The sequence below is a fragment of the Podarcis melisellensis genome, assembly GCF_964234715.1.
Source record: "Podarcis melisellensis genome assembly, chromosome: 2".
Classification (NCBI taxonomy): domain Eukaryota; kingdom Metazoa; phylum Chordata; class Lepidosauria; order Squamata; family Lacertidae; genus Podarcis; species Podarcis melisellensis.
In genome coordinates this window covers 87,847,689-87,991,867 of record NC_138529.1, presented here as the reverse complement: position 1 = coordinate 87,991,867, position 144,179 = coordinate 87,847,689, and the positions used below count along the sequence as shown (strand labels likewise).

Genomic DNA, 144,179 nt, shown 5'->3' with positions numbered 1-144,179 from the left:
ACTACTGCAGCCTGCTTTACATAGGGCTGCCCTTGGAAACCACCCAGAAACTTCAAATGGTGCTGGATTTTGTTGCCTGCTTGGGTACCTCCATTGGAGGGGAAAGAGAGGCCATCCTTTTAGTATACAGTGGTACCTCAGGTTAAGTACTTAATTCGTTCCGGAGGTCCGTTCTTAACCTGAAACTGTTCTTAACCTGAAGCACCACTTTAGCTAATGGGGCTTCCTGCTGCCGCCGCACCGCCGGAACCCGATTTCTGTTCTCATCCTGAAGCAAAGTTCTTAACCTGAAGCACTATTTCTGGGTTGGCGGAGTCTGTAACCTGAAGCGTATGTAACCTGAAGCGTATGTAACCCAAGGTACCACAGTATATAAGATGAAATTCAGTTTCCGTTCTATCACCACTGTGCTCATAACTCAACAGAGCTGTTTCTCTACTGCATTTTTCGGGAACTATGCAGCCAGCTTGGCTGCCAAGGTTATCAAGTCCCAGCAATGAAGTAGATGGATGAAGAGTCCACAGCAGTGAAGCAGTTTCCTGGGTGTGGACACCTTCTAATTTGCCGCTGGTCTGCCACACTCTGACACAGAGGGTCTCTTTTCAGAGATAATCAGATGTGCCTTGACTCAGTGAAGATGTCCTCTAAGCTATGATTAATGGACTTGGTCAAGCTCATAAGCACAATATGACAGAAAACAACTCTCGGCCAAAGATACATAAAGGGGCATGTACGCAACCCAACAACCTTCTGCCAGGGATCACCTTGATGAACAAAAATCCTAATCTATCATTCCTGTGGCAGATTTGCAGTGAACAAGTCTCTATCATCCTCGTCCTGTTTTTGCTCATAGTCACTCTGTGAAGTAATTTAGTCTAAGACAGCAGTGTGCCTGAGTCCACCTGTGAAATCCATGGTGAAGTGCAAAATATACAAAAAATTGATCTCAAAAGTACTTTAAAATTATTAGATGATCCAACTGATTTTTTTGGTTTAATGTGGGTCTTCTCAGAGTATGACTAACATTGGATATTGATCATTTAGGTTTTGTCAGATGACAAAGATAAGATGCCACAAATTGTCAGCCATGATTATTGAAAAAGTAAGTATGTAATTTTATGTTGCGAACTGCACTGATATCTACGGATAAAAGGCAGTATACGAATTTAATAAATAATAATAAAATTCAAAGCAACTCTGTATGTCAACTGCATTAACATGTTTATTTTTAAAAAAATTACTTACTGATATTCAGTACAAAACACTGTAGCGTGTCTATTATCAAGTGCTAAAAACTTTGATAGCTGATATGTAAACACCATTTGGGGCCAAGTACCAAATACTTTCAAACAAAATACCACAGGTTTTTTTATCATAGAATTGTGGAGTTGGAGGGGACCCTGAGGATCATCTGGTCCAACCCCTGCAATGCAGGAATATTGTTGGACTACAGGTTGTTGGACTACAAGTCCCATCATCCTGAACACCGGTCAGGCTGACCAGGGCTGATGGGATTTGGACTCCAACAGTGCCTGAAGGGCCACAGGTTCCCCATCCTTCTTATTAAGGCAAGGAGGACCTAGGATTCTACCTTCTACAAGGTCAGTCTCCTTATCCATGTGGCTAGCATTGTCCTCTTTGACTGGCATTAGCTACCCCTGGCTTCAGGCTGACATCTTTCCCAGCACTTGTTAATGGAACTGTTTTGACTGGAGATAAGAAGCATGTGCTGAGTCACTGGCTCCTCCCCAAGAGCAGCTGTCATGCTGCAACTTTATAGAGCTGACCTTGTGAATTAAGGAACCACCCTTCCCACTCCTTATTGTCTGAGTGGCTTTGATTGGGGTCACCACCCAAATCAGATGGCTAGATAACATTTTTAACAACACAAAAAAAGAACGGCAGGGCTATTCAATTGCTCAGCCTGTTCGTAATGGAAATCTGAGTGGTGCTCACAACAAACAAAAGCTGGGCTGGCATGTACTGGTGAGACTGGTGTGCCTTTCTGACCTGCCCTGGTCCCTGGGCCAGAACTGAGGAAGCTGCTGTTAAACAGGACTTGAGCTGAGCCTTCAGGTTCAATTTCATTGTAATGTTCTGGCCCCGAGCCATTTGCTCAGTGGGGCATCAGAGCTGCTATTCAAGCTCTTGTGGGAAGCTTCTAGTTCTAAGCAAGCTGTAGGCCTGTAAGTCTGCAGAATGGCATGGAGCTCCTTGCATCTCTGGATTAGGAACCAGCCATCGCCTACTCGACTCATTCAGGCTGAGCAGGCAGAAGAAGAGGGTGCTGTTGATACAGAGGCAGTTCTAGGGAACGATGAACAGAATCATAGGTCTCCAGCTATTGTTGGACTACAACTCCCATTATCCCTAGCTAGTAGGACCAGTGTTCAGGACTCATAGGAATTGTAGTCCAACAACAGCTGGAGAGCCAAGTTTGGGAAACCCTGATCTAACCCAACCCCCTGCTCACCAATGAAGGAAAGCAGGAGAATCTTGCAAAAACCACAATAACAAAAACAGCATTAATTTGCTGGTACATTTTCGTTCAGAATACGGTCCTACTGGAGAAGTACCACATTGTGGTACAGGTATGAATGTGTGGTGCTTCTGCACTCACCTGCTTTGTATGTAGTATGAAATTCTTGCTGCACTGGGATTGGCATGCCCTGTAAAGATACTGTTGTACAGGGGGACGTGGGTGGTGCTGTGGTCTAAACCACTGAGCCTCTTGGGCTTGCCAATCGGAAGGTCGGCAGTTCGAATCCCTGTGACATAGAGCGCTCCCATTGCTTTGTCCCAGCTCTTGCCAACCTAGCAGTTCGAAAGCACACCAGTGCAAGTAGATAAATAGGTACAACTGTGGCGGGATGGTAAACAGCGTTTCCATGCACTCTGGCACGCATCACGGTGTCCTGTTGTGCCAGAAGCAGTTTAGTCATGCTGGCCACATGACCCGGAAAGCTGTTTGTTGACAAACACTGGCTCCCTTGGCCTGAAAGCGAGATGAGCACCGCAACCCCATGGTCACCTTTAACTGGACTTAACCATCTAGGGGTCCTTTGCCTTTACCTTTTTTTTACTGTTGTGAAATGGACACACATGCTTCCCTTACAATACAGTCTGTATGACATGAAATTGGTAAGTGTAGATAACTTTTCGTAAGGCAAAAAGTGCACTTAGGTGCTTGACATTTACAATTTGAACTCCTAAGAGCTCTTATCCAAACCATATATAATGCTTTCAGCAGCTAGGGGGTACATACGGCAAAGTAACTGATGGATAGAGAGCTCATTCCAGGATGCAGTTGAAAAGTATAGCCTTTGTATTTCACAGAGAATGAAGGAGCTGCAATTCTCAAGCTACTGAATCCAATATAGTCATTATCGTAAGTAAAACTCCAGTGAAAGTGGTTTAAGGACACATGTTTATAAATGATATTCTTCATCTATTGTGGTGAATAAGGTAAAGGTAAAAAGGGTAAAATAACACACACACATTACCACCTGGGAACAGTAGCATTGTGATGCGGTCAGGGAACTCCAACTGAGGATTCTTAACCTTAACAAAAATAACAGATCCCAGGATGTCAAGATGTGTGTCTAGCCCTTTGAGTGCCCAGCCGGCTATCAAAGTCCACACCCTTTTTTATACTAGCTCTCATGGGCAAGAGCAATCTTCAGCCAAGAAAACAATTTATGAAAGCAATTTTTGACACTGACAAATAAGAACAGTTTCCACTTCAAAAAACTAAACAAAAAACCCCAACAACAATAGAAGTGAGCCAAAGAAGAAACAGTCTGCAAGTACGGTAAGAAGCAAGGTGTCCATGTATACAGAGGTGTCCAACAACAGTGAATCTCAAGGGGATCTCACAGATCCTCTCAGATTCAGCCTCCCCTCCACCGAGGTTGCAATGTGCATTAAATCCATACCGCTTTCTTGTTGGTCTAATGATTTTCCAGAGTAACCAAGCTATCAACACCGTCTTTCATAAATCTTGAAAATACAGAATCAGTGTTTGCAATTGAGTTTTCCCAAAAGTGTTACTTTTAGGACAACTCTGTGCATTGCTACTCACAAGTAAGTTCCACTGAACTAAATGGAATTTGCAGCCAGGTATGTATATTGTCAGAGTGGTGTTGTGGCTAGCTAGATCAAGGCCTGGGAAATCTGAGTTCAATCCCCCTTCAGTTGTGAAGTTTACTGGGTGACCTTGGGCCAGTCACTTTCTGTCAGCCTATCCTACCTCACAGGATTGTTTTGAGGGTAAAATGGGGGAGAAGCATGTACACCACCTTGCAATTTATTTATAATTGTCAACTTATCCCACCTGTGGTGTTTACACTACTTACAACAAGTGCTTACTTTGTCAACATTTAGTCTGTATTTCCACAATTATCCCAGAAAGGAGACGCTGCCAGTTTTTAAGCACCTGTGTCTTAGATTTACTCTTTGGATTTTAAATTGTGCACCACCCAAAATAGGGTAGAGCTTAACAGTGTGGGATATTTAGTCATTTTACCCAGCCAAATGCAGGAAATGAATGTTCATCTGCCTGAAAGGAATATTTAAAGCAAACAGAAGCTGATCAAGGAGGAACTGAAAGGATCTTTTCTATCTTATACACAAACAAAAAATTAAAAGATGTCTATTTACCGACCAATAAAGGAAATACTTGGATTTCTAAAATCATTATGTGTTCTTACCTGGTGATCCTACTGTATTTTCAACACTGAATTTCAAAGAAGTAAAACTGTACAAAACAGAACAGAACACTCTCCCTCACACACACTCACAAAGGGCAGAGAAAGTCTGAAATTTAAGCTAAACCTTACCATAACTCAACAGATCAAATACTGGAAAGAATGTGGGCTCTTATCCCCAGGGCTTTTTGGCAGGGGGAGCAGAAGGGGGAGAGGGAGAGCTGTTGGGAAATGTACATGAGGAGAAAACGCCTCTAAATTCCCTTGCTCCTAAATCAGCACAGGAAAAGGTGGTGGTGGCAGTAGCAATCAATTTGGCAAATTTTGAAATGAGTCAAACATCTCCATCTGGAATAGGCCACAGACAGAAGGAAGCTCACACAACATGACAGTCTGTGAACACAATATTTGGTGGTCAAGGCAGAAACGTTCTAAAAATTGCCCCGTGCCTGTGCACAACATATACAGTGGTACCTTGGGTTAAGTACTTAATTCGTTCCGGAGGTCCGTTCTTAACCTGAAACTGTTCTTAACCTGAAGCAGCACTTTACCTAATGGGGCCTCCCGCTGCCACCGCGCCACCAGAGCACGATTTCTGTTCTCATCCTGAAGCGAAGTTCTTAACCCAAGGTACTATTTCTGGGTTAGCAGAGTCTGTAACCTGAAGTGCCTGTACCCTGAAGCGTATGTAACCCGAGGTACCACTGTACTGCCATGCCCTAGAAATCAAATCATTTGCCATCCACGTCTGTGCTGTTGTTTCTAAGCACATGCACGTTAGTCAGCCTTGAAACACTCTCTCTGCACCACTTTCATTCCTTCTTCTCTATATGTTGAATACTCTGATATAGGAATCTTGTCATACCTGCTGCATCGCATTAGTCTAATTTGGGCATTCTTGTCCAATTGGAATAGCAGGAGGAGGAGGGTGGGGCCCCACTGGCTAGTTCTGTCATGTCAGCTTAGCTCTGCTGCCCTCCATGCATGTGGGTCTGGGGGCCTCCCTGCTTTACCATGTAGACTCCCTGAGCAGATTTGGGAAGGGGACATAGAGGGCTTCTCCGACTCCACTAGAGAGATTCTTCCACAGGATGATAAGCCTTTCACAGGCAGAAGGTGCCTTTCCTTTCAAGGGAAACAAGGTCTGAATCCAACCCACAGCATGTAACAAAGTCTGACAAATAAGTTTTACCACAATTCCCCTGGAACACGTGTCAATTCTACTGTAGCCACCGACTGCATGAAGGATTTCTTTCATTATCTCCAATTGTTCTTCATTTGTCTGTGCTTTCATGATCAGTCCAATGTATAGTTCAGCCTCTTGTGCTATTTTCTCATCTGAAAGTTGAAGACTGAAGCTAGGCGATCCTATGTACAGTGGTACCTTGGGTTAAGTACTTAATTCGTTCCGGAGGTCTGTTCTTAACCTGAAACTGTTCTTAACCTGAAGCACCACTTTAGCTAATGGGGCCTCCTGCTGCTGCCGCACCGCCAGAGCACGATTTCTGTTCTCATCCTGAAGCAAAGTTCTTAACCCGAGGTAATATTTCTGGGATAGCGGAGTCTGTAACCTGAAGCATCTGTAACCTGAAGCGTATGTAACCCGAGGTACCACTATATTGGTTTGCTGAGAACATTTCCAGCTCATCCTTGCTGTTGCCTTCGGTGGCAGGGGAGGAGTAACCCTATGTCATTTTCCCCCCAGTTTGGCAGCATTGAACTGTTTGTTCAATTGCCCGGCTATGTGCCAATATATCTACTTTAATTGGAAAACCATTCTGTGTGCTTTGCACACAGGCTTCAATCCCCAGCCACAGTAGGACTTGCCTGAAACCCTTGATCGCTGCTGCCAATCAGTGTAAACAATGGACCAATGGAGATGGACCAATGACATGGCTCGGGCATCTTCCTAGATTTGTTGCTCCTTTAGTTCTTGTGCCAAGAGACATCGCATAGAAGCAGAGCTTTAAGTTCTCCAATCTTCAAAGAATTTTGCATTTGAAACATGAAGTAGCAGAAGTCTCACGCCAAATCACCTAATGTCTGTTGAAGAATAGCATACGCTGTTCCAATTATTTTGTCTGCTTTTGTCCTTCCCCCAGTTTTTTTGGCTGCATCGTTCCACTTGTAAGATTTAGGCATTTCTGGGTACAGATAATCTCTTGGCACGCCAAAGCTGTCATCCTGCACTTCATCTTGTGTTGTTGCCCTACTTACATAATTTTGTTATTATCCGTTGGAGTCATAAATGGTCCCTGATGTTTATGCTGTTTATAAAGCCCAGTATTCAGGACCACCTCTGAAAACAAGTTGCTGGTGACCTGGAAGATGTACAGAGAATATAGCCACTGGATTTCATTTACCATGCAACTGATACTCAGATATTCCCTGCAGTTCCAGCAGGAACAATATATCTAGCACTGGCGTGTGTTATTTCATAATAATGCTGGACACTGTCCTCTACTGATATTGCCAGACGTGTGCAATCATATTTGTGCAAGAGTTTCAGGCAGGTGGAAACAATTCTTGCGGACATTTCAACACTGGTGTTTTAATGGATATGGGTTGTAAGGAACTACGTATCTATCATGGGCACCCACCAATTTCCTATGTCCCATTTCCAATACTATTCTGTCCATTCTCTCAAATTTGATACAGGAGATACTTACTCATGTTTGGTCTGGTAACATTTCTTCAAGACTCTTTGGAACCTCCACCCTTCATTCACATTGCTTCTGAGTTAAGGACACCACATGGATTATGAGAAACGTATTTAAATGTATTTGTGACGCCTGGGGCCTAGATCTGGGACTTCTCCTAAAACTGCTAAATTTAGTTAATGTACCTTAAATCTGCTACCTAGAGGTACGAACTCTGATCTGCTCCTAAATTGTATGCTTTTCAGTGCTGACTGAAAACTTTTTTTTCTTAAAACAGGCCTTTGCATGATGGAACGTTCAGACCAAGGGATTATAATACTTTCCTAATACTTTTATGGATTTGGGGGGAGGTGTTGTGTGGTATTTGTCTGTTTTTATCTGCTGTGACTTGCCTGAGATCCTGTGTGATGAGGGCCAGGATATAAATCTTATAAATAAAGAAATAAAATACAAGACAGTAATCATGTGTATATGAGACAACCCCTTCTGTGAAACTCTGTGCCAGGGAAGTAATTTGCAACCTCTCCAAATCTTGTTACATTTCTTATGTGATGCAATATTACCTTTACTGGAAAACTCACACGACAGTTTAGGACAGCTGGTGTTGGGCATGAACAATATGTACACGTTCTCCTCCCTCTTTGAATTCCATATGATATAATGTTTTCTCCTTCTTTCTCATTTTCCCCTCCTAAACGTGTCTCTTCAGCACCTTTTCCTTTGGAAATACCCTCATTTTATTTGCCTTTGTCGTTTCCCCAATTTTTAATGGTTCTTTCTGTAGCTAAAAGCTGCCTTATTTCCCTCAGCTGCGCTCAGCATATTGTACAGGGAAGGGTCATAGCTCAGTGGAAGAGCATGCAAAAGATTCCAGGTTCCATCTCTGGAATCTCCAGGTAAGGATAGGCTCTGGACTTTGTCTGAAGTCCTGGAGAGCTGCGGCCAATCAGTGTAGACAATACTGAGCAAGATGGACCAATGGGCTGGTTCAGTATAAGGTTCCTACGAAGGTTCCTATGTTCCTACAAAGGCTCTTTATCATTATCTATCACTGCCTTCTATTTGACAACATCGTTTCAAATCATTCAGTATTCTCGCTGAGAAACATTCACGGTCCCCCGTCCTGAGATGTTGTGATGAGTCACGGACCGCTGTAGTCTTTAAAAAGCTGCATATCACCTTTCTGTCACAGTTGGCATTTAAGGCAACTTGCTAAAATTTAGTTTTTTAAAAAAATGCAATCAAAACACAAAACACGAGACACATGAGAAAGTGGAACATTTTAATAAGCAGCGATAGATTGTAGTGCAGAGCCTACCCCCTCTTTTTGGCTATTTTAAGCATCAGATTTCATAGACCTGAGATGGTGCACAACTTCCCCCTTAAAGCTGCTCTTCTGAAAGTCTGCAGACAGTATTGGTAAGCTCTGTTTTGTGAGGAGAGGCAAAAAAAAAATGGGGGGGGGAGGGTTATTAAAGAAACAAGGGTGGCTGATCTGTTATCTGGCTGCGATAGGATACAATTTCTCAAACAATGTAGTTCAAATTAACTTTGACTCCAGAGATATTGGAACCACCACAGGGAACACATATTAGAAAATGCACTGCAAACTAATTACGTAACTATACATGAGTGGTTGCAGCAATTCACAGAGGGGTCACTGGCAGATGTCCAACAGGTTTCCAGATTTAAACACTAGAAAGTAAACAAATGGCATCAGGCAAACTGAGGATGGGCTTTCATGAAAATAACGCACGCACCACCAATTTTCTAAAAACTACAGTGAGTGCTAATCACATTCTACACAGCAGGAAACATGCATCTTCCACTGTGCACTGGTGAGGCAAGAACCTCCAGTGTCATGTCCATGCAGACGGAACTCATTTCATACCCTCCTTGGTATAAAACAGTACATATTTCAAAACCCACAGTAATCTGCATTGTAGTGTGTAAATCTCCTTTGTGTACAGTTTTCTGTTGAAAGAAGGACTTAAATAATTAGAGGAACAGGAACACACTGCATACTGTGTGTAAGTGCTTACATAAAGGGAATGACGCAATGGGTGCACCCATTTGCAGCGCATTAGTAGAAACGTCGTGGTTCTGGGACTTCTGCAGATGCATTGAATATCCTGCCAAGACAGTCAGTTGACTTGAATCTGACTGCCAGTTGGCTGTTGACCAGGTTAAATAGTTCTCTTTCCTGCCTAGATCTTTAAGCAATTCATGCCAGTAGGCCATTCTCGCCCTAGCTACTTTAACAGCATAATCCTGCCAACATTATCTCGCATAATTCCTATTACCTGTGTGCCCCACTGAGACTCCCCTTTAGTCTGTTTCCTTCTGATTTACCTGTTGACGTTTGGCTCTTCCTGTAACCTTAGCCCTAAGTTTTTTGGTCTGAATATTATTTCTTGTCCAACCTAGACAAACATATTTTGCCGCCTGAGGCAAAGAAGCATATGGTTCAAAACCCACAATTCCCTGTCCCTTCAACACACACATACACACAAACCAATTAGCTGAAATGATAAAATATGATATTTCTCAAAAACTGTTCTTCTGTTATGCTAGGGGTTACACCCTTATCAGCTGTGGAAGATACCCAGTTTCGGCTTGTGGGTTCAGATTTCACAGCCCAAAAGACAGCATACCCTCTGATGATCAAGCATTGGGGATTAACAATAGAAAACAATGTGATCAGTATGTAGTTCTAATCCCTTTTCTCTAACACCCAAGATACAGAATCACTGTAGACAATACTTACTCAATGTGTAAAAATTTGTCATCCAGTAAGATTGTTTCCACTGGGAAGTATAAACTTTTTTTGAAGGCTCTGGTGTGGACTGCTGATATTAATGATACCAATGTGAGAGCCAGACTGGTACAGACTGGGCCTTTTCTGCGGTGGCTCCCCATTGTGGAATGCTCTCCCCAGGAACACTTGCCTGGTGCCTTCATTGCATATCTTTGGGCACCAGAGGGAAATGTTTCCCTATAACCAGGCCTTATAATAATAATAATATAATAATTTATTATTTATACCCCGCCCATCTGGCTGAGTTTCCCCAGCCACTCTGGGCGGCTCCCAATCCGTGTTAAAAACAGTACAGCATTACATATTAAAAACTTCCCTGAACAGGGCTGCCTTAAGATGTCTTCTGAATGTCAGGTAATTATTTATCTCTTTGACATCTGATGGGAGGGCGTTCCACAGGGCGGGCGCCACTACCGAGAAGGCCCTCTGTCTGGTTCCCTGTAGCCTCACTTCTCGCAATGAGGGAACCGCCAGAAGGCCCTCGGCGCTGGATCTCAGTGTCCGGGCTGAACGATGGGGGTGGAGACGCTCCTTCAGGTATACAGGACCGAGGCCGTTTAGGGCTTTAAAGGTCAGCACCAACACTTTGAATCGTGCTCAGAAACGTACTGGGAGCCAGTGCAGATCTCTCAGAACCGGTGTTATGTGGTCCCGGCGGCCACTCCCAGTCACCAGTCTAGCTGCCGCATTCTGGATTAATTGCAGTTTCCGGGTCACCTTCAAAGGTAGCCCCACGTAGAGCGTGTTGCAGTAGTCCAAGCGTGAGATAACTAGAGCATGCACCACTCTGGCGAGACAGTCCGCGGGGAGGTAGGGTCTTAGCCTGCGTACCAGGTGGAGCTGGTAGACAGCTGCCCTGGACACAGAGTTAACCTGCGCCTCCATGGAGAGCTGTGAGTCCAAAATGACTCCCAGGCTGCGCACCTGGTCCTTCAGGGGCACAGTTACCCCATTCAGGACCAGGGAATCCTCCACACCAGCCCGCCTCCTGTCCCCCAAAAACAGTACTTCTGTCTTGTCAGGATTCAACCTCAATCTGTTAGCCGCCATCCAACCTCCAACCTTGGCCTTTGGCTGTTTAACATTCTATGGCCTTTTAGGTGTTTATGGGAGGGGGGTTCTTGGTTTGCTTGTTTTTATTATGTATTTTGTGTTCTCATTTTGTAGTTTTTTGTTGTGAACCACCCTATGATCTTTGGATAAAGGGTGGCATAACACCACCACCACCACCACCATCATCATCATTATCATCATAGCAGGTAAGATTGTTAGACAAGGATTGGGGAGACCCAGGTTCAATTTTTTAAAGAAAAAAGGAGTGTATATATGTAATAAGGTAACAAAATAAAACAGTCACTGCATATCAATAACCACGCCATCATGAGTTGGTGGATACCTGCAGGTAACAACAGTGACTGCATGGACTGGCTCACTGGGCTTATTCTGAATTAGACCATTAGTCCATTTATCTCAGTCCATCTGTCTGCTCTGACTGGCAGCTGCACTCCAGGGTTTCAGGCGTGGGTCTCTCCCAGCCCTACCTGCAGATGCCAGGGATTTATTAGTTATCTATATAAATATTTATATTCCACCCATCATAATAGGTCAAGGTGGTGTACAACAATATGTACAAATTCCATAAAATGTCAGATACATAAAAACAATACAAAATAGTCATAAAAATGAGCCCAGGGCTTCTGCCTGAAAACTGGAGTTAGGGAGTCAGTGTCTAATTGATCCCCAGGACTGTCTTCTGCAAAGCAGGAACTATGCAGTCATTTTCCAGATTCTTCCTTTCATCTGTCTGGAATCAAGTTTAATCAATGCCTTTTGGGGGCTAATAATCTCTGTGCCTTTGCCATTGCTGAGTCCTAAGCGTTTTGCCTTCATAAACAATCCTTTCCTTTATTATCAAATTTGTTGGCCAGGCTAATGACATATAAAGATATAATAGGCAAGATGAATTTCTGTTAGAAGGGAACGTATTCCCTTTATGTATTCCTTATTAGCTTTTGATATTCTGGTGAGCTAGCTTCCCTACTAAAAGGCTGATATTTGCAGCTGACCTTTCTACTATTGACATTATTGTTGTACGTTCTTGTTTTGTCGCCTTCATAGCGTGAAATCCAACTGGTGTTTCAAAAAGAAGTCTCCAAGGATACACGCAGCAGTGTCAGATATTTTAATAGCAATATAGAATTTAAGGAATTATCAGGAAAATTAACAGCATGGTTACCATATCATCATTTGAATGAAGTATTTAAGAGAGATAGGATACGAGGGTTTGGGGAACAAATATCACAACTGGAGAGGGACCTGTTGGAATGTAATGTAAAAATGTTGTTTAAAATGTATAAAATATTATTGGAATGAGAGACAAAGGATGAGCGAGTAAAATCTGCAATGATATACTGGGCAATAGATATTAGTCATAATATAGACATGGAAGCATGGGAACAATTGTGGAATATGGGTATAAAATTTACAGCATGTTATGGTCTAAGAGAAAATGATATATTCATGGTATCTAACAACAAGTAAATTGGCAAAAATGTATAAATCTAAATCAAACAAGTGTTGGAAATGCAAAGAGAAAGAAGGTTCCTTTTATCATGAGGTGGTCTTGTAGTAATCTTAAAGCCTACTGGAAAATAATATATAATGAATTGAAAAGGATGCTTAAAATAACATTTGTAAAAAAAACAAAACCCAGAAGCTTTTCTTTTGAGAATTATAGGGACAGAACTACCTAAAGTGTATAGAAATTTATTTATGTATGCTACTACAGCAGCAAGACTTACTCACCCCAAAATGGAAAGAAGCAGAAGTCCCAGCAAAGGAAGAACAGATATAAAAACTTATGGAATATGCAGAAATGGCAAAACTTACTGGAAGAATAAGAAATCAAGAAAACAGACTTTTTATAAAAGAATGGAAATGGTTTATTGAATATTTCCAAACAGATTGCAAACAAATAAAAAAATTGGCAGGATTATTGTAACAACCTGCAGTTTCATAAGAGTACTGTATATATTTAAAGTAGATAATTAAATGAGCAAATTAAATGAATTTGGATATGCAGAAGATATTAAAAAATAAATTCAAGGAACTGCAGAAAGAGGGGGAAGGAAGTCAAGCCTTGAAATGTTAAAATGATTGTAAAATTAATGAAATGCATAAATTCAAAAAGTATAAATAATTGTTTTTAAAAAATTAAATAGCAATATAGTTGAAATTCTTATATCTATTAATGGAACCTGGACATTTAATACTGTTTATATTTTATGTCCTCATATTGGCAGCACCCAAAATAGTCATTCTGTTTTAGTTCCCAGTTCTACCCTGCCCTTTATTTGCTACAAGGCACAAATATACATACCTCCTGGAACTTTTAACATTAATTATGGGGCCAAAGAAGAAAATCACAAATTGCTGCAGAAATGTGGAGAACTGAATGTAAGATTGGGAAAAATACAAAACCAAGAGACGTGAAGAAGAAGTTTTCAATTGCAGTTTTCATTTCAAGATTAAGATTATAGCCCAGAGCTCTTCTGATATATATGTGAAACTGTGCGTATAGAATCTTGGCTGAATAAAATAGAATTTATTACATTTATATCTCACCTTTCATTTGCTATAGAACTCAAAAGTTGTATGCATACATGGGGTTCCTCTTCAGGTAATGGCCAGAACTAGACCTGTTTAGCTTCAGCAAATTTGCTGTATCCTATGCCTTCATCTCATAACCTGGGATAAAAGAAACTCTAATCATACACACCTCTATGTCCCCATCAGAAACCTCCAAGTCAGAAACAAGCACGTCTCTCTGAATCAAGTTCCTTATACCGATACAAAAGGCAATTTATTACATAAAGTAAACTCCATGATACATTTCACTGGAATAACCTTATGGCGGAAATACAGAAAGCCAAACCTAGATTTTGGAACCGTTTCTGTTTTTGTTTTGCACATTCACTTACAGATTGTTCCAGCAAAATATATCTTCTTAAATTGCTCTGTGGGGTTCAGTCTGTGAGGCCACTGTAGTAACAAACACTTCCCCCCCACCTACCCCCAAGTGAAACCACAGTGAAGAAAAACAAAGCTGTTTGCAATTCTGAAAATTAGATGCGATCTTTTCCTAGGGATTTTCAGTGTCAAGCCATCGTAAGTAATGTATGAAAATGTTGATTTCAAAAATGTTTCACAATGTCAAAGGCTGATTTAATAAAGTAGTTTGTCTTGCAGGGTATCCCTACCTTTGCCAAGAGAACACGTTATAGTACTGGGGGCTACACATGTCCCCCCCCCACTCATGCTACTTGCCAACCATTGGTCATGGGGGCAAATAGCGACATCTTCATGGAAGAAATGGTCAGTAGGGCTAAATCTGAGATCCAGTGCATCCTATTTGGAGAGACTGTCGTTTGAATCAAGGGCATGTATCAGAGATAACAGTGAAGGTAGGCAATGTTTCAAATTAGAGGAAACTTATCTATCTGTATCTATATATCTATATCTATACACACACACATTTTCTCAAAATGTAAAATACAGTGGTACCTCGGGTTACATACGCTTCAGGTTACATACGCTTCAGGATACAGACTCCGCTAACCCAGAAATAGTGCTTCAGGTTAAGAACGTTGCTTCAGGATGAGAACAGAAATCGTGCTCCGGTGGCGCAGCAGCAGCAGGAGGCCCCATTAGCTAAAGTAGTGCTTCAGGTTAAGAACAGTTTCAGGTTAAGAACTGACCTCTGGAATGAATTAAGTACTTAACCTGAGGTACTACTGTAATATTTCCACTTGTACTTTCTTCCTTTTCCTACACCTCAAAGCAGATGAAAAACCACAACAGAAAACCACAAATAAACAAAAGCAGCCAATCTTTCTGTAAGCCAAACAAGTACAGCCAGCAAAACCAAAAGGTGTGCCATACAGTCCCCACCCCACCCCACCCCAAAAGGCCAATTCCACAATCTCAAGCCAATAACTGTAAAGTGGCACAACAGTTCTCAACTCAAGCAAAATAAAAGCCTCAAACAGGCTGCTCATAGTTCATTAGCCCCTTGAGTTGCCCTGAACTCTCTTCTATGTAGTGTTACCTAAGAACCAGGATTTTAAAAGCATCCTGCACTCCATTGGGAGCCAGTGTGGTGTAGTGGTTAAGAGCGATAGACTCATAATCTGGTGAACCGGGTTCGCTTCTCCACTCCTCCACATGCAACTGTTGGGTGACCTTGGGCCAGTCACACTTCTCTGAAGTCTCTCAGCCCCACTCACCTCACAGAGTGTTTGTTGTGGGGGAGGAAGGGAAAGGAGATTGTGAGCCACTTTGAGACTCCTTCGGATAGTGATAAAGCGGGATATCAAATCCAAACTCTTTTTCTTCTTCTTTTCTCTTCATTGTAGCCTGAAACTGAGAATGCTTTCAGGCAAAAGCAGCAACCCACCCCCCAGCCTTCCAAACTCATTCAGAATAATCAGATGGTACAACCCTGTTTCAACTATGCTACCTGGGTGTGAGTGAGGAAACTGCATGATCTCCCACACAAAACTCCCTTAACTTGGCAAACTAGAATACCATATTGAAGCCCAGCGCCCTCCCTGACATGGTATTTTCCAAATGCCGAGAATTTTGTATTCACATTGGAGAGGAATTGTAGATGCTATTCGTTACCCGTAATCTGAAAAGTGCATAGGCAGAGCCAGAGAAGGGTGAGCCTTAGACTGCTGTGTCAACCCCCTGGCATCAAACATGCTCCCACTCTTACCCAAGGGGGTCCATGAGTTGGTGTGAACATCTGAAGAAGTCTTCTACTCAATGAGAACTTGCCATTGCAAGGAAGTCTCCACATGGAACACAGATCAGTTCCCAGTGGGGAAAAAACCATCCAGACAGAATAACCTGAACTGGTCCCAACAGCCATATTTATAGAGACAAGGCCAATCTATGCTGAAACACTTCCTAATCTGCACATATGCCATGAAAAGTCAAAGTGCTGAAACAGCACAACTGATCCCCAATGACAGACGTATATTATTTGTCCTGGCAAATGGTTAGCCCACCCTGAAGGATGATGAGTTGAAGTTTCTCCAGCTCCAAATTTGTGTTGTGAAACATGTTTTACAAGAAGAAACTATGTAACACAAAAAGGCAAACTTAATATTGGCAGCCAAGAGTGTTAATGATGACACCCCTTAATCAAAATAAGACCATATGATTGTTGCTATTTGGAGTATCGAAAATATAAAGCAACTCATCTTTTTAAGAGCAGCACTGTGCTGCATTTAAGCATCTTGTGTTTAATTTCAGGGCCTTTTAAAATAAACCATGATGGTATGAAATGAGTTTTATTGGAGGTAACATTGTGTCAGATGCCTGAGTCTTGAATTCTGTTGCTAAAGGAAATGACAACTTCTCAGCCGCCTTCTTCTAAGGCAACCAGGCCTACATGGTTCCCAGTTTCATAGTAATGGGTTCTTAGATATATGGCAATCTCTCCTTCCCAGCCCCAGTACGTGCCTGATAAAACATCCCTCTACCAGATGCAATACATAAAGCTACATTTTTATACTGTATCCAATATCTAGCCTATTTTATGAAATTGTGACTGCTTTTTATTTAGAATCTGAGACGCTTTCACATTTCCCCCCCTCAGGGCAATAGCTATGAACAGACACAAGTGAGATCCTGCTCTTCGATGTTTATCGTGCCAGTGGTTGGAAGGCAGGATTACCCGGACAAGCTGCCAACATCTGGATAAAAAACTCCACATGGCGTGAGGAGAAAGACTTGGAGGCAGCTTCAAGAAGACAAGAAGAAAGTCCTCGTCATATCACCCACAATACACCCAAACAGCCTAAAACACAGGGTACGTGAACTCTGTGTTTCCTTCATCCGGCGAATGTGGGCATGAAGAGACAATTGCAGGGGACATCTGGAGGGCAAGAAATGATGCTTAACCCTTCCTTGGTTCAATCTCTTATGCAAATGCCTTCTAGCGTGTTTTAAATGAGTTTTCCCAAGCTGGCTTTAAAAGGAAGTGAGTCTAAGCAGAGTGGCAGGGTGACCTTAGGGGAAGATTTGCAGGGGAGAAGAACCGGCAGCAACAAAACAAACCGTCTCTTGCTCCCCTCCCCACCCCAATCAATTGTTCCCTGCAAGTGGCAACACATAGTACGTGAGATGGAATGTAGCTCTGTCTGCCCAGGTAGGTCAAACCTGTATCTCTTATACTGGATCCCTACATCATGCTAATTTAAAAACGCTATAGAACAAGACTATTAAGCAGTGATTTCCCACTCAGAAGAGTAATAAGGTAGCCGAAATGTTTTGCAAAAGCAAATGCAGCAAGATTGCTGTTTCAGCTTCTGCAAGGCAAATACCAAGTTATTTTCTGGATCATAACATGGCCTTATATATATGCATATTATTTTTCGAGGGGCTACAGCAAAGAAACAAACACACAATATAAAACAGCTAGCAGTTCAAACACTGTGGTGAACAGTATGATTTAGCCATGGGGAGTGTGCACGATTCTAAATCTCACAACTCCTTTTCAAGAAGATAAAAGGAGCTTTCATTCTGAAGAGTTCCTTCATTCCACCACTGCTCCCCCCCCCACACACACACCATACAACAGAAGCTATTTCTTCTTTGGATCACCAGCAGGAGATCTCTCAGGATATGGTGCAATGAAAGCCCAAAATAGGGGGGGGGGGAGAGAAACATCCAACAGCTTTGTTGCCTTCAGACTGTGATAGGGAACCACCAGGAGTTCTCTGTGAAGTCAGTCACTGAAAGCTTTATTTGAAAGAAGTGTTTTTCTTCAGCTCACAGCATTTTTGCCCAGCATACTTTTCAAAATGGACTTCTAGAGATCGAGATTACAGGGTTTCCTTTGGCTAAGCAAATTCTCCTGGCACATTTGAAGAATGCTGCAATCTCAAATGGCCACTGGAATCCCAAGGATTTCTCCAATAGCTTATTATATACCGTATTTTTCACTCTATAAGACGCACCAGGCCACAAGACGCACCTAGTTTTTGGAGGAGGAAAACAAGGGGGGGAAATCTGAATCTCAGAAGCCAGAAAAGCAAGAGGGATCGCTGCGCAGTGAAAGCAGCAATCCCTCTTGCTTTTCTGGCTTCTGGGATAGCTGTGCAGCCTGCATTCGCTCCATAAGATGCACACACATTTCCCCTTACTTTTTAGGAGCAAAAAATACAGTATCTATATCTATAAACACATATTTTTTAAGTTGTCAGCCCTAAATCAGGCTACCAAGGAAATTCTTTTTATTTATTTAATGTACACTACAATTCAATGTATTCAGAACTACACAGACAAGTACATGCCCCTCTCAAAATGCTAACAACAAAAACCAAAAACCAGACACATTAAATACAGCACCTTGAACTCTAAATTGCCTTCTGTGAATGCAGCAGAGTTCCAGTCATGAAATAGTGAATTCCTACATTCCTCTGTTGCCCCCTGCATCCTCGGCTGCTCCTGAAGAATCGGAGACCCTTGTGAATGGTGTGTCACACGGTGGCAAGGCTGCAGATAAAAATGGGGAACAGCCCCTTCTTGTGAGTGGAAGAACTTGGGCTCCAGGCCATTAATTCTGGTTAATTAATCAAGGCAGGGGTGCCAACTTGAATAAAATATTGGTGAGGCCCAGGTAAGCGCCGCCCCACATAATCAATCACATGATGCAGTACACCCACACTATTTGAATAGAAATGCCCATCACCTTGGGGTGGGCTCCATTTTTTTTCTTGGGAGGGTTGAAGACCCCTCGACCCCAGGAGGTGGCTCCTATGAATCAAGACACCCGTCAGTCGGAATACCTTTTGAAATAAGATTCGCCCGTTGACTTAAAAGTCTACAGGACACTCTTATGGGAGGGAATTCCGCAGAACATGTTACTCTCCACTGTTACCAGTTAAGGCCCTGGTCTACCCAAGTAGCAGAAGGAGGAAGGAGCAATGTTTAGGTGAGAGAACAGATTTTACCACTTCACTGTTCAGGCTAGAAGATTTTGAATGCTCCCAGCGAGTAGAAAAGCAGTATAGCAGGCAGCAGGCTAGGTTGGAAATATCCAACTTTTCTGTCTGCAAGGTTTCGACATGGGGAACATGGCACAGTCCTTTCTAGCACCTCAGCATTCTGCATCCAGGCCTTACTTTTGTACAGAAAAGGACGGTTCAGTCATGCAACAGCCAGAGGTTTCTCCAGCCACATACACAAGACACATTATTACATTTCAAGGGCACCTTCCAGCCAGGCAAAGGCACTTGAGGAGAGGAGAGAGCAGGCTTGTCAGGGAGTGGAGGGTCCCCTGGGCCAGGCGGAGAGGCCTGGGGACTTGTATCAACCTCGGCACCTCGGCTTCCCCACCCCTGGTGAAGACCTTTTTATTCCAACAGGCTTCCATGTCCTTTTTAAACTACTGACCCCGTCTCTGTTTATATCGTAAAACACATAAACTTGTTTTATGGCGTTGTAACGTTGTATATGCTGCAAGCCACCCTGAGTGATGCTTCTACACTAGAAGGGTGGGGTGGTTTTCACTGCAGAGCTTATCTAATTGCTTCATCCGGGAACATCTCCAAAGCAACGCACAACAGTTTTTACAGAATCAAAACACGTAAGGTAATAAAAGAGCATGTACAAACAATGTAAAATGTTATCCTGCTGTTATATTATACTGACAATAGGCATGGCTGGAATCACTCCTCTGAGAAGGCCTGCCTGATTATTATTAAGTTTTCAATAGGCATAGAAACTCTATAATAGAGTTGTCGCCTGTCTAACGCTGTGAGGTGCAACATTAAAGTGCAGGCGCTGCCACATTAAAGGCCTTGCTCGGGGCTGCCATTGAACAGATATCCAGGGCATGTTGCAGCATCAAAAGATCTTTCCCTGATGACTACAAGTTGTTAAGGACTTTATAGGCTAACACCAAAACCTTAAATCTTGGCCTGGGGTGTTGTTTAGGGGGGGTTGTTGGGCCAGGCTTGTTGTTGTTTGTATCTTTATTTCAGTTCTTCCTATTTGTTCAATTTCACTGTGTATCCCCCCCCCCCAGTTTATGACTACTTTTGTTATGTTTGTCGTTATGTACAGAGCATGAATGACGGAAAGTCAGCATACAAATAAAATGATTGACTGATTAATTCAACTTGGCCCATCAGGATATTGGCAGCCATCAATAAATGCCTACTCAGTGACAGTCGGCCATTTCAGTTAGCATTTTAGCTGCTGTCTTCTCACCAAATGCAGCTTCTGGGTCAACCTTAAGGGCACCCCCACCTAAAACACATTGCGGTAAACTAGTTCCTAGGTTATCAATGCATCAAAAGTGTGGTAAAGCTCCCCATGTCCAGAAACAGCTGTAACTATCTTGCCAGTCAAGGCATTCCAAGCCACTAAGCATATGGGGTGATAAAGATGGATACACAGGTACTGCCAGACTAGGTACCTGCTTCTTCAGAAAGAGTGCAATCCCATCCAGAACTGGCAACTGCCCAGTCTCTTAGACATGAGAACCCCTCATCCATACTGCCTCAGTCCTGCTAGGATGCAGACTCTGCTTTTTCCTAGTTGCACAGCAAAAGTCCAAGTGTACACATGTAGGAACTATATATACTGAATTTGGAAGCAGAGATGGCGCATATGATCCCACTTCCTTCTTCATGGCGAATCTAAGAAGTGAAAAGTGGCTACTGGTATATCTACTTTCAATGTTCATCACCAATTTCTTTAGCTCACTTTTCTCCCTCCTTCAGCCTTGCGCAAAGACTGAGAAACTAATGCAGATTATTTCAAGCACGGTCACTTGCTTAAACGGGGTCACTGAGTGAAACTGGTTATCTACAAGTTTCCATAAAACAAGGCTTGCTTATTTAGATTTGGCCTAGAACTGCTACTATAAACTCTAGATCAACTGACTTTCTTCATAAATACAACTTGTGTCTCAATAATAGGAAACAGTTTACAATGTGACAAAAATGTGTGGGGTACACACACTACTTTCCTGGAACTGAATCCCGCTACAAAAACAAAATATTGGGTTCCCTTTTTCTAGATAGTGCTGTGGTCAGTATGAAAAATGTCAGATCTGCAAGACAACATTAAATGTAGCATGAGACTCTTAATCTCAGGGTCACGTTTCAGTGTATGAAACACTGCGGGTTGCGTGTCTTCAGATGCACATGCATGCACAACTGAATTGAGTTTAACTGAATCAACAGTGCCCACACTAAAACAGCCTGGGTGTTTCTTGCTCTGTGGATGTTAAGTTTCAGAGCCTTCCATGAGTAATTAACTTTGACAGGCAATGTTTAGTAAAAAGGATAGAAATTCAATGATTGCAATGTAGATGGAAACATTTAGCTAGCACAGATTCTCTGCATGGCTGTCTAGGAAACTTTGAGCACACAATCTTTCTTTTCCTATTTTTTAAGGGATCATCAATCCAGAAACATTGCACATACATCAGGATTTAAAGGGTTTTTAAAGGGACTCAGCATTGTTGGTCAACAGAGATTGACTTTATAATCTGCTATTGTCTTCAAAGAGGAGCAAGAGGATCATTAATGTAAAATAGGGCAGAAACTCATTGTGTTGAATATATCACATGCACAGACAGTAAACTCAGAAAGCTCACCCAAACATACTCATATATCATTCACATCAAGCCTGGCAAATTTCAATTCACATTTTGGTCACATAGTAGGCCAAAAAGAACTAACCATAATATTACTAGTAGTATTGTTGAATACTCAAGTAGGTATGAGTCCATTCTCCAACAAAAGCTTCTTCCCTGAAAGATTTGAGGTGAAATAGTAGCCTTTGCAAAGGTTAGCAATCATCTGTTAATCTTAGATCAGAGGTTCCCAAACTGCTTCACTCCAGTGGTCTGCAGCATGTTGGTGGAGACAAGAGATGGCAGCACATGGCTCATATTTAAGATTCAAGTAGATTTCAATTTTTTTATTGTATTTTTATTGCTTCTTCTATTTGTTCTATCGTATTTTATTGCAATACAATTTGAATTCTATAGAATTCAAATCACAACAGAATAAAATGCAATATAAAAGAAATAAAAAGCAATAAAAATGTAATTAAAAACCATACAGCACCTAGCACAGCACATTACAATTGCTACAATAGGCAGAAAAAAACATTAAGTGTTCCACCAAGACCCTTCAAGTGGACTGTGGAGAAAAAAAATGTTTAGGAACTACTGCCTTAATATGATTAAGAAACAGCCTTTACTGCTTCATATATTCATATATTTCACTCAAGTATGATGGGTAGCTCTCAACCTGCAGCAAGAAAACTAACCATGAATAGGAAAAAAATGCCAAACAGATTCAAAGAGATTGGGATACTAATTCATAATTCTTCACTGCTCTGGCTCACACAAGATTCTCTCTTAGTATTTCAATGTGAGGCTCTAGTTTAAGGTCCTGAGTGTCTGCTGCACATACTGGTATTTAAATCTGGAAGGCATAATGTTAGTCTGAGTGTTAGTCTGAGAAAAAGTTTCATAATATCTATTACCAAATGTATGTCTGTTCTCATTTGAATTTATCATCCTATTAGGTAGGTAACTTACCTTTTTGCTATTTTATGCAGTGACAAAAAAGCTTGTTGTTGATCGTTCACATCATGCCAAATATAGATTGCACCATGGTTGCCAGCAGTTGAAGGTGTGTTGCCAGTCTCTAGGGCAGGCATAGGCAAACTCGCCCTTCCAGATGTTTTGGGACTACAACTTCCATCATCCCTGACCACAGGTCCTGTTAGCTAGCAATGATGGGAGTTGTAGTCCCAAAACATCTAGAGGGCCGAGTTTGCCTATGCCTGCTCTAGGGCATCTCATCCATCTTATTCATTTGATCAGTTAAAATGGGTTCACATTGAAATTGTGGCTTGCATACAGGACTTGTATTTGAGCTTTTCAGTGCTGATGTATAAACATCTCAGAATCTGGCCGAATCATAGTTCTCAAACTCATGTACACTGACTTGGTGAAAGACACTCTACGCTATGGGTGCCACATGGGCACCTGAGACCAAAACATGACCTTTAAAGAGAAGTACAAACCTATAAGGAACAGCTTGGATTCTCTTCTCTGAGCTGGTAGCCCACCAGCCAAAAGCACCTCTGCCTACTCCAACTGAGCTGGTGGTTGTTGTTGGTGTGTCATTCTTCAGAATAGGAAGGGCTTCAAATACTAATAGTTGCTTTATTTTTATTTAGTCTGCAGAAATATAGTGAACTATGCCCAAAGTATTATTTGTACTAAAGTGCAATTTTTTGGGGGCAAACCCCAACAGCCGTGTTGTAGCAGTCACATTTATGAGATAGATGGCTTAGGAAAAGTGTCAAGGAGATTGTCTGTTAGAAGAAAAAAGCATACATGGCCTCATTTCGCATTTATGTTGTTCTCATGCCAAATCCAGGAAGGATTTTTTAAAAAGCCTGGGCTTAAAGAGCAGTTTTCAAATGAAAAGGAGAGTCAGCAAAAATGCAAGTTGTAGGTGGTGGACATCACCAAAATCAAGTATGCTGCAGACAACATGTATGAGAAAAGGGGGGGGGTGTCTCCAATGACTCAAGGGAACCATACCACAAGCAGTAAAGAAAGATTTTACACACACTGAAGAGAAAAATAAAAAAGGTTGTGGTTTTTCGTTTTACATTTTATTAGTTTGTAGTACATCCCAGAAGCAAGCTAGCATTAAGTGCTCTAGTGCTACAGAATGCCAAATAAACGGCCTCTTGTAAAAAATAATAATAATATTATACTGTATGAGGTTTTCTAATGTTATTTTTTCCACAACAATCATGTTTTATGCATATTAAAACCGCCACAAAAGTTGGCAAAACGTCTGTATTCTTTTTTCAAAAAATGAGGTTTGGTTAAGCCAAATCTCTAAGAGATCTCATCAGTAAAGAAATTTGACTGGAATCATATGGCTGATAAATCAGGCAGTGGCAGATCCATCATTTTGTTGTAACTTTGCAAACTATCCCCAAGATTTTCTTTAGTGCAATTGCTCATACCAGGCCTAAGCAGGTTGAAGATGTGGGTGGGAAAGTGAGTCCCATGTATTATGGAGCAAAGGGGTGATGGGTGGCAAATGATGCAGGTATATGAAAAGCAGGACAGATAGGTTACCTATACAAGTATGTTATATTTTGGAAGTATTCTTAATGCAAGGTAGTATCCAGGAACTTTGCTATTCTTTTCTTCGCTTATGCTTAGGAAGTAACAAGCTGCTTCTAGACTGTTCTGATTTTTGCTTGGTCATTTTCTTATCTGGGAAACTGTTGCTAAAAGAAAAGGAAAAAAAGAGAAAAAATTAATCTTAAAACTGAATGTAACAGAAATGGATAGTAGTTATCTTAAGACTTATGAGTCATAAATACAGTGTAGTCTCTGTAAAGATCAAAAAGAATTTCTCCCCATCTTCAGCTTATCGCATCTACATTATGGGCAAAGGCTGATTAAAATAAGGCAATATTAACATAGCCAAAGGTCAGAAGAAACCACTCAGGATTCTCTAATCCGGCCTCCTGCATGCAGCTCAGATATTTATTACAAAAATCAAATTCACATACTTGAGTTTAGCTAAAGCATTCATTATTGAAGGACATCCAGTTCTGATTTTTAAGACTAAATCAGGGAGAACTGAGCAACCCCTCTGTCTCAAAAGTTAATACCCAAAGAGATCATTTTGTACAAATTTTTTAACATTCAATTTCTTTATTATATGACACTGCAGGCCTTATTAAGCCATCTATACTGATGTAGGAGAGAAACCACATGTGGTTGTTTTATAATGGAGATGATGAGTTTGTCCTAATGAACAATACAACAATTTTGAGGGTGCCTGACGGGAGTCATGCAGCCAGTATTGTATCTTTTGGCTTTCCCAACAATGGATCCGGACAGGCGGTTGGAAATACATCATCAAAGTGGGGATTTGAACAAAATAGCCTTAAGCAATAAAAGCTTATGCTCTAACCTCATGCTGTGTCTTTTCAAACATTAACAGTAATCTGAATATATAATTTATGGGGGGGGGAGAGAAAACTCAAAATCTACAGATGCTTTCAGTCTCCTGCCGTCCAGCCAAGTAAAGTTGTATCCAACGTTAATCACAGCAGATGCATTAAAATTAAAAGTCTTGACTAACTGAGGTCCGTTGACTGCTATGGGTCTACTTTGAGAGTAGAACTGAGTTGGATACAACGTATGGTCCCAGTGCTAATCAGTAATGTGTCGAAAAGACAGGAACAAAGTTATAAGAAGATCAGATAAATGCATTAAAAAAAAATCTGAAAGGTTAAGAAAATGGTAAAATGTTGCAGAAGTGGAAATGTTAACCGTGATAATGAGGATCAGAAATGGGCAAGCACAGATACAGGGCCGTATGGGAAAACGGCTCCCCCTTTTAATATTACATAAATATAGTAGTGACATCTCGTAACATTTAATTTGAAAAGGAATTTCTGCTCAGTCAGAAAAGGTAATTACATTTTCTCCCATGGTAGGATAAAAACCTCAGATTTCAAAATGTAAAGTGCTACTATAAATAAAGGCTACTATTGGAAAGCCAGAAGACAACAGGAGTGAATGCTGAGGAAGAATTTAAAAAGATAAAAGGGTATATTGATCAAAGCCCAAAAATCTATACACAGTCTGCTATAGTGCTGTCATTTTGAAATGTATTATATTCATTTATTTAAGGCGCAGGGAACATGAGGCCCACTATTCTACCTGGCCCGTAGTACTATTGCCAGGCCCGGCCCACTCTTCTCAGGCCACAGCGCTCACCAACCGTGCACCGTGCCCTCCTTGACTGCTTTCACCTGACTGGAATGTGCCCCTGAACTATGATAATGTCTCTTTTTTAACTGGCTAAAGAGGTAGGTAGGCAGGAGTCTGTACATTTTCATGGCTGGAGCGTGGCCCACTGTAGAAAATTAAGAGTCACATCCAACAAGGTGCTTGATTTTCACTGGCATGAGATGCCTGGAAGGCTGACCGTGAGGGAAATGAGGCCTTTGGCTGAAAAGGGTTCCTCACCGCTTAAATATTTTATATACTCAAAATATATAAGGATTTAACTTACGGGGGTTTTAAATTTCCAGTGCACCTTCACAGCAAGTGAAAGCCTCGTGCTTTCACTAAGACCTACAGAACTACCTTATACTGAGTCGTACTGGTGGTCCATCTTGCCTAGGTGCCACAGCCACAGAGTTCAGCAGCTAATTGTTTATTTAATAAATATCTTTCCTTTCTCTCAGCACAGGACCCAAGGCAGCTCACAGCATAAATGAAAACAGATACAACTAAAACACACAAATATTTTTTGAAAAGCAATTAAATAAGTAACCCTATTAAAAACACCACTGAAAACCCTCAAAGTGCACACACATCCACACACATCCACACACACAAGTGCCACACCCACCCTCAAGAAGACCTTGTCACAACAGCCCATTAGTGGCCTGCCAGTGAAAAGAAAGCAAAGCCTGGGCCAGCCTAGCCCCCCCCCCCCAGAATGGAGTTCCACAACCTGAGAGCAGTCCCCAAGGAGGCCCTCTCTCATGTCCTCACCAAATGTGCCTGTGAAGGTGGTGGGGCTGTGAAAAAGATCTTGAAGTCCAGACAGGCTTCTAGAGGGAGTTAAGGCCCTTCCAATATGGTTCAATGTTCAACCAGACTCAAGAGTCTGCAGCTAAGGAAATGGAACAGGTCCAAGGCTCCGAGTTTGCTCTTGGAAACTGGGAAACCCCTGAGCCTAAGGCCAACTGACAGGAACCCACAACATACATGTATGTAGGCATACATAATTTTATTTGCATGCCACCTTTCTATAGTTCAAACCGTGATCAAGAAGCTTACATGAAAACTTAAAAAACTTACAAGAAACTTAACAAATGCCAGAAAGATCAATAAACATCAAAAGTACAGAAGCAAAATAAACTATTTCCACATATTATATATAATAATATCTAACCAAAAAACAAAAATGAATAACAGCCAAAAAACCCCCGCCCTAAACAATATCCCAGTCCAAGAGTTCAGTAGTCTCAGGTTTTTGTAGCTGGAGTCAGAGTCCTGCCTTCCCAGGCCAGGTGGAAAAGGCCTGCAAGGCAGGGTACAGGTCTTCCAGGACTCACATCCAAGATGGTCTCTGGCCTCTTCAGCAACCTGCCATATCACCAGGGCCCTCATGGGTGCCTTTCCCTGAGCCTGAGGAAGTAAATGCATCCCATGGTGCCTCACCGGGTCAGGTGTGAGGTTACAGAAGGTGGGTGAAGTGCTCATCTTCAAGTCAAAGGGTTGGCGCTTTAAGAATCTAAGTTACCACAAGGAGTGGAGGAAATGCTTTAAAAAGCTCAGTCTGCTCTCAACCTTCATCGGAGCACATTGCTTCCTTGGAGCTATCCATGGTCCTGCAACTCTTGATCTGCCTTAGCCCATGGGACCCTGGACCAGGTCGGTGGCAATGTATTCTGAAAAGCAACAGTTTCAGTGGTAGCCAATGTGATGCCCTCTCCAGTTGTGCTTGGACTACAACTCCTATCATCCCAAATCTTTGCTGATGGTGGCTAAGGCTGATGATCTAGAAGGCACCATGGTGACTACCTTCTTTTAAGTCTTAGAGAGCAGTCTTTCCAGATCCTGCTTTTCAAGGGCACTTTAATTAGAGAGGTTGGACCTTGTACATGTTTGATACATTTAGCTCTGGCTCCTCCCTGTGAGCTACTTGATTATATGCCAGGTTAAAAGACCATGTAGCTCAGCTGCCACTTTCAATGGCCCCAGGCAATGTTCTTTCAAAAATCTGTTCTTCCTTGTATGTCTCATTTGTCCATGGCTGGGAAAGAAACATTTGGGGACACTCCCAAATTAGTCCTCCATTTGTACTTTACCTTTCCCTGAATGCAGTCAAGGTTGTTGAGAATAAGCTGCTAGGGAACATACAAATAACCGGAGGTACTCTATATGCAAATGGCTCTGAAGATCAGGTCAATAGCCATTCTAATGACTGGGACATGATGGTGTGAATGAGGCTCTTTTGCCTATCCATCCCACTACTTGCTCCCTCAACCCCTGCCCCTCCTGGCTTGTTCGGCGGAAAGGCTGATAGAGTGGACTCATCAGGTGGCCAAGTATCACTGAGTGAGGGGGTGGTCTGCACCACTTTGAAAGAAGCAATGGTGCACGTGCTCCTGGAAAAGGAACCTTCCTGAACCTGAGATATTTGGCAACTACCACCCAGGTGCTAATACCCTCCCCCTTTTAGGAAAGGTGCTTGAAGCAGTGGGCGTGGTTCAGCTGCAGGCACTTTTGGAAAAAAAACCTGGACCTGTTCCACTCTTCTTTTCCACTGCCAGGTAAGGGTGTTGAGATCACCACGTAGAACCCAGTTAGTTCTGCCACAGCCTGGTGATCCAGAGCAGGCTTCCATATTGATGCTCCATCAGCTTTTGGAGACACAACTGCTTAGGCAAGCATTCCCCTGATCTCCTGGCATGCTTTGTTTTCATTGCTGCTTTAACTCTAAAACTCGATGTTTCAGCTGGCTTGTTTTCTTGAAGGTTTTCTATGTGCATGTTTATTTTGATGTTTTGATGAAATTATTTCATTGCGCATTGCAATTATGTGTCTTTTGTAACTGGTTTTTATACCTGTATACCATTTAGAAGCCATCTTGACAAGTGGTATATAATTGAATAAATAATAAGATGGCAGCGCTAGCAACAATTATCTGGTCTCACATTCTGTACAGTAATAGTGTCTTTCTGGGAGTTCCCTCCCGAAAGAGGTCTGCCCCATCCCCTTTTTAACAGCCTTTTTTAAGTTGATGAAAACCTTCCTTTTAGATCTTAAATGACTGATATATTGAATTGGTTTTAGCTGTCTCGGGTTTCTATATAATTTTAATACTGCTGTGTGCTTTTCTCCCTTTTTTGAGTATTAGTTTATTAAGTGAGGTTTCAAAATGTTAATTGATGGTTTCACCTCTGATGGTGGGTGTCCTTGTGCTCATCTGAGGAAAGGCGACTGTCTGAAGTGAATAAACAAAGTTTCCAAAAATAACTTCCTTATCAAATAATTGAAACCGATTGCAGAGCTATAACAGCCAAGAGAGCCATGAAGTGTACTTACACTAGAGAAAGAGAATCTTATTCAAAGAAACTTAACAGTCCCTGAGATTACTATCATTTCCCTGTTACCAAGTGGACAGGCAACTATGGACTCACAAGCTCCACCATATGATTCCTCTCATTGCTAACTATTATTTTATAAGAACAGTTTTCACACACAAAATGCTTTCATTTTGCTCACTATTAAAATGCATGTTTCCATACTAGGGCTGAAGTTCAACATTTTACTCAATGAACCAGGAGAAAATTATATTTGCACAGAAATATAAAGTGTTGTTGTTGTTGTTGTTATACACTAGAAAAATGATTGTGAAATGTATGGCACTTATTCCTAAGTGAGACAACTTCTTAAATCTGCAAGCCAGTTTCCAGGAATCCAACATCACAGTTTATACACCATCTCAGTTCTACTGCCAAAGGTTGTGCAGGCATCCAGCGTAGCTGTGCCAGACTGGATCACATCAAATTAACACGTAAAGCACTAACTATGCATAATCCCAGAAGGAATGTCTTCCTTTATGGTCACTAATTCCTAGCACATGGTTGCTTCTTCAACTGCACAACAGTAATTGAACAAGACAATAAAAATTGGACAGAAAACAGAAATCACTGATCTGAAAGTCTAAACATGGCATTTCTCCAAATCAGAACTGAAAAATAAATTTGCTATTTCGTGCTAGAGAGCTGTTGTACACCTTGGTGCATAGCTTGGATAAACACGTGAAACAGTGGTAGATGAGTTCTAACAAGAACTCAAAATATGCATCAAACTTTGCTACAAAAGTTGCTCAGCTAAAATAAGCGATGCAAATGCTCTACTAATGAAACATATAATTGCTGATGTGCTAATAAGTGTGATTTTTAAAAAAATAAATAAAAAGTTAGGGTGTGAGTCAATGTGAGTTCTATGGAAATCAATAGACACAATAACTTTGAGCAAATTAAATTAGCCACAGGTTAGAGGGAAAGGATGGCTTTCTGCGTATACCTGTAGATGATCTCCTAACCATTCATGCAATTCTCCTTTTCAAGAGATCTGGAAGTGCTTTTCTATGGTAACAGAACTATCATGTTATTTATTTGAACAGGACTACAGCATCGGCAAAAGCCCATTTTACACAATGGAAATAACATGTCTCTCTCTGCTTCCTGGAAGAAGCTGGTAGCCCAGAATCGCTCCCAGCTCAAGAAGAAAAACATGCAAGCGAATGAAAAATAGATTTCTACAGCCTGCATCACAATTATTTTATAAGGAAACCAATCTCTCTTAATTTTAAGTTATTTCAAACTTTCTTCCTTATTTTTTTCCTGACTTGTTTGCTGTAACTTCTGAAACCTTGTGACAACCACTGGAAAAAAGTCATGACCCCCTGATGAAGACCAATTATTTAGAGCATGAGACCCTCACAGTCATGCTTGTTGGAGAAACAGGAGAGGGCCTTCTTGGTGTCTGCTCCCAGACACCAGAATTCCCTCACTTGAGATGTAGACAGTGTTTTGAACCCAGTTTGAATTGCATTTCAAGTTCTGATTAGTCACAGAGATGGAAAATGTTATATGTGCACCAAGCCTGCACCCACCAGGATTCGTCATGTCACATTTGAATGGATCCTGAAATCTTTCATGAGACAACAAACCAGGGTATAGTGGATAATCTTCCCCCTGACATATCAAAATATATCTATCGCAAAGGTCCTTTAGGTCTGTCTCTCAGTTCTGCCTAACAAAGGAACCTATAATAACAAGAAAAAACATGACACTGCTACTACATCCACTAGAGTCTACAGAATAGCTGGAATGTTTTTTTATACACAAAAAAGGGACTTCTGTTATTGCTGCTAGCTTAGCTGTCAAAGTAAAATGTGTCATCAAAGTAAAATTATAAATTGCCTTTAGTAGAAACACAAGTTGTTTGATGAACTACTTACAAAATAAGCTGTTCTCTAAAAATGACTGCTGAAAGCTAAAATATTCGCACTAAAACATGTTGCATTAGCAAATAGGTGGGTTGCTTCTTTTGGTGGGGGAGAAAGAGGAAGAGGAAAGAGAAAGAGAGAGAACCATAGGAAAACCTTACAAGGCAAACAATCCAAGAAGCACACGCATGCATACTTCATGTGGCTACAACTGCCCTCCAAAACGAAGGGTTATCTTTCATATAAGCAAAAGTCTGGTAGAATTTCAGCTACGACTGAACTGGAAAGTAGTATTTAAGCATTGTAGCAAAACTACCAGAAGCTTTATAATGAAATGCTTGCTTTAGCTGAGTTTTCTGAATATCTCTGAATAATTCTGTTCCAAAAACCATTACATTTCAGTTTCAATGTCTGAACATTTCCCATTGTTTGTGAGTCACGATTTTTATTTTTGTTTCTTATTTTTACTACCAGCAAAGAAAATACAATTCCAAGAATCAATTTTGTTGGGATTTTAATTTTACCAAGGAATGCGTCCTTGAAATAAAAACCTGGCTGATGGTTAAATAAATGAAAAACACACAGCTGTCTGATGAGCATTTTGCATTTGATTCACATTTTCATTTTATTCAATTGATGATAAATTGTATGGCCTGGAAAATCTCAAAATGTTGTATGCATTCAAATTCCTTGATGTGCCCAGCCCTGAAATTTACAACACAGCAAAATCAAATGATGTAAAAATAAGTCCAACAAAAGGATTTTTCAAATGTCACTAAAACAAACATAAACCCTACACCAACTAAATTAAACCTTCCATAAATCCACTGCACTTCTATCCACTAGAGAGCAGGAATAACTAACATGGTGCCCTCCAGAATTTGTTGACTACAATTCCCGTCATCCCTGACCATTAGCCATGCTGGATGGGAGTTATAGTCCAACAACATCTCTAGGGGGCACCATCTTGGCTACCCTGCACTAGACAAACAGACTAACTACATGGGAATCAGGTCCAAAGAGATCAAAGCAAGTAGGTTAGGAAAGAATAATAGATTCTGGCAAATATTCATGGTAAGACTTGGGGAGGAAGCAAAGTACAAAAGTTGCAGTCACACTGGACAGCTATCTTCTCCTATGCCACCAACGAAGATCAGAATGAAGGCAAATCTGAAGACAAAGATGGCAAACTTAAGGAGCGTTCTTTGTTGATGTTAAAACTTTGCACGGTTTACAAAAGAAGAAGAAGAAAATAGGGTTACAAGATAGCTGTTTATTCCCAAAGGAGTCCCATGTAACCAATTTACATACTGACAAAGACGGGGCATAAAATCCAACTAATCAAAACTGTAACAATCCTCAGATTCTCACCATTTCATCCTATTAGTTGCATTATGATAAAGCAGCTTTGAGTGCCCTGTGAGACATTTTCCACTGTAAGAACAGGATGCTTACTTTACTCAACGGATCATGGCCTCAGTAGGCTCTTCTCATGTCCTGTGAATGCTTTAGATGAATGCATTCCAGTCTCTGTCTACAAGGTATGGAGCATTCCCTCAAGCTAACTAACTGTTAGAATCACTAAGTTAAAATCCCCCCCCCTTTTGCAATGAGGTGTGGAGAACTAAGACTGATGTTGGCTTTTCAGATATAGCTTTTGGAAGCCTAGTTTTGCATGCAGGATCTAATCTAGATTACCTGTGACTTCTACCTCCTGGATAGCTTGTATCTATTGAAGGATCTGGAAAAAATCAAGAGGGATTTCCCTCTTCCGCTTACTACTACTTGCTTCTCTTGGTTTCTTTGCTCCGACTCTAGAACTGCCTCTGGGTGCAATGGCAGTCATCTATTTAACACACACCAGTTTGAAAATGTTTGTAACAAGCACTTTTTGTGGAGCCTTCTGGGCATAACACCTTGCTCCAGACAGTGAAGAGAAGCATTTGCCTAAAGACTTGTGAAATGTTCTGCTTTCTTATTCTTTTTACAAGTTTTAGAACTATTTGCTTCCTTTATGTCTTGATGCCAAAGGGACCCAGATTTCCTTTAAAATAAACTCAATATTACTTTTTAATTGCATATTCTGCCTTGGGGTTTTCCGAGCAATTGTGCACTGACGCCATCCAGATATTATTCATGTATCCAGTCTGGTACAGTCTGGAAGTATCATGCACGCTAGACTGATATACAGAAAATATTAGGGTTTTTATTATATTTATTTTTTACACGAGAGGATTTTTGGAGGCTTTCCTGCAGCCTCTGAGATTTTCATTTTTAGGAAATTAGGTGGAAGGACAGAAAGGTCAGGGAGAAAATCCAGTTTCATCACCAACAACACTGCCACCGTCTTCTAAAGCATAGGGCATTTTCTAAGCCCTGACCAAGATTAACAGTTAAAATAGTCCCTGCCCACGAAATCACAATCTAATAAAGAGAAAGGGAGAAAGTAATGGAAAGGGGGAAGAAAGCAAACAAATTCAGGTCCCTGTGCTTTTAGCTAGATAACATCAGCATCATGATCTGGTCAGGTGGGCCTTCCTGCATGTGCTTAGTCCTCTATCAGCCCTCAGCCCTCTGGCTAATGCCAGAATCCAGCTCCGAGGTCCCAGGGAGAGTGGTTGCTGGGGTCAAATGTTCTTTCTGGAAGGGTGGGGGAATCAAGCTCCCAGCTGCTGTTCCTTCTCTGGCCAATGGATGGCGGCCAGGCTAATATTCTTACCACTGATGTCCTTCCTGAGAGCAAGCCACCCATTAGCCCTTGGGCCCCTGATGATGGAAGAGGCCAGGATGTCATGGATCCTTCAAAACTGTGTTTTTAGATAACAGGCATTTCATCTCTTAGCACAGCCACAGGAATAAAGCCTCATTTTTGTGTTCTCTGTGCTCCTCTGGCAAAACAGAATTTTTGCATCTGCTTACAGTTGATGGCGATCAAGTTCTGAAGCTGGATTAAATTAGTGGTTTAATCCAGTAACAAAGAAGTACTCCAAAGTAGTGTTGAACTGCCTATGGGAGCAGACAGGGGAAGCAAAACATGTCAATCATGAATGCAGTTACCTTTTGCTAACTTAAAAAAAAGAAGAGATGGAGGCCCTAAGACAACTGAGCAAGGAGAAAAGTGGCAGAGTATAGAAGCCACAGCCAATGCATTGAAAGGAAGGGGCAGCACATGTGTTGTCCTCTAGATTTTGTGGGGCTACATCTCCTCTCATCTTTGGTCACTGGCCATGCTGGCTGCAGTTGGTGGGGTCCAACAACATCAGAAGGGACGTATGTGGGTTACCACAGCTGTAAGGGGGCAAAATGCCAATCCGTGTGACAAAATCATGCAACCGTTTCCCCACCTTCAATTTTCTTATCACTGTGATAGACACATGAAGTTGGCTATTAAAGGGAGATGCAGGGCTACCTACTGGATTTATTCAAGGCTAGCAGTTGGAATCCAAACAGGAATCACAGTTTGACAGTGTACTGTAAGCCTTCAAAGAAATGCACTCTTTTGCAGCTCTTAAACTCTTCTTTAATGCTTAAACTAGAAACTGCTCTCCTCAAAACTTCCTTTATTTTTGGTCTGCATTCGCGCTCATTCCAAGGGTCTGGAGCCAAGCAAACAAGACATTTGCCTACTGTGTTCAATTTACTGACATCTTTTGTGCTTGTCGAACTACCAACCCTCTCCAGCATTTTGCTTACGTAAATCGCAACAGCAGCCAAAAAATTCGGATCTAAGATTATTCCCCACCCATCCACCAAGGGAGATCATGTCTGACATCAAATTGATAAAGCTAAAAATAATTTTTGACACATAGCATGGATAGATGGTAAAGGTAACTAATTCTGTATCTGAATGTGATGTTTGGAGAAAAACAAGACAATTGATTTTTTACTCTAACTTTTTTTTTAAAAAACTAACGTGATTGAACATTATTCCAATGGCACAGTTTCATTTGCTTTTTCCAAGAAAGCATCCACTGAGCATTCTTCATGGCAAGGAAGAAAATTATGTGGAGATTACTTTAACATTTTAAGAAGCCAGAATTTTTTTTTAAAAAAAACTGGTTTTACATAAACATCACTGAGCAGAGAAGTATTCTTTACAAATGCACAGAACAACCTAACAAATATTTAGAAACCTACCCATCACCAGCCTGTGAGATTGACAATTTAGAATTTCATATTCTTATAAATGTGTAAATTTAAATTCTTTTGTTTTGTTTCAGTCTTTTAGATTTCATTACCTGGTTTCTTAAGTGCTCTGGGGTGGGGATTAACTATAATTTGGGGATTTAATGATTCACCTTAAAGACTAGTAAAACCGAGATTTGTATGAATTCCCTCTCACCATACTAATCCACTGATAGTTTTGATATTGACATGGACACTATCACATCATAAAAAACCCTATCCATTCTCCTAAGTCTCGAAAGAAATGCAAATATCAGGCAGGCAATGACTCTCCTCAGCCAAAAATCTAAGAATCTGAGTAGCCCAGCTACAGAAAAACAGGACTGTCCAAAGATTGCAGCACACAGCACTGAATCTCTCTGCTGCCCCTTTAACTAGGTAAGGAGCTGGGCAGACCAGAAGTGGAAAAGAGGCAAGACATGGGAGGGGAAGATTCAAGGCAAGGCTGTCAGCAGAAGAAAGGGGAAGCTGCTGACACAACACCAGCAGGTTCTTGGCAAAGGGTGTAGGAGTCTTGAGCCTGGGAGCACAGAAAGCACAAAAGAGGAAGGAAAGATCAGGTGGGTGCCTTTAGCACAGAAGTAAAGGAAGGGTAAAGAGCAGGGCTTGGGGCTTCGGTGGCGAGCTAGGAGAGGGAAGAACTAGGCAAGCTAGGTTTGGGGGGCGGCACTGGGTTATAAAAACCTTTTAAACACAGAATAATGAAGAGAGTACACAAGCTTTGAGAGTAAGGGAGCCACGAGGAGGTGTCTGGATTAAAGGCAGACTCTGGGACTGTCAGGATCCAGGGGATCTTGACATAGGGTTAAGAAACTCTTCCCAGGACAGTTGGAGACATGGGGGGGGGGTGAGTGAGGGTTCAGCATTGACTCTAACCTATCTTTCAGATATTGTCCCAACCTTTTCCAGTTCTAATTATGATTTATCATGTGCTCGTATATAGTAGTGGAAAGTAGTTTTGATCACTAAAGTAGCAAAAAATATATACAGCTAAGGATTCTTATCTACAGTGCAAATATATTCTGGAAAATATCGTAAAAATATTGAGCACAGGCACAGAGGCGTAGCAAGGTCAGGTGGTACCCGGCGGGGAAATTTTTTTGTCACCCCCCCACACACATTGACAAGGGACGCAGGTGGCGCTGTGGGTTAAACCACAGAGCCTAGGGTTTGCTGATTGGAAGGTCGGCGGTTCGAATCCCCGCGACAGGGTGAGCTCCTGTTGCTCGGTCCCTGCTCCTGCCAACCTAGCAGTTCGAAAGCACGTCAAAGTGCAAGTAGATAAATAGGTACCACCCCGTTTTGAAGGTAAACGGCGTTTCCGTGTGCTGCTCTGGTTTGCCAGAAGCAGCTTAGTCATGCTGGCCACATGACTCGGAAGCTGTACGCCGGCTCCCTCGGCCAATAAAGCGAGATGAGCGCCGCAACCCCAGAGTCGGCCACGATTGGACCTAATGGCCAGGGGTCCCTTTACCTTTACCTTTTACACACATTGACGACTCAGGGTAGGCTTGGGAGTTGCAGGCAGGTGGCGCGCCGAATGTCACCTGCGGTTGTGTTGGCCACGACTCCCAAGCCTCCCCCGAGCTGTCAAAATGAAGGCAAAGCGGTGCAGCTCCCCCCTTCCCCCAGTGGCTCAGGGTAGGATTGGGAGTCGCGGATGGGTAGTGAGGCAAATGTCACCCCCCTCAGCGATGACACCCAGGGCGGTCCATTGCCCCATATCCCCTCCCTATGCCTCTGCATATGCAAACTGAAAAATACTGTTCTAAATTTGTGCTAAAAAATGTCACTCGATTAATATCGCTTTTTTTTTTAGTCTTCGTGTAAAATTGTGTAATTTTATCTTTTTAAAAGTCCCGTGGCCATCGAAATAAAATGTTATGGTTCTTTCCAGTTATAATTTTTTTAAAAAAAGATTTTTCAACTATAAACTGAGTTCAGCCACCTCTGCAGGTCATTCACAAAGAAATAATGGCTCACGTGGTGCTGCTTCCAGCAGGTAGTTCCAGTAAAACATATTAATATACTAAATGCATTGCTCTCCTCCAGAGATTCCACTTAACAGCAATTCAGAGAAGGAGCAGTCCACGCAATAACAACTGGAAAGGGAGGAAAAGCTCTGGCTCTTGTTTTGGAAAAGCAATTTTCACAGCTTTCTCACCATGGCCAACTGTGCATCACAAGCTCACAAGCTCTCAATCATGAGGGTGGGCAGAACATTGCAGCCACCTCTGAAACTTCTTTTGACATTGTAAATATTAAAGCATAAAGAACTGGAGAAAAGAAATGACCAAGAACTCATCTAAACCAGACTTTCTCAACATGGAGCTCTACAAATGTTGTAAGCTATATAGCCCCATCATACATCTGGAGGCTGATCTAAACTTATATCCACACTGATATTTTCATGAGGCCAACTGGCATGATCTAGAGCAGAGGTTTGCAAACTGGGATCCAAGATTCATTCAGGTGATCTGCGGCATGTCTGTAAAATGCAATTGAAGATACAGCATCTAGCACAGCACATTCCAATTACTACAATGGGCAGAAAAGTGGTCCATATTACTGGAAAGGTCTGGGAACCACTGGTCTAGAACCACACAATGTAGTTCTATTAGTGAACCAGGTTTGACACTGCAAGCTGCTTGAATGGGAGACTTTACCTGGGCAAAAGAGTAGCATCCACCGTAGTTAATGAACAAAACCATTCACCTCCTTTACAGACTGAGGCTTCATCCTATGCATACTTACCTGGGAGTAAGCCCCATTAAACACAGTGGGATTTACTTCTGACTAAACACACATGGGATTACAGTGCAGCCATCTTACATATTCTTGTAGAATGACTTAAATTGCTGCTGAAAGAAGTAATTATTTCCTCGGAGGATTAACATTTGTTAATATGGTCTCGGATGCAAAACCCTCATTTGCGTTCTCTCTTGAAACCAACCCATCCATGATTATTCTACAAAAGAACATTTCTGCCACACAATGGGAAAAGCAAAAGCAATTTAAGTTTTACGCATGCTTTCTGCCTAATTTGGTGTTGAGCAAACTACCTCCCAAGTGACGTTATTGCACTTCTAAATGTTATTAGCTACCATCTTCCAAACTGAATCTAACTGCCAGGTTCACATCAGCCTCGAAATCTTACTGACTTGGAGAGGATCTGCAAAGAGGAGTGGGACAAAATACCTCCTGAGATGTGTGCAAACCTGGTGGCCACCTACAAGAAACGTCTGACCTCTGTAATTGCCAACAAGGGTTTTGTCACCAAGTATTAAGGACAGATCATGAAGCTGAGGCTCCAATACTTTGGCCACCTCATGAGAAGAGAAGATTCCCTGGAGGAAGATTGGAAGAAATTTAAAGACTATTTACAGAAACATTGCATAATTAATGAATGTTAGAATGACGTTGGAATGAATTTATGTGATTTTAGCAGAAATGTTACAAAGATTTAGGAAAAAACAGACTGTTAATTGGTGAAAGGAGGGAAAGTAAAGTTCTATTAATATAAAGATAAATTACAGGACAAAAATTTGAAAAGAGGGAAAGGATTTACTGGAATGGATAATTGACCTAGAATGAGGTCAGGGAGGAGGTCAGGGAAATAAGCTAATGAAAGATAAGTAATGGGAAGATTTGTTGTATTTTTCCTTGTTTTTTCTTTTTGCTTAATGGATTTTAATTCTCTGCTTTTTCTTTTTTTCTTTTTTTCTTTTTTGTATTTTTTTGTTTAAAATGATGTTTTTTGTTTTCTCTTTTTGTACCTCTAAAAATTTTAATAAATATCTTATTAAAAAAGAGAGAGAGAAGAGAAGACTCCCTGGAAAAGACCCTGATGTTGGAAAAGATGGAGGGCACAAGGAGAAGGGGACGACAGAGGACGAGATGGTTGGACAGTGTTCTCGAAGCTACCAACATGAGTTTGACCAAGCAGTGGAAGACAGGAGTGCCTGACGTGCTCTGGTCCATGGGGTCACGAAGAGTCAGACACGACTAAACAACTAAACAACAACAAGTAAGTCATCTTTTGCAAAGGGAACAAATACCGTATTTTTCGCACCATAGGACGCACTTTTTCCCCTCCAAAAATGAAGGGGAAATGTGTGTGCGTCCTATGGTGCGAATGCAGGCTTTCGCTGAAGCCTGGAGAGTGAGAGGGGTCGGTGCGCACCAACCCCTCATGCTCTCCAGGCTTCGCACACCTCTCCGCAAGCAGCAGGAGCCCAGCGCTGGGCTCCCGCTGCTTGCGGAGAGGTCCGCGAAGCCTGGGCGCGCTGAGCTCAGCGCGTCCAGGCTTCGCGGACCTCTCCGCAAGCAGTGGGAGCGTTCCCGCTGCTTGCGGAGAGGTGCCTGCATGCCGAAGCCTGGGCGCGCTGAGCTCAGCGCGTCCAGGCTTCGCGGACCTCTCCGCAAACAGCGGGAGCGTTCCCGCTGCTTGCGGAGAGGTGCCTGCATGCCGAAGCCTGGGCGCGCTGAGCTCAGCGCGTCCAGGCTTCGCGGACCTCTCCGCAAGCAGCGGGAGCGTTCCCGCTGCTTGCGGAGAGGTGCCTGCATGCCGAAGCCTGGGCGCGCTGAGCTCAGCGCGTCCAGGCTTCGCGGACCTCTCCGCAAGCAGCGGGAGCGTTCCCGCTGCTTGCGGAGAGGTGCCTGCATGCCGAAGCCTGGGCGCGCTGAGCTCAGCGCGTCCAGGCTTCGCGGACCTCTCCGCAAGCAGCGGGAGCGTTCCCGCTGCTTGCGGAGAGGTGCCTGCATGCCGAAGCCTGGGCGCGCTGAGCTCAGCGCGTCCAGGCTTCGCGGACCTCTCCGCAAGCAGCGGGAACGCTCCCGCTGCTTGCGGAGAGCTGCCTGTTTGAGGGCTGGGGTCGGGGGAAGCTCTAGCTTCCCCCGCCCCAGCCCCGCACCTGGGGGGGAAATAATTTTTTCCCCTTTATTTCCCCCCAAAAAAACTGGGTGCGCCCTATGGTCCGGTGCGCCCTATGGTGCGAAAAATACGGTACCTATTTCACTCATTATAATGCACATCAATCTCTGACTTTTAACTAGTTGAGTGCTGCAGAACCACCTCATCTATTTTCTTTGTCCACAATTAGGGAGTTTGTATATGCAGACTATAGAGAGAGCTAACACGAACACTGCTCAAATTGAAAGTCCCCCCCCCGATGGCGAGACAAGATGGGAGAGACATGCTTTTCTTTTCTGATTTTCAAGATCGGAACTCTTTCACCACATTGCCCTTGCCCTTTCCTTACCCATTTCACACAGCACACAACAAGGAGGCTGCAAATTATCAACCATTATTAGCGTACAAGGACCTGGCAGTGTGAACCAGCCCTGATTGACACAGTGATGACTGACTAACAACACATTCATCTCACAGTTGTGCCTGCACTGACAACACTCTCAAATGTTCCGCTTTATGCATTAACAACTAAGCTCCCCAAATGGCCTTGGCAAGAGATGGGCAGCCCATGAATCTTCCATTCAGCTTCCACAAGAATACACCATCTGGAGAGGCAACCTGAAGAAAGGAAAAGGCACAGCATAATCCAGATACAAAGCAGTCTGTGGGAAATTCTATGCCTGCAGAGATTTTGAGGCTTCTCATTTTGAATGAAGCAATGGCCAGGCTTCTCCCAAGGACCCCTTCACATCTGCCATCAACCCAGACCATTGTCCATGTCGACTGGGGCTCAGTTCAACAACATCTGGAGGGCACCAGGTTGGGGAAGATTCAGTTCAACAGCCTGTTTCCAAAAGCCACTAGCCAAATGGGTCTGGGAAGTCCACAAGAACAGCCTGAAGGACATCGGCCCCTCCTGCTTTCTGCCACAATCCCACAACAACTGGCATTCAGGAGAATACTACTTCTGAAATCTGGAGGTCCCAGCTAGCAATCATGGCTGATGGTAATCAGAAGGCTTTCCTATCATAAAGTTGTCTAATCTTTTAAATCCACCTAACCCCGTGACCATTGCCAACTCTTAGAACAAAGCCCTCCTAAAGCAGGCCACCTTTCATAGTTCAGCAACTTACATCCTACAGTGGCTAACCATGTAAGCCCCCAAACAGAAGCTGAATGCCATAGTCATCTCCTTCTGTTGCTTCCCTGGAATTCTGTGGCACATAGCCTCTGAACAATGGATGTTCCATGTAGCAATCATGACTTATACTCCATGAATTAGCCTAGTCCTCTTTTAAAGTCGTCTGAGCCAGTGGCCGTAACCATACCATGTTACAGTGAGTGCCATAAAATGTTACATATACACAATTGCTTTCCAGAGCAACAGAAAATTTTCTCCATTATCAATGTGACAGCCCTCCAAATAGTCCTTCAGCCACCATATTGCCTCTCTCTTCAGAAGGCTAAACATAGCCAGTTCCTATCAAAGTAATTTGTAGGATGCCAGCATAAGATAGCACTGGAATCAATTCAGGGCCAGATTTAGGTTTGATGAGGCCCTAAGCTACTGAAGGTAATGGCGCCCTTTATATGTTCCGCTGTCCTTTGTCAACAACAAATTGTCACTGTTTTTTGTGTTGAATATATGCTATATGGTAATTTATGGACCTAATAGGTATCTAAAGCCATTTGCACATGTTGCCATGCAACCAATCCATGCAGAACGTAGGCACCCTACATACAGATATGAGCAAACCAGTGATATTTTAGGGAGCAGCCTAGCAGGCAGGGCCCATTACTTACATCATAGGAGCCTACACAACACAAAACATGTATGTAGGTTTGATGTATGTAGGTTTTATTTTATTTGTTTTTTATCTTATATTTTGGAAATGTACATCCAGGTTTTTTTCCTTTAATTTTTTTGGGGGCCTCCAAGAGAGTGGGGCCCTAAGCTATAGCTTGTTTAGCTTATACGTAAATCCGGCACTGTATAAATTGCTTGGAAGGCTCAGTTAACTTCCTCTCATAAAGGAGTACTAATTTTATATTGAAGTTCACGTACTAGTTGAAGCACCAGTTCAAGTTTCCCCACGGCTGAGGTACTACTTTCCCAAGCAGTTGCTTGTGCAAGTTCAAAAAGGTTTAAGAAGAACAGTATTTGGAATCTTCCAAAACTACCGTATTTTTTGCACCATAACACTCACTTTTTACCTCCTAGAAAGTAAGGGGAAATGTCTGTGCGTGTTATGGAGCGAATGCCTGCGGGTGGCGGGGGGATCTGCTGCAGTCGTGAGCAGAGGATCCATGGTTCCCCTTCCTTCCCTCCTCCGTGGTTACAAAGCATGGATCCTCAGGATTTTTGCATTGGGCTACTCTAAACTCACTGTCAGATCACATGTCTGTGGCCACAGCATGAATCATAAAAATCATATATCCACTATTTCGTTTAGAATATTTTTTTTTCTTGTTTTCCTCCTCTAAAAACTATGTGCGTGTTATGGTCTGGTGCGTGTTATAGAGCGAAAAATACGGTACTTAGAGTACTTTGTAGGCCAACCAACCTCAGGCACGGGCCGTTGAGGTGGGGCACAATAATTTGGTTTAAAAAAGCACCGCCTTCACAAGACATAACAAAGATCTGTTGCTTGGTGGAAGTCCAGGCATGTAGCAGTGGGTTATTTTTGTTTTGTTTTGGGCTATCTTTGTTGTACACCACCGACTGCTATCAGAGGGGAATATCATTCCTTGCTTTTGACTGATAAGCCTGCATCTATTATGACATCTTCCAAAACTGATGCAACAGATTTCCACTTAAGATAAGAAAAGGGAAATTCAGGTGCATTGATTTCAGTGGGCCTATGCTGATTAGATCTAGCATCTGAATACAGCCAATGATGATCGCTTCGCAATGGCTGCCATAATGCATAGAGCAAAGTCAGTGTAACACTGCTCATGTGTCCAGTCAGTGCTGGATCAGATAAAAGTGCACTTAGTCAAAGATTCCCCCTCCCCACCAACTGTATCCAGTCAAATGGGAGCTCCTACGCAGACTGTAAAGGTGATGGTGACAGTCCTCAGCAGCCGGCGTTCAGAGATATACACCTCCATATGTGAAGTTCTATTTAATTTGACATTCTTCTTTTTTTTACAAAGCCTTTGAGACAACTATCTTGGACTCAAACTCTGCTATAATGTACCCTAATTATGTGGAACTTAAATAGCCACATATTCTTCCCATTACTTAACTATGTCTTGATTTCTCCCTCTTTTGTCTACTCCAGTATAGCAGTTTGATATACTATTAAAAGGTAATTCTATGGAAAAGAGAATTCCAACACCAGTTCACTGTTGGACCTCTGCAAATTGATCTAGATAGGTCACTACAGAAATAATTCCAACAGGAAAGAACCGACTCCTTGGAAAAACAGGGTCACTCTGTTACTACATTATTTGAGCTGGATAGAATTCAAAAAGTGCCCCGGAGGTCATGCGCTGCAAAGTCAAATGCTCCCAAGTTTGCTACGTAGGTCATTTGGCTTCACTGAGAGGTTGGGAGATTAGCTGAAGAGTTGGTTTTATTTGAGAAGCCCAGCCTGGGATTAAATATGTTAAGGCAATTTTTCTGCAACAATGAATTAACTGTCCTGATCAGAGAGCTTAATTTTCTTTGAAAAGCAGCCAGATTAATGTACAGTGATTACAAGAAACTGGGGCCTGTCCAGCCCATGCCTAAAGAAATTAAGCAATGTCTCTTCATGTGTGCTTTGCTTTAAGAAAGACATTTTAATTTATTGCAGCTATGTTAATTGTTACAATTAAAGGCATAACATGTTTAGATATGCTTCTTCTTTTTCTTTGGTGATCACTTGTAGCTGAGTAAGATTGTCTTCCATAAACACAGTTTTAACAAAGAGTTCGTGAGTGACCGTGGAGGCCAATTTTGGATCCACACGTCCTTCCACAGTGGGGACATTGGTTTCCAGGTGGGAGTTGATAACAGTGTGGATTTGCCAAGCATGCCTTCCTCCTAGCACATTTTTCCCTTGTGTCATGAGTTCACGTGTCTTCAAAGCCCATGATACCTTTGATAAAGGATGTTCTCCAACTGGGGCATTTGCAGTCCAGTGTTTCCCAGTTGTCAGTGTTTATACTACATTTTTAAAGATTTGCCTTGAGAGAGTCTTTAAACCTCTTTTGTTGACCACCAGCATTACGCTTTCCATTTTTAAGTTCGGAATAGAGTAGTTACTTTGAAAGACAATCATCAGGCATCCGCACAACATGACCAGTCCAACAAAGTTGATGTTGAAGAATCATTGCTTCAACACTGGTGATCTTTGCTTCTTCCAGTACACTGGTATTAGTTCACCTGTCTTCCCAAGTGATGTGTAAAATTTTTCGGAGACACCGTTGATGGAATCTTTCTAGGAGTTGGAGATGGCGTTTATAAGTGGCCCATGTTTCACACACATATAGTAAGGTTGGTAGTACAATAGCTTTGTAAACAAGCATTTTGGTTTCCCTGCGAATGTCCCGGTCCTCAAACACTCTGCGCTTCATTTGGGAGAAAGCTGCACTCACAGAGCTGAGGAGATTCTAGATTTTGGCATCAATGTTGGCCCTTGTGGAAAGATAACTGCCTAGGTAGGAGAAGTGATTGACATTTTCCAACATTACACTACTGAGTTGGATTTATGGCACTGCAGAGGGGTTATTTTGTACTTGTTGGTGAAGCATTTTCATTTTTTGGATGTTGAGTGATAGGCCAAGCTTTCCGTAAGCTTCTGCAAAGATAATTAGGATGGTTTGGAGGTCATCCTCTGAACGTATGCACACTATGTTGTCATCAGCATACTGAAGCTCTATGATGGAAGTTACGGTAACCTTACTCTTTGCTTTCAGCCTGCTCAGATTGAAGAGCTTTCCATCTGTTCGATATATGATTTCTACGCCGGTGGGGAGTTTCCCATCGACTGTAGGATCATGGCAATGAAAATACTGAATAGAGCTGGGACAATAACACAACCCTGTTTAACACCTGACCCCACTGTGAACGGTTCACTTTGAGAGCCATTGTTATCTTGGATTGTTGCTGTCATATTATCATGGAGGAGCCAAATGATGTTTACAAATTTATCTGGGCAGCCAGTTTTCAGAAGGACAGTCCACAGGGCATTATGATTTACAGTGTCGAAAGCCTTAGTCGGGTCATCAGGATGTCTAAGCAATGTTTCTTATACAGCGCACCTTCCCTCTTGGCAGTAAGCTTCGCCCCTCTGGAAAGATGAGAGCACACTGCAGGGCTGGACCTTAGTGCCTCATCTGAAATCAACATGGACGGTAAATACTACCAAAAGATATAGCTTGTACTGTAATCATGCAGCACTTTCTGCCACAAGCAACATGAAAATGAATTAACGAAGAGCAAGAATACTGCAGTTTTCTCCTGACAACCGCACTAAACTATGGATGATGGGGACAAAAATAATGACATTCCCAATCCAAAAAGCTTCATGCCATATAGATCTGAGCTCAGGGCCTTTGGAATTCAGATACAATGCAAAATTAGATTCCCAGCACAAAACACAAAAATCTCTCCTAAAACTATTTACTGTCTCCCTTTCTTAGGAAAAAAACAAACCCAGAGGGGTAGCCTCTCGTTATCCGGAAATGTGCATGCTTAGGAGTCAATTCTTGTTGCAGAACATTTGGACATGGAGAACATGGGACATACAACTTGTCCACATGACATACTGTGACCCTGAAACAACATCAGTCTCAATGCTTTTCTCCTGTAAATTCAGGATTACCTGATACAGATACAACCATATATGTTGGAGGAAATCAGGCTCAAACCACTCTATTTGGAGTCGCAGACAATTTGTTTCAGTGTCTTTGTGTGAGTGGACACAATGCTTTCAATTCTTTTCCTGCCATGCTCAGAACTATTTCTGGTGCACTTCTGTATAGGGGAATATTTTTATTCTTTTGATACTTGAGATTTTGCCATTGCTTTAATTTATTTTCCTGCATGCTAGTAGGGATGCACCAGGAACTTAGATGCTTGCACCCACACACACATATTTCTTTTGCACTCTCTGATTTGCACAAAATTAGAAAACTACACAAGCAAACTTACATCAGCCTTTGTGCTTTTGCACACTCCTTGGGCAGGGGCACTTTAAACAGAAAAAAGCAAGGTGAACATGCAGCTATTTTTGCGCATTCTCCGTTGGTACTTAATTGGTCTAAGAGAATCAACACATTAGAAGGCAGGGACAAAGATAAAAGGGAATATCTACTGGTATGAACAGGAATTACAAAAGTTGCTCTGCATAGACAAATTCAAATACATGCAGGAATGCACCAGTCTAGTTTTAATCCGACTGGAAAAAATGTCAATTAACAACTAAATAATGCTCAAATGTGAACAAGCCAATCGTTTCTTCTGCGTTCCGAGTCCAGTAGTAAATCAAAATAATCCCATGCACCTTGGCAGCAAATCGTAGCCAGTAAGCATGGGATGTGTACATTTTCCTGTTTCAGTTTGGGATAAAGAGGAACTTCACTTCTGGCTATGCTCAGAAACAAAATTTCCAGTTAAGCACTGCTTACTTCCACATTTTGCAAACCCCTTCTCCACTTGTTACTAAAGGCTTTTTCCCTCCCCTTGGAAATTGGGGGGGGGGCTGGTAGGCGAGAGGAGTATTCCAACTATTTTATATTAGCTTTCCTTAATAATACTAACCTCTCCAGGAAAAAAGAAAAAACACACTATCCCCCCCCCCCCGTGCTCTTGGAAAACTGCAAAACCTAAAATGAAGGTTTTCAAGGTTAGCTGAGGGGTGTTTGCTCATCACTACACCAAAGATCAGAGTATACAGTGTTTATGCCACTTGAGGTTAAGAGTAGCTTATCAAACTCAGGAGTAAATGAAATGAAAAAAGAATAATTTAACAACTCTGCAACGTAATTACTTCATCAGTTATTTTAATTGACATACCCTGACAGCACTTACATTTGCTCATTTAGCAATCACCTTCTGAACCAGAGTCACTAAAATCTATTAGTCTTTAAGTGCAGTGATTCCAGACTATACAGTATAAATTGTGCTGATGACCCTTATTGTAAGTTACAAGAGTTTTAAAAGGAACCTAAGCGTAAAGGGAAATGTATGATACCCATTAGACAACCTACTTAACAAGCCAAGTTGGAAACGTGTTTGCATACAAGAGAGGAACCACTTTTTGGTTTGTTTTTAATATATAAAGAATGCTACTCTTTAATACATTTAGAAAAGTTTAGAGAAACTGAAAGGATTATCACACTCTTATGATGGATACAACTGCCCCATCAAATTTAAAAAAAATTGCAAATCTCATCTTCTGGGCAATAATCCAGATTCGATGTTCAAATCAAATAAAGTGGAATAGTAATAAAAGCAATTATACTTTTGAGTATTAATCAAAGGGTATTTTTCACAGAGGCATGCCACATAAATATGGGCCACGATCCAAAGTGCTACTTAGTGTATACCTAAGGCACTTCTATGCACACACACAAAGAGACTGTTGATTCCTCCATTTGGCTGCAGCTTTTTACACCACTGAATGCCACTCTGTGCCACATTGAGGAACAGATTTTGGGGGACAAAAGGACTGCAGTGGAGATGTGAGACAGGATCTACAATGTCTTCTGAATTCCTGCCAAATACAAAAAAATGTCTTTTCCGATCACAAATGCTGTTTTCGTTATTAAAACATTACTGCAAATAAACAGCATTGGAGAAGAAAACAACAACAACAACAACCCAGGATGAAAAGACACCCTGTTGCCGGTACATGGAAACAAATGATACTGAAATAAAAGATGGTGATATGCACATCTTTATTAGTATGTCCATGGTAAAATAGTAACAGCGCCGAATGGTTGCACTGTAGTTATACTCAATCCAGATAAACAAAAAACAATTTGCCAACCACCAAATTCCATGCACTATAACAACAAGTGTCAGATATACCACTGGAAGACTGCTGGAAGTAAAAAAACAATAAATGGAATGTAACTATTTCTGTTACAACAAAAAGAATGAAGTGTCTTGCAGCACCTTATGGAAAAGCGAATTTCTTTATTATGGCATCAGCTTTTTGTGAAATTTTACCAGCTGTATGATCATTTTTGTTAATTTATTATTACATTTATATCCCTCCCTTTCTCTCAAAGGAGCCCAGGGCAGCGAACCACACAGAACATAGCAATAAAAACATCTTAAAAAGTATTAAAAACAGATTTGAAAATTTTAAAGCTATTTTAAAAAATTATTCCAGTATGGATGCAGAATGGGAATTGGTGCAACTTTGGAAGACAAAGCTCTTTGGTGGGGTCAACAGAAACAGCACCTGTCTAATTGTCAAGAGGAGGCAATTCCCAAAAGCAGGTGCCACAACACTAAAACCCTAACGCCTACATTGTTCAGAATGGACTGCCTGGCAAGATGGCATCATCCAAGAGTACTCACAATTCTTGTGCCACAACTCTCTCCATCACCTTTCCCAGAAAAATGGTATTTGTGGCTGAGCAACAACATCCCCACGCCCCCCCCCCCAAAATAGAATATGCCGTTGTTCTGAGGATACAGTTCAGGGATGTCTCCAGCTCTTCCATACCCTAAAAATCTAGAGGGCTGCTGAGAGCCCTGCCAAACCTGGCATTGCCATTGCCTGATATATTCATGCATCATTATTGCCTGATTTATTCATTCATTGCCTGATTTATTCATGGTAGTAGTCTCAAGGCAGTAGAATGGCCCAGGTCTAAGTCACCAAATGAAGAAGAAGAGTTTGGATTTGATATCCCACTTTATCACTACCCTAAGGAGTCTCAAAGCAGCTAACATTCTCCTTTCCCTTCCTCCCCCACAACAAACACTCTGTGAGGTGAGTGGGGCTGAGAGACTTCAGAGAAGTGTGACTGGCCCAAGCTGCACGTGGAGGAGCGGAGACGCGAACCCGGTTCCCCAGATTAGAAGTCTATCGCTCTTAACCACTACACCACACTGGCTCTCTGGAACTGGCATAAAACCATAGAATTGTAGAACTGGAAGGGACCGCAAGGGTAATCTAATCCAACCCTCTGCAATGCAGGAATCTTTTGCCCAATGTGGGGTTCAAACCCACAACCCCAAGATTGAGAATCTCAGGCTCTACTGACTGAGCTATTCAAGCATGGTGGGCAAATGCTGATGCTAATCACCAGCACCCCCTTTTATTTTCAATATTCAGTTCAGTGCTGAGAAGGAAAGCACCAGGCAAAGCTGCAGTCCCCACCTTGATTTTTCCAGTCTCTGAACCCCACTGCGTTAGGATTCAGTGGCATTCTGAGTAAAGGAAGCCACTGTGTCATCCAGTCTCCTGATTTTCTCTACTCCAGGCTGCCTGGGTAAGCTTATTTTGCGTTGCCACTGGGAGAAGGTCCGGCGGGGTTGCCCAAGTTGCCCTCAAACCTGATGCTGGAACAGGAGCCTGAATAGTACTTTTGCACCAGTTAATGTTTATGAAAATTTATCATGCAAGTCCTCCCCTTCACTTCCTTTGGCTGCTGCTCTAAATCTTTTGCAGCGAAAGGCTTCTGAAGATTAGAAATCCAGAGTGGGCTGAATTATATTGCTGTTTTTATACCTGCAACACCTGCTCCTAGAATACATAGAAAGCAACCCTTTGAAAAAGAGCTCACGTTTCATTCATTATCTATGGGAAGGAGGGAGAAACCTCTCCACTTACATGTGAAAGATTAAGAGGCAGCCAGTCCGTCCATCCCTTACAGAGGAAGCTATGATTTCTTTAACCAATGGTGTTTTAAATTTGATTAACAATTAGAAATGTTTTTTTGGGGGGGTTTGCTATTGGAATGCTGCTTGGGTTCATATAAGGTTTCACTGTCCATTTGCTTTCGCCAGAAAAGAACTGAAAAAGATAAAACGAACTATATCTCGAAGAATTAACATATAATAAAGAAACAGTAAAGAGGAGAAGGCCCAGCATCCCAGCTTCTTTCCTTCACCTTCTCAACTGTAAAGAGACAAAATCTAGTCAATCTCTCTCTCTCTCTCTCTCTCTCTCTCTCTCTCTCTCTCTCTCTCTCACACACACACACACACACACACACACGGAGGGGGAGTCTGAATTATCAGCTCATACATTCATATGAAATAATGTCTTTATTGACTACTTAACAATCCAACAATTTTTTTTTTCTGAATCAGTTACTGATCTGTAAGCCTCGCGTTTGGATTTACCCCTCAGCAAAAGCTTTTCTTTTGACACATCTCGCAATGTAACAAACATTTTCAATTAAACTCAGCTGGAAAAGTCACAGCTTTGTGGAACTGCCTAAACTTCTGAAACCGATGCTATTATTTCCAGTTGTTTAAAAAACACTTGAATGGCCACAAATAGGCATAAGTAATCGCAGTGGAATATGGTGCTTCAGAACAAAGAAATGCCATTAAAATATTTTACGGTTTAGTTTATTTCCATCCCATTTCAAATTGTGTTCGTTGCTGCTCTTAACGCTTGACCCGGAAGCTGCAGCTAGGGCAGAATGCTGCAGCACGATTGATGACAGGAGTGAGGCCTTGTCAGCATTTAACACCTGTGGTCAGAGATCTGCACTGGCTACTGATTTGCAAGTTCAAGGTGTTACTATTAGTATATAAAGCCCTTAATAACTTGGGAGCAGTTTACCTATGAGATCACCATACCCTACATGTGCCCACTCAACTGCTTCAATCGGTGGAATTGGCACGACTACAGGTATCCCGTAATACCCATTCCATACTCAATCATTTAGAGTGGCGGCGCCTACACTTTGGAACTGCCTGCCTAGTGAGATCAAGCAGGCACCTTCAGTGTACCTTTTTTTGGTGCCTGATAAAAACAAGTCTACCCAGACGTTGAGTTTTAGTATTTCAACTTCTGTATGTTTAAAAGTAGGGTTGTAGGTTTTTCTCTCTTGATTTTACTGTTTCATCTTTTGTAAACTGCTTTGAGGTTGTTGTTTTTTTAACAATCAAGCGGTGTATAAGTTTTATGAAATAAATAAATCAAATATTGCTTCAGAGAAAGAATTTGACAGGAAACCGAGGTGGGGAGAGACACAGATAGGATGGAACTGAGACAATTCATGCTAGAAGATATTCAGCAAAAGGTGGCTCTCCCACTCACACCCCTTGCATGACATTTCCTTGAAAAGTCAATCCTGAGAGTTGAGAGACCATCTTGAATGGGATGACAGAACCTCTCAAAGAAGGTGCTTCTGCTCTATTTTTTTTTTTTTGTCCACCTTTCCCCATGCAGTTCTCCATGCTTCAGTCCACCCTATTCAGGAATTCTCCCCCATCCTTCAGAGAGACCTTGGTGGAGCCCTGGGGGAGGGCAGCCAAGGGGGGAAGGGACTTTGGGGGAGGGCACATGGCAGGATGGACACCTTCCACAGATGTTTTTCTGGATCAAATGCCAAAATATTTGGCTCATTTTCAAGTCCACTAGTCAAGTTTCCAGTTAGCTGAATGACGAAGAAAAGTATAGGTGACAACTTTTAAGACACAGAAAACAATTATTTTACACCACACTTACTTCTCTGACGAATCGGAACATCTCCCAGCAATCTCCAAATCCCTTATGATGTCTGAACTTGAGCTGAAAAGTAAAACAAAATTTAACCTTAACGAGCAGTGTAGTACTTTTCAGATATTCCAATCGAGTAGGCAAAGAAGCCATGCTACAAACAGAAAGAAAGATGAAAACAACGATTATATCAGAATGTGGATCCAGTATCAACAAAATGATCACAAACCAAGCTACTGTCCTAAGGCACTTTCAGTTTCTTCCAGATTTGCAGATCTATTTGTACTCTGCATACAAGCCATTGAGTTACAGAGTGTTGGACAAGGACTGGGAAGATCAGAGTACAACTCCATGTTCAGCCATGAAACTCACTGGTTGACCTTGGGCCAACAACTATTTTCAAGCGTAACCTACGGTAAAGGATTGGTTTGAGGATAACATGGAGCACATGTTGCGAGGAGAGACGGAAACCATGTATGCTGCTTTGAGTTCCTTGGCGAAAGTGCAGGGCATGAATAAATTCCACCTCTACCCTTCCTTTCCCATTAGTCACCCAAATGTACTGGGGAGTGGGATCTCTTATCTCTTCTAATAAACTTGAAATTTTGGGGTTCATATATTCACAGCTGCCAATGCAGATGCATTCAAATGGAGTATTCCAAAAATATGTATTCATAAATAACATTCCAAAAGATGTATTCTCCTAGGAGACCTAGAGTTTAATAGGTCCTGGGCCGACACATAGTCAGCTTGCCCAAAAGAGGTTGCTTCAGAACCAACAAGAGTCTCCCCTAGCTCTATATTTGGATCCAATACCCGACTGCTGTTCAATAGCCAAGGCATCTTTTTCAGAAGGCATGGTTTCTTACAATGCAGAAAATGAACACCTGGTTAGAAACTGGTCCCATCTGACAGAAGTCATGCAGAGTTTGTTGGATGATGCACAAGTGAAAAAACTATCCAACATTCAGAGCAGTAATAACAAACTATGTTCTGTAATTCCAACAGTTGAAGCTTTTGGTCCATAGTCACATGGGAATTTACCCTAGGGGGCTTCCTTGGCTGTTGGTTGGGTGGAGGCGCTTGGTGAGTGCAACTTTTGGCAAGGGCAGCCAAAAATTGTAGATCCCTTAAGAAAAGTATGGATTCACTTAAGACATGCACACTGAACTAAAATAGCCACAGATTGTCATATTAACATTTATACCATTACATAGGCTTAGTAAAAGTGTAAAAAAAACAACAACCACACAACCCCAAACCAAACCATGTGAAGGGGAAAAGGAGACATCGACATACAATACCCTAAAAGGTTTTTTGCTCAGCATGTCTCCCCTGTATCATTTGTATAACCTAGTGGAAATATGTAAGCATACCACAGTTGATGCAAAGATTAAAAATTAAAATTATTAATAATTTCAAACACAAAAGAGGAGAAATGAACAACTCCTCATTTAGGAATCAATGTGATATCAAATCTAGAGCTGTTGCAATGCAATTCATAAGGGGGGAAATCTAGCTTCCATGTGGAGCAAAAAGTATGCAAAGATCCTTGGCAGCATCCACAATTTCCAAATTTGGACCACATCCATCTAAAGCATTCATATAAAGCTGGGAGGGCTTGTAAACTGAGCTTCAGAAACCTAAAATGGTAGGCAAAAGCTTCTAAGCAAGCACTCAGAATGAAACGCTCCACCCCTTTTTTCTTTGGCGTGCATATCTAATAATTAATTTGCCTTTAAAAATAAACACAGCTAAAATTTACAAAGCTTTTGAGAATATGTAATATGTTCCAGAAAATCCAACAAACTGGCAACATAGTCATATGGACATTTGCAATGGAATATCTAAAACTGCATGAAAACTCTAATTTATCATTTGTCCAGGTGGGGATGCAGGAGTATCATACACAGGGGCAGAAATGGACTGTGCCTTTCTCAGGACATTCTGCCTGCAGCAATATACTTTTAAATCTAACTATCCAAGCAGAAGAAAGAGCTAAGTTGCCTCTTCTGATCCAAACTCTTCCTGCTCTGACACAGCAGGCCACTGTGACAGAATCCACAACAATGGCCAGAGGGGAAAAAAAGTATCACTTTTAAAAACTGATGTTAAACTTTTGAGTCCTCAGGTGTGGAGACTGATATTAGGAATAAATTGCATATTTTTGATAGAAGACCAGCAATTTTGCATATGACTTCTTTAAGAACCCTTGAGTGGATGCCATTCAGACCGAGCGATTTGTAAGTTTCAATGTCTAGTAGACCTAGAACTTGTTGCCACTATTTGTCTCAGTTTCTCAGACTCCCTTACTGCACAAGTTAGTTCAGGCACAGAGATCTGCCCAATAGTTTCCGCTGTGAATACAGATGCAAATAATCAATTCAGTTCCATACTCTTCCTTTGGAACGTCTTTAGACTCCCTTATCATTCAAAGCTTCAACAGGTTCACAGGCCTATTAATGCATTGTATGTAGTTGGCCTTTATATTTTTAACAATGTGCTCCTCTAACTGTTAGCATCTGTTATTGACTGTTTGATTTTCCATATGTAAAAAGCAATGCATATGTTTAAGTTAAGCGCCCATGTTTCAGTGTAGCATAACAAATCATAGTAGCTAAGACAAGAATTATGTTCAAATAAATAAGCTGCATATTTACAGTGACAACTCACTCATGGAACAGGGGGTAAATGAATTGGATTGGTACTGTCCAATAAATTCAAATGTTAATCTGGAGCTGGTTAAGCAACAGAGGATGCTATTGCATTCTTGAAAGAATGCTTAATTTGCCAAGTCCTCAAACTCCCATCACAAGGGAGCATACATAAAACGAAGGGCAGGAGATAATAGCTGTTTCTATCTCAGCTCCACACAAATAGGTTACTTAAGGTCTTCATGTATTTCTGGCAGACCGACTGAAGCAGAAATGAAAAATGTGGGTTGCTTTAAAAGTTCAGTTAAAAGTGATGTAACTGGATGGCCCCATCGGGTGGGTAACTGCAAATACTTTCAGGTGCCTTATTCAGGTGTATTTTGCAAGCTATTCAGCTAGAGGACAACTGAGAGACAGTCCTGCTGACAAGGTGGGACTAGAAAGCATACTGGTCTGGGTCAGTATAAACTAGGATCCTTCCAAATTTATGCATTAAGGTGAATAGGTAAAACTTCAAGTTTATGAAGGTTTGATAAAGAGAGTAAATTAACTTTCTATCTGCCCATCCAGGTTGGAAAGGTACTGACCATTCTGGAGTGGCTTATGGAATGAGACTAAGGAATTCAATACATACAGTTACTGTCATAAACTCCCCCTATGTTTCCATTACATGGGGCTGGAAAGGAATTGTAGTCTGGGATACATGCCCTCCGGACTTTTTTTATAATATCATTGTGCAAACCCAACTCTCACATTTTGTTGCCATTTAGGATGGGAGTGCTACAAATCCAACCCTGACTCCAATTTCAGAAATAAAAATGCCCAAAAGCTGTGCCATCCAACCACCTGTGTCATTCAGTGCAGCATGCCTGGATGCATTCAATAAACAGCATGCTTTTTTGAGAATATGTTTGTGACTAGAATCGGTTCCAGCTGACTAATGCCTGGAAAGCCAGAGTGATGCAGTCGTTCGTTTAGCTTATATCTTTGGGTTGATTCACTCATTGCAAAGGGAAAAGGTTTACCGGTCCTCCTGGTCCTCCTTGCTGCATCAAAAGCCTGCCTACATTTGTAAAATCATAGGCCCGAAAATATCCTGGAAAATATCCCTGTAAAATATCTGAAGGTAACTGGGCAACTGCGGCTTAAGATGTGCATGAGAGAAGTCAGCAAAGATGGGACTGATGTGCCAGATTTGCAGCAAGGACAGGTGTGCTTTCACTCTGCTTCATACATGGGCTGGATTAGTCCCAAAACAACATCCAAACTGAATTACTCATGGGTTTGGGCAGGAGACATCCATGTCACGAAGTTCACTAAGCAACTCTGGGTATGCCATCAAACCTCAGTCTTGATGTATGTCTCTGCCTCTCCCTGATTTAACCCTTCATGTGTTCAGGATACAGTGGTACCTCAGGTTAAGTACTTAATTTGTTCCAGAGGTCCATTCTTAACATGAAACTGTTCTTAACCTGAAGCATCACTTTAGCTAATGGGGCCTCCTGCTGCTGCTGCTGCGCTGCCAGAGCATGATTTCTGTTCTCATCCTGAAGCAAAGTTCTTAACCTGAAGCACTATTTCTGGGTTAGCGGAGTGTGTAACCTGAAGCGTTTGTAACCTGAAGCGTATGTAACCTGAGGTACCACTGTAATGCCTGAACAAGGCTAGGGAGAAATCTAGTTCAGAATTTGTTTATCCTGGAAGTTAACAACTTTTTAAGCCCTGGAAGTTTTTGATATGTGTAGAATTCACCGCCATAAAACTGGGAATAACACCAATAACAGAGCATAGTAGTTCAGGTACTACAAACTCCAGGTCCTTTCCAAAAGAAAGAAGAAAGAACATTTATTGTTCAAGGACATGTTTTTAGAAACAATGGTCACATCCAAGACACACTGCGATTCCCTCTTTCAACAGAAAGTCAAGCAAAAATGGGTTTGAGATAAAAATACCTTTTTGCTGCCCTCTCTCTTCTCCCTTCAGAATAAAGTTTCTTAGGGCTTTGCCTCTGACCTTGGCTGGCAGCAACCTATATAGATAAATCTGTCTAATAGCCTTGCTGACACAAAGAGACAGCTTGCAATTTATGAGAAGCTGGATTAACTTGTTCATAAATGACCTGGAGTAAGGTGTGGGGTGGCAAAGTTTGCTAATGAAACGAAATTGTTCAGGGTCATTAAAACACAAAGATTGTGAAGAGACTCCTCCAAATTGATTAAATGGGTGTTCAAATGGCAAATACAGTTGAATGTAAACAAGTGTTAAGCAATGCATGTTGGGGCAAAAAAAAAAAAAAGAATCTTATTTTCAGTTTAATGCTCACAGAGTCTGAACTGGCGGTGACACACCAGGAATATGATCTTGGGGACAGGTCAGTGGAGGTATTGACCCAGTGTATGGCAGCTGTGGAAAAGGCATATTCTATACCAGGGACCATTAAGAAAGGAATTGAAAATAAAACTGCTGATATCAGAATGCCTTTATAAAAATCTGTGGTGTGACCGCATTTGGAATAGTATGATTCTGGTCACCTTGCCTCAAAAATATATTGTAGAGTTAGAAAAGGTCCGGAAAAGAGCAACCAAAACGATCAAGGGTATGGAGCCTATGAGAAAGGTTATAGCATTTGGGGCATTTTTATAGTTTAGAGAAAAGATGAGCCAAGAGGTAAATCTTGTAAATTTGTAAAATTATGCTTGGCTTGGAGAAAGGTTTACTCCTGCTCACTAGAACATACGACATCCAACTAAGATGCGGGAAGATTTCAGACAGGTAGCACAGGTAGAGCCAGTGTGGTGTAGTGGTTAAGAGTGGTAGTCTCGTAATCTGGGGAACCGGTTTCGCGTCTCCGCTCCTCCACCTGCAGCTGCTGGGTGACCTTGGGCCAGTCACGCTTCTTTGAAGGCTCTCAGCCCCACTCACCTCACAGAGTGTTTGTTATGGGGGAGGAAGGGAAAGGAGAATGTTAGCCGCTTTGAGACTCCTGAAGGGGAGTGAAAGGCGGGATATCAAATCCAAACTCTTCTTCTTCTTCTTCTTCTTCACACGGTGTTTGGTTGGAACTTGCTCCCACCAGAGGCAGCGATGGCCGCCAACTTTAATAGAGGATTAGACAAATTAATGAAGAGCAAAGCCATGAATGGCTAGTAGACACAACGGCTATGTTCCACCTCCACTGTCAGAGGCAGTATGCCTGTGAAGACCAGATGCTGGGAATGGCAGGTGGGCAGAGTGCTGTTGCATCCATGTTCTGCTTGAGGGCTTCTTCCCACAGGTATCTGTTTGGTCACTGTGAGAACAGGATGTTTCACTGCTCCAGCAGGCTCTTCCTATGTTCTTCTATTCACGAGATAAAGCTTTTCTTAAAAAAACCACTTCCACCTGATTATCTCAGGCATGACTAAGTCTGAAAAATTAATCAGAGTACAGCTGGAAATTTTCACATGGATTCTTTTAAAACCAAAATGGCAAGCGTTAACAACCCGTATCCTGAAGTGAAGACCTGAAGCAGGTAGATAAGATAAATGAGCCATAATTTTTGACAACGGGAGCAAGGATACAGTTTAGGAGGCAATTTATTAACTGCTAGGGTTTTGGTTTTTAAAAAATGAAAGGCTGGTTCAAATAACCAGCTACTTTTAAAAACTAGCTTTTAAAAATATTTAATTATCTCTCCAATACATACTTCTAATCATGTGTATATGTGTGTGTGTATTTATATATATATATATATATAGTGTGTGTGTGTGTGTGTGTGCGTGTGTGCGTGTAGTGTGTGTGTGTTTTCTCTCACACACAAACGCCTCTCTAAAAAAATTATAAATCTGTGTCCTATATTGGAAATACAATTGCCTATTTTGCCTTGTCAGCAGATGCAGTAGATGTAATTTTGACCTCAACTGCAGAAACCTAGATTAAATTTCACATTCATCACTTAAAAACAGATTATTTAAGACATCCCAGCCCCATCTATATGATAGCTATTAAAAGATGCCATTTTTTTACATCACTAATAAAAGTTCTTTTCTGTCAGATACCTGCTATAGATCAAAGCATTATCTCTCCCATACATTTCATTTTCTAGAATTGCTTCAACTCTTAATAAATACCTTCTATATTTAAAAAATGCTAGGTGATTCAAAGTTAATCAAATACACGAAGAACACATAACTGTCTTTGCTATCTAATACTTCATGAAAGTTTTAACATTCTATAAAAAGAATCTTGGGGTTTGAACAATTTTCAGCTTCTCACATGCCAGAAAGTGATAGTACCCAATTTTCAATTTCGTTGGGAAGCCTGAGGAATCTATCATTACCAACTTTTTTGAAATCTTATTTCCAATTATACTTCTCTTACAAAAAAATAATATTTTAAACAGCAAGCCTAGGTAGAGCGTACTTGCTATTTTTACGCAGCAGATTTTTATGACTGGCTGTAGCAACGTCTCTCAGCAAGACAAAGGAAGGATTTCAACATTGTGTGCTTCTGATTGTTGCATCAGGACAAGCACTTGAGCTAGTGCACTGGGTTAATTGAACCAGGGCCCAATGGTGTTGACTGGCCATCAAAAGTCATATTGCAAACTTGTGATTTCTGTTTGCATTTACACTAACTTCTCATTTCTCAATGAGATTTAAATCCTGTCTAGCCGCCCCCAAAGAGACCTCAGTGTTGCTTACAACATACCAAGAAAAACATATAGCGATAAATTATCCACAATAAGATTGAGGGCACAAGGAGAAGGGGACGACAGAGGACGAGATGGTTGGACAGTGTTCTCACAGCTACCAGCATGAGTTTGACCAAACTGCGGGAGGCAGTGGAAGACAGGAGTGCCTGGCGTGCTCTGGTCCATGGGGTCACAAAAAATCGGACATGACTAAACGACTAAACAACAACAAAGATTGCTACCAAACACAAGATCCTAAAAACAGCCTATTCAGTTCTGCCAAGAGTGGCTAAAGTCACACTCTCCCTTCTTGATCTCATTAAGCGGCCAGATTACCCTTCACCCCAGGGCACCATTCTCTTCAGTTCTCCCTCACCCTCACCTTCAGTATTATTATAATTAATAAGATAAATCAACTGTGGTTTAATGTTGCAGCCACATGCATTCAATGTGGCACTGGAGTGCTCACCAAAAAAGCACTTTCTCGAGAGCAGCCAACATTTATTTATATATTTTAAAGCATTTATATACAACTTAATATTTTAAAAATCTCTAAGCAGCATACAATATAAAAACAACCAGCATCATTGAAAACAAGATGCATCCTAAAACCAATAAAACAGCAAGATAAAAACATACAGATCCAAAAATCTCTGGGGGAGATTTATAGTACTAGTCACTACTCTCCCCCCCCCCCAATTAAATAGACTCCATGTTGATGTTGATGTGATTCTTGAATGTTTTTTTTAAAAAAACCATCTCACAAATCCACAGTTTTTGTCTAAGAACTGTGAGGTGAGCAGTCAAGAAGTTCAGTCTCCATTGCTCACGCTAAAAAGTTCGCTCCGAAACTGTCCGTAGAGTTTAAGAATTTATTCAGTTCAGTGTCTTGGCAGATGTTTATGGGGAATCACAGTAATCCTGGTAAATGAAATGCATCCGAGAAGAGCTAATGAAGTTTAGAACTGAGTTCTTAGCTTACTACATAATGTCTTAATTTGTGAGAGGCTTGTATGACTGCTTGAAACGGTAATTCCTTACGCAAACCCATATCTGAAGAAGTGTGCATGCACACGAAAGCTTATACCCAGAACAAACTTAGTTGGTCTCTAAGGAGCTACTGGACTATTTTTTAATTTTTAATTTCCATTTCACCTGGTTGATATTTTCAACCAATTTTATTTGGTCCACAGCACCGTTCTTCGGTTAAAACAAAACTTAAAATGAGGCACAAGCTTTCAGCACCAAATGACCTAATAGCAAGACTATTTTCTCTATAGGAAGCACTAATGGTACAGTGCTATGCCTCTGTGAACTCCATTATACCCATTAACAAGTAACGATTGCAAGCTTTTAACTGAGCCACTGAACACCCAATCCACAAGTTGTTGTTGTTATTATTATTATTATTATTATTAAGAATGAAAAGAGCAAAATGTTTTGCAAGACAACCATTTGCCATCATGATAGAGCTTTGCTGCTTTGCTTTCTGGGAATTTTAGAAATTCTGCAAGAAAGACTGCAAGTATGCAAGCTCCTCTTCGCCCAAATAACCAGCAATAAATATTCTGACAAGAATGACTTGACCAAAAAAAATAAAAAAAAATAAGGAGGCTTCTTATCAACGAGAATAGTGCGGTCAGCTTAGAGTTAGACACTTTCAGTTAAATCCTTGGCCATCTGTCAGGCATTTAGCCGTGATTCCTGCAATGCAGGGGGTTAGACTAGATTACTCTTGGGATCTTGTCCAACTCTACAGTTCTGTGATTCCACTTCCACCTCTGTTTTGTACTATATTCTTGCATTTTCAGGATTCTCAAGCCCATTAAGTGTATTTCTAAGAACTACTGGTATTCCTACTATGCCAGTTGGAGGTTTAAGTGACACAAAAACGGAACTGCACAATGAACACCCCTAGCAGCCCTCCTCGCACGCGGCACGTCAAAACAGAAATTCCCAAGACGCTGTCTAGTCTCCACAACAATGCCTAAGAGAGTTTCTTTCTTATACTTAAAAGCCTTAAAAGTACTGATGTTTCAGGATTTAAATATAATATTCCAACTCTAAATATTCTCACCCAGCAGAGCTATAAAGACCCTAAATGGCACTTTTTACGTCGGCTGCTGCTGAGGTGGTCCTGTTGCTTGTCTGCCGAAAAAGGCAGCTGACACCACTCTCAAGTGCATCACTGCGCTTGGATTTTTGTCACTGCATTTGGCTGACCCCACAAACATCCCTCCACCCCACCAGCTGTAACACGTCCCTTGGCAAGATGAGGCAAGCAGATTTAATATTGCAAAACTTCTGCTAGTAAAATGCCTTGCTAACATGCTCAATGCTGTCAACAACTCCATGTTTTTACTTAATAGGACCACTTCTGCCTAACCAGACAGTGCATAAAAATCCATGTTTTTCTTATATATAAACAATTGAATTAATACATTATATCTATCTATCTATCTATCTATCTATCTATCTATCTATGATTTTGGCTTAGATCCAAAGTGCATCTTCAGCCCTTGATCATAAAAGGTTTATTTTACACTTGAGGTTTGTATGAGAAAGGCAAAACTAGTCCAAAGGTGGTGTTCTGCTTGCTCTAAAGCAGGGTTTTCAAAACTTGGGTCTCCAACTGTTATTGGACTACAATTCCCATCAGTCAAAACAAAAAAAAATTCCTTCCAGTAGCACCTTAAAGACCAACTAAGTTAGTTCTTGGTATGAGCTTTCGTGTGCATGCACACTTCTTCAGATGGTATCTGAAGAAGTGTGCATGCACACGAAAGCTCATACCAAGAACTAACTTAGTTGGTCTTTAAGGTGCTACTGGAAGGGTATCTGAAGAAGTGTGCATGCACACGAAAGCTCATACCAAGAACTAACTTAGTTGGTCTTTAAGGTGCTACTGGAAGGAATTTTTTTTGTTTTGACTATGGCAGACCAACACGGCTACCTATCTGTAACTAATTCCCATCAGGTCAGGGATGATGGGAATTGTAAGCCAAAATCAGCCGGGGACCCAGGTTTAGGAAACACTGCTTTAAACCTTGTGCAGCAGAAAAAAAGGAGGTGATGTGGGAACAAGAAGAGAAAGCCTTAAGATGCACTAAAGTACAATTTATTCAGTTAATCTTAGCCGGATAAATGACTAAATAGTATGCAAAAGTTGTGCAATCATTTCTATGTTCAGAAGCATGAGAATGGTGATAGAACAGACCTATAGCACCATATCTACTTCTGCACTAACTCTTGTTAACTTTTTGTGAAAAGGCACTAGCGGCTACTTTCCTTCAGTTCATGATTATTTCAACCCAACATCTGTGTGTGTGTGTGTAGATTTTTTTAAATGAATGGGTGGAATCCAACTGGTGCACTATCTCACGGAACGGACTGCAATCCATCAGAGGCATCAACACGATAATCTTTACTGTCATTGTCCCATACAGAACAACGAAATTGAAAAAATCTACACCAGACATTCAAAAACCAGCAAGCCGGCTGTCTCAGCTATCCCAGCCTGGTTAGCCCCCTAAAAACTCTGATATCCCATAATTAAATACAATATACTTCCATAGAGACTACCTTACACTGTGTTTAAAACCAAGAGACAAAACCAAGGGACAAGAGGGAAGGAATTTTTTGCTAAATTTGCCTTTCTCCTTGTTACCTGCTATGCCACCTTCCAGCCTGTTCTACAGGGCCCTCCAACTCTTTGAATCTGTTTTTGGTGGGAGCTGCAAGGAAGAGGTAGAAATTAAAAATCACCTTCCCTCACCTTCCATTAGCAGGTGTCTCTGCTACCATGAGCATAGGGGAGCCACTTACATTCCACCCTGTCTTATTCCTTTTAAAATAAAACTGGGAAAATATCCCTAGAATGCAATCATACTTAAGTGCCATTAAAAAAAAAAGAATATACTGCAAATTTGGGTTCAAGGTTCCATATGTTATTGTTAATATGCTGCTGCAAATCCATGCCCATGTCTAATACAGTAAGCCTGTAACTTATGCACATATAACTTGCGCACTTGGCAAGAACAACAAAATTTTTAAAAATCAAATGAAAAGGGGGTGGAATAGGGAGCGGGCGTCCAGGAAAAAAAGACTTTGGCAATCACACCTGCTATTGCATCCAATGTGTTTTGAGTTTAAGCGCAATCCTTGGATCATAACCCCCATGTAAGTTGAGGGCTTGCTGTACCTGAAGTGCTTATGAACTGAATGTGAAAGAGTACAATTATTATTTATTAGTAGAGTTTGGTTTTGAAAACATCAAATGTGACAGTTGTTTCTCTTCCCGCCCCCCTGCAAGTTCCCAAAAATGTACATCACTTTCAAGATGATTATTTCTGCCATTGGTAAACTTAGCTAAAGGGACAATAGAGACCACTCAGTGCTTATCACTCTGTGATTGAAACCCACCTTGAAGATAGGACAGCTATGCACATGGGATATGTAAAGAACAGGAATAAGCAGCTGTTCCATCTTCTTCACTTGACTAACACCCCACAGCTGCCTAATCCTATTTTTAAACAGTTTACACCTGAGAGAGACTTTTTCCTCCCAAATGGCCAGTAAAATCAAGCGGTGGTAATTGCTGTGAGGTTTAAGATTTCATATCTCTTCCTCTTCTTCTTCAACCTACAGATTGTTCATTAAGCAAAAGGAACAAAGATTTGCACAGTACTTCCAACGTGGTTGAAAGGAATTACTTCAAAAGATACGATAAATATTTCATTTTGTGTTCTAAACCAGTTAAAACTAATTTTGTACAGCGGGGTATCTGAAAGATGTTGAAAATGATTTGAGATCAGAAGCAGAGGTGGGTAATAACGGGGGGGGGGGTGACCTTTAAATCTACATAATACAACAATTCATTTTAAATTAACGCTGAGTAAACATGGTAAGCAGCTGTCTTACAAGTAACAAGTGATGTGGAGCAAAGGAAGCCGCTTCTGCAGGTTTTCTACCAAAGGGGTACATTAAGTGACCCCCCACCCTACATAACAATAACAATACAGTCATAACTTGGGTTGAAGTAGCTTCGGGATCAGTATTTTCGGGTTGCGCTCCGCAGCGACCCGGAAGTAACAGAGCATGTTACTTCTGGGTTTCGCCGCTCACGCATGCACAGACGGTCAAAATGATGTCACGTGCATGCGCTGATGCGGGTTGTGTTCACTTCAGGATGCGAACAGGGCTCCGAAACAGATCCCATTCGCATCCAGAGGTACCACTGTGATGTAGAACCATATACACAATATACATTGTACATATTACATACAATATAAAAATTACATTGGACCATTATAATTAGATGGTCTGCATCACGTTTGGGAGTTTGAATGACAAAGAAGAGAAGAGACTTAGTAAGACCAGCTCCTCCAGATGCAAAATAAAACCTGGAACTCAAGTCTGAGGTTTGGCACAGCTGCAAACACAGCTGCAACACAGGATCCCTTGTGGTGTGAGAAATCACAGAAAAGGCTGTGTGTTGTTCTTCAGAGGATCTCTCAGAATGACTGACAGAGAAAATGCAAAGGTGGAGCAAGTTGCTTCATTTTTCCCCTTTGGAAAATTTTGCTTATACAAACTGCCCTGCTAGAAAACTCACTGATGTGTGTTGGTTACAATACTAAGATTTACTTAGGCTGGCAAGTTAGAACAAATGTATAACTGAAATTTGCACCAACCAAGTTTGCACTTTGGGACCTGGCAGTCAATAGCAAAAGCCCCAACCCAATCCCCCCCCCCGAAAAAAAACTTGCCCCAGCCCTTAAGGTCTTTACTGGCCCAACTAGAACAAGGGAATGCTACCCCCTGAGGATGCAATGCAAGGTTTCCTTGGTGCCTTTCTCACCTTTAAAACCTCTCACATTTCCTGCTTGTTACAATGCAGTCCTTTCACCAAAAAGACTTGGACACAGAAATACTAAATACCAAAGAAAAGAAAGAGGCATTCAGGATTGATAAGAATGAAAGTCCTGAAATGTTTTGCAATACAGATTTGCCACGGAGACAGAGGTCTAAAACCATTTGTATGCATATGTTTAGATTCTGACCACACTTATTCTGCATTTGTGTCTTTTAGTTTCTTGATTCCCAGAAAATGTGTTTAGAACAGGATTAGAGGCAATGTTTGTGAATTATCTTTGTAAAAAGACATGTGGCTTAAATTTGATGAAAAAGAAGAAAGGAAGGAAGGAAGGAAGGAAGGAAGGAAGGAAGGAAGGAAGGAAGGAAGGAAGGAAGGCGGGCTCAAAAGGAAGGAAGGAAGGAAGGCTCAAAAGCTCAGAAAGCTCTTTCAGAAAGAAAATGTGTGGCCAACAGCTCTGCAATGCCACCAAAGGCCTAGAAAACTTACATGGCTATAAGCAACAGTAAATGCTCTGAATAAGAGGAAGCACTATTTTAAATTCTAGTGCATTTATTTTTGTATGGAACATAGAGTAGCAAATGTATTTTAGAATAAAAACAAATTATTGCTAACTGAGTAGTTGCACTATTGAAGACAATATAGGTACAATACAAGAATAAGGTACCTATGCACTTAGATCATGGAATGTAACGTTATGAAGCAGTGTTTTAATGATGAATCCATCCTTCCTTCTCAACGTACCATTTACAACCACTATTTCAGTGCCCCAATCAGTTTTGAAATTAAGATAGTATTTAACTGCAGAACATCTCCATGGTCATGGAAACCAGAAAGGGTTCCAAACTGAAATCACCATGACGTATAGATTATAAAAGATTGCAAACTGATTGCACAATTAGAAGTAAAACAGCAACCACACTAATAAAAAACAGCACTTTTTTAAGTGGGGGGGGGAGGAAGAGTCTGGGCTGGTTGTGTTTGAAACAGTTTACTTTTAGGCGGGGGCGGGGTGTCTCTTGCCATTTTCTACTGTTCGATAACACCAAATAAAGTATGAATCAATTTTGAATCTGAGAAAGAAATACTGGAACCCAATCTTTTCAGAGCAAAAAGACTGCCACTAAGCATTTAATATTGAACAAAAACTCGGGATCAAATAATAGCAGGCTGTGAAAATAAAGGTTTATAATCAGCATCCAACATAAGAAGCACACTAAGTTGTAAACTCCCGGTATGTTGTGAGAAATTGAAGGCTTATGTGAGGCCCAAAGGTTTCTTTATTTGAACCCCACCTTTCGTCAGTTGCGGAACTCATGAGAACCAGTGTGGTATAGAGGTACAGTGGTACCTCAGGTTACATACGCTTCAGGTTACAGACTCCGCTAACCCAGAAATAGTGCTTCAGGTTAAGAACTTTGCTTCAGGATGAGAACAGAAATTGTGCTCTGGTGGCGCGGCAGCAGCGGGAGGCCCCATTAGCTAAAGTGGTGCTTCAGGTTAAGCACAGTTTCAGGTTAAGAACGGACCTCCGGAACGAATTAAGTACTTAACCCGAGGTACCACTGTACTAGACTAAGTCCAGGGTTCAAATCCTCACTCGGTCATGAAGCTCACTTGGCCAGTCAGTCGCTCTCAGGCTGACCTACCTCACAGGGTTGTTGTGAGGATAAAATGGGGAGAACTATGTACACCACCTTGAGGTAAAGGTGGGATTTAGATGTAATAAACAAACAAACAAGTAAGAAGCTTTATATGGAGTTCCCAGGCACTCATCAGAGCTAAACCTTCTTAGCTTTAGTAAAGTGTCTGAATCAAGTTCCCTTATCTCCCAATGATGCATCTGGCCTGCTTTCTCGATTCAGACTCCACTGAGGCTGGGTGATCCTGCAATTTTATCATTCACAGACTCCTGATGCAGCCACATCAGAACTACCCACCTTCAGAGGCTGCACATTTTATATTTGCATGGTTCACTGCCGTAGGCTTGCCTCTTTCTAAACCAGGTAACCCTCCTTGCTAGCTGCTCACTTGTTTACTTTTCAAAACAGCAGCCTTCTTTATGTTGTGCAATACTGAACTTTTATTTCCAGCTCTACAATGGCTTTAACTATTAAAGCTATGGTTTTTCCAGTAGTGATATATGGAAGTGAGAGCTGGACCATAAAGAAGGCTGATCGCCGAAGAATTGATGCTTTTGAATTATGGTGCTGGAGGAGACTCTTGAGAGTCCCATGGACTGCAAGAAGATCAAACCCCTCCATCCTTAAGGAAATCAGCCCTGAGTGCTCACTGGAAGGACAGATCATGAAGCTGAGGCTCCAATACTTTGGCCACCTCATGAGAAGAGAAGACTCCCTGGAAAAGACCCTGATGTTGGGAAAGATGGAGGGCACAAGGAGAAGGGGACGACAGAGGACGAGATGGTTGGACAGTGTTCTCAAAGCTACAAACATGAGCTTGACCAAACTGCGGGAGGCAGTGCAAGACAAGAGTGCCTAGCGTGCTCTGGTCCATGAGGTCACAAAGAGTCAGACACGACTAAATGACTAAACAACAGCAACTACAATGGCATTATTTTTTAGATGTGGAAACCAGAACAGGAGACACTATTCCAAGCGCAGTCAAACCATATTTGTACAGCAGCATTAGTATATAGTCAATTTCATTTTCAGTCCCTTTCCTAATGATACCTAACAAGGAATATGCCTCTTTTCACAGCTGCTGCACCCTGGGTCAACATCTTCATCAAGCTATCCACCTTGATTCCATTATCTCTTTCCTGCTCAATCACCTTTAGTTCAGTGTAAAGCCCGTGTGGGGAAACTTTTGGCCTTCCAGATGTTGGTGAACTACAACTCTCATAATCTCTTGGCATTGGCCATTCTTGCTGAGACTGATTGGAGTTGTAATTAAGCAATTCGTGAACAAGAATCACGTGTCCCATGGGAAGAGGCCACTTTCTACATCCCTCTATTGAGAAAACTGTAATATTCTCTACTTTCCTTTCTTAAACCAGTTACTGAGCCATAAGTCTAATTGTTTAATTGACACTGAAATGGAGAATGTCTATGTGTATTGCTGAAAGGGTTTAACTGGAAGATTCCATTGAATCTAAAGAGAAGCAACAAGAGCTCTCTGAGCTCCTTGACAGGTTGTTAATTAACAGTTATTGTTCTCTGGTAGCTCTGAGGAGGTGTTTAACTTTAGATGACATGGGAGGCCACTGAATTGCAAACTCGCCATCTTGGAAGGGTGGTGGCTGGAGACTTTGTTCCTAGGTTCCATGGAAGTAGGATGTAAATAGTGAAGCACTTCAGGAACACACAGCCTCGGACTGTAATGGGGCGAGAACCATAGAATCGGAAGGGACCCTAAGGGTCATCTAGTCCAACCCCCTGTAATGCAGGAATCTCAGAGAGACAGAATTTTGATCTAGATTCTGATGCTGAGCCTATGCTGCCCTAAACCTATTGTTATGGAACTGTTTGGATGTATCATTTCCTTTTTTTTGTTTTGAAGAAAGTTCTGCAAGTAAAGTTTTGAATAATATCTAATAGGTCTGGACAATGCTTCATTCCAAAAAGAGTCAGTTTTTATTCATCCATTCTCTTCAAGCTGTGCAATATTAATACCTGCAATAAAGAGTTCTTGTCCTCTTACCCCATGTCTGTTAAGTTGATTTGGAAGTTTACTTTGAAAATCCAAATACACAGCTCCTAGCCACATGCTTAATGACTCTCTGAAAGGACTCTATAAAGTTGGTCAGACAATATTAACCCTTGCATAAGCCATGTTGATCCTCAGCAAGACGTGTTCTTCTAATATGGCAATTCTGTCTTTAATAATGCTTTCCAACCATTTCCCCAAAACAATGTTAAGGTAATCAGCCTGCAACTTCATGGATCACTTTTTAAAAGGTGGAACTACATTGGCCACTTTCCAGTCCTCAAGTATGGAGGCTGATCTTACAAACAAGTTACATCTGTTTTTTGTAAGAACGCCAACAGCTTCACATCTGAGTTCTTTAAAAACTCTTGGAAGGGTACCATCTTGACTTGGTGATTTGTTGGTTTTTAATTCATCAACCCCTGACATATCCAGTTAAAAGGATCAGGTAGCAGATGATATGAAAGAGACCCTGCAAATTTGCTGCCAGTTGGAGTAGACAATACTGGCTTTGTACAAGGCAGATTCCTCTGTGCCTTTCTTCCTAAAATAAGCTGCCACTGCAAGAATGGCTGTGAATGCATTTGTTTCTGCTAGTTGATGGCTCGTAAAATTTGACTTTTCAGACACAGACACAAGAGGCACAACTTTCCTCAAAGTCATAGCCAAAAATGGATTTTAAAAACTATACTAACAATGGTCTGCGATTTGACTGCAGTACATAGGGACAAACATTCTGCTAGCCAGAGATATGGTAGCAATGGGAAACATCTGTTCCTTAAAACATGTTGCAAATTTACATTTTCAAAAGCTGTTTTCTCAGAACGCCATGGTCATTGCCAAGTTTCCCCCTCAAAATTCTTTCACATACTTTACATTCTCATGTGCATTTCTGTTTAATTATTCTCTTTTGTATTAAAAACAAATATGAAAGTCAAGTAAAGGTCACCCATGAAGCATGAAGGGACAAATCATGTGCACATGGGGGCCCCAAGGTAAAGACACCAACCCATAGCTGAACAATATGAAATCATGCCAAAGGTGTAAAGAAATTGCAAAAGACCTTAATTAACTCCCCAATACTCCCAAGCTGCAGTGTCAGAAAGGCACAAGCCTTATTAAGATGGGTTTTTATTATTCTTATTCTTATTTTAACTTCAGAGTTTCTTTGCATGTTTTAACTACAAATTTTCAAAGGAATGATCATAGCTCAGTAGTAGATTACACGTTCTGCAAAGAGAAGGTCCTCAGCATTACCAGGCAGGGCTCAGAGAAAACTTCCCTTCAGAGGCCTTGGAGAGCTACTGCTACTCAATGTAAAACAAGGGGGAAAGAACCTGATGGCCTCCAGTTGTCGCTGGACTAAATTTCCATCAATCTCAGCCAATACGACCAATGGTCGGGGATAATCAGTTTAATAAGCACGTTTCCCTGCCTCTCAAGTAAATAATACTGAGCTTGGAAGATTGGTGGTCTGACTGAAACAGCCTGCAAGTTGGAACACAACACATTCATGGAAGAGATAATGGGATAATGCACTTAAGTCCACTTTCAGGTGGAAAGAAAACACTGGCTGAGAGACAAAGTATTCACAATGAATTCTGGGAGCAGTAGGCATTTTGGGAGTATGTTTCTTCAAGAGAATTCCACCCCAATTCCATAGCATCTAAACATAGCTCAGATGGTTAGAGCATGGTGATGATAATGCCAAGGTTGCAGGTTCGATCCTCGTAAGGGACAGCTGCATATTCCTGCACTGCAGGGGGCTGGACTAGATGATCCTCAAGGTCCCTTCCAACTCTACAATTTTATGATTCTATGACTTTCCAAAGCAGGCTGTAATATGCCATTAAACTCTGCTGTTCTCTGTCCTGTAAAAGTAAAGGTACACCTGACTGTTGGGTCCAGTCGCAGACGACTCTGGAGTTGCGTGCTCATCTTGCTCTACAGGCCAAGGAAGCCGGCTTTTGTCCGCAGACAGCTTCCGGGTCATGTGGCCAGCATGACTAAGCCGCTTCTGGCAAACCAGAGCAGCGCACGGAAATGCCGTTTACTTTCCCGCCGGAGCAGTACCTATTTATCTACTTGCACTTGGCGTGCTTACAAACTGCTAGGTGGGGAGGAGCTGGGACTGAACAACGGGAGCTGACCCCATCGCGGGGGTTTGAACCGCCGATCTTCTGATCAGCAAGCCCTAGCGCCACCCGCATCTCTCTCTGTGCCCTGTAATTACCTATATAAATGAAGTCTTCTCACCTTCAACATTCATCTTACACTTATGGTCTCATGCCCTGTGATGAGAAAAGGCAATACAAACCCAAAAGGCTTTCATGCAAACAAACCTGCTTGAAGATTCAGAGAACTGATGGGAGGAAGTAGGAGACAATCCTCTGACTTCAGAGTAATCAGGAGGCTGGCTTCCTCCACAATCGAGAGCATCTATTTTGAAAGAGGGATCTGTATGGGGGGCCAGGTCTGCTTGTTCTTCGACACTCAGTTTTTCTCCTAGAAAGAAAGAAAAAAAGCACAACCTAAAGGAAAGTAAATTGACTCAGCAACTGTTCAATTGATCCCCCCCCCCAACAATGTACCTATAGTCTTCTGCGTATAACTAGAACATGCAGAGATGAAAACACTGGGCTTTTGTGACTTGCACATTGCACGGCCCTTTTAAAAATCCATACTTTATAATAAACTTCTTATGGTGAGACTTCAACAACTGTTTCAGCAATGTCTCTCTATATATATCTGCCTCCACAGAGGCTCAGTGTTAAAGTGAAATGAGAAATTACAAGGAATGGATTTCTCTCCCTACTGCAAAACAACAACTACTGCACAAACAGCCAATGCGAGTGAGTGGAATGCATGTGTTGTTGTATGAGTGAGATGTGGGGTTTTTTCCAATCACAAGATGAAACGAGGATAGAGAAAACTAGAAAAAAAGAAGCACTCTCAGTGATGGCTCTGAATTATTCTCCTCATAATCACTGATCACAGAAGTCATGTGGTGTTAAAGCTTTGTAACTCAAATATTATCTGGGTGCTCTTCAGCAAAGCTTTAGAATTACCACTCTTAGCCCTCTGCATAGCACAATTAATGTCCAATGGCTTGACTCCCAAAGTGCAATTGCATGAGGGGAAGGTAATTTTGCTCAGGCAAGGAAGAATCCACAGTTTTCACCAATTTCTCAGACCCGCTTCAGTTCCCAACCCCATCCTTCAGGGGCAGCTTTTCAAGAAGGCTGGGGTGGGTGGGGGCTGCACCGAATGGGGAAAGGCAAGAAAGCTGCAAGTGGAAGTTAGGATCCAAGCCAATATATCAGCACACAATATTTACAGTACATTAAAAAAAAAATCCTGTTGCTCAAATGCTTATGACCTCCATTTTACAAATGGAGAACCAGGAATGGCTCACCTTGACAGAACATGCCAAGAAAGCTCATTGCTGAGCTGTAACAAACCATGGTAATCAGAGGCCTAAAGCCATTCAATAGACCTTATTGGCTTAGGTATAATGGATACAATTAGGTATTCTATCACCTATTGTTATTAACTGGAAAACAGTGTTCTCCACATGTTGTTGGACTACAGCTCCCGTTGTCCTTGACCATGCCATACTGGCTGGGGCTGATGTACGACAACTCCCATCAGTACTACAACAACATATGGAGGGAACTATGCTGATCCTTGATCTCATGGTACACCCTTTCCATAGCACTGCAATGGAAGAATAGTGCACGCTTGGCAAATCCACATCGGGATCAACTCTCGCCTGGAAACCAATGTCCCCACCGTGAAAGGATGTGTGAATCCAAAATTGGCCTCCACAGTCACTTGCGGACTCCTTGTTAAAACCGTGTTTATGGAAAACAATCTTACTCGGCTATGAGTGATCGCCAAAGAAGAAGAAGAAAACTCCCATCAGTACTACAACAAGGGAAACAGTGTTGCCCTAGAACAGGCTCCCTCAACCTCGGCCCTCCAGATGTTTTGAGACTACAATTCCCATCATCCCTGACCACTGGTCCTGCTAGCTAGGGATCGTGGGAGTTGTAGGCCAAAAACACCTGGAGGGCCAAGTCTGAGGAAGCCTGCCCTAGAAGATAAGCTGCATGAAGCCGCTAGCCAAGTTCTGTGGCTTGCCGGATATTTGCCAGTCCCAAGGCAAGCCACAAGAAGGACACTTGTCAGCCCCCTGATGGGGCACCAGAAATCACCAGTGGTCTGTATTGGGACATTAGCTGCGCAGGCATGATTTAAGATATGCCTTGAAACCAAAGGGGATCTAGCGGCACCCACATTTCAGTTCTGCCTCTGCTGTGGACCCACACTTTGATTCCCAATTCTTTGTAAACCGCTTTGTGATATTTTCTGGTGAAAAGTGATTTATAAACTTCCAACCCTACAATTCGATAATTCTATGAAATAAGTAACACTACAACGCAATCGGCTGGGATAGCTCAGTCCGTAGAGCATGAGACTCTTACTCTCACGGTCATGGGTTCGAGCCCCACATTGGACAAAAAGATTCCTGAACTGCAGGGGGTTGGACTAAATGACCCTTGTGGTCCCTTTCCAACTCTACAATTCTATGATTCTAATACCTACAGTGTCACCATGCTTTTAAAGAACTATGCCATCTGTTGTAAAGGAGATAATTGTGAACATTTGTTGACCTTGTAGGTCACCCTCGTATTGTGGCTTTTATTATGTTATCTAAATGTGTTGATAGGTTTGCTAGTTTTTTTGCAAAACAATCCTTCTAAAAAGAGTGCAGAGAGAGAGGAATGTAAGTTTGGACTTCTTCCATCCAATAATATTTCGAAATATACAAAGCGGGACAACTATCGCCAAACAGGCTAAACGTGATAACTTTTATTCTTGGAAGCATCTCAAGCTTGCTTTGGCTTCAAGAACTGCATACGATGTCAGTGATAAGGTTCAAAAAACATCTTGGTATTTCTATTTATTTTTATTCAAGAGGGCTTTTGCTAAGTGAAACAAGTCAAGAGCCTCTGACAGGACAAAATAGCAATCTTGTTAACTTGAGAAGGGCTGGGGTTTAGACAACTTAAACGAAACCAACTGCCAACATGAAAATGCAAAAGATGCAGTCAAAAATGAGGCTCCCCATATATGGGATAAAAATAACAACCATAATAATTTTAATAACAAGCCAAGATCAAAAAACACAGTTTGATTCTGGTTTGCATTATCTAACTTTGATCAGAACAGCCCAGAGTTTCTGAATTCAGAACACATAGGATGTGTTCTGATGTGTGTCTGAACCAGCCTGGGATCTGAAAGAAAGATTATTTTGAATTACTGGTAGTCAACATAGAATAAAAGTAAGGTTCGGTGTAATAATTCCCCCCTGAGCCGCAAGTCCACAATGTACTAAATTATACCACACATTTCAGGCCCCATCATGGTTAAAGTATCCACTAAGCAAGGAGCAGAAATGCCTTCCTATGTCAAGGGCTAATAAGGAAATCTGAAGTTTCCAACAAGTGGTTTTACATGCTCACATTTAAAAGAGAGAGCTGATTCTAATGAAACGCTGACAATGGCCGATGTTGAAATACAGTAAGCTCACAACTTACATGCATTTAACTTATGTGCATTCAGCTTTACAGGCTTGGCAAAAAAATAATAAGAAGAAAGGTGGCGGGGGCAGAAGTCTAGGGGGAAAGACTCTGGCAATCCTACCTACCACTGGTGTTTTGCCTATATGCAGTTTTGGCTTTAGGAGCAATCCCTGGAATGTAAACCTCGCATAAGTTGAGGACTTATTGTACTACCTTTCCAGACTCAGCTTAGAATACACTTACATAAATACAATAATAATCTGGCTTAAAGTTAGGCAAATATTTCAGAAACCTGTCAAACCAAGCTCTTGGAAAATCAAGCTTCTGTTCTTTGAACAATTAATATTCAACATTAGTAAAGGTAAAGGGACCCCTGACCATTCGGTCCAGTCATGGCCGACTCTGGGGTTGAGGCGCTCATCTCGCTTTATTGGCCGAGGGAGCCGGTGTACAGCTTCCAGGTCATATGGCCAGCATGACTAAACCACTTCTGGCGAACCAGAGCAGCGCACAGAAACGCCAGACATGAATATCCAACATTAATTTGCCTTAATCAGCACTGCGTACCAGTCTCCATAGGTAGTTCTTGAACAGTTGCCTCTTCCTGCTCTGGTCCTTCTTCCTTTATTTTACTTGCACTTTTCTTTCTCTTGTTCACTTGGTCAATTAAAGCCTGAAATTCAGCCTTATGGTTTTTTCCTGAAAAACAAAATCACATTGGCACATAAGGAGCAAACGGAATACATAAATATACTAACAGAATAGAAAGTGCTGGTGAAGAGCTGATGCTGGCTGGGGCTGATGGAAGTGGGAGGCCAGACCATCCTGAGGGCACCACGTTGACAAAGGCTCCTCTACTTACTCATTCACTTTCAATTTCAGGTGCATTTTCACCTAAAGGGATTCACAGCAACAGATCCTCGCAACAAACTGGTGGATGCTAGCAATTACACCAGGCAATATAAAGTTGTAAATAGCCACTTGCCCATGGCTAAGAGCAATTACTATCAGCCAAAAAGACAGGAGAGGGTTTTTAAAAATAATAAAAATAGAAAGAGTTGTCACTCCCTTCCTCCTTATCAAGGATACAGGTGCATCCCAAAAGGTGCAAAAAAAAAAAAAAGGTTTGTTGACTAGTAACCTTTCTGGACTCATTTGCAAGGCAGAAATATTTTCTGCTCTTAATGCAATTTCATTCATTGCTCCTACTCACTGTGGAAATAATGAAAATAATGGTTTTTAATCTTTTATTTTTATGTTGTGAATCACCCTGAAATCTACAGGTGAAGGGCAGTATACAAATGTAATAAATAAAATAAACAAACAATGATGCTGTAACCCACATTAAATGACACTATGGAAATATCACAAATACTGCTTTGACAGAAAGAGTTATTTACTTAAAAATCACCACTGATTTCACAACAAGCTTCACACCCGCCAATTTCATTATCCAGATCTTTTAATACCGGTAGTGCTGTACCCATCAAAAACAACAGTGACATTTCCATCTGTGACTGATGTCAAATATGATGCTGATACACTCATTTGCGGGAGGGAAAGAATTACAATTAGCAGACGAAGGGGATGAGACATTCACTGCTGACATAATAGATATCCTGGTCCTTCCCTTGTATCTTGGAAATGATGGAGGCCACAACATCCTCAAAATATCAACCATCTTACTGCTCCTGAAAATGCTACGAGTGGTTGTGCTACAATCAGCTCTATGCCTCTATCCCATCTCTATTCCATCTCCTTGCCAAAAAACAAACCAACTATATTGCCCAAAAACCAAACAAAAAAATGTCCTCAAGGATTAGCTTGTGGACAGATCAAGTGCAAAATACTGCCATCTGTATATGATGAAAATCCAGACTGATGCCGTGAATTGCCACTTGTGCAGATATGTGTGATACGACATGGGGATGGTAACTTTTGCATGAGGAAAGGTTTGCTCCGTGGTTTGCAAACACTACAGTGGAAGTACCTGCACAAATATGTCAGCAATGATTAGTGAGGAGGAGGAGGAATAAGCAGCAAAACATGTGCTCATTCATTTAAATTGGTTCAATTGCTTCACAGGATTCTCTTTCGAAGGCCTTTATGGATGGTTCTCAATAAAGCTCAACAACAGAAAATGATCACCTTTCCCTTCTTGTGCGACGAGATATTGGTAAATGCTGAATACATAACAAAGAGGCATGAAATTAGAATGGTAATTTTTTGAGTTAGATGACATTAAGGGCAATCTTAGACTTTTCTCTTCTACAGTAATGGGGAAGAAAACACACACACACACACACACACACACAGCCCCTGCATTGGTTGTTGATTTTCTTACAGTTCCCGCTGCTAAAAGGACTGATGTAACTAGACTGTATTTTTACTGAAATATTTCAAAGGAGCTTTACCTACACAGCCCACATAGCAGTGTTATCAATTTATCGAGAGAAGCATGTCCATCCTGCTCAGCTAAAATGCTCCAATGCACAGGTCTAAAATCTCCACTGCTTTTCCCTCCCTGAGCTTCTCTGCTTTATGAGCAGCAGATCTCTTGTCAAAGACATCAATTTAACCAGGATATTACTGAAGGGAATATATGTGTGTGTGACATACAAATTCTACTCTATCTGTTAGCAGAGTGTTCAGGGTACTTATGATGACTGCATTCATTTCATCATCTTCTGGTATTTTGTGAAAGGAGTGCTTCTTCTTTTTGGATATCCCTAATCCCCTCATTAAAGTGTTTGAAAAATGAGACAGCAGCTCAGGCAGAAGATTATGTGTACTGGGCATCACCTTCCAGGTTCCATCAGAACACATTACATACCCAAAAGTGGGGCGAGTACATCATTTAAAGGGCTAGTAGGGAGACAAAACATAACTGTTTAAAAGTGCTTTTAGTGTTGAAGAATACTGACTCGATATTTTGGTTTGTTCCAAGGCCAAAACTATTTATTTGGCTTGTGAGACTAATATCTTTGAAATGACAGAAAAACTGGGATAAACAGAACACTCATTTCCTTTTAAAAACTTAAAGAAGTCCTAATCCCAAAGCATAGCATGTAATAAAACTTCAGAAACATTCTTTAAAAATTCAGATTTGCTAATAAAAAGGTGACTGCTCAAGAAATCCACTAAGAATCTCTGAGATGGTGGAGGGCTCTGGTGAAAAAGAAAATAATAATTTGATGAATGACAATTTTGATAATAAATGATATAGCAGCCCTCAGCAACTTACTTAAAAGGCACTTTTGAAGACTTCGCTGGATAACTGTACTGTATTTTGTATGCAAGCACAATACACATACTCTGCCTTCTCAGAAATCCATCCAAACAGGCCATCCACAGAGACTTCTGAATGCCAAACCATCCATTAAGCAGAATGCAAGCAGATGGACAGGCTACATTGTTTGCTGCTTATTCCAAAAACTGGGAAAATGAAATGTTTTCCCAGCACTATTTGACAAACAGCATTAAAAACAACAGTCCAACAATAAGGATGCAACCCTTCTTTCCTGTGACTATTTACTGCTAACAAACAAGCACACACGCTTGTGATAGTTATACAACTGTAGAAATCTTTAAGAGAATTATGCAGAAGAGTAGTTGACAATACCAACTGACAAACAATAAATTCTACTGGAACCCAGGGATGACACCAGGAAACAATTCCCCCTATATCAGAGCAAGAAATATTAAATATCTGCATTGTGCCTCTTTTTTCCCTAGTGAAGCTAATGCCAGCTCTCCCCCCACCCCCCGGGACGGATTGTTCCAGAAAATGGCATGTGGGAAATGCTTAAACGCATCTTCACTGCTGCCACTACTCAGATCAAAATCAAATCCACAATGTGCTGAAGATAACTGCTTCTAAGTTTTAACAAACAATTATTAACACATTTGGGAGATCAGGTTTTGATTTCCATGTCACGTCTGTTCTGGCCCTAAGACAGCAGAGTGGTACCTCAGGTTAAGAACTTAATTCATTCTGGAGGTCTGTTCTAACCTGAAACTGTTCTTAACCTAAGGTACCACTTTAGCTAATGGGGCCTCCCGCTGCCGCCGTGCAATTTCTGTTCTCATCCTGAAGCAAAGTTCTTAACCCGAGGTACTATTTCTGGATTAGTGGAGTCTGTAACCTGAAGTGTCTGTAACCTGAAGCGTATGTAACCTGAGGTACCACTGTAATTGTCTGTTGTTATTACTGCTACATCACCCTTCATCCAAGAAGCTTAAGGCAGTGTGCAGGAATGTCACCCTCTTTGAATATTACAACCCACCCTCTGTTTCTCCTGGCACTCTCTCTACTACCCCACGTTGCATCCTGATTGAATGCTCCTAAAGACACTACCCACACTTCCTTAGTTTTGGTCTCATTAATCTAATGGTTTAAAAACAGGGCTGGGAACCTGCAAATTTCTGCATGGCTTCAAAGAGTTTAAGCATCAGCTACAATTAGCTACATTGCTATGTATCTTAAATCTGTAAGCTAAGAAAAAAACATTTGCACAAACTGTAGCGTGACATTTGCTGTTTTCAGAAACATTATAAACAAAAACATGCATTAGCTTGTGGCTCTCTAGCAGCCTGTCTCGTTCCAAGCTGAACCCTCTGCATACCCAAGCCTAAAAATTTATTACAACACATTCTGCCAAAGTATCTTATTTACATAACAGAAAAATAAAATAAAAATAAACCCTTCATGCTTTCAAGTATCAGTGCTACTATTGCCAAGTGATCTGAAGAAAATAGAAATGAGCTTCTTATGATACTAAGTCAGGCTTCCTGGTCTAAGGGCATGCATTCCAGAGAATTTAAATTCTAGGCAAATGGAAGAAGAGAGGATTGCATGATACAGAATGTAGGGGGTGGACCAGATAATTCAATACTGAGACATACCCTGTGGGTCTATCTAAGCCAGTATTCTCTGCTCTGCCTTCAGAGATGTTCTACAGGGCCTCAAGCAGATGATTTCCCCATCAGACATGGCATCTGATCCTCGTTTTAACTAGAGATGCCACAGAATGAATGTTGTTTTCTACATGCAAAGCATGCACTCCAACGCTTAGCTATGGCCCCTCTGCCAAATTCCGTAGCTTCATATACGCTCAGATGTTCAATTTTCATTCAGAACCATCACACATGCAACTCAAAAAAAAGGGCCTGTGTCCTTTGTTTTGATTTCAGCAAAGAAGAATGTAGAGCTTTCTGGCTGTTTTGCTGAATGCTTATAAGGGACAGTTACAAGGCAACTTGCCAATTTCAGCCTGCCAGGATAGGTTTAAAACCCCCAGCACCACAATGAACCTGCTGCAGATTCAATGCCCTGAAGAACCCAAGAACACACATAAATTGAGAAATGAACTCAACACTGTAGGGAAGAAATGGTTCAGTGCCACTGCTATACTTGAAAATTTTATAGTTAAAAAGGTCTTTCCAACCTTCAGAGGTCATCCAGCTTTCATACACAAAGCTGGTTTTGTGATGCAAAAATCCAATTAAGCTTCTGAGGTCAAACTAATCTAGCTAACACCTATCTTACAGTAAAGAACTGTAGTATCTTACATTTTAACCTAAAGGTAGTGTGAGAACCAACATTGTGCAAGAAGACTTTCATTCACCCAAGAGGACTTCTCTTTCTGCGGCCCCACTTCCCCCATCCTGCATCTGCTTTGGAGGATCCCCCAACCCCCCAGAGCAGAATGGGGTGGGTGGCCGTATGGGAAAAAAGAATGAATGGAGGCCCTGTTGCATGAGCAGAAGACCATCCTGCTATTGGCCGGACACCACTGGAGGTCACCCAAAATAACTAGTTTCAGTTCTCTATAACTTTCTCCTTGGTGAAGATGTTAATGGACCCATTTGGCACCTGTGCTGTTAACAATGACCGGTCATTTGTGGTGGTTTCATTCTGTTTAAAAGTGTTTTACTTTCCAGAGCAGTGAATGATGAAGTTAATGGGATGAGGACAAAACCTCTTCAAGCACACCGCTTAAGTTCTAACAACCATCACGGTTTTTTGGTATGAATAAACGTTGACTAGCCAAGGTTTCAATGCAAGCTGACGCAAAATCCATACAAAGAGAAGGCAGATGAACTGGGAGGTCATCGGAGCCATCCACCAAGTACTCCTCCATACAGTTTCATTCTTTTCAAATTGCGATGAGCAGGCGGTTAAAGCTTTACTTGATGAATTATACCCACAAAAATCAACAACTGCTATAGTAAGTGAGGCTCTATTCTACATCTAAATTTGTTTCCAGTTTTCAAGCACGATTCACAAAGAGCTTTCTATGACCTAGACATGAACCCTCTTTGCAGCCTTCTCTAAGGTATTAAAAAGATCCCCTCTCACAGATCAATTTAATACAGATCAATTTAATACACTTCAAAACAGTCTTCAGTTAACCCTATCAGATTGGTTGTTGTGATAATTATGTGGATCACTGAACGCTCAAAATGAAGAATATAAAAACAGTCCTGGGAGCTGGATTGGTCCTGCCAGGACTTTCTATTTGGCTCTGGGGACTGTCTCTGAGCCACCACCCCACCTCCTCAGGGGACACTCTACACAGGCTCTGCTCTGCACCCTCCTCAAACGCTTTCGTGTGGTTGCAATGTGTCCCTGAACTGTGATAATGTCTCTCGTTTGTGAAGACAGCACAGATCCAAAAATCAGAGCAGATTTGCTGGTCGAACTGCTGAGTCTGGTAACCACCAAGGACACCAAGGAATGGTTCCTCCCACAGGGCTACATATTGCTCCCACAAGGCAATATGTAGCCCAGGGCCTGGGGTTAAGCCAGGCATTTCTGCTTAAGAATTTTCTGGCAACATGATGAATCAAACAGGCACCAGCCCTACTCAGGCATTTGTTAACTGTGTCCATGGAAGAGGGATGCATGCATTAGCCCTAGTCCTCTGACCACAACCTTTTCACATTGAGTGGGAAGGTCCGAAGAGGGATATTAAGCATGTTCAGCTGAATGCTGGGAGGGCTATTATCACAATCAAGAGAATGCATATACAATCCTTCTTCAAACCTTCCCCTTCAATGTGAGGAGGTCAGGAGAATAGGGGCAGGGCTCTTCCCCCTCCTGGATAAAATTAACTAATACTCGGGTAAGAATGATGACCTACTACATCAATGTTCTCCAACCTGGTGCCCTCCGGATGTTTTGGATTCCAACCCATCCATGGCCAATGGTTCATTAGTTCAGTTTGTTTAATTTTCATACCACATTATCACATGAATATATCTATGCTGTGTACAGTGTAACAAAACCAATACAGAACAAAGCAAACTGGAGGACACTGTGGGCTACACTAGGCTATAGCAGGCTTTCTCCACCACCACCCCTTCAGAAACTGAAAAACAGCTAAGAGGAATGTATCATTCCATGTGATATCCCAGTTCAGAGTTCAAACACATTTCTTGTAGCAGTCTTTCATGTCTCCATGTGATATGGCCAGAGACAGAGGGCAGCACTTTCCTGGTCATATCAGGAGACATGAACCTTCTCTTACTGCAGCTCCCTTTCCAAGGTTTCTCCTGTTTCAAAAATCATCATTCAGCATCCGCTTTAGGAGGATACAAAAGGTAGGTGAATGGGGAAGGAACTGAAATAATGTTGGGTAACAATAGTGTCGCAGAGGAAGCTTTTGCAAATATAGATTTCAGACAGCTAAGATTTTAAGCAGTATGTATCTGCACTTTACCCCACTATAAAGATTCTTCTTTTCCTGTTTTTATTTATTGGGGAGGGGTGTCACTTATATACTGTAGACAGCAATCATAGTCCAACAAAAACCCTGTCCGCCTCTGAAACACATGGGCCAGAAAACTCCTCAAAAGCAGGCAAAGTCCCCCCCTCCCCGTCCATTCCCACCTGCTTTATTCCTCAGTCGCCTAATTGGTAAAAACCAAACCTAAGGCATCTGTTATTTTCAACTGTAACATCCCTTCCAATTTCAGCAAAGAGCTGAAAAGGAGCAGAGGGGTCTATCCAGGCAAGACAGCTGCAATGAAGAGAGTCCAGCTGCCAAATTTAAGACACTAGTGAAATTCAATGGCCAAATTCGTAAAGGGGAAAAGATTCAAGCATAATAATGTTATAATAAATAAGGGAGCAATGTATGTTATTGTTCCACTGTCCCCCATTCACTTCAACTTTAAACTGGGAAAACGTTAAAGCATTAATACAGCTTAGAATCAGTCTGCATTCAAATTCTAATTATGAACTTCCTATGCCCAAGCTAAAACAATGCAAACCTACAACATTACTCAGACAAAAACACAACTGAGTTTAATGGGAGTTGCACCCAGGCAAGCCTATATAAGATTGGATACCTCAGATTGTTGTCTCTGTTATCCACTGGTTTTCATAGTTCTCAGTTGGAAAAAAGGGTCAAAATACATTTCAAAATGTGTATTTAAATGGGATTTTTATTGCAGATTCTAGAAACAAGAAGATTTCACACAGTATGGGTGAAAACATGTGTTTCTGCCTAGAGCAGTGGTTCCCAACTTTTTTTTTTTTGCCATGCCCCACCTAAGCATCTCTAAAATCCTGATCCCGCCCCCCGTGACATGTAATTCTTATTATTCAAAAAGTGAATTCATATTCACATGGAGGAAGCCTAAAAGGCCATTAATAACTCATTCTTGAATTACCCCTCTTAAAAATCAAATTTTTTATATAAATAATATTTATTAACAGTTTAAAGACTATAAAAGAAAGAAAAAGAATTCAACAAAACAATACAATACAATACAAAAACACTACGTAACACTAACACTAAAACATTGAATTAACAAAAGAAACACAGTTTAAAACACATCCAATAATTTCAATATCTTATCTTTCATTCACTTGTTTCCACAACCTCCTCACACCTCCCTTTTTGTATTCCACTTCAATTAACTGTTTCAGCAATTCCTTTCCATCTTCCTCTGTTTTCTGTCCTGTAATTTATCTTAACTTAATCTAACCTTATTTTTTCCCTTTAATACATTAAAAATCTATTTGTACTTAATTCCTTATAACATTTCTGCTAAAGCCATATAACTTCATTCCAACATTTTTCTAACATTCATTATTTTACAGTATTTCTGTAAATAATCTTTAAATTTTTTCCAGTCTTCTTCCACCGACTCTTCTCCCTGGTCTCGGATTCTGCCAGTCATTTCCGCCAGTTCCATATAGTCCATCAACTTCATCTGCCATTCTTCCCGGGTGGGTAAATCTTGTGTCTTCCAATACTTCACGATGAGTATTCTTGCTGCTGTTGTTGCATACATTAAAAAAGTTCTGTCCTTCTTTGGCACCAATTGGCCGACCATGCCCAGGAGAAAGGCCTCTGGTTTCTTCAGGAAGGTATATTTAAATACCTTTTTCATTTCATTATAAATCATCTCCCAGAATGTCTTAATCCTTGGGCATTTCCACCAAAGGTGAAAGAATGTACCTTCAGTCTCATTACATTTCCAACATTTATTATCAGGTAAATTATAAATTTTTGCAAGCTTGACTGGTGTCATGTACCACCTGTAAATCATTTTCATTAAATTCTCTCTTAGGGCATTACATGCCGTAAATTTCATACCTGTGGTCCATAACTGTTCCCAGTCAGCCATCATAATGTTATGTCCAACATCTTGTGCCCATTTAATCATAGCAGATTTCACCGTTTCATCCTGAGTGTTCCATTTCAACAGCAAGTTATACATTCTTGACAAATTCTTAATTTTGGGGTCTGACAATTCTGATTCCAATTTTGATTTTTCCACCTGGAAACCAACTTTTTGTCCAAATTGTATGCCTCCATTATTTGGTAATAATGGAGCCAATCTCGCACTCTGTTTTTCAATTTTTCAAAGCTCTGCAGTTTTATTCTGTCTCCATCTTGTTTCAGAATTTCCCAATATTTCGGCCATTTGGCCTCCAAATTGAGTTTTTTCTGTGCCTTCGCTTCCTAAAAATCAAATTGCCCCCCTGTGTGGCGTGTGCCCCACATTGGGAACCACAGGTTTAGAGCTTGTACTCAAAGCCACTTTCGACCATTATTTCACTTTAACTACTGAAGACTCAATCTTCTTTCCCCAATATGAATTCATGTATGTATGAGCATCCTTGCAAAGCCAGTGCTCATCCAGAAAAGCAAATGGATTACTCTGGTGTATTCTCACCTTGGACAGCAACAGAATAGTCATTAGCCATCCTAATTGAACAGAGGTGAAAGCATCCATGAATGTCTCAATGAAATGAATGGAAGATATGCACAAGCAGTGCTTGGTAACTTAGGTCTACCTAGCAGCTTCTCCCAGTCGTGGTTCAGTAGTATGGCAACAACTGGAAGCCCAGGAACTTCTCTTGGAAAAGGCACAACACTCAGACTAATTCCACAATGGTTCTGGTATGTCCTTGGTATTGGCACAGCTGATGTGCCCTGCATATGAGTAGTGTAGAAATCAGGTGCAACTGAGACACACATTGTATCCAAGGATGAAGGCGAAGCAGTGCAGATCCCCAAAATACCCAGCAAACATGGCATTAACAATAGGAAATGCATTCTTCACCCTTGTGTAGCCCAAATATTTTGGAATTAAATCTAAAGCTTTTTAAAAACTGTTTGACAAGACACATTTTATAGTCTCATACAAAAAGTTAACAGTACGGCTGCAGTTAGCGCAAACGTAGATCAGAAAGGAAATGAACACTTGTAACTCAAAGCATCTGCTCATAAAGGGCAGAAAAATTCAGGAAGGGATTTCGTCTGGAAGAAGATGGCTTTGAAGCATTCATCCGGGTGAATGCAATGACAAAGCATCCTGTCTGTGGTCTGCTGAAAAATGCCAGCGGTGTTAAGGGTAATCAAACTGGCCCAAGAGCCAAATCGCCTTCCATGACATTACAGGCTGAATACAAAAGAGCGGCAACTTCCCATTCACCTAGAGCACAACTAGTTGCGCTGATTTCCAAAAGGTAAGAAACAGGGATTGACAGTCTCACTTTACAAGGGGTCAGGCCAGACTCTAGCAAAGTGAGGAAAGCCCAAACCTGCAACTCCAGTACCAGGAGAAAAGGGGAAGGAGGTTTGATCCTTGCACCCTCCCTAAGTTCTGCCATTTGCTTTATCTCCATGCTTGCTTGATGCAAGCAGAGAACTCAAATTACCTTCCATGTCCCCCGCCCTCTCTGGCTCTGAGCTGGAAGGCGTGGGGGTAAAGGCACATCAGCTTATCTCTGTGCCTGTTGGTCAGTCAGAGTGGAGCTCTGAATGGCTGGGAAGAGCAGAGACAGAGAAGGTTGGAATGCCTCCACTGTGCCTCAATGGCCCCGAGGTGGAGGACGGCCGAAGTGTGCTGATTTGTCCATGACGCAGTACAAGATACAGCATGAGGTATGCATCACGTCTTCTCCCCCTGGAGCAAGTGAATGCCCCAATTATCAGAAATGTTTGCTTGCCCATCCAGAATCTGTCAGTCCCTGGTTAGATAACTGGTGATCAACTGCTAGATGGAGTCCTATTCCACACTGATTTTGTTTGGAAAAGGTCAAATTGCCAAGAATTAATCTACAAGGCAGTGAAGACAGCAACTTTCTATATGGTAGCATTTGCTCAGCATGTCACGGTGCCATTAGAGATTCTGTGAATACTTCAGGAAGACAGTGGTGCTTGCATCCCACCTTTTTTGTACTGCCACCGTTGGTCCACAATTGCTAGTCATCTGAGCTCACCATCTATTCATAGCTAACACCCTGTGGAGACCCTTTTACTATACATCATCTGTGGATGCATGTGGTAACAGTATGGCTCTACCCAAAGAACAAGAGAACAATGATGAAAATAAGTATATAAAAATGCACAAAAACCATCTGCAGCATTCATAATTCTCCCTCCTTCGGGGGGGGGGGTTTGATGGGAAAGATTCAGGAGTCTATTTGCAGCACAAATTGCTTTCTTCCTGGTCATTCGATAAAAATTGAAAATGTATGAATTAATTCTATTAGAGACAGCCAGCCCCCTGCATAAACCAAACAACCACGATTTTTCTGTTTCTTCTTTTGTGTCCATCAATAAAAGCTTGTTTTAAGAAATCTCAGCGATAGGTTTCTACTACTAGAACACAAGTAAGACCAGAAAAGCTGAAGTGGAAGTGAAAAGGTGAGCATAGGAAGAGCGAACATGACATCTGAGCATAGACCAATATATTTTGGATACTTTGCGTGTATAAATCTATTTGTACATAGATGCACATAAACAAGCACACCTAAAAATAAATTATCTCTGGGGGTTTTTTGAGGGGAGCACTAAAATGCTTAATAAATTTTAATCCATTGAAACCTTAGTGTTACCGTAATACCTCCGCGAACGTCCACCTTGTCTAGCGTCCATTCCGGCGAACGTCCACGGCAAACCCGGAAGTACCAGAACAGGTTACTTCCAGGTTTGCCGCTTGCACATGCGCAGAAGGGCAAACCCCTCCGCGCACGTGCGCAGACGCGACACTTTGCCCTGCATCCTTTTCAGCTAGCGGCCGGGGCTCCAGAACAGATCCCAGCCGCAAAACGAGGTACGACTGTATATGTGTAGTATGAGGTGTGAGGCTCATGAAACACAGCACTGAAAGTTCATTGATGCGAGCCTTTGTGAGCATGATGTGTTTGGAAGCCAAAGCTCTTGTTGAGTATCATCTTTGCTGGTGTAATTGCCAGAGCTGTGAATCAGGCAAAGCCTTTTCTCCTTCTCCCTCAAGAGACCAGACGTGTTCAAGCAGCCATTCCAGAGTTTAGCAAGCCTCCTGCTATCTGAGCAAACTGTCAGCTAGCTGACAAGCAAAGTTGCTTCTATGAAATTCTGGTCTCCAGGAAAATATCTGCCAGCTTCACGATTGCCATTTCTAGAACTGAGAACCAATGCCTCAGCAGTCTGAAATGTGTTCTCCGAGAAACCTTTTCTCCTTAGCCTTTTCTACCACAGCTCTTTCCTTCTCATTCATTCACACTTAAGACATTTTATGCTCTCCGAACATCAGAAGGTGGGTCTAGTTGGTGTAGCCAGCCAATGTTGATTCAATGTGCTGTTTCCGAGCGTGGTTTATGTTCCCTGGTCAAAATAATTCGCAATCTGCTTTGGTTAAGAATGTAAGATGAGCCTGCTGATTCAGACCAATGGCACATGTAGTCCAGCAACCTGATCTCACAGTGGCTGAGCAGATGCCTGTTGGAAGCCTGCAAGCTGGCCATGAGCGCAACAGCACTCTGCCCATCTGTGATGCTCAGCAACTGAGACTCAGAGGCATAATGCTCCTGACAGTGGAGGTGGAGCATAGCCATCATGGCTAGCAGCCACTGGTCGCCTTATCCTCATGAATTTGTCCAATTCTTTTAAAACCATCCAAGTTGGTAGCCATCACTGCCTCCTGTGGGAGCAAGTTCCACAGTTTAACAATGTGCCGTATGAAAAAGTACTTTCTGTTATCTGCTCTGAATCTTCCTACGTACATTCAGCTTCATTGGATGAGCTCTGTGTCATCTGGTGTCAAATATCAAGAACAACAAAATGTCAGACGTGCGAAGATTTTTCAGTTACTAGAACAGGTGCAGGCAACGCAAGCACCTGCACTTTGTGAGTCTTCTGGTGAAAAAACCGATATATAATTCTGACCCAATCCTTCCCAACAGACCCAATGTCGGTTCCTTTTTGAACAATGCACTTTCATCCCTCGCTATATGTAGTAATTAGTTCTGGGACTGTGAATTTCACTCTCAGAAATTTGCTTCCGTGTAAATTGGAGTGTCCATGTACTGTAACTGTGAAAAGTGTGTCAGACAATGACCTGGGAGACTAGGGTTTGAATCCTCACCCAGCCATGAAGATCACTGGGTAACCTTGGGCCAGTCACTGTCTTTCAGTCTAACCTACCTCACAGGGTTGTTGTTGTTTTTTAAGGATAAAATGGAGAGGAGAGAACCATGTACACCTTGAGCTCCTTGAAGGACAAGGAGGTCTATAAATGCAATAAATGAATGCATAATCCCTTCATTGTTAACTATTCCACTGGCCTACATTGGTCTTCCCAACCTTGAGTACCCTAGTGTTGCTGAACTACGGCTGCCATCATCCCTAACTGTTGATCTAAGGTTAAGGAAGTTAGGAGCTGAATACAACAACATCTCCCTCCTGAGGGATTTGCCTTTAGATCCTTGTATTCATTGTGCTTAGGTAACCTTAACCATTCCTTAGGTAAAATTCTAAGAACCCTTGTATCAAAGCAAAGGAAAACGAAGTCATTCATTGAGGATCTGGGCACAGACTGCTATTAGTCAGTTTCGATGTCCCTAAAGTCCCATATGGCTGTAGAATGTATGAACCTATACGGGAAGTGAAGCAAATTACTGGTCAGGAACAAAATGCATGGGGATGAGCAACTCATCCATAAAAGGCCAGAGCAAATGTACAGTATTCTAGCTTCTCACTGCTCTCATTAAAAACTGATCAGTTTCATTTGCAATGCAGTACTTTCATTCACCTGTCATGCTACAGTGAAGATTGATATGCATACAGATTTTTTTCCAAACGTTCCATTTGCATAATGCTGCTACAACATTTCACATTACACTAGTTAATACTAGTGTTTTGACATTTATAAAGCATCGACTGGGAGCCAAAAGAGGAATTGCTGTACTATCCAGTGTAGAAAAATTAGCCCTGAAATTAAATAAAGAATGAACCAGGTAGGATCAAAATTATTCCCAAAATCAAAGTTTAAAAATAATTAAGAGCAGCCTGTTAAAATATATCCTAAACTCAATTTCATGAGGCAAGCTTTTCTAACTAGTTCAACATCCTGCTGCACTCCCAAAGGACATTTAGTTACTAAATATGATGAGGAACAGACACACAGCAGTCCTATATTGGGTTGATCAAGGGTATACCTGAAAGTACAGTGGTACCTCTGGTTACGAACTTAATTCGTTCCAAAGGTCCATTCTTAACCTGAGGTACCACTTTAGCTAATGGGGCCTCCCACTGCCGCCGCCATGCAATTTCCATTCTCATCCTGGGGCAAAGTTCTTAACCCAAGGTACTACTTCCAGGTTAGCGGAATTTGTAACCTGAAGTATTTGTAACCCAAAGCGTTTGTAACCTGAGGTACCACTGTACTTGAACTCTAAACCAGGGTCATAGTCAACATTATATTAAGCATAATTTGATACATATACAAATCTAATGATTGGTTCAGTTCAAACAAAATGTGAAACTGTGGCTTGGCACTATATGAACCCCCACCCCACTGCAGCTCCCATGCTCTGATTCAATTACATACTATCTCTTTAGCATAAACCATAGGTTTTTTCCAGTATACCAAAACCTACAAACTATGGTTTCTGTTTCCCATCAAAACCAGTGTTGCAAACTAACTTCAAACTACAGTTTGTGATCCTATTTGCAGGACAAATTTGCAGGAAAGATGTAACTAACTGAACCAGAGTATGCCTTCATGTTGACACCAAAGCTATTATGCCAAATGTGGCAGGAAGAGTGGAGAGTTTTGCTTCCTAGTCATAGCTCCCTGCAATCCCATAATGAACTGCTCGCATTTTATTTTATTTTCTTTCTTTTCTTGGGCACACTAGTATAGGTAAACAATGATGGGGAAAAGGGAGAAAATGAGTATTTTAATACCAGTTCCATTTGTAATTTGTTCATTTCCTAAGAAGTAATTTCCTTTTTTTAAAAAAATGCAAATGAAATAATTGCTTTACTTACGATAATCTCTGTGAATTTCATCTATTTCTTTCTCTGTCTGTTTTTTGGTAAATGTCATACTCTGCAACAGTAGAACAAACATTACTTTTTAATGAAGGATGAAGGATATAAAGCCACACACCCAAAAATAATCAAGACATAATTATCTAAAAGGGAAGTTTTTATATTCTCCTCACACAACCATCCCCTCCCCCTGACAGCTGTAGTTTAGCACTCTTTCTATACACTCTCAATTGCATTTAACGTGTGCTAGTCTACCTAAAGGGAGATCCTTTTCTCTACAGGGTCAAATTCAAGGTGCTAGCACTAGTGCATAAATCTTTAAATGGCTTGGGACCCAAGTACCTAAAAGAGCACCTTCCCCAATACCAACCATCTCACATCCTATAATTGGCAGGTGAGGCCTTATTGGTGGTGCCATCACCAGAGGATGGCCAGTTGGTGCTGACTCATGACGGGGTCTTTTCAGTGGTGGTTCCCCAATTGTGGCTGGCCCTCCCTACTGAGGCGCGCCAGTCTCCATCATTATTAACTACATCTCATAGATGTGTAGAGTTGGAAGGGATCCCAAGAATCATGTAGTACAGTCCCCTGCAATGCAGGGGGTACACATATGGTACATCCTCAGTTGTGGTTCGAAAAGCTCATTGTGGGATTTTCATCACATGAAGTGACACATGCTCATTTCTTATCACTAAGCCTCAGTCAAAGTTTATCAACTTACGCCTCTTCTAGGTTTACTGGATTCCAGTTGTGTTCGAGTCTTCTCATTTTTTTCCAGCTCTCCTACAATTTCAGCAACTGTGGAAATAAACGATTGCCGTAAGCAGAAGCCTAACATCACGGGGGCGCCTCTTATATCAAGGCACAAAATGTTTCTGAGAGTATATTCTTTGTAAGAACTGAAACATGCTAGTCTGAAGTGAACACACATTTTCACCTATAATGAAGCTTTTTCTAAGAGACGGGGAGTACGCGAGAATGGAGGAAGGTGCAGTTCACCTGCTTGTGAAAAGTAAGACCTGAATAGGGGAATAAAGACTGCATGCTTGTTGAAAGGGGTAGGAAACTTCAGTAACCACATGCTAGCTGCCAGAAGGATCTCAGAATTAGGACAGATTTCTCATGCCATTCTGAGCAAGCTCTAAGAGGCTTCTCAGGAAATCCTTGACTGTTAATGTACCTGAGTATTAGACAGTATTTTCAAAAGCAGCAATAGTTTCCTGATAAAGGAGATCACAGAGTAAAGGAGAAAGGTAAATGAAAGAGGAAAAAGGCAAGAGGTTCTTCTTTGTGACTGGCTGCCGTAAGAGCCCCTGATTCTGCAACAGTAGCCCATCTCCTGTCCAACAAACACTGCTCGTTTTCTGCTCCTTGTGTTTCCTTCTCAGAATCTATCCACCCCAGAGCTATAAGCAACAAATCAAGGACTAGAAGACCTCAACAGGAGACTGTGCTAAGAGAGTTCTGAATGACACTACAACAAGGTCCATAGATCTCCAAGTGACTGTTACATCTCTCATGTGTCAACTCCCAACTACTGCTGCTGCTGCTGCTGCTACTACTACTACTATTATTATTATTATTGGATTTTGCAGGAATGACCAAAAAAACAGAGTTACAAAGTTCTTATTTCTCTCTCTCTCTCTCTCTCTCTCTCTCTCTCTCTCTCTCTCTCTCTCTCTCCTTGGGGAACATCTTTGGTATAGTACAGCTTCTGGAATGCCTAACCAGCATTCCTCTACTCACCACCCATGTGAAAAATTAGGGCTATGAGCATTAATAGTCACTGCTGTCAGTACTAGCAGGCAAACATTTCTTCAGCGCTAACAGAGCTGAAGCCATATAAAAATAAATGTATACATGTGTCTGAACAACATATGTAGGTGGATAATGACTGAGTTTTCATGCATCAATATTTTCTACTATTCAACAGAACAGAACATCTCTAGTTAGAACTGAAATAAAAATTGTTGGCAGGGGGTGGAGGAGTGAGCATGCCCCGGTGAATGTTGTGTAGGGTTAGAGATTAAGATCCTAGACTCTGAATCCCCGACTTGTAATCAAACTCCCAAGACAACAGCTTTGGGCAAATCACTCTCCATTTTGGTGCCTTTTTTTGTGAAACAGAAATATAATTGACCTATTTTACAGACCTATGAGATCAAATGAACCAAGCATGGGAAAGAGGGTCCTTGGTAGCATTCTTGCCTGTTAGTGCCACCAAGAATTATTTTATTTTATTGTTGTTGTTTTTTATTTCTGGTCTTTGAAATCCAAATGGCTGGCAAAAACAAAATAGCAGGACAATTTACAGCATGCTATAAAATGAGAGTTTTCTGGCATCACAAATGGATTGTATTTTTGCTTGCAATCGACATGTTTGTTGATTTTAAGTCTGTCCTGCGTAGAGATCATTAATTTAGAGCCTATGGATTTTTCTCACGGGAAAACGAAACTCAAACCTTACTTCCATCAGGAATCCGATACCTTCTTAAAGAAGCTGCTCTATAAATAGATATCTAAGAAATAAGCCCAACGTGACTCAAACCTCTCCTGATTTGTAGAAAAATCCAGACTAGATTGAGCAGTTTAGGGAGTGTGATAGGGCCTACAGATGTTGTTGGATTCCAACACTCCCCAGCCTTGGCCAACATGTCTAAAAATCAGAGGTGGTGGGAGCTGTAATGCAACATCTGGAGGGCCACAGTTTTGCCATTCCTGGACTAGATTTAGAAACCCATTGCTTCTAATGTAAATCACAATAGCCTGAGTTGTATGCAACATTAAAATATGTTTTAATGCTACATGGATGAGCTCGCACATGCCTGTCTCCAATCTCTTCTTCCAGTGTGGCTGTCAGGAAACTGGAAGTTTTTGCTTCAATTTTCAATTAACCCCAGTTAAGAGGTTTGTTCGAACCATAAACTGTGGCTAATCTTAACTATGGTTTCAGGCAATTGAGCAAAACCACTATCTGAAATTGGTTTGTTTCCCCAAACCATAATCATCACCCCATGGAAAAACTGTGACCAAAAGGAACCAGGCAAATAAATGTAGGTGACTAAGAGAGAACATGGTAGATGCTTATAAAATTATGTATGATTTGGAAAAACCAAATTCCGAGCCATATTGCATGTCATGCTTCGCGTCATTTTACTCGCATCATTAAAAGTAAAAGTGTTGCCGGAAGATGAAATTTTGGGGAATTATATTTTAAATGGCCTAGAACGTGTTAACTATATAAGAAAATTAAAAATGGGTCTATGGTTTGACATTTTCATTGAGTTACCCTAGTACATCCAGGTTTGAAGGCATCAAGCCTCTGAATGCCCGTTGCCGGGGAACATGAGTGTGTGGGCAGGCACTGCACTTGTGTCCTGCTTGTGGACTTCCTGCCAGCATCTGATTGGCCACAGTGGGAAACAGAACACTGGAGAAGGACACTTGATGTGATCCAGCAGGGTTTCTCTAATGTTAACCACTATCATTCATTTTTCTGTGGAAAAAACAACTGTATTTCTCTAGTTCTTGCAGCAACAAGTCAAATCAAAACACTCAGAACAGACACTTCTGTTGTTGCCTACGACTACTGGAACCAGGGCAAGCACGTTTTAAGAGGTAAGCTGTCATGTTGTCTTCCCCTAGACAAATATTTGTGCCCTCAAGTTGTATTTTCAAATTTTAACTCTAGAGGTCATTTTGACCTTTAGCGGAAAAGATTTCCTAGCTTTCTGTTAAAATGGGACAAGTATAACTGAATCAGAGATTCCTCTCCTAAGTTCTATTCAGAGTTTGTTTGTTTTTTTACTTTTAAAGTATGTTGTGCAACTATGTGAGAATCAACATCATCATTATTTAGATTTTGTACATTTTACTGAGTGGGTTACAACAATTACGCTCAAGAAAATAGGGGGGGGGGTCCTCAAAATTTATATATCAGATGTGAAAGACCAGGGGAAAGAGGTGAGTATGTGTATTATACCTTGAGTTTTATAATACACACAGGTCTCACATGACGTTTGGGTACCAATTTCTTGTGTTTGGATAAGTGAATTTTCGTATAGCAAGTGTTTGGATAGTGTAGCCTGCGTGTATAGAGTTGATTGGCTAGAAGCAAACAATTTACAGCACCCATAGCTAAAATAGCGCAAGACGGAATGGGATGACCACATGCATTGCCACCACCACCCTGGATGAACAAGGACAAACACCAACAATAATTAAGTCTCTAAGGCTGACTTCACTCTATAAACACACAAATAAGTTATCTGAAGTCGCATCCATGTAGCAGCTGTACAGTGTATGTGGAGGCCATAAAAATTAACTACCATGATACCACTGAGAATATTTCTGCCAGGGTTACAGGGGAATCCCAACGCCATGCGGAAAGCAACCACTGGACACAAATAGCTACCTTGCGCTGAGCTGACCTCATGCCAATGAAAATTCAAATGGCCTTTCAGCAGAGTGTGAAAAGAGTCCAAGACCAAATATGTCCAAAGAGAAATCTGGAATAGGCATGCTTGAGTGTTTTGTTCTCAAATAAATAAAATGGTAGGTAAACAAGCTGTCAGAAAGAGGCATACTTTATGAAAATGTTGGCAGTTTTCAAGGAAAACCATTATGTGAAATCCAGCTTCCTACCTGATTTGGGATTTAAAGAATCGCACTCTGAATTATACATGTGCACAAACTCCTGGTGCCTTTTAATAAGCTGTTGTTTCGTTCCCTGAGTGGACAGTCCAAGTTCTTTCAGCCTTCTTCTCAGATCACGATCAGACAGTAAACTGTACACCACTTTAGATAGTAGCTTTCTTTTTTGTCCAGAGCTGAAATAATTTTTAAAAATGGGAGGGAATCAATAAAGTTTTTCCGGTCACGCACTTCAACAAATGTATGTGGTTTTCCCTACATTATAGTTATTCAAAAAAACAAAAGGGGGGAGACTCACACACAAATGCACTGCAATAAAAGAGCAAGGACTTTAGAGGATGTTAGAGGACTTTCAGGTCAGCACAGATGGGTGGTGGTGGATAACAGCATTCCTGGTACTTTTCCTAAGCATCTCCACTTTTCATCCCTCTCAGTCGGGTATAGCATTCCTTTCCCAACACCAAATATTATTATTATTATCATTGTCGTCGTCATCATCATCAACATCATTTTTATTAAATACTGTTATAACCTGCTTCAGCTCCGAGGAGCTCAACGTTCTCTCCACTTTCTACTGTCAGAACAACCTTGTGATGTAAGCTAAGCTGAGGGGATCAGAGGTTTGATTCAGATAAAATGTTAAAAAACTATCACATTACAGAATATGAAATGCCATGAGCCGAATACTTTGGGTCTTTCTTTCTGATATTATACAATTATATAAATTATATTAATTTTTAATATAAATTGGCAATATAATGTATTACTATGACCAAATTCCTTCGAGTGCCAGTTAATGGAACTCGTTATTAATTATTATTTCAAGTTTTTTTAATTCAACTTTTCTCTTAGATAATGAAAACCTCTTACAAAATATAAAACCAACAATAGGACCAACAGTTTACAACATCAGAATTTAACACAGATCAGTACATTGTTACTAAAATGCCACAACCCCAAAAGGCTTGCTCAAGGAACTATCTTTACTGCCCACCAGAAAATGATTAGAGGTTGATCTAGGCAGCCTGCCTTGGGAAGGGCATCCCACAACCTTGGCACGACTACAGCAAAAGCTCTGTCACTCATGCCTATCAGGTCAGAAAGCAAAGTCTCTGAAATTAGCTTCCATGCTTGAGTTGTATTCATATTAGAATCTTCAGCATACCACAGCAAAGATGCCATCAGCGACCATGAGGCCAAACTTCATCATCCCAATGGATACTTTCACCCCGCAACAAACAGTTTGGCAACCTCAAGGGTTCCAACAACAGAGGGCGTTTGTGTCAAATGGAAAGGAAATGGTCTTCCAGCTGTTCAGCAACAGGAAACATGATTTTGCTTTGGAAGTGTGTTTTATTGGCAAGTCCTGAACACATCATATCGAAAAATGAAGTTAAATGTATTTGAAAGCAAGCTTTAATTTTAACTGCAGTTTTAAGTGGAGCGTTCTAATTATCATAATCCTTGTTTTCTGTAATGCAGGTGGCGAGAAGATACACTTTCTCTATGGGAGGCGGTTCTTTGAGATGCTGGTAGGGAATGCAATTTTTCAATGGGTAAAACTGCATTATATTACTTCCAACCATCCTAACAGCATAAATTGCAAACAAAATAAAAGCTGCTGAAGAGGCTGACAGGTGAAGGCTACAGAACTGCTCCCTTATGAGTCTGGATTGAAGGATCAGCATCAGACTGGGAAAAGTTGGAATCCACAGTCCCTGTGAAACTGCACACTCTGGTTTCCAGGACCACACAGTATTTTCAAGACCACCCGAGCCATTATTGAACCTCTATAACAGTGCAGCACATGCATTCCGCTCCTTGAGAAGTCTCTTTAACAACTGTATTCCCTGTGCAATCTAATTCTCACAAGCATGATTCAAATGCAGACATCAAGCTAAGCTATGGTTTGCATTAAGCATGGTTTGAACTTCCAAATACTCCAAGCCTGGAGATGCTAGTCTACACGTTCTCCCTCTGCTCAGGGTGCCTTTCTCTGCGGTTCAGTGCGCTCAAGGCTTGGGAAATTGACCAATCAAAACTGTTTGACAAGTTAAGCATGTTTAAATAATTCCTTTCTTCTTGGAATAATAGGTTTGGAATTGCCCAAGAAAGATGTTAAATTATTTTTGTATGCCACAATGGCCGGCCGAATATTACTTTCTAAAAATTGGAAAACACAAGAACTACCAACAGTGGAAGATTGGCAGATGAAGATGATGGACTTTTCGGAGCTAGCTGACCTGAGGAGTTGCAAGAGGATTGGAGGAAATTTATGGACTATTTGAATAAATATTGTAATATTAAAAAATAGAAATTACTTGAAAGAAACAAATAGACCTAGGATTAAACTAAGTTATAATTAAATAAATGGGATTTAGAAAGTTAAGATAAGTGAGTAAGATGGACTATAATTGGAAATTGTTTTAGTTTAATAATGATATTGGAAAGCTGTTACTTTTAATTACAAGGAAACTCAGAAGGGAGGGATTTGAGGAAGTCAACCAAGATGTTTAATAGGTGGGATTTGTGAAGAATTAAGTTTGTTGTTATCATTTATCTGTTTATTGTTCTTTTTTTTTCTTTTTTCCTATTTTCGTGTATCATTTTGCTTTGTGGTTTGTGTTATCATTGTGGGAAATCTAATAAAAAATTATTTTAAAAAAGAATAATGTTCCAGTGTGTGTGTTTTTTTTAGAAAATGCACACTACTTTTTTGAGAATTGGTTTTGGCTTGCAAACCAACTTCAAAACGTAATGTATGATTCTATCATGCTGGTTAATAGGGGGTGGGGGGAGTTGCTTCTTCGAACCTCCACATTTTCAAACCACACATGGAGTGGGAGTTAGCAGCACACATGCTGGCCCTGCCCCAAAATCACTATTAAATTGGGCAGAAAGTCTGAAGAGGGAACCCATGTATGTTCCCTCTTCAAGCCTTCCACCCCCCACACATGAAATTATGGAGGGTAAAGTTGGCAGGGACAGCCCCCCCCCCCCGCTCATTATTTGAATGCATGAAGGCTATTGAAGGTTAGGTTTTCTTTGCCATGGTACAGCTTAATGTGCAAATGAGCCTATGAGGCAAAAAATCTTTGTTTAAAGAAAGAATGGGAACTGAGCTTTTTCAAGAGTCTGCACTGACAACCAGTTTCACACATCATTTTAAGCTCAGAAAACAGAAAAAGGTTAGCATACTTGTATGCAGTTACTAGGTTTCCTGTGTGAAACCCAGAATCATAAATAACTGCCCCTCTGAAATACTGCTTTAAAATATATGTTGGCCATTTTCCATGTGAAGCAAAAAAAAACCCAACCCACCCCAGATAATATTCCTTACAGGCAAGCTAAATCTCCTAACTGCCACTGTAAGGAAGTTGAACACATTGCCAAGGTCATGCTCAATAACTTTTAGTAGCTAAATCTTTTGAGACAAGAATCTTCTCAGAGGCTGTTTTAAACTGCATGACGCCTAGACAAAAATAAACCACATTACAGAAAACAGCCACATTTCTTAGAATTCCAGAGGGAAAGCGTGTTCCAGCCATATATAAATCTTTACATCTGCAAGTAATAACAAAAATCAAGAAACAGTCAAAAAGCTGTCAAAATAAAGATGCTAGCACCTGTTCAGAGTGCAATACAGAGACCTCTGTGGAAATAAGATGACTTGCAAACATTTGTCATTGTCTTTCCATGGCAAAGTGCTAATACATGGTAAGCTTGTGGTATTTTGCATTCAGTATAACACTAAGAACTTTTGGTAATGAAAGCACACATTTGAACTAGAGAGAGCACAAGGGAAAGAATTAACTACTGAGCAAATACAGAAATTTCAAAATCCCAGTGCATCATTTGCAAAACAAAATTAATGGCAGATTAGCCATGCTCATATTTCCTACTATTCCACTAAGAATTAGATCAAAGTTTGAAATCAGAGCTGGAGAAATGGCTCAATAAATTTATATCAGAACCGACAGCACAACTACTGCTCAGTGAGTGTGCAATGCAGCCCCTTCATGTGATGTGGAAAAATAAGCCAGGAAATCTTTAACTATTAGTTTCTTGCTTCATGAAACCAGGACACTACAGTTAATGTCTTTAGAACAAGTTATGATTTTAAGCAATCTTTGAACCATAGCCTCATATCCTGGCTTGTTCCAAACCTGTTAGCCATAGTTTCCCAGTTCAAACAAAACAGGAAACTATAGTTAATGGAAGACTTTGTAATCTGTTTGCTCACTCAAAGAAGCTGTGCATGGGCACCAGTTCCCAGCTCAGCTGTTGAACTTATCATCTAAACACAGCCATTGTGTCCCTATAGTTTGGATCACAAGTCAACATGAGTCCTATTTAGGCACTTTGTTCCAAACAGGTGAAGGGGACACATGGGGCTACCCCTCCTCATAATGAAATAAATTTGCTGGTCATGTTGTTGTTGTTTAGTCGTTTAATCATGTCCGACTCCTCGTGACCCCATGGACCAGAGCACGCCAGGCACTCCTGTTTTCCACTGCCTCCCACAGTTCCGTCAAACTCATGTTAGTAGCTTCGAGAACACTGCCCAACCATCTCGTCCTCTGTCGCCCCCTTCTCCGTGTGCCCTCCATCTTTCCCAACATCAGGGTCTTTTCCAGGGAGTCTTCTCTTCTCATGAGGTGGCCAAAGTATTGGAGCCTCAGCTTGAGTTTGAGTTTAGTTTGAAGCTCAGGCCAAGAGTGAGTGACTGGCCCAAGGTCACCATGTATACGGTTTCCAACATGAGGTTAATCATCCCTAGGCTGAAAATGCTATGTGCATCGAAGGTCATCATGGGTTGACTGGGGACACACCTATAGCTCATTTGACACACTCAATACTCATGGTACAGTGCTGCCCCGCAAGACGAACGCCTCGCAAGACGGAAAACCCGCTAGACAAAAGGGTTTTCCATTTTGGAGGCGCTTCGCAAAACGAATTTCCCTATGGGCTTGCTTCACAAGACAAAAAAGTCTTGCGAGTTCCTTCGTTTTTTTCCCCTTTTCCCCCCTTTTCCTAAGCCGCTAAGCCGCTTATCAGCTGATCCGCTGATAAGCCGCTTAACAGCTGATCGCTAAAAGCCGCTAAACCGCTAATAGCGCTAATCCGCTAAGCTGTCAATGGGCTTGCTTCACAAGACGAAAAAACCGCTATACAAAGAGCCTCACGGAACGAATTAATTTCGTCTTGCGAGGCACCACTGTACTGACAGCCTGAATAGGCCTACCACTTTAGAAATAACAGTGCTCTGTTAACAAGACTTCCTTTTCCTGTGTTCTAAATCACCATTATGCATTTGAGGGTGGCATGGAAAGAGGTATGTAGAGCTTTGCCATAGTTGTGGAGCTCATAACCACAGCTACAGAGCAACCTGCATGAGCACCCTATAGTAAATGGGTAAGCCAAACATTTTGAGGGTCAGCAAACTGGAACAAGTTGCAGGTGGTCATCCTCCCAGTGGGCCAGTGTGGTGCAGTGGTCACAGTGCCTGTCTAGGAGCCGGGGGACCAGGGTTCAAATCCCTACTTTGTCATGAAGCTCACTGGGTGACCTTGGGCCATTTGAATGTACACTGTGATCTTTGAGACACAATAGAAAACAAATAGTCTTTGTGCAACTAAGGCCTTAAAAAGCTGGAGTCTGCCTTACATAGTTATGAAGAACTCCTTAAAGAAAAAGGCAGTGTATATATCTTAAGTTTGTTAGACCCCATTGCATTCCCATCAAGCATGATATTCTGTTTCACTGGAAGTGAATTCTATATTCCTAAGTGGGAAAACAGACGATAATGAAGAGGCCCATCTCTGCAATCACGCCTCTCTATTTCTCGCAGTCACAGATATAGTCAATAGGTACATGCAACTGCATTCCCTAACTAACTTGACAAATTTGGCTCCAGCGCCTCTTGTACTCCACAAACTTATCTAATCCCTTCTTGTTTATTTATTATTTCTAACACATATGAATCACTGTCCTGCCACAGGCATTCAAAACAATTTGCGACAAATGCCACCAATAATGTTCCCTAGCAACAAGCTCAGGCTCCACAGGCAACTCACGCGTTTCATCTCTTTAAAAAAATAAAAAAATCTTTGACATCGTTCACCCTGTTTGTGCTATTGCTATTTCACACAGTAATGCAGAATAAACCTTTCTACCCTATTCACAAATGAACTCCATTCATGATTCTTTTATTCAAGGTGATTTCATCTACACAAGACTTTATATATGATCTACTGGGATCAATCAGAGATGTTACTTCCCTACTAATGACATTAGTTTCTTACTAATGAAATCAATTAAGGCTGTCCTCCCCCCACATTTGTATTGTGCAAATAATGTATCACACACTATGCTGGTTGTTATTGTTGTTGTTTTAAATGGTTAAACATAATCACTGCATTTAAACTTGTCCGTTCACTCACTATCCTGGCTTTGTGTGTGCTTTTATGAGAGAAAAGAGGGAGAAGGGATTAAAATACATGGCTGGAAAGCGTTTTTCTATGTCCAAAATAAAGGAACGTGCATAACAATGCAACGAGACCACTGATCTTTAAGAGCAAAAGCAAACTCACTGGTATGGCAATCATGAGTACATCCTGGGTAAGCTTGTGGAACAATTAGAGGAAAACACCCTAAGGAGAAGCTCACAGACTACTGAGATAGATTGGATGTAATCATAGTAAAAAAGATGTGTGTCTGTACTTGATTGGATGTGATCAGAAGCTTGAAGGACTTCTAACATAGCAGACAACTGGAAGCCATAGCACCCTAACATCTTTTCTTCAAAATAAAGCTTTCTGGTTTGTTGCACTTGCTGAGCAAGTTTGTACATAATCAGTCTCCAAAGCATTCATGGCTCTTTAGAAGACTATATGAGAATCTTCTATCGACTTTGCTGGTCTATATAACTGCTTCATTAGGTCTTGATGCATGGACCCAGCATCATTAGATTCTGAAGCATGGCTTTAAAAAGTTACCTGCAGTTATCTAATAATAATGATGTGCAGAAATTCTTGGAAGTAATCAGGAATCACGTTACAGAACATCCACATTGTTGGATAGTTCCAAAATGGGGGGCGGGGGAGGATGAATCAATCTGCCTATGCCTCTTCCAGTAAGTATAACTATAATTTGGATATAGCCAATGAGGTCTTGCAAGGGTAGTGCTCCACCTACTGAGAATTTTGCACTGTGCCTCCTTCTTATTTGTGTTGATTGACAAGGTAGAGGAAGAGGTCCAGACATAATGCCCATCATCTTTCTTCCAAAGATTCAGCTATGCTATTTTTTATATGCCTGTACCCAGGCTGGGCTGTCATCCAAAAGTGGTACCTGAATGATATTATAAATAAGCATAAATGATGCCCTTAGCTAACAATACAATAGCATCTATGAAGGATTCAAAGGAAGTCAGTGGGTGCTTGCTTTAAGTCTGGCTAAGAAAGTGACAAAGACCCAAATATTGATACAAAGGCAGCAAGACTGATTCAGCTAGTTTCCAGACAACTGTGCAGGACAGATGTTCCCCTTTATTCAATAAATCCAATGACTTTGAATAAATTGAACACCTGGAGTTTTGTTGTTGATAGTGGCATTTCCCCCCCTTTTGGGTGGTGCATATTAATATCATTTGTTCACAAGCAAACAAAAAAACTTGGCACAATCTGGCACATAACTGCATCTCCTTGCAGCAAGAATGGGCAGCATTCACCAGAAGCTCACTCACTCAAGTATCTTACCTTCGGAGACTGTCTTTCTTCTCATCTCTTCTCAAGCAGCCATCAAGGTGTTTATTTATATGAAGTTCTTGAACAGGAACCCCGCAGACAGGGCACTCCACTGAAACATTTGAAAGCATTCATGTTAACATGGCCATTCCTAAAGAATGCTTGCCAACTGAAGAAAACCATTTATTTTCATAAGGGAGGAGGGAAAGCATTGGTATTTATGTGCAAAGCAAAATGCAGATTTTGGGGTGGAGGTGTTTCTAATATATGAACACCATTTTGTTACCTGTTCCAAATGGAGCTTACTTCCGCAAAAATACAAGTACAGACCTCACCAGCCACTTTCTATATAGAAACATGTCTTTCCTCTAGCAAATTTAGGATATTTAAGATACACAATGGCACCAGCAATGCATCCTCGTCTAGATTTTCCCAAACATGACTGCATTTACCCCAAATGACGCAGCCCAGTGGTCCAGGTCTGCAGAACATTTCCTGCCAGCCTGGAAAAAAGGGAAGCTCCGTTCTCCAGCAGAAAATTGAAGTCAAAAGTGCATATTAATTCACATCCTAAAATCCAAAGAATCACTTTCTCTTTAAAGCAGCATCAGAAGGATCCATTTGAAGCAAAGCATCAAAAGACATGGAAAGATCATTCTTCTCTTAATCACCACTTTCCCCTACAACATACACACAACCACTTTGGATTCCAAACCCATATTCTCTGTGTTTGGAATCTTAATATTTCTGCCAATGTGGAACAGGAATGTGGTCCATCACAGGCATGATTCTTAGGTGCAGACTTCAAAGTCCTACTAAAACCTGACCTCAGCATGATATTTGTTTGTCCCCCAAGGAATTTGGCCCCTTTGAAGGGAATGTTTCCCTCTTCCTCAGAATTATGTTCTCCATCCCATTAGGTCCAGTCGTGGCAGACTCTGGGGTTGCAGTGCTCATCTCGCTTTAGTGGCCGAGGGAGCTGGCGTACAGCTTTTGGGTCATGTGGTCAGCATAACTAAGCCGCTTCTGGCGAACCAGAGCAGTGCACGGAAACGCCGTTTACCTTCCCGCCAGAGCAGTACCTATTTATCTACTTGCACTTTGATGTGCTTTTGAACTGCTAGGTTGGCAGGAGCAGGGACCAAGCAACGGAAGCTCACCCCGTTGTGGGGATTCGAACCGCCGACCTTCTGATCGGCAAGTCCTAGGCTCTGTGCCACCCACGTCCCTAGCTTTGATAGACCTGACTAAATTTTACCTGGTTTTAACTTGCACTGACAGCTGCAAGTTTTCAGCTGCACCTTATTTTAACCCACAACAACAGTCTAACATTTATAATATAGGGGAACAGAGCTTATGAAGGGTGAGGGGTGTTTTTAAAGAAGGCTAAGCCCACTCTTTTTAAAACTAAGCTGATTCTCCCACTAGCAAGATCTGTGTTTTGTAGAACTATATATGGTGGAGTTTCCTCCCTTCTCCAAAATGGAAGCTTTTAGCCTAGTTTACTGTGGCCCCTCCAGCTTTCCCGCAGAGTTAGCATAGGTATCTACAGGCTTCCTACCCCTAGAATGTAGCTCCTGAGTTATGAGTTCTTTCAGGATCTGGCTCCTAGCATACAATGTTCTTACACTGGATCCTTATTATTCTGAACTGTTTTAATTAAATAAATGTGTGCTACCTACCCTCTCTTTGCATATCTGCTTAACTCCCTTTCTTGTTTTGTCACCTCAGGCTCCCTTTAGCACTTGGAACAGGGCAATGTTGGATTTTATGGCTGGATTTTATTGTCCTACCGCTGGTTTGGCGTTATTGAGTTATGGTTTATTGAGTTGCTGTGTCATGCTTTAATTTTGTCTATTTATTTATCTGTGTTATGTCACCTAGAGAACATTTTTATAAGGCAACTTATGCAACAAATTAATTGTATACAGATATTCAGCTCAGCTATACCACTGTAAGTCACAGCTTTAAAAGGTTCAGAGTATGTCTCGGAGACATAAAGGGGGAAGGCCAAATAGAGAAGTACAAAGCCAGAGGACAGAAAATAAAAAATGGAATATAGTACTGCATTTATTTTCCTTATGCTTCAGACAGGGAAGGGGAATATTTTACTTATTTACTTGCTGGTTTTATATAAAGCCACCCAAAAGCATTATTCTCTGTGTGGTTTCCAACATAAAATGATAAACACCATTAGAAACACAATATCCTTAAAACACAGTAATTATTCCTATATAATAATTGGAATTATTGCAAATGGAATAATTGGACTGGAATTTGGGAGCAGGGAGTAAAGTTTATTTTTCATGGGCATAGAGACTGGGACGTCACTTACTAATGTAGCATTTCTTGAAATGTTAATTATTAAAATGTGCTCCGACGCTTCTATAAATAACACTGAAAAAAGAGATCAGGAATGCCAAATTCATCTAAGCAATAATGTTTTGTTTCTAGGCCAACTGGGTTCCCACACTGTATTCCAAATAACATATAAATTAGCAAAGATAATTATATGTGATATAAGGTAGCGTACAAAGGATATTGTTGCATTTCACATTTATGACTCAATTCACAAGATGGAGTTAGAAAGTTTGCACTCTTTCCCCTTTCATATTAAGGCAGCAAAAAAAATGCTAATCAAAATATGCAAGAACAACAGTGGTATATCATGAATGTAAAGGCTTTATTACTGGCAATTTAAAAACATAACCTCTGAATTTTCCACTTCTTTTGGAATTAAGGAGGCTTCAACTGCAAAGCACCACTTGACTAGGGATTCTATCAAAGTCCATTTTTAAACCAAAAAATGTTCAACTGAAAAAAACTACAGCAGAATCCTTTTAACATTATCACCTGATGGGCATCTTATTGCCTTTTTCTTAAGACCCAAAAAGAAACAGGATGTTACACTGAGCAAGAATTTAAACACAGTAGAAACCATTCTATTACACAGAGTTGTAATATCTCTTAATATATTTAACATTTTCTGTGTTAATAGGAATACCTTTCCATCAGATGGCTGAGCACTATTTAAACCACATATGTGCTGCATCACACTAGCTGATACTAGTTGATTGTTGCAGAAGGCATAGTTATGGCTCAGTGCACCAGATTCATTTTTTGAGCCACTGTAGCATGATAATTGAACTATGGGCTGGTTTACTATGGTAAACTATACTTAACATTACAAGAATGAATGTAATTCCTTTCCCCAGGCTTGTTCCTCAAGAATGGCTACAAGAATGAGTTCAGAAACTTCTACTTCTGCTCCAGATTTTTAAGACAAACCATAACTTGCCCTATCATCTCTACCCAGACAAACTGTGATTACTCTTAACCAAGGTAAGCTGAAATAAGGAAAGTGCAAGCCATAGTTTCTGAAATTGCCTGGTGTCCACTAACACTAAGATTAACCACAGTTTAGGGTTTCAACAAAATGCTAAACTGTGGTTAATTTTTAAAGGGAATGGACACTTCCAATCTCCTCTTTACCGTCACACAACAGGAGAGGAGAGGAAGGAGGGGCGTGCATGAACCCAGCAGGAAGCTAAACCATTAGGACAAGAGATCACTTTGTACACATTTCCATTTAAGGTGCCGTAAAGAATGCACAGGGAATGCACAGAATCAGAGAGAGAAAGCAGTTTGTGAAACAAACTTAAGAAATGAATATGAACCTTACATTTCACTGGAGTCAATGTTTCAGTAAACTCATGATTGAACCAAAAACTTAAACTCCTTAATAATCCAACCCTAAAAGACCCATCTGAGTACAGGTGAAAAATCAATGTGGAACCTTGGTGCATACAGAAAAAATAACGATAGAACAAAACCAACAACTTACCCTTTGGGATAACTTTTATTGCAGATGTGGAAGGCGTTTCAGGGGTTCTGGTGCCTGCTGCTTCTGTGTGAAGAGTCTCTTGGTCCTCTTGAGAGCCACATGGGATCTCCTCCTGCTCCATTTTGATCTGTTTACTTTCCTTTTCAGATGGGTTTAAGTGCTTTCTACGGGCTGGAATGGTCTCTTTAACTATAAAGGTATCAGCAGATTGCTGTTCTTGTTTTAAAACAAGACCAACCGAGGAACTCAAAATATGGACTTGGTCAGAAGCCTTCTTGGTAAGTAGCTTTGGAGAAGAAAGTGCTGCAGGATCTAAGACTGCCTGGAACAGCCGCTGTCTAGGAGTAAATACAGAACTATGTCAGTGTATTACTATGCTATGTATTTTTGTGTTTTTATATTGTAAACCACCCTGTGATCATCAGATGAAGGGCAGTATAGAAATTTAATAAATATAAAATAATAAATAATAATAATAATAATAATAATAATAATAATAATAATAATTACTATTTATACCCCACCCATCTGGCTGGGTTTCCCCAGCCACTCTGGGCGGCTTCCAATGGAAGGTTAAAAATACATTAAAACATCAGTCATTAAAAACCTCCCTAAACAGGGCTGCCTTCAGATGTCTTCTAAATGTCATATAGCTGTTTATGACATCTGATGGGAGGGCGTTCCACAGGGCGGGTGCCACTACCGAGAAGGCCCTCTGTATGGTTCCCTGCAACTTCACTTCTCGCAGTGAGGGAACTGCCAGAAGGCTCTTGGCACTGGACCTCAGCGTCGGGGCTGAACAATGAGGGTGGAGACGCTCCTTCAGGTATACTGGGCCAAGGCCGTTTAGGGCTTTAAAGTTCAGCACCAACACATTGAATTGTGCTCGGAAACGTACTGGGAGGCAATGTAGTTTTTTCAAGACTGGTGTTATGTGGTCTCGGCAGCCGTTCCCAGTCACCAGTCTAGATTATTCTGGATTAATTGCAGTTTCCGGGTCACCTTCAAAGGTAGCCCCACGTAGAGCACATTGCAGTATTCCAAGAGGAAGATAACCAGAACATGCGCCACTCTTGTGATAATGATGATGATAATGAATAATGGTTCCTGGTGACACATATATGTTCATTCCAGCTATGTATCATCATCATCATCATCATCATTTTGTTTGTATGCTGCCTTTCCATGGTTGAAACTATGCTCAAGGCATCGCTTCTCGGCCTTTTGGCTAAGATCAAGTGTAGAAACTATGTTCAAGGCTGCTTACAACACAAGATTTAAATAAATACAAACATAACAGAAATCATAAATAATAAATAGAATACATCAAAAAGTACACAATCAAATGGAAACAATTTCCACGTAAATCGTAAGATCTAAAACTAAAGATACAACAATAATATCAATAACAGCAACAGCTCTCTCAACCCCCCATAAACAATACTCCAGCCCAAGAATCTGTTCAACAGCCTCAGCTTTTGTAGCTGGAGTCAGTCAGCGCCCCATTCTCCCAGGCCAGATGGGAAAAAGCCAGCAAGGCAGGGTGCATGTCTTCCATGGGTTCACAGCCAAGATGGTCTCATTTAAAACAACACAGATAAAAATTAAAAACAATTTAAAAGAGGAGCCCTCTCTGCTAAGCAGCAGCCGCAGTCCTTGTGAAGTCTGTCAAGCCCTGCCCCAAACCAGGTGGAGAGAGGCAAGGGCAGGGCCCTTCAGGCCCACAACAGGCAGTCCTGCATGTATATCACGCAGAAGAACCAAAAAGCAAAAATGTAACACAAAAAGATGACAAAAATATTGCTACTGAAGTTATAATACTCATTCTTTTGATAACTTCAATAAGCTAAGTGGTGACATCTAGTGGTCATATATTGGGTGCAACCATACCACATAATTAGACCCAAGAGTCTGGCTATTTATTTATTTATTTATTTATTTATTTATTTTTACCCACCCTTCACTAGAAAGTCCTAGGATAGGTCACAACAATGTGAATAATGGAACACCATGGGTTCACTTTAACATCTGGAAACAAGTAGGTTGGCATATTTTAGATTCAGGTAGGTAGCCGCGTTGGTCTGATGCAATTGAAATAAATTTTAAAAATTGTCCAGTGGCACCTTAGAGACCAACTAAGTTTGGTCTGGGTATAAGCTTTCGTGTGCATGCACACTTCTTCAGATACACATAGAGTGGTACCTCAGGTTACATACGCTTCAGGTTACAGACTCTGTTAACCCAGAAATAGTACCTCGGGTTAAGAACTTTGCTTCAGGATGAGAACAGAAATCACGCGGCAGTGGAATGGTGGCAGCGGGAGGCCCCATTAGCTAAAGTGGTGTCTCAGGTTAAGAACAGTTTCAGGTTAAGAATGGACCTCCAGAACGAATTAAGTTCTTAACCTGAGGTACCACTGTAATTTATATAATTTTAGACTTAGCACAAGTAAAAGAAGAGATGGGCACAGCAGATGTCAAAAACTTAAGAGGATTGGGGAAAGACTCCCACCTCCTGTATTTATCTTTGGAGGTCTGAAAATCACTTTTGGTCACTTCTCAAGATTCCTTAGATGAATCCTAATCCTTGTTTTCACTTTGTGTCAATTTGATCCAATGAGTTTTCAGGGGCAATCACACCACACAATGGCCAAAGGGGGCAACGGAAGAAAGCAGTCGATCAGTACGCACAGGTTTGCCCAACCGTTTAATGTTTCTCAATCTAAGATGACAAGGCTCCTGGATCAAACTTTGTTCATGTATGCTACAGCTGCCGCGAGAACCCTTCTGGCCCAAAGATGGAAAGTACAAGACATACCAACTATTCAGAAGTGGCAGGCGAAGTTAACAGAATATGCAGAACTTGCCAAACTGTCAGGGAGGATCCAGGACCAGGGAGATCAAAGATACCAAAATAACTGGAGTAAATTTATTGAATATTTAAAGAAGAATTGTAAAGAGGTCAAGACACTAGCAGGATTGACATAATACCTCCAATGTATAATAGTCCTAATATGAGAATGATGTGCGCGATGGAAAGGGGATAAATATACCAGTTGTGGGGAGGGAGGGGGGTCGCGACTCGGCAGAGTCAAAGGGAATGTATGGTGTTATTACAATTTGTTGGAAAAGAATATGTAAGGAAAACAATAAAAATTCACTTGGAAAAAAAAATAAGATGACAAGGCTCCTGGAACTCCCCATAGCAAAAGACCATGCACTTCACATGATAACGAAACAAAGCAGGCAATTAATCAATCATGAACAGCATACATAATTGCTGGAAAACAACAGTGGGAGAGTGCTGTGGGGCCATGCTCAGTTCAGGGGCTCACCGGACATCTGGCTGGCCACAGTGGGGAACAAGAGGCTGAACTAAATTGTTCTTTGGTCTGATCCGTTAATCATGCGAATTTATTTTATTGATTGATTGATTGATTGATTGAATATATACCACCCTATACCCAGAGTTCTCAGGGCGGTTCACATAAAAATATCACAGTGTGTAAAATAAATATGAAAGCAATAATCCAATAATACCCCCCTCCAAAAAAAGAGCCACATTTTAAAAGGGTATGGGATGTTGATCGGGTCAACCAAAGACCTGTTTAAAAAGGAAGATTTTTGCCTGGCGCCTACATGAATTTCAGTGGGTCTACTCTGAGTAGGACTAGTATTGAACTAATCAGAATAGGAATGATCTCTACACATCAGAGCAATACTTTCTTGTACTGAGAAATGAAAACTGACATAGTACTGGCTGCAGCTCTACATAAATGTCACTAAATAAATAAATAAATAAAATTGCCTGTATAAGCTTGCAAGAAGAACCCCGCCATACCTCTTTTTGATATGTACTGCATAAACCTATTTACAACTCTTATCAAGTAACGGTTCTCCACCAGGACAGTCTGGAATATGGGCACTTTGAAATTGCATTTCACATCTCAATTCCTTGAAAATGTCACCCTGCTAATAAATCCTGGTCTCTGCTTTCAAGCAGGAAGGCTCTGTTTGTTTGTTTTCATGTGAGCTGAAATTTATTCAGAAAGGTTTGGGTCAGTAGCCTTCAGTCCTAGATGAAGAACAGACATCCCTAAGATTCGGATATATTACAAAGCAGCCCAGTAAAACCACTCCAATCCTCTTGTTTCGGGAGCGGGGGGTTCTCACTGACTTTAACGCCAACTTACCACAATTACCACCAGGTCAGTATTCTACTGAAATAAAATTATATTTATTCACATAAACCCAGAAACTGGGAGGGAAAGAGAAAATAACTTATATGTTTATAATATGAAAGAAAATAGAGAAAGATGGAAAGGATTTGCTGAAACAAGTACTAGAAGTGGGATACAAAAAGGGAGGTGTGAGGAAGTCGAGGAAACAAGGGAATGAAGGATAGAGTATGGAAAAGGAGGGATTTTTAAAAATTGTTTTTGTTTTGCTTCATTTATGTGTTTAGTTTAATGGGTTTAGGTTGGGTTTTGTATTGTTTATATATTGTATTGTATTGTTTTTGCTTTTTTTCTCTTCTGTTTTTTTTCTTTTTTGTCTTTCTTTTTCTTTCTTCTCCTTTTTTGTAACTTTTAAAAGTAATAAATATTTTTTTTTAAAAAAAAAGAGAGAAAATAACGTATATGGTTTGGATCCAGAAAATTACTAATGTAAGACGTTTCAGTGAAGGTGAATTTGTACCTTTCCTCACCTGGCAGTCTCCTGAAGCCCTCCAAATGCTTCTCACAAAGGTCAGGCTACCCTTCTGAATGGGCCACAGTGGTGGGATAAGGGAGCAACTGCTGAAAAGTGAGCTGAGGCCCCGCCAAAATTCTACTATATCCCCCCCCATTTTTTGTAGAACTATCAACCAAACAACCACCAAACCCACCTTTGAAAGGAGGAAGGGAAAAGCTATGCCTTTCACAAACCTACCAGAGTAGAAATCCAAAAAAATTCACAGCTGCGCAGTAAAAGTCACATTTTTCAATGATCAATTGAAGTTGGGAACATTTCTTTTAACCTTAAAATACAATCCAGCCGAGCGGTTTCACCATAATTATTTCTTTATTACCTCATAAAATATACAATGGTTCCTCTATAAACTCCATCCCAGGCCTGTGTGTGTTTGAATATTATGGACGCCATTAATCTTCTTAGATAAGAGACGAAACAGAACTATTAATACACAATAGACTGCTTTTAGCAGCACACACTCTTTCCTCTGAATTCTAGAACTTATTTTTATGTTTTATTTACTGGACATTAAAACGTGTCCTGGGTACACAAATCTAAGGAGACTGGGGGATGCATGTTTCTGGGGAAAGTTTACGGCAATTACCATATTTTTTGCTCTATAAGACTCACTTTTTCCCTCCTAAAAAGTAAGGCGAAATGTGTGTGCGTCTTATGGAGTGAATGCAGGCTGCGCAGCTATCATAGAAGCCAGAACAGCAAGATGGATTGCTGCTTTCACTGCACAGTGATCCCTCTTGTTGTTCTGGCTTCTGAGATTCAGAATACTTTTTTTCTTGTTTTACTCCTCCAAAAACTAGGTGCGTCTTATGGTCTGGTGCGTCTTATAGAGCGAAAAATACGGTAAATGGCTGAGACCAGGCTTTGTACAGAATGAAGATGTCAAAGAGACTATAAGGCCAAGATAGGCCACAAGAAGCCACTACTCTGCTCTGGGTCTACCACATATACCTCGTCAACACCGCAGGAATCAGAGAAGGCGGCAACACTAAAAGTCTCTATGTATAGCTGGTTTACAGCAGAGGAAGCCAAAGAAATGTTCTGCTTTGTTGTGGACTCCAGCTCATATCATCCCTCACCAGAAGCCCAGCTGGCTGGGGCTGATGGGAGTGGTATTCCACCACATCTGGAGGGAACCACACTGCTCCATAAGAACAAAAAGTTGATGAATGTATTTGCTGCCAACAACAGACCACGGAGAAATTATGCTACTTCAAAATGGGTTGCTTGGTCTTTTGTAGCTTCTTGCATGAAGTTATCAAGGGAAGAGCCTTCAGACGCTGAAGGTAAAAGAAGTTGTCTTTTATGTTATGAACCACCCTAAGGTCAATGGATGAAGGGCGGTATAAAATCTTAAAGAATAAATACAGTGGAACCTCGGTCACCGAACGTAATCCGTTCCACAAGACCTTTCGACTTCCGAAACATTTGACAACCGAGGCACAATTGCCGGTCAGCAAGTTCCATTGAGAAAAATGGAGAAACACACCTCGGAAGCTGTTGTACTTCTGAGGCGGATTCAAAAATGGAAGCATTCACTTCTGGGTTGTTGGCGTTTGAAAGCCAAAACGTTCAACTTCCAAAGCATTCAACAATCGAGGTTCCACTGTAGTAATCATCATTCAGTGCTATTTTTATAGAAAAAGAGGAGCAGGGACTCACCATGAACGCCTCCTTTATTCTCTATTAATGCCAATGGTGCCCACCTGAAAGGTGCCAGAACTGAGTTCCAGTGGGGGGGGGGGGAGTCCTGATAATCATTAGAACTGTAGAGCTTGAAGGGTTCTCAAAGTCACAGAAGCCAACTGCCATCTTCACACACCCAGAGACACACACGAATGCCAGATAAAGGGTCCTCCACAAGTCCCTACAGATCCTATCCCACCACCGGGCTGATGACTCAACTGAGTAATAAAAACTTCCTATCACTAGTCAGCTTCTTCCAGAAGAAACATTCACTCCTGTCCTTGTAGCGGTCCACTGTCAGTTTCCCCCATGCCATGCAAAAAAGAAATAGCAGTACCATTTTCATACGCAGAAACATCAGTGTATAGCATCATTATTCCCATGACTGCAGTAACTAAGAAGTGCTTTCTCAACTATAGAAAATGTGAGTTGTCTAGAGTCACAGTCACACTATTGTTTCCCCTTGTGATCACACCACTGCAGCTGCTCAGATGTAGGCAACTCTCTGGTGATGTGACTTCAGTCTTAAGAACTTGAAGAAATCACGCTAAGCCCAACCACTAAACATAATGAACAAAAACACGATGAACTCTCTTAGCCCTTTAGTACTGTTTGCTAAACTCAGCACCAGAGTTCAACACTTTGGCAGCTTCTAATGTCTCAAAGGAAGAAGAAAAAGGAAACAAAGACTGTAAAAGAGCAAGGGAGAAACTATTTGTGGTCGCAAAGGACAAAGGACACATAATTAGGACACAAGGACCTAATGTCTTCCTATCTGCCTCAAGATACTAAATCATACCAGCATTTCCATAAATCCAAGTGAGACTTCTTTTTTTTAAACTAATTTGTGGTACCCAACATTAAAACTTAGAATATAAAAGTGTGAACAATCCTGAGACTACAGGCTTTTTTGTGGTGTATTAATTGTACATCAAGTTAGCCAAGGACACTGTGCTGAGCATCGATTGATTTCATCTGCATTGGTAAGCTGATAGCCCTTTGGGCCACAGAGGAATAGATTGTTCACCCTCCCTGATTTATAAGATATGTTCAGATCCATTAAGGAAATCAGAAGTAGTTAAGGATTACAGCCTAGGATCAGAATGGGTAGAAGCAGCACAACTTGTTCTTTGCAATACTGCAAGGAAACAATAAAGGTGCCAGTAAATCTGCCCCTAAGACAATTTAGACAGAAAGCAGAAACTAAAATATTTATGTTGTGGGATTTAAAACAATCATTTCCAGAATATCAATAGTTCTTCAGAAACAGAGGCACCTGGGAATCAAACACTATTTATTTGATAGATATAGATGCCACATTAAAGTCAAGCTTCTTTTTGCTTCCTGTAATTTGTTCTAAATATACAATCCATAAATGCAAAAAGAAAGGAGAAGCACGCTTTATGAATATGTACCAAATTTCAGCTTTGCCAGTGGCCTGCGAGTTTCTTAACCATTTTGACATCACTGTAGCCCTACTTGGGTGTTCCACTTACTCGCATGCAAATAAATACGCTAGGGGAAGTGGTGGTGTACTACTGAGCCATGCCCCATTTGCTGTGTCATCGTCATTCCACTAAGAAATGTTCTGTTTTCAAATATATTGAAATTAGGTTGGCTACTTTAAACAGATATTTTATTTTATTTTATTTTAATTATTTAATTTTATACACTGCCCTCATCCAAGGATCACAGGGTGGTTTGCAACAACGAATACAAATATGCTTAACATAGTAACAAACAAAAACAGTAACTTCCCATTCCCTGTTTGAAAGGCCACAGATTGTTTAAGCCAAAGGCCTGGGAGAAGAGAAATGTTTTTTGCTGGGCACCTAAATAAACGTAATTAAGGAGCCAGGTGAGCCTCCCTATAGAGAGCATTCCACAAAGGGAAGCTACGACAGAAAAATCCCATTCTTGTGTTGGGACCCTCTGGATCTCTCATGGAGAGGGCACACAAAGAAGGGCCTCAGAAGGGCCATATGGGCTGGTACATTTGGGGAGAGGCGGCCCTTGAGGTATTTGAATTGGGCCCAGAAACTAACTGGCAGCCAGTGCAGTTGGGCCAATTTTGGCGTTATGTGCTCAAACCGTCTTGCCCTGGTAAACAACCTGGCTGCTGAATTCTCACCAGCTGAGTTTCCGTACTGTCTTCAGAGGCAGCGCCATGTATAATGTATTGTAGCAATCTAACCCAACAAACCAAAGCTGGTGAAAGGCACTCCACACCACCAGCACCATCTGAGCCTCGAGCGACAACATAGGATCCAGAACTACCTCCAAGCCACGTACCCGCTCCCCTCAGGTGCAGGCAACCTCCCATTTATCTGGTCTAGGGAGCCTAACAGTGTCTTATCTGGCTTGAGCTTCAGTTCCCTGGCTCTCATTCAGTCCATTACCTGGGCAAGCCAACAGTCCAGCACATCCACTGCCACACCTGCAGATGTAAAGGAGAAGGAAAGCTGCGTGTCACTTCATGTCAATAGCCCAAGCCATTCAGAGGCTCCAGAGGTCAGCCAGGGCTTTGACAGGAGTGCCAGTTATATCAGCCAGAAAAAACCCAGAGCCATCTTGGGCTCAACCCAGAGCCATCTTAGGGCGGAGCATCCTAATAGATTCATTGACTCTGCAGAGGGACAATGGTGCTGAAAGCCTAAATCTCAACAGAAAGTGATCTGACCAAGACAAGGGACTGATATCAATATCCCCCACTTTCAGATCACCGTACTCCTGCACCGTTGAGAAAGTAAGGTCCAGACTGTGGCCTGCCACATACATTGGACTGGTGACATGCTGGTACAGCGCCATGATCATCATAGCAGCCACAAAGTCCTGAACCACCCCAGAGCCAGTCACCTCAGCATGGATGTTGAAGTTCTCCCAAACCAGTTGTCTGGGAGTCCTCAACACCACCTCCGAGATGAGCTCTGTCAGGGAGAATGCTGGGCAGCAAGTAAAGCAACAGAATCCCTAATCTGTTCTGATTGCCCAATGCCAGGAACACACAATTTACCGTATTTTTTGCTCTATAAGACTCACTTTTTCCCTCCTAAAAAGTAAGGGGAAATGTGTGTGCGTCTTATGGAGCGAATGCAGGCTGCAGAGCTATCCCAAAAGCCAGAACAGCAAGAGGGATTGCTGCTTTCACTGCTCAGCGATCCCTCTTGCTGTTCTAGCTTCTGAGATTCAGAATATTTTTTTTCTTGTTTTCCTCCACAAAAAACTAGGTGCGTCTTGTGGTCTGGTGCGTCTTATAGAGCGAAAAATACGGTAGATCCTCCCTCCTTCCAAATGGAAAGAGATCCTAGAAAGGGAGGGAGGGAAAGGGAGAGGGAGAATATGTCTATATTCAAAGTGTTGGTGCTGACCTTTAAAGCCCTAAACGGCCTTGGTCCAGTATATCTGAAGGAGCGTCTCCACCCCCATCGTTCTGCCCGGACACTGAGGTTCAGCGCCGAGGGCCTTCTGGCGGTTCCCTCACTGCGAGAAGCGAAGTTACAGGCAGAGGGCCTTTCTGGTAGTGGCGCCCATCCTGTGGAATGCCCTCCCATCAGATGTCAAAGAAATAAACAATTATATGACATTTAGAAGACATCTGAAGGCAGCCCCGTTTAGGGAAGTTTTTAATGACTGATGTTTTAATGTATTTTTAACCTTCTGTTGGAAGCCGCCCAGAAGGGCTGGGGAAACCCAGAAATAATAAATTATTTTTATTCTTATCCATAGCAGTTCCCCCTCCCTAACCCTCAAGTCTGTCCTGATGCTGCACCAAATAGCAGGTGGGCACAGCTGGGTGAGACCAACTCCACCCTGCTCACCGCCTCTGGTCTTAGTGATATCGACCAGATCAGCCTCCTCATCCACAATCAGATCATAAATGAGGGAGGTCTTATTCAGAGCCAATCTGGCATTCAGCAGCAGCTGCAGACCCAACGGCTGGCTGATATGACAACCACAATACCCCAGGTTGAAGCATCTCATTTATAGGCCTCTTGTACATGATGCCCCCCATAACTGAGTCAGAGCATGTATGTAAATATAATATACAGTATGTGCTTTATATTTTTCCTTATGACAGTTTCAATTCAAGATTCCTAGAGTTTACACGAAGACCCTTTGTAGCAGGGGTTGTCAGCCTGGTCCATACTGTCCACTAGTGGGGGTTTCGGGATTCTAGGTGGGCGGTAGGGGGTTCTACAACACAAGCTGAATCCTCCTTCCATCGAGCACTGGTGGGCGGTAAGGAAATTTTACCATCAAGAAAGATGCATTAGTGGGTGGGATGAATAAAAAGATTGACTACCATTGCTTTACAGTATTGAAACAAACACTGTACCCACCCCAACCCCAACCCCCAAAAAACAAAGCTGGCATCTTCAAGCAATACTTGCAGTCTCCTATGAATAACCAGATAGCAACATTGAAAATTATTTAGCACAATAACAAGTTTCAGCATTGCTTTCCTAAGGAATATACCCAGTGGAAGAAGCAAAGAAGAAGACAATCCAACCATGAAATAGAGAAGAGGTTTCAGTGATACAGCAAGTAAAAAAACAAAACCAAGACCTTCAGGGAAATGCTTTAATTCCCACAATTTTCATATTTTGTGGCATCTGTCCAATTCATTTAACAGCTGGGTTGCTGCTGCTGCTGTTTTTTTATTCCTCAAGTTTGAGTAGAGACCACAAGCCTCGAGGGGTTATTTCTTCTTTGAGCTCCTTTGTAAGAACTTGGGGAGGGGTATTTTTGCCATTATCAGATGCCAAGGTGAAGTGAAAGAGGGACAGAATGAGTGAGTGTTTAAAGGGTTGCCGTTCGCTTCTGGCTGGAACACCATCCACCAGCAGCAAGCGGGACATGATGGCTTAGCCCATTGGTAGGCAAACTAAGGCCTGGGGGCCGGATCTGGCCCAATCACCTTCTAAATCCAGCCCACGGATGGTCCGGGAATCAGCTTATTTTTACATGAGTAGAATGTGTCCTTTTATTTAAAATGCTTCTCTGGGTTATTTGTGGGGCATAGGAATTCATTCTTTTTTTCCCCCAAAATATAGTCCGGCCCCCCACAAGGTCTAAGGGATAGTGGACCGGCCCCCTGCTGAAAAAGTCTGCAGACGCTTGGGCTTAGCCCCAAGGGAATGCAGCCATTGTGAGAAAAGACGTTCCCCACCCTGGTTTAACAGTTATACCCACCACCACCCCGGACAAGAAGTCCTCTGCTGATCTTTATTTTAACCCAGAGCCCTCAATACTCAATAAAAATAGCTGTGTAGGATCAAGCAAGTTCAAAATAAAAAGCACAAGTACCTAGGCAATGCTATTACAGTAATAAACTTCTACATGTTGAAAATTCAGGAACATTCCAAAGTTTCCTAACTAGTGTTCCAGAGGACAACAGATCAACCTATGTTATCATATGACAACTTTTTCAGAGTTGTTTTGTTTTTTTAAAGTGTGACTTATTGCTCTGACGTTCCTTCTTGCCCTTCCACTGGCATGTGGGAACGCCAGTAAGACTTTAAAGCAAAATAATAATAAAATAATACTAATAATAACAATAATTCTGTAGTTATGTTTTACAGGTTGGCTCCCTTTCATAAAAGACAAGTCTGGTTTCAAAACCAGAGCACAACTTTTTGAGGTTTATATGGATAGTGGCTTCTCTCATCTTTTCAGGTGTCACTATAAAGTCTTCATTTCATGGTTTGCTGTCCTCTGATTCCTCCACAAGCTACAACTTGTCATACCAAAACTAACCCTTAACATTCAAAGATCTGAGATATCTCAAGAGGAGTTAGTGAAAAGAACCAAAGTATGCTGCCTCATAGAAAGTGGAGACTTGTTACATGACTTCATTTAATATAGATAAATACGTGTTAGGTGTTCATAAGAGAGGGAAATCCCAGAGCTGAAAAGTCCAAAGGAAAAGCCAAAGCATGTTTTTTTAAAAAAAGTAAAGAGAGACAGTGATGACACTAAAAACCAACAGAGTAGGCCACAGAGCAGAGATCGAGAAACATGGCCTCCTATTGTTGTTGGACTCCAACTCCTATCAGCCCCAGCCAGCACAGACAATGTTCAGGGGTGATGGGAGTTGTAGTCCAGCAAGTTAGCTCACCTCTGCCATAAAAGCTGTCAAGTCAAGCAAGAAAATATTCTGAGTTGCAACTCCTTTTGAGCGATATAAACATTCTTCAGGGTCAGATCCTTGGTGGTGGGGGTATGGAAATAGCAATCTTATTATCACATGGTATGAGCCACATTTCAAAGAATAACCTCCTTTAAAAAAACAAAAAAAGCATAATATATGTAGGAATTGCTCCATTTCATTGCATTCTCTTGGCAAGGCGCTTATTTGATGAAAGATTCCACACACACCAAGATATCCCCTTGAAGAAGGGCTGGGTAGCCAAAAACAAGTCGGAACTCAGGATTTTTCTCTTGAATCAATACATTTTCTATAACCTTGCCTACATTTTTAAAACACAATTTGCTCCACACAGAAAGGTTAGAAGTTTAGCGGAACCCCTGAGGTACAGAGCTCTGAGTCATCCAAGTAAAGAAATTACACTGGGGGAGCAAAAAGGCAAAGCAGTCGATAGTAACACAGTTCAGACACCCAAACGGCAGGAAATATCCAATTATTAACAGCTTCTGGTTAAGAAAAGCAATTCTTGTTGTAATTTATAATGGAATCAACAGCCATTCTCTTACAGAGTGCTCGCTGCCACACAATTTTTTGTTTGTTTGTTTTTTATTACGTAACAGTCACTTTTCAGCAAGTAGTATGCTTGCCAGTTGTCTTATGCAGGTTTCATTGCCATTCTTGTGCATCCACCTGCTTGAATGACTCCCGACACAACACCTGTGTTCCCTAGCCTTCCTTGAAAAGACTCAAATATTGCCATTATTGACTATAATATTTATTTTTGCCATTATTACTACTCATTAGAACCAGAACATGGTGTTCACAATGAAGCACTGTCACCCAAAATGATTGGTATAGGGAGGGCGCTGGCCACCATACTATATGAAGAGGGTTCACTTCCTCTCTTGAGCCCTACCCTGAAAAAAACTACCCTCAGGAGATGACTTTGAAGGCAGTGATGTTCATGTAAACGAAGTCCGTTCCAGGTCAGCCCTAGTTTATATTCCTTTCAAAGCCAACAGGGTGCCTGAGGCCTATCAAGTGCAAGAGAAGAAAGTTGAAACCACTTCACAATTTTATCTCGCTCCTTGCCTCCTGCTTGATTTCCTGTCAGGAAACGCATTTATTTGTGGCTTTCGCTTTCCTTAACTCTCTGCCATTTGGCAGGCCATTAACCTGGAGGAATTGATGTTCTGAATATTAAATTGCTATTAGGAAAGCAATGAGCACCTGGTCCTCCCAATCATTTGTTTATTATTTTTAAAAAATAACCTGGGAGGGGACAATGAGAAAGATCGAACGATTTACCTCCTAGTGGTGCAGCAATATCGTGATTCTATGTTGAGATTCCTGCATTGCAGGGGGTTGGACTAGATTACCCTTGGAGGCCTTCACAACTCTAAAATTCTGTGATATGTGCCTTGTACTGTCTACCTGACTAGCAGTGGCTTTGGGCTCTCAGACAAATGTCTTTCATGAATGGAGATGCTGAGGGTTGAATTTGGGACTGTCTGAACACAACGCATGTATTTTACCATCTGGCCTAACCCCACCTACTCCCTCCCGGTCTTTGGTTGCTCTGAACAGCTTCTAACCACTGTGGTACTGTAGGAATTATACATGAATGTGTCATCCAAAGTTCCATATATGTATGTATGAGTGAAAGGTTTCAAGAATATAGAAGTATCTACTATGGCCACTGACCAAATTAGAAGTTAGTCAATATCAGAATCATCACAGGTCTAGGTTTTTAACCTCAGCATAACCTGTATTTCCAAATGGAAATTCAGTCACATCCGCATTCTCACTCTGAAATTTACAAAATTATGTGGGGTACCTTGCATAATCGAAGGTTTTTACCAGTTCATCTAATATCCGGTTATTTTTCAGGTCAGGTTCTGTAGCTGCCTAGAAAAGAACAAAGGGGGTGCTAATTCGCTCATACATTTCCAGTATCTCAAATCATCTGCACAAAAATTGCTATGTTGAAAGCAAAACATAAAAACCAAGTATGCATCCTTTTTCCTTAAAACATCTAAGCTGCTAGGGAAATCACCTCTTTTACCAAAAAATCTGAGAAATGTTTTATAAATGTAAGTTTCTTTTATCAAATTATAAAAAGCTATTACTGGCAAACTAATAAACTCTTAACTCCAATTGCCAGAAATTCACTGTTTTATTATGGCTGCAATGGCTTTTTGTAAGGCAAAAGGATATATACTGAAGATGCTAATATTAAGGCACATTCAGGGGTTGGAGGAGAAATTAGAGAGAGAACTTAAAAAGGATAAAACTTCAATTAATGGTGGAACAAACAGATACAGATAACACAAAGGTTTGCGGCATATAAATTATTCTTTTTATAAAAACTGCCTGATATTTATCTTTCTTCTGCTTTTAGTTGCCTTGTATGGTGCCACGCTGATACATACTGTGTTCCATTGAAATAAAACTAATTGTTTGATGTAGACGATACAAAGGCAAAACCAAGTTATTTGCTCCAGACATATTTACAAAGCAGTCTTCAAAACCAGCACCAGGCGTCAGGGGAGACAGGAAGCTGAGACTTCCAACTTTCCATTCTTTGTAGTCCGATTCATACCTTCAGGAGGAGGCAATAAGAGGCAAACACACTTTGCTGGTGCTTATCAAAACCTCTGCTTCAGTTTTTAGTGAAACTTATCATTTTAAGAAGCCTACTAAAATCCAACAAGCTTGAAGCAACAACTAATCCCAATATGGTTTAGGGTAAATATGGCTCCCTGCTATTTACTTTTCCAACAATGGATTTAGAGCCAACATACTGTGCATATATAATACAGACTTCATTTACTACTTAGGAAACATTACTCCCAGATTTGCTACAGTTCCTCAATGCTGAGCACCATTTCATGAGCCATAAGGGCTTGGGTACACTACAGTTATTAGCTAGGCATTCAATTTTAATCTTATATTAAATTTTATTGAGCAGTCACAAGAGGGATGCATCAATTAAAAGCACACAGAATGCTACAACTGTGAGCCAGAGGCTAGATTAGAGCATACAGTGGTGCCCCGCAAGACGAATGCCTCGCAAGACGAAAAACCCACAAGACGAAAGTCTTTGCTCCCCCCTGCCTGCCTTCCCGGGAGAGCGGAAAACGCAGCGCTGCCTTCCCGCTTTCCGCGGAAGGCAGGCAGGGGGGACAAAGACTTTTGCCCCCCACCAGCCTACAGAAGAGGTCCAGGACCTCTTCCGAAGGCGGGCGGGGGCAAAAGTCTTTGTCCCCCCTGCCTGCCTTCCCGGGGGCTTTTAAATCGCCCCGGAACTGTCCGGGGCGATTTAAAAGCCCCCGGACGGCTTTTGAAGGCAGGCGGGGGGGAGCAAAGACTTTTGCCCCCCGCCAGCCTCTTCCGAAGGCGGGCGGGGGGCAAAAGTCTTTGTCCCCCCCTGCCTGCCTTCCGCGGAAAGCGGGAAGGCAGCGCTGTGTTTTCCGCTCTCCCGGGAAGGCAGGCAGGGGGGGAAGCAAAGACTTTCGCCCCCCGCCGGCCTTCAGAAGAGGTCGGGGGACAGACTGTCCCCGGACCTGGTCTGAAGGCGGTTTCCATAGGAACGCATTAATTGATTTTTAATGCATTCCTATGGGAAACCGTGCTTCGCAAGACGAAAAACTCGCAAGACGAAAAGACTTGCGGAACGAATTAATTTCGTCTTGCGAGGCACCACTGTATGACTAGGAACCTGGGAGGTCTGGATGGCCAGAAACTCAGTGGTTAGGCCTGGAAAACTTTGCTTCACAGCCACAGAAACCCATGAAAGATTTTGGGCAGGTCATTCTCCGCCTCAATTGCCCACCTATGAAATGGGTCTTACCCTTATATGGCTGTGGTGAGAGCAATTCTAGGCTAAAGTTTATGTTTTGCAAATTTTAAAATGTTGTATAAATAAGTAACAGTAAAACAGCCAATGTTCAAAACTCCCATTGTTTTAGGTGCATTTTGCCACAGGGAACTTCTTTAGTGCAAGCAGTTTCTGAGCTCTGGGCGCAGTACAGTTTCAGATTAAAACTGCAGAGTGGAAGGAAAGGAGGACCTTTTTCTGCCTCCTCACTTCCAGCTACTCTCTGAAGACTGGAGAAGAGACCCTCTTAAGAATATTAAGGTAAAGGTAAAGGTACCCCTGACCATTAGGTCCAATCGTGACCGACTCTGGGGTTGCGGTGCTCATCTCGCTTTATTGGCCGAGGGAGCCGGCGTACAGCTTCCGGGTCATGTGGCCAGCATGACTAAGCCGCTTCTGGCGAACCAGAGCAGCACACGGAAACGGCGTTTACCTTCCCGCCGGAGCAATACCTATTTATTTACTTGCCCTGTGACGTGCTTTCAAACTGTTAGGTTGGCAGGAGCAGGGACCGATCAACGGGAGCTCACCCCATCACAGGGATTCGAACCGCCAACCTTCTGATCGGCAAGTCCTAGGCTCTGTGGTTTAACCCACAGTGCCACCCGCATCCCATCTTAAGAATATTGGGGGGGGGTTAATTATGAAAAATCAACATAATATTTTAGCTGCAGTTTTCAGCTTCGTATTCTTGGTATAAAAAAGCATGCCTAAACATTCCATTGTTGCGCCTATACCCTCGGTTTAAAGTGCCATTTAGCTCCTAGCTTTCATATCTCAGTTTTTAACACTGAAAACAGCAAACCTTTCTCTGTTTTGGGTGAAGTCATTTGCACCTCAAGGAAATCCCATAAGATCTCAATAATTTAATTGCATGCACATTGTGCTCTACAAATACTTACAAGTGACAGTAGACTATGCTGGAAAGAAAGTTAAGCATTTACCATACGTTGTGCTACTGGCTTGCTCACCATCCAAGTCATACATCGAACAAGGGGGGCGGGTTGTTCCATTTAAGATCCCAAAATGCCTAAATCAGGCACTGATTGAACTAGAAACATTTTCCAATACCTCCAAGTGTTCTCAGTTTGTAGAACTGTAGAGCATTTGCTTCAACAGAAACAGTAGGACAGGAAATAACACTTACCACACAACATGTAGGGCACTGAGTTTTGTAGGACAGGGACTTGCGAATGCAGAGAGAACAATCTGGAGGAAAAACAAACACAGCATAATTAGAACACCAGGCTACTTGGCAGCACTAGAAGTGCTGCAGTTTGATTTTCAGTTGGCAGAACTTAGAGTGTAAATTTCATAATTGGTTTCAATTTCCCTCAGCGTATTAACTTTGTGCTCATCGTTTTAATGGCGAAAAATATTTATCAGAAGAGCAGCTTCACAAAGTAGAGGAAACTATACAATGCAACCTTGCAAGTAGGATGAAACACATTCATAGCTCATAACATACATCTAATGGACAATAATGGACCACATGCAAACAGGAAATGCTACCCCACACTTTGGTCCTGCCAGCTACTTCCTAAGATAAACAAACCATACATTTCAGAACATCCCTGTACAGGTGAACACCTTGGAGTAAATGTACACCAGTTCTTTCTACACAGAATTCTAACTACAGCCAAGACATGTGGATTTAAAAAAACCAAAACAAAACATATTTGATTAAAAAAAATTGATTCAAAACATATTCGATTAAAAACTTTTTTTTAATAAAAACAGAGTGCTCTGCTGGTGCAATCATTAGCCCTGGTGAGAACAAAATTACCTTTGGGTTGGATTAGATGACCCTTGGGGTCTCTTCCAACTCTAGAATTCCAACAAATGCTGTTATAAAGGTTTTGTGGATTGTTAGGTTAGTTGACATTCCCTTGTGTTTTTGAAGGTAAAGATCCAGCAACCCATGTTGGCATGGAAACTTTTGCATCAGGCACCCATGGTCAATGGTAGCATAAGCTTAGGTTTTTTCTTCAGTTTAGCACATGAAACTCACCCCTGTCCTTTAAGTTAGACAGTCAGAAGCCTGTGGCAGAAAAACTTAAATAGCCTACCTTCTGTCACAAATATCAATACTTTGCTTTGGAAAAACCATATTTCTTTCAGCCAGATCCTAGACAGTGTTTTAGGCAACCCCTCCTTTTAGGAAACAAAACCTTTAAGTTCTTGCCCTCAAGGGACAACATTGTTTAATCCAACCATTTGGAATCAACAAATTTATTTATATGCTTCTTATTCCAAATTACAGTATGCTCAAATCAGCTTACAAGAACAGTAAATATACAGCCCCAACCAATAAATGAATGATATAGTTATGCTAGCAAGCTAACAAATATTACAATTAGAGCTACCCTGAATGTATGAAAAACTTTTCTTTCACAAGAATTAAAATATCCACATTCAACTGAACAATTTTTCACTAATGAATCCAAATCACAAAGGGATCTGCAGCAGAAAAGGCTTTTAAGTATCAAAAAGGTTACATTTTAAACCAATTAATTTCCATCACAGAAGCATTATTAAAATAAGGCTGGGGAAACTGGAAGTTGTTCATCTTTATCAACGTAAGAAAAGCAAAAAACAAGCTCACAGAAAAATCCAATACCAAGGAAGTTCACCAGTTCTCACAAACAAGAAGAGGAAGAAGAAGAGTTTGGATTTGATATCCCGCCTTTCACTCCCCTTCAGGAGTCTCAAAGCGGCTAACATTCTCCTTTCCCTTCCTCCCCCACAACAAACACTCTGTGAGGTGAGTGGGGCTGAGAGACTTCAGAGAAGTGTGACTGGCCCAAGGTCACCCAGCAGCTGCATGTGGAGGAGCGGAGACTCGAATCCGGTTCCCCAGATTACAAGACTACCGCTCTTAACCACTACACCACACTGGCTCTCTGATGAGACGAGGAGGAGCTCATGATGGAGGATCCCTTGAGCCTTGATGATGCCCTAGATGAGAGCTTGGATACAAGGTTGCCCAGCTGAGAGATGGGCAAACAGTAACTGAACAGCCCATCTCTCAGCTGGGCAACCTTGTATCCAAGCTCTCATCTAGGGCATCATCAAGGCTCAAGGGATCCTCCATCATGAGCTCCTCCCCGTCTCATCAGCGAGCCCATAAACCTTTACTACCAATAATTCTTCCCATAACAAATTGAGTGGGGTTTCTCTCTAGGCTCGTTTAGCAACAGGAGGCTATGTAACTAGAATCAGTCAGTTCCCACCCTCCAGGCCATGTGGAGATGAGACAATCAAAGAAGCAGCAACCAGGTCTTGCAGAACTCACATCAAACCACTATACCACATTAAGATGTGTTTTGAATAAGTGACAAAGTCCTTGTTCACTATAGCACTGGTGTTGACGCAAGTTTAAAATTAGTAACTAATCCATTTACATCACCTTTTATGATGAATACTAAGAAGCACTGGAGCCATTAACAAAGTTCCTGTTCAACGTCTACCCTGTCAATCAATTAAGTAGTCGACACAATTAATGATACATAATTCAAAATGCCATATATGAAAATCCATACTGGAAGGGAAGCTTTGGAGCTGCATGAATATGGATCAGCTTAATTGGTCTGTCTTGCAATCCCTTGAGCACCAAGACATTTTAGAACGTGAAAGGACTGGTTGATGCTATGTTCAATATTAATGTCCCGGAGGAGCTGGAACACACTCAGAGATAAACACTGAAGCTGAACCAAAAGAACAGTCTTCAGCACTACACCTCATTTATATTTGCGGTGACACTGCAGTAGATCTCTGCCTGAAGAACTGTACCTACAAAACTAATTACAGCACTCAACTGAATCGGCAAGTCAGAAAAGCCAACTACTGTCCAGCCCAGTCTCAGGAATATCCAACTACATTAAACACCAGAGAAAGGAAACCAGGACAAGGGACTCCAAGCTGTTCAACAGAGTCAGAACTATACCACTATGCCAGCAATGTTTTGATAAAATCTTAGCTATAGCCTTTTTTATTATTTTTACAAAGGTGGATGAAGCTCTCTAAACGATATGATCTTCATAGTGCCACTATACAGATCTATGGCATATTCAGAATGTTGTCTACAGTTGCAGTCATCCCATCTCAAAAAGGGTTTCATAAGAACAGCAGCAGCTGCAGGAAACTACAGCTGAAAAGAGCATGAGTGAATATTTTTCCTATAAAGAAATACTAAAGAGGCAGAAACTTCTTTGTTCAGAGAAACACATCTAGGAGACCTAACAGAAGCTCATAAGGTTATGAATGATGAAAACAGAGTAAATGGCTACATTTTCTCACATTATGCTAGCTTTCAGGATCAGTTGTTTACTGAATGAAGGATGCTCCCAGGTGGAAGTTTATTGTGGAATTGGTGTTAAAAATGCACAGAAGGGTCTTTTTTGCACTGTCCACAAGACATTGCCATCATCAAAATGCCAGCCTGTCCTTTTTTCTTTTTACAAAAACCCCTACACACATTTAAGTTTCTATCTTACCACAGAAAATCTGGAAAGTAAACTTGTCATGTATCTGCAGTCACTTGTGATGGGGAAGCACATTAGCACAATTGTTAGGTACGTAGCTTGTGGGACATATGACAATATTTTTGTGGCTGGTCCTTATTGACACACCCCTACTTCCATTTGCTCCTCACATGAGAATAACCAAACCATTTTGTTTCTGGCTGCTCACAATGCTAAAGGAAAAACACTTATTTCCTCTGATAGATGCATGCAGAAGGCATGCTGGTTTTCAAAGGAGTGAGTCACTCAAGATCTCTGCAAAGGAAATGTGAGCGATTACCTTGGAAACTAATCAGAGTACCTACAGCAGGCTTTAAAATAATAATGTGGAGGTCTTCTACAAGACCTGTTGATCACTATTGCAAGCCTTGTACCTTAGGTAAATAAAGCTCTTGACATCAGTATTGCAAGATTAACAACAAATAGAAATGACTATTTTGCATATCCCTCCACCCACAATGGGACGCAGGTGGCACTGTGGGTTAAAGCCTCAGCGCCTAGGACTTGCCGATCGAAAGGTCGGCGGTTCGAATCCCTGCGGCGGGGTGCGCTCCCGCTGCTCGGTCCCAGCACCTGCCAACCTAGCAGTTCGAAAGCACCTCCGGGTGCAAGTAGATAAATAGGGACCACTTACCAGCGGGAAGGTAAACGGCGTTTCCGTGTGCGGCTCTGGCTCGCCAGATGCAGCTTTGTCACACTGGCCACGTGACCCGGAAGTGTCTCCGGACAGCGCTGGCCCCTGGCCTCTTGAGTGAGATGGGCGCACAACCCCAGAGTCTGTCAAGACTGGCCCGTACGGGCAGGGGTACCTTTACCTTTACCTTTTACCACCCACAAGCCTTCATTTTGCTCACTGAGAAACCTGATAGCTAAGGTTGGTAATGTTCACTTCTGCACACTTCCTGAAGAATTCGGTTTTTTAAAAAGGTATTCATGCAAAGCTCCAAAAAGATCTACATGCAAACCAAGAACATAAAACAGTAGTGCAGAAGACAGAAGCGGAGTAATTGAGGGGAGGGGCTGAAAAAACACAGCTGAATACTGCAGGTCAGCTAACCATGGCATATGGTCCATAGCATGCAAATCTCATGTTTTAAAAGGTAAATCCACTTCTGATAAACATCAAACAAAAGAAGAAAAAGGAAGTCATGCTTGCAAGCTGCGCATTGCAAACAAGCTAAACCAGAAGACCTAAGGTGGGAAAAACATATTGCTATTTCCAAGTCACTTTGAGTATCGAATAATCTGATTGTATCATACTACTGTAATTAATGATACAACTATTCTAAAATCGATTAAAACAAGACCGGACCACAAATAGTTTTGTTTAGCAGCCCCACACATCTTTTTGCTCCATAAATAGTTTAGACCCTTATATTTCTAATGTTTGCTGTGATAGAAAGCTGCCTTAAACAGAGTCAGATCATTGGTCCATCTAGCTGAGTACTGTCTACTCTCAATGGCAGTAGCTCTCCAGGATTTCAGACACGGTTCTCTCCCAGCCCAACCCGGAGATTCCAGAAACTGAACCATGGAGCTTTTGCATACATAACAGACACTCTGAGCTAGGACTGCTTCCTTACCATCTTCATTATGACAGCCATATATGACTTTCATGTCTTCCATAGGCCCAGGGCAAGTGCTATGTTTTGTGGTGAAGGACCTTGAGAACAAATGAGAACTTACATCCTGACCATCCATGAGAACTCATACTGAGAGAATGGCCTCTGCCGCCCTCTCTCCACCCCCAAATGCACTACTGCCTTTGACAGCTGTCTGAGCCTCCTCCTGGCATCCACGTTTTTACATATGGAAGAGTTTTTAATATTTTTTAATTATTATAATTGTCTTTTATACATGAAATTGGGTATTTTAAAAAAATTATGAAGTCACTTCAATATATTTTATGGGCAGTGACTCATATATGGAATTAAACAAATAAAAAAAATAAAACAAGCATATCCCAAACTTTAAGAGTCCTGGACCTTAGCTATGGTCCAACGGCCATATCACTAAGCACACTTATTCAGAAATAAGTGCTACTTGCTTCCAAGTAAATATGCTTAGGATCAAGTTAGAGGTCAGGTCAGCACCACCAGGTTGTATTGTACTGGTTGCCTTGCACTCAGGGCACTGTAGCATAATAGGTTGCAAGCAACCAAGAACCTCCTATTTAAAGCAGACAGCAAGAGCCACTTATGACGAGCATAACAGAACTATAATGAAACCTGGTGAATCAACAAGTCTGCCATCAATTTCTGTAAATTACAGACTCCCAATACCACCCTACCCTAAAGATTTAAATTTCTAGTTTATGTATGTTAGCACTCACATATTGGATTTTAAAAATTCAAAAATAACTAAGCACTGATATAAAACATTACATTAACAGGAAACAAAAATGAAATAAATAACTTGTATACTTACAATTATGTGAACACTGAGGAATGATCATTGCAATATTGAAGTAGTCAAAACATATTCCACAACGCAACAAGTTATCCACTTCCTGAAATGGGATTTTAAAAGTTTGTTTATAAAGATCTGGCAAAATGAACAGTTCAGATTACATTTCAAAAGTAAAGTTTCTCATTTGGAGAAACTATTTACTGAGAAAGAATAGCTGGATAAAATTACTGCCACAATTACATAATAGAGGCAACATAATAACTTACTGACAAAATATAATCATTATGATTTATTGTGCTTAAAATTGTTTAAGCTGGTACTCAACTAAGTTTTACTCAGCGTAGTCCTATTGAAATTAATGAACATGACTAAGTTATGTCCTTTAGTTTCAGTAGGCCTACACAGATGAAAACTTAGTTGACCACCTTAAGTACTGTTGTTGTTTAGTCGTTTAGTCGTGTCCGACTCTTCGTGACCCCATGGACCAGAGCACGCCAGGCATTCCTGTCTTCCATTGCCTCCCACAGTTTGGTCAGACTCATGTTTGTAGCTTCGAGAACACTGTCCAACCATCTCGTCCTCTGTCGTCCCCTTCTTCTTGTGCCCTCAATCTTTCCCAACATCAGGGTCTTTTCCAGGGAGTCTTCTCTTCTCATGAGGTGGCCAAAGTATTGGAGCCTCAGCTTCACAATCTGTCCTTCCAGTGAGCACTCAGGGCTGGTCTCCTTAAGAATGGATACATTTGATCTTCTTGCAGTCCATGGGACTCTCAAGAGACTCCTCCAGCACCATAATTCAAAAGCATCAATTCTTCGGCGATCAGCCTTCTTTATGGTCCAGCTCTCACTTCCATACATCACTACTGGGAAGATCATGGCTTTAACTATAAGTACTGTACAAACTTCAAAAATAAAAGCAGGCGCTGCCCAGAAGCTTACAAGCAGCGTTCAAAAAAATTCTAAATCAGTATTTTGACAATCAGTATTTTGACAATACTTTTAGCCTACTAAAGATATTGCCCCATTGTCATGGCTATCTTTGTTTTTTATTTGATTTCTGCTCTGTGGGTAGAAACACCCACAGGCGGTTTATCAGGGGCCAAGCCTGGAACAATTTTAATCCTTTTTGAGAAATGATACCAAGTTACCCTGTGTAAACAAGACACAGATGTTCTTCCCCGACACATTATTTTTAAAACAATGTAGATGTGGCAACCACCTTTTCCACATTTATCATGGCAGATGAACAAAACACACTAAAAGAAAGCACATGCATACAATGATTCACACAGACACACAGAGACACGAGTGAGGTGCAAGTCTCCTTTGTGACAGCTTCAGTACAGTTTTTTATAGAGCTTCAGGGTGAAGCTAAATTCTTTAAAAGGGCAAAGAATTCAATGTCACAAATGTTCCAGGTGCACTAGCGTATCAGCTTGCCTGAGGAAACAATCCTCGCTCCCCCTGCATGCTGTTCTGGGGGTTCACCCAACACTCAGAGGGATGGGGGGGAGCCCTGTTTCAGAGGTGCAAGTGTAAGGTGAATCCTGCCCAGTGTAGGAAAAAATGCAACTATTTATTAGCCACCTCTAGCCCTGGAAGTTTAGTAAAATAAGAAGCCTGAATTTATGAGAAAGTTGCATTTTGTTGCAGGTCCCACTTGCAGTTAATATTAACAGCTGCATCTAGCACCATTTCAGGATTTAGACTTCATCGTTAAGAGCACTTTATCAATGTGGCTAGCAAATACATAGGCTATATATAGGTGTGCATGCACACCTGCATATATCACCACCCGCCAAGCAGGGCCAGATTTAGGTTTGATGAGGCCCTAGGCTACTGAAAGTATTGGGGCCCTTTATAGTCCAGCTGTCCTGTGTTTTTGTGTGCTGAATATATGCTATATGGTAATTTATGGACCTAATAGATATCTAAAGCCATTACTTACATCATAGGAGCCTGCACAACACAAGACACTGTTGCTGTATGTAGGTTTTATTTTATTTGTTCTTTATCTTATATTTTGGAAATGTACATCCAGGTTTCTTTCCTTTACATTTTTTGGGGGCCCTAAACTATAGCTTATTTGGCTTATACAATCCGGCATAACTACCCAAGAGCGGCAGAGGATTTGAGGACCTCAGACAGCAACCTTTCAAGAGAGATGCGCTTTAAAGTGGAAGCTTTAAGTGTGGCCCCCTCTGCCGCCGCCCCAGAGAAGCTTCACCTCCAAGGCGAGCCTTTCGAGAAGCGACCTGGAGGCCCCAGCTTCCAAAGAAACCTGGATTTTGCTCCACCCACGGGGCTGCGGACGGCTCTTCCGCGGCAGGCACTCCGCACATGCTCAGAAGCGCTCTTGGGCATTTCTTGCCTCGCTCGCCATAGGGATAAGGGCCCCTCCGGCCTCGCAGGCAGGATCTTCCCCGCCGCTTGCTGGCCCCTTACTTACTTTCAGCGCCTGGAGAGGCTGAGGCCACGGAGACTCAGCCGCCGGGACAGACATGATTCCCCCGCCGGTGCCTGAACTCCGCCCTCCTCGCCTCCCAAACTCCGAATCACCCGCGCTCTCCGCCTTCCGGAGCGCGCGGCACGCCACGCACTCGTATCCGGCGCCGAGGCTCATGGGTAATGTAGTTTCTTAAAGCAGCGGAGGGGGCAAATCGCGCTCCATGCTAATTCCCTTGCAGCGGGGCAGAAGCAACAAGGTCCCGGTAGCGGTTATGGAAGGCAGGGCGATTGACTCCGCTTACTACGCCACTGTTCGCTAGTGGAGCAGGCAGGCTGATGATGAGCGTGTTTGGGGAATGAATTTCCTGCCAGGTCAGCCTGCAGCCACCTGGTTTCCCACCTGGAAGAGATGTGGGGACTTAAGAGTCTTGTATTCAAGGGCTTACTGTACATAGACGTGTGTATGCTAATAATAATAATAATAATAATAATTTATTTATTTATACCCCCAGCCACTCTACAGTCATACCTCGGGTTACAGGCGCTTCAGGTTGCGCGTTTTCGGGTTGCACACTGCGCCAAACATGGAAGTACCTGAACGGGTTACTTCCGGGTTTCAGCGCTCGCACATGCGCAGAAACACTAAATCGCACATGCGCAGAAGCGCCGAATTGTCACCCGCACGTGCGCAGATGCAGCGCTCTGCGGGTTGCAAACATGCCTCCCACACGGATCATGTTCACAACCCGAGTATCCACTGTATTCATAGTAAGGGAACAGAGGTGGCTTCCAGTTCTGCTTGATTTCCTGTTGGAAACATAGGGATCTGCCTTGTGAAAAGCTAGAGCCAAACTTTTTCGGGCCACCCCCCCCACTTGGTTCTGTAAACTCATTCCCAGTCCCCACCCCACCACCCCAAACTTACCTACAAAAGAAGTACTGTATCCAGAATAGCGGCTTGCGTGACCCACTTAGGAAGATAATAACAAGACAATTCAAAGCATCGTCAATTTATTCGCACATTTATTCCAAATCCAAATAAAACTAGTCAGCTTCATTAAATCAACAAAACTGATGAACGTGATCCAGAGATACCAGCTTTACAAAGACTTTGATATAAGGTTACAAGGTTTTTTTCAATGACTCCAGGGACACTTTTCAACTTGCTACTAAATAGAAGGATTTTGTCAGGGGACTGATTTGTAAACCCGGGGACTGTTCCCGGGAAACAGCGATGTCTGGTAACCTTAGTTTGATAGCCATTTACAGCTCTGGCGCCTCCTTAGGCAATCCTGCTGCCCACTTTGGGAAACGCTGAGCTATTGATCCATTGATCCGTCTGGCTGGCTCAGCACTGACTGGGAGCTCAGCACTGACTGGGAGACGCTCTCCAGGGTTTCTCTGGAGAGCTCCTCCCAGTCACAGCCTCCTATATACAGTACACAGGTGACGAACCTGTGATCCTTGTGGTATTGTTTCACTCCAGCTCCCATTGGACCCAGCCACTATGCTGAATGGTCAAGGATGATGATACATCTGGAGCATGCCCGGAGCTGTTATAGGGAATTGTTATTATTATTATTTTCCCAGCCACTCTGGGCAGCTCCCAACAGAGGACTAAAAACAGAATAAAATTTCAAATATTAAAAACTTCCCTAAATAGGCCTGCCTTCAGATGTCTTCCAAAAGTCAGATAGTTGTTTATTTCCTTGACATCTGATGGGAGGGCGTTTCACAGGGCGGGCACCACTACCAAAAAGGCCCTCTGCCTGGTTCCCTGTAACCTCACTTCTCATAGTGAGGGAGGCGCCAGAAGGCCCTCGGCGCTGGACCTCAGTGTCCGGGCTGAACGATGGGGGTGGAGATGCTCCTTCAGGTATACTGAGCCAAGGCCATTTAGGGCTTTAAAGGTCAGCACCAACACTTTGAATTGTGCTCAGAAATCACACACAAAGCTGCCTGGAAGCCTTTGGGCATGAAGGTCTGTATCCCAGATGATGAGAGCAGTGACTCAGCAATGATGAGAAACATCTATATATGCTTGAAAGCACTCTCTTTTGACCCTACTATAAGGCAATGCAGCCCACCAGAGGTGGCTGGTTTGGGAGTACCATTGAAGGACAGGCACTTGTAAATTATTTAAAGTTTTACAACCATTGCAGGAGCAGAAAAGGGGAGGGGATGCTGAACTGGGAGTTCTTCATGAGATACCAAAATGGGTTTCCGTAAGACTGCAGAATAGAGCTTTATGGTGATGAAAACAGCTGTGGAACTTCAGAGTTCTGCAGTAGCATAGAACTCCCCATTTCCATAAAATTTCATCAAATACAAGTGTTCAATAGTCTCTACCCCTATATTTGCTTGTGCTTTTTCATATATATAAAAAAGCGTGCAAAATATATTATTCAATACGTACTGTCTTCTCGTCTTTAACATTGTTTACTGTTTATGATTGCTTATAATTCTACAGAGAGTGGTGAAAGTGACCTTGTTCAGTTTCCAGTTTTAAGTGGTGTATTTTTCTTCACTGGGTCTATTTCACCAAATTGTTTCTAAATAAGTATTCCACCTTTGCTGACTCATCCACATCCTGCCATACATCTTTGGGAGTTCCGTTAAATGTTCTTGTTAGAAAGTCATGTTGACACTGTGAAGGTGAAGCAGACATGAAAACAATACCTGATGAGAGCACTGTTGAGGTTAGGAAGGAGATATGAAATAGGAGTGAGAAACTGGAACATTCCCCCAGAGAGTGGCTAGCAGATGCCATACACTAAGGGCCAGGCCTTGAACCAGAACTAATTGCTCAGATCGTGTAAGATTCTATTAATGCCTCAGCACTTGTGTACTCAGAATATACCGCATGCTTCTTTCATTTTCTATGTCTGTCTGGAAACTTTAAACACTTTTACATAACAATATTAGTTTAAATTCAAAGTGCAACAGCCGATAAAAATGAAGCCAATTAATGGTTTTTCACTCTGCTTATTGGACACTGCCTGTCAACGCAATTTGCAAAAAAGGCCCTTGAAAGGTTTTATTTAAAAGGATGTCGTTTATCACTTCAACTTCAATTTTATTTCTCTGTTGGCTGGTACTTTTAAGAGATGTCAGGACAGATCTGAAAATACAGTCTAAACTATCTCTCAGCGGCAAGAAGACAAAGAAACCATTTGTATTGAATTATGTCACAGTTTCTCTGTGTTTGATTTAACTGGACTGAAGAAAGCCACAGAGACTGTGTGTCTAGGGAGACTCAGGATGCAATGGAGCCTGGATGCAAAGACTATACGCTGTATAAAGCCACACACACAAAGGCAAGGAGTAAGAAGACTTTCTGAAACTCTCCATTGAGGCCAAGTATAGGACTTCTGCTTGCTCTGGGTCAATGGGGCAGAATTAGCTGACCAATAGCACACAACACGTTCCAAAGGTACAAAAATTGTTGAATAAGATGCATCTTACATAGCCCAATGGCCATAGTACCTATAATGCATTTGTAAAGCAGGGCTTGCATTTTATCTGTTTTGGAACTTCTAAACACTCTAATCAATAGGTCAGTAACTGCTGCTTACTGGAATCATATATCAAAATCCACTTCTTACTTCCATTTTTCTCCTGTCCAGGGCCTATTCTTTCTACAAAAGCAACATCAGTCTGCAGTTTGATTTGGCTGAGATTTTTTTACACAAAGAGTCACTAGGACTTGGGTGGCTTATCTATTACCCTCCCGACAGGGCCAGCCCAATAAATTTTGTCACCTGAGACGAACCACATAATCCTCTCGAACCATGCAACCTGACTAGGATATTTTCCACATTTGTACAGCACCAAGCACTCACAAGCAATAATGATGATGATGATGATGATGATGATGGTTTTGAATTCCTACAGCACTGAGCCCCTGGGGACTTATCCCCTGCAGGTTTACGGCTAAGGCAAAGCACTTCCAGTTATTTGATTAATACGTTGTGGTAAATCTCGTATCTGCCACAAATTCATTAGAGTAACTGGAGAGGACACAATGACCAAAAGATTACATCTAGCAGGTGATGCAGGGAAAAGGTCTCTGTAAAGTTCAGCCATTTCTTGTAAATAAGATTTTGTAATTTACACTTCCATGAGTTCTTGGCTGCATCATTTTTAATCTGAAAATGCTTTTTTCATTTTGCCAGGGCATGACAGCAACAACCCAGCAGGTCACCCAGTTCAGCAGTTAGGAGATAACAGTATATCCATTCTTTAGATAAGCAGGAGTCTTATTATAGGGATATGACCTGACATGCCTTATCCACAACATAGCTTTAAAATAGTGTTCTTTTAAAACAAATTAAGTGCAAACTACATTTTTCCAAACTTCCCTTTTATAACTGTTGTTGAATTCCAAAGGACTTTCCCCAGGTCATTCATGTATATAGTGTGCCATTTGATGAATTCAGTTAGACATGTTGTATTTCAACTAAGAGCACCCCAGCAGAACAGATGCTTAATCATAATGGGAATCTGAATATTTGCATAACTAAAATGTAGGTACTGTGGGTTTTTATAAACAGTAATATCTCCATCCCGCCCACCCTCTAGGGCAGATACTTCTGGTAAGGTGTGATCTTCAGGAAATCGCCCTGCTTTCTAGGCTCCCAACATACTATACAGTTTACACTAAAAGGTAAAGGTAAAGGACCCCTGACAGTTAAGTCCAGTCGCAGACGACTCTGGGGTTGCAGGCTGAGGGAGCCGGCGTTTGTCCGCAGACAGCTTCCAGTTCATGTGGCCAACATGACTAAGCCGCTTCTGGCGCAACGGAACACCAAAACCAGAGCAGCGCACGGAAACATCGTTTACCTTCCCGATGGAGCGGTACCTATTTATCTACTGGCACTTTGGGGGGGCGTGCTTTCAAACTTCTGGGTTGGCAGGAGCTGGGACCGAGCAACAGGAGCTCACCCCATCACGGGGATTCGAACCGCCGACCTTCCGATCGGCAGGCCCAAGTGGCTCAGTGGTTTAGACCACAACGTCACCCTTCTACGGTTTACACTACTAACATACAAATGGAAGTTTTTCTATCCTGCAAGAGACTCTCATCTGTGAGTAGTTCTGAGTAAACGTTGGCAGAATAAATTTCAGAAAGGAGGGGTTTGGGGGGTGGCAGCTGGGGTGGGTGTGTTTCTGTAGCATTCATTGTACCGCAAGTTTCTGTGAAATGACAGTGTTGTGAATGATATTCAGGAATAAGGACTATCCCTCATTATAAAAGAAAGTTGCATACGTTGGCAACCACACTGCATCTTTCGTTATTTCCTAACATTTATACACAGCTTGATTGTAATTCATGTTTAGTGAATTGCGCATCAATTTGAGGCGGATTTCATTCTTTTAGCAAACTACCAGTTATTGCAGCCACAGGATGCTTGGAGATGTGTTGCCTTTCTTAGTTAATATATTGCTGCAGGCAAGTACGGTAACTTGTTGAGGAAGGAGGCAATAAATATCAAATCTGAAATATGGAGGTAGCAATAATAATAACGTATCTAACAGAACTTTGGCTGAATATAATTTATGTGAAGTGCTTTGAACATGCTGAAACTCTTCTGTATTATTTCTTCGCCCTCTTCCATTCATCTTGTTGTTTTGGTTTTGGTTTTACTTTCCAAATATACCATTCAATCCATATAAATAAGTCCAATTACAGTAGGATTTCCCACCCAGCTCAATTTATAGACAGTTGTACAAAACCACAGCTTACCTTTCACAGTATGTACTTCTTTGTAGGCTTTGGGGGATTCTGCTATCAACCAGGCATCTGCAGATAGTTTATTAAACTCGCACTTATATTCCCCTCCAGGGTGCAGAGGGAACTACAAACATGCGGTTATTATTTATAGCAGCTTCACACTCTGGATGTGTTCCCATCAAATGGGAGAGCAAATTTTTACAGCACTTCTAATGACATTTCCAACATATCCTGTAAACCTTAAATCGATTACAGTGGCAACTGCAGGACAAGAAAGAAAGAAATCCTGACATTCTGACAATCCACCTTCCTTGTGACCTTAGCAATGTTATCTGCTCAGTGTTTTTCCATTCCCTTTATTCTGAATGGTACAGAAGCAATTTTCACCATCTTGGCACAGACTCGCCTGCTTTTCTGAATCACATTCAGGGACTTCTAAGGTCATCTTAAGCTGCCATTCAGTTTATTTCCAAATGCATCATAATGTTATATACAGGCTGAACATCCACCACAGGCTGTTCCTTCGTTCCCAATTGTTTCTGCCTGGTAAACTGCTGTGGTGCCCCCAAGGTTTAAAGGGCACACCAGTTTGAAGAACACAAGCCTACTGTGTTGTTAATAGGCATTGCACTTGGGCCAAAATGGCTCTGTATAGCTAATAGCAATAATTGCCCCAGACCGTTGCCTTCTGAGCACCTCTCTTAGTCTTAATTGTTGTGCCATTACAGTCAGAATCCACCCTGCCATTAAGCATTTAGCATACTTTGCTTTTATTAGACATTGTACACAGTGTACTTGTTCATACAGAACTTGTGTGTTCTGTATGAATGGCCAGCAGATCCATAAGGCAAGACACACGGTGTCCACTCAGCAGTCATGGTGAAAACTAAAAAGGAGCATTACTCTTCTGACACATACGAAGGCATAAACAGTATGGTAATGAGTCTACACCATGTGTCGTAGAGCGCTGGAAACAAGGATTGTAAGCCCAGATCCTAGGCTCTCTCACCAAGGTGTAACCTATTGCATTCAGAAAAGGCTACCTAATTCTGCCTAAACTTGCCCTTGGTCACCTCCCTCACCTGGCTGGTGGGATTGCATAAAAGCAAGGGTACATTCAGAATGAACAACGGACAGAGGTTTGTGTAGGGGTCAAGGGGACTGCTGTTAGGAAAAATACATTCTTGGTAGGTGGGAGAGCTTTGTAAGGATTCCAGGGAGGATGAGTGAGGTAGGAAAAGGGCACGTGGATGGACAGGAGAAGCACAGAGAGGTGGAGGGGCATTTTAGAGGTGAAGAAACAGGGCAGACCAGTGTTGGCGTAATTTGGAAAAATGGGTGAATTTGCACTAAGTGCTTGGACCATGTCTTGAGGAGCCCACCTGCCTTGTCTGGATTTTGTTTAGAGAAAGACCCAGCTGCACAGGAAACAGCCCAAGGCTTGAAGGACGACTCTCTCCCTCCCTTCCTTTCTCTAAGAAATGTGTGTACGTGCAGTGGCAGGTATAAAGCCAAGGTTGGCTTCAGCAGCATTGGCGAGAAGTATTCACTGAGAGTAAGGTTTTTGCTCAGTGCAAGGTATCTGTGGCGAAGCTGACAGTTACATGCTATATGGTTTAGTATAGCATGGTGAGCTAGCATGGTAAAGTGCTAGTGGATCTCTCTGTATGCTTGTCTCTTTACAAGGTTTATTTCTAAGACCAGATAATTTCATTACTGTAGATTAGTTTGTGATATACCAGCATCTCCTAAAGTTTATGTCGCTAGTGTGCTTATGCTCCTCTTGTGCCATGAGGCAACACCTACTTTGAACTGAGCTGAGTGGGAAAGGGGGTGTCTTAACTGGGGACTCTGAAAAAGGGTGACTACTGGAAAGCAGGAAAACCCTGATGTGCTTGAAGTCTCTTGAGAGCCAGTGTGGTGTAGTGGTTAAGAGTGGTGGACTCGTAATCTGGTGAACCGGGTTCAATTCCCTGCTCCTCCACATGCAGCTGCTGGGTGACCTTGGGCTAGTCACACTTCTCTGAAGTCTCTCAGCCCGACTCACCTCACAGAGTGTTTGTTGTGGGGGAGGAAGGGAAAGCAGATTGTTAGCCGCTTTGAGACTCCTTAGGGTAGTGATAAAGCGGGATATCAAGACCAAACTACTACTCTACTCTGCTGGAGTTGTGCATACTCTTGCTGATCACAACAGTCGAAGTGTAGTGTAGTATCAACAATGGATGGTGGACCCAAATCTAACACATCTAACAACCTGAAGGCCTGCACAACAGAGGAGGAGTTGAATATTTGGGGAGGTTAAGGGGTGGGTCACATTGGGAAAAGAGAGAGAACCACGAAGAACTGTACATCTTGATCATGCTCCACATATGCGCTTGCCTGCTCACCACAAGTGAGCATGTCTTTTGATCTGGTGAGGGCAGCATCAGGAAGCATTGGTGTACTTCTCCTGAGCATGCAGAAAAGGGCAGACTTCTGAGATGCTTGGAGAGCATCTCTGCTGCTTTTGGAGTATTTCTGGGATTCCCCCAGCACCCAGCGGAGACCTGGAGAGGAAGGAATCCCCAGCCACCACCACTGCTTTGAGCATGAGCTTGTGTCTTATAAGATTCTGCCACTCCTTCCCATATAAATAGAATGTGTTTTTAAGAGAATATGTTTTTGGTTGAAATAAATATTACCATATTAAAATAAATGTGGATTTTTGTGCCATATCATATTGAAACAGTTTTCATTTTCATTCAGAATGTGTTCTTGCATTCACACTAAGAATTTAATTTTAGATAATATGACCTTCAGTGATTAACTTCTTTTCTATGGAAAATATCTCTCTTCAGTGCTGCATTTCTGAATATAAATTTTGGTGTTTTTGCTGTGAAATTGATTAATGTTTTTAGCATTTCCTTGCATTTCCCAGAATATAGCAAGCCTTCTGTTCCTTTCTTCCCCTATACTGCACCAAAACAGCAATAACAAAAAAAGCAAAGTATTAACATTTACCCTGCAGGTAGATAGGTAAAGTGACAAGATGCTACCAGCAGTAAAATCCACATCTTTCATAAGAGAGCCTATTGGACACATTTGTGAAACAGAAATGATTGCATAAGATAAGTAATCTCTTTTTACATCAGTGGGTGTTCCAGAGATCTTATAAACTACAGATTCTAGGAGGAAGTGGGGGAGAATAATACTAAAATTCAATAGCCCAGCCTTTAATCTGTAGTTCTCCCTCTCTATTTTGTAATATTTACCCTTCATTATAGCCATTCTACAAGGCAAATAGCATAATCTCATTTTGAATGCTGTATGATATGAATCATTGGTTTGCAATTAAGTTCTGTCATCTAGAAACTGTCACGTGAATTGTATTACTATAGAAACTATTTTTTGCATGTCTAAGCAGCGTCAAAGTGCAGGATTCATATTCCTGTTGATAATCTTGCATCATGTTGTAAGTTTGGGGAGGTTAGCCTGTATGATGCCTGAGTCTTTTCTAATTTCTGGGTTCCTGGATCAACAAGGGCTAAAATCTAATGGTGGATTCAGTTGGTGAAGTGGCCAGGCCAGCTTCTTGGTGATTTAATGGCCTAAGCATGGCCCTTAGTTGTTGGTATCTGTCTTGAGAGACAATGGAGAGCTCCGCCGGGGTGAAGTCAAACTAGTGGAGAATCACAGCGCCTGCTGTGGCCGCAGAGAGCGGTAACTCATAACTGTTGCCTCTCGTGTTGCTTTTGTTGCGTAAGCAGCACAGAAGTGACCTCTCCAGGGCACAAGCCTGGGCAGTGTGTATAGAGGTCCTGGGCTGCCCAAATGTCAAGACCCCCTCTTGGCCTCACTGGTGTGGTCCAAAGGAAAGCAGAGCAATACATTTGGCACCAGCTTGGCTGCAGGAGTTGCCAGAAGGAGGTGCCTTCATCATCCAACCATCTTAGGGGCTTGACTCCAGATTTGTGTAGGGTTTACTTTAAGAACCACTGAGTAGTGGCCACAGAATGCTAAGTGTCTGTTGCAGGGCTTGGAGTTGAATGGAAGGGGTGTGACTGGATGGGTAGAGCGTCCACTCTGCACTGCAACATTTTGTTCCAGGCTTTTTTCTTTTTTGTGTGAATGCTTGTATACACTTTGAAGTAATGCATTGCTATAAATTGCCTTAAACCTGAACTACACAGTAATTATTTTACAGCTTCATTTTAAAAGGGCACAATGCTCAAACTTACAGTCGCTGTTTACTAGTGGTTTAGTCCTAGATGTGCCCATACAACTTCACCCTTATCTGGGAGTAAGTCCCATTGACGTCAGTAGAGCTTCCTTCTGAGTAAGCATGTGCAGGATTCCATTGCAAGTTATTACTCAAACACCCAACAGCAGTTAAGTGCTGTTTGCCTTAGGCTGTTTTGTATAAGATGGTGCAGACAGTTTCTATCAGCATTTATTATAAACGTTGACAGTTAAGATTAATTCACATACTACAAATGGCCTGCAAGAAACCAGCTCCTTCCGAGTTATCAGTACAGTGGTGGTGTACCTTGTAGACAGACGCCTGGAGGAAGTGTCAGATCTTATAAACAACATCGTCTAGACACACATGTTGGAGGTGCTAATGATCATTTAGGCAACTTAAATTTTGGCTCAAGATAATTCACGATGTCACAGAGCACAGGATTTTCCAGAAGCACAGAAAAGTTCCAGATAGCTTATTGTATGAGGAGCAAATCTGATAATGGACAAAAATGGGTGTAAACAATTTCAATGAACTAAAAATAAATAAATGTTACCATATGAGAAGCAAGGCTGCCAGGAAAATTATGGAGTTGTTGTTGTGTGTTTTTTTAATGGATTCTATTGATAAGCCAACTGGTTTCTTTGTGCCCAGTAATAAACTGTATTCAATTACATATGTAGCTAGCCCAAGACATTTTGCCGCCTGATGCAGAGCCTAACGGCAGAGCCAGCCCTACCATTATGTAGAGTAAGGTGGCTGCCTCAGCTGGCAAATGCTAGGAGAACAGCACTAAGATGTTGAGAGGACAGAGTGGTGTGTACCACATGGCCTGCCCTATGCCAGCCTACTTCTCTCAAGTGCACTGCATGTGGCTATCCCATCTCCGGCGTGGAAATAATTTTAATTGCTGGTGATCTTAAAACACATGCCATGGTAGGGGAAGCCATCTTGACCTTTAATTCAAGCAGCAAAATTCCTTGATCCAGCCCTGCCAAATGGCTTCCCTTCCCCCCACTAGGGCAAATAATTTGTTTATTTGTGTTTATTTTTGTACTGTCTCCATTACAAAAGAGCAATGCGTTAACCAATATTTTATTAATCAATGTTGCATTAAGCACTCATTTGAAATATAGCCACCAATTTTCACTTACATATTTTCAGAGTCAGAGATCAAAAGTAGAATGCAAAATATATTACAAAACACAATGTAACTATAGGATTGAATAGCAGCCCTCTTACACACCCTCCTTTGAGAGTGAGCATATACCATAAATGGGAATTATTTTTCAAAGAAATGGTCCTTGAAATGATGGGGGCATAGAAACCTTAATTTGCATAGCTATTTTGTTCATTGCAAGCAATACCAATACTCAGACAAATGTTGTAGGCGATCCATTGGGTCACATTTCCATGCTGCACATGTGCATTCAGAAAGTCATATATGCTCACAGAATTGGGTTTCTTGCAAAGATACCAACCCAGAGTAATAATTTGCAAAAGCATCAAAAATTCTTAGCTATAAATTAATCTTCCTGGCCATTTATCAGTGGCACTATTTTTTCTAGCACTTTGAAAAGTCTTGCTATTCAGACACTCATTTCATCCGTCTTCCATCTATCTTCCCTGACAAAAATAATGTAGTGCTGAATCAGACCAAAGGCTTATTTAATCTAGCATCCTATTCAGCACAGTGGCCAACCAGAGTCCTATAGGAATCCTACAGTGGTATAGTCAGAAGTGGTATAGTGGTTAAGAGCAGTGGACTCGTAATCTGGTGAACCGGGTTCGCTTCCCCGCTCCTCCACATGCAGCTGCTGGGTTACCTTGGGCCAGTCACACTTCTCTGAAGTCTCTC

At 41.6% G+C, this 144,179-nt stretch overlaps 1 protein-coding gene across 2 annotated transcripts; it reads right to left on the bottom strand.

The window, feature by feature from the left end:
* Nucleotides 1–23,887: 23,887 nt before the first annotated feature.
* RAD18 (RAD18 E3 ubiquitin protein ligase) lies at nt 23,888–132,502 on the bottom strand. Of its 2 annotated transcripts, XM_081902739.1 has the most exons (13): nt 132,370–132,502; nt 129,940–130,021; nt 124,137–124,198; nt 120,947–121,017; nt 106,525–106,862; nt 102,693–102,792; nt 94,924–95,108; nt 91,001–91,077; nt 90,277–90,337; nt 75,062–75,193; nt 71,249–71,411; nt 52,046–52,108; nt 23,888–24,542 (listed from the first exon to the last, which is right to left on the bottom strand). In XM_081902739.1, the coding sequence occupies exons 1-13, from the start codon at nt 132,421–132,423 to the stop codon at nt 24,449–24,451; spliced, it is 1,482 nt and encodes a 493-aa protein (XP_081758865.1). In that variant the 5' UTR covers nt 132,424–132,502; the 3' UTR covers nt 23,888–24,448. The 2 variants fall into 2 exon arrangements, with proteins under 2 accessions (XP_081758865.1, XP_081758866.1); XM_081902740.1 differs by lacking the exon at nt 52,046–52,108.
* Nucleotides 132,503–144,179: the final 11,677 nt, after the last annotated feature.

Bases quoted from the DNA above. Each gene is read 5' to 3' on its own strand.
- RAD18 (XM_081902739.1), bottom strand. From the start codon at position 132,423: ATGTCTGTCCCGGCGGCTGAGTCTCCGTGGCCTCAGCCTCTCCAGGCG. The intron at 75,194-90,276 runs GTAAGTAAAGCA...TTTGTTTTTCAG, and splicing joins TGAAATTCACAGAGATTATC to GAAAAAACCATAAGGCTGAA. The intron at 71,412-75,061 runs GTACGCAGTGCT...CTTTCTTTCTAG, and splicing joins AGAACTACCTATGGAGACTG to GAGAAAAACTGAGTGTCGAA.